General features: G+C 40.1%; 10 protein-coding genes across 20 annotated transcripts in view; 7 read left to right on the top strand and 3 right to left on the bottom strand.

The window, feature by feature from the left end:
• LOC117481282 (rho GTPase-activating protein 6-like) overlaps positions 1–11,020 on the bottom strand; it is an 18,042-nt gene extending 7,022 nt beyond the window's left edge. For both annotated transcript variants that reach the window (XM_034128917.1, XM_034128918.1), the window contains exons 1-2: positions 10,757–11,020; positions 1–23 (exon numbers count right to left, since the gene is read on the bottom strand). The exon at positions 1–23 is cut by the window's left edge and continues 137 nt beyond it. In XM_034128917.1, the coding sequence (XP_033984808.1) occupies positions 1–23; positions 10,757–10,903 (170 nt within the window). In that variant the 5' untranslated portion in view covers positions 10,904–11,020. The remainder of the gene's footprint in view (positions 24–10,756) is intronic.
• A 12,276-nt stretch (positions 11,021–23,296) lies between these two features.
• On the top strand, positions 23,297–49,043 carry frmpd4 (FERM and PDZ domain containing 4). 2 transcript variants are annotated; one of them, XM_034128900.1, is made up of 17 exons: positions 23,297–23,717; positions 30,582–30,698; positions 37,150–37,310; positions 37,580–37,682; positions 38,606–38,651; positions 40,103–40,207; positions 41,126–41,233; positions 41,631–41,762; positions 42,355–42,474; positions 42,708–42,844; positions 43,134–43,260; positions 43,486–43,575; positions 43,679–43,861; positions 44,015–44,138; positions 44,227–45,201; positions 45,688–46,851; positions 47,333–49,043. In XM_034128900.1, exons 1-17 carry the CDS (start codon positions 23,677–23,679, stop codon positions 48,511–48,513), a joined length of 4,914 nt encoding a protein of 1,637 aa, XP_033984791.1. In that variant the 5' UTR covers positions 23,297–23,676; the 3' UTR covers positions 48,514–49,043. The 2 variants fall into 2 exon arrangements, with proteins under 2 accessions (XP_033984791.1, XP_033984790.1); XM_034128899.1 differs by having other exon boundaries at positions 37,580–37,700.
• Positions 49,044–50,171: 1,128 nt separating this feature from the next.
• On the top strand, positions 50,172–53,995 carry tlr7 (toll-like receptor 7). The gene is made up of 2 exons (XM_034128613.1): positions 50,172–50,248; positions 50,537–53,995. Exons 1-2 carry the CDS (start codon positions 50,234–50,236, stop codon positions 53,687–53,689), a joined length of 3,168 nt encoding a protein of 1,055 aa, XP_033984504.1. The 5' UTR covers positions 50,172–50,233; the 3' UTR covers positions 53,690–53,995.
• Positions 53,996–54,031: 36 nt separating this feature from the next.
• LOC117481096 (toll-like receptor 7) lies at positions 54,032–71,827 on the top strand. 3 transcript variants are annotated; one of them, XM_034128614.1, is made up of 4 exons: positions 54,033–54,117; positions 66,533–70,641; positions 71,294–71,406; positions 71,507–71,827. In XM_034128614.1, exons 1-2 carry the CDS (start codon positions 54,115–54,117, stop codon positions 69,608–69,610), a joined length of 3,081 nt encoding a protein of 1,026 aa, XP_033984505.1. In that variant the 5' UTR covers positions 54,033–54,114; the 3' UTR covers positions 69,611–70,641; positions 71,294–71,406; positions 71,507–71,827. The 3 variants fall into 3 exon arrangements, with proteins under 3 accessions (XP_033984507.1, XP_033984505.1, XP_033984506.1); XM_034128615.1 differs by lacking the exon at positions 54,033–54,117 and adding an exon at positions 63,324–63,687; XM_034128616.1 differs by lacking the exons at positions 66,533–70,641; positions 71,294–71,406; positions 71,507–71,827 and adding an exon at positions 55,748–58,969 and having other exon boundaries at positions 54,032–54,117.
• tmsb4x (thymosin beta 4 X-linked) lies at positions 61,374–63,306 on the top strand. Its single transcript, XM_034128617.1, has 3 exons — positions 61,374–61,917; positions 62,576–62,688; positions 63,175–63,306. The coding sequence occupies exons 2-3, from the start codon at positions 62,589–62,591 to the stop codon at positions 63,198–63,200; spliced, it is 126 nt and encodes a 41-aa protein (XP_033984508.1). The 5' UTR covers positions 61,374–61,917; positions 62,576–62,588; the 3' UTR covers positions 63,201–63,306.
• Positions 71,828–88,692: 16,865 nt separating the features above from the next.
• On the top strand, positions 88,693–96,241 carry egfl6 (EGF-like-domain, multiple 6). Its single transcript, XM_034128799.1, has 13 exons — positions 88,693–88,882; positions 90,185–90,291; positions 90,602–90,694; positions 90,918–91,037; positions 91,142–91,261; positions 91,997–92,131; positions 92,215–92,337; positions 92,821–92,883; positions 93,284–93,538; positions 94,908–94,982; positions 95,073–95,165; positions 95,270–95,532; positions 95,671–96,241. The coding sequence occupies exons 1-13, from the start codon at positions 88,809–88,811 to the stop codon at positions 95,776–95,778; spliced, it is 1,629 nt and encodes a 542-aa protein (XP_033984690.1). The 5' UTR covers positions 88,693–88,808; the 3' UTR covers positions 95,779–96,241.
• Positions 96,242–97,295: 1,054 nt separating this feature from the next.
• On the top strand, positions 97,296–99,917 carry rab9a (RAB9A, member RAS oncogene family). Of its 2 annotated transcripts, none has more exons than XM_034128800.1 (3): positions 97,296–97,665; positions 98,024–98,141; positions 98,298–99,917. In XM_034128800.1, exon 3 carries the CDS (start codon positions 98,337–98,339, stop codon positions 98,943–98,945), a length of 609 nt encoding a protein of 202 aa, XP_033984691.1. In that variant the 5' UTR covers positions 97,296–97,665; positions 98,024–98,141; positions 98,298–98,336; the 3' UTR covers positions 98,946–99,917. The 2 variants fall into 2 exon arrangements, with proteins under 2 accessions (XP_033984691.1, XP_033984692.1); XM_034128801.1 differs by having other exon boundaries at positions 98,006–98,141.
• A 284-nt stretch (positions 99,918–100,201) lies between these two features.
• On the bottom strand, positions 100,202–101,687 carry trappc2 (trafficking protein particle complex 2). The gene is made up of 5 exons (XM_034128802.1): positions 101,582–101,687; positions 101,192–101,318; positions 100,849–100,993; positions 100,540–100,625; positions 100,202–100,451 (listed from the first exon to the last, which is right to left on the bottom strand). Exons 2-5 carry the CDS (start codon positions 101,282–101,284, stop codon positions 100,353–100,355), a joined length of 423 nt encoding a protein of 140 aa, XP_033984693.1. The 5' UTR covers positions 101,285–101,318; positions 101,582–101,687; the 3' UTR covers positions 100,202–100,352.
• Positions 101,688–101,841: 154 nt separating this feature from the next.
• Positions 101,842–110,595, top strand: ofd1 (OFD1 centriole and centriolar satellite protein). 5 transcript variants are annotated; one of them, XM_034128619.1, is made up of 23 exons: positions 101,842–101,898; positions 102,075–102,197; positions 102,322–102,525; positions 102,617–102,685; positions 102,771–102,798; positions 102,882–102,989; positions 103,076–103,212; positions 103,357–103,530; positions 103,668–103,774; positions 103,882–104,001; positions 104,981–105,054; positions 105,148–105,239; positions 105,404–105,593; positions 106,229–106,359; positions 106,561–106,672; positions 107,392–108,096; positions 108,361–108,517; positions 108,600–108,691; positions 109,229–109,357; positions 109,551–109,714; positions 109,790–109,969; positions 110,062–110,132; positions 110,403–110,595. In XM_034128619.1, exons 2-23 carry the CDS (start codon positions 102,102–102,104, stop codon positions 110,446–110,448), a joined length of 3,186 nt encoding a protein of 1,061 aa, XP_033984510.1. In that variant the 5' UTR covers positions 101,842–101,898; positions 102,075–102,101; the 3' UTR covers positions 110,449–110,595. The 5 variants fall into 5 exon arrangements, with proteins under 5 accessions (XP_033984510.1, XP_033984511.1, XP_033984509.1 ...); XM_034128620.1 differs by having other exon boundaries at positions 109,548–109,714; positions 109,799–109,969; XM_034128618.1 differs by having other exon boundaries at positions 109,548–109,714.
• Positions 110,596–110,670: 75 nt separating this feature from the next.
• Positions 110,671–136,296, bottom strand: gpm6bb (glycoprotein M6Bb). 2 transcript variants are annotated; one of them, XM_034128623.1, is made up of 7 exons: positions 136,127–136,296; positions 116,567–116,753; positions 115,845–116,001; positions 115,548–115,713; positions 115,161–115,234; positions 114,998–115,063; positions 110,671–112,839 (listed from the first exon to the last, which is right to left on the bottom strand). In XM_034128623.1, the coding sequence occupies exons 1-7, from the start codon at positions 136,128–136,130 to the stop codon at positions 112,690–112,692; spliced, it is 804 nt and encodes a 267-aa protein (XP_033984514.1). In that variant the 5' UTR covers positions 136,131–136,296; the 3' UTR covers positions 110,671–112,689. The 2 variants fall into 2 exon arrangements, with proteins under 2 accessions (XP_033984514.1, XP_033984515.1); XM_034128624.1 differs by lacking the exon at positions 110,671–112,839 and adding an exon at positions 113,247–114,568.
• Positions 136,297–143,734: the final 7,438 nt, after the last annotated feature.

Below are 143,734 nucleotides of genomic sequence, written 5' to 3'. Positions count from 1 at the left end.
ACCCTGTTCCAGGTGAAATCACCCTGAGGACACACACACATCACATCATCAGATACAGTACATTTATCAATGCTGTCACCTTTTAAGTGCATGAGCAATCACACCCTCTCTGTTTGTATGAACCGACACCTCGGCTTCACTTGCCAGCTGAAAGCCATGACATCGTAAATCATCTTTTGTTTCATATGAGAAAGTGACACTGTAATAACTGTTTGTTTTCACATATGACTAGATCGTAGAACTTTCTCGATTAGCACATAGTATTTGTGCTATTTCACTTTGACTTTTTAACAGTAGTAACACTATCCAGCAGGATTTATGTTAGCACCAATTGGGCAGGTTGTCTAGAGAAAGCAGCAGGAAAACTGATTATGTAGATTATCCTATTTTACAAGTCGCAAAAATATGCTTATAAATAATGCAAACACACTTTACTCTTAAATGTACAAATACCTCATCTTAATTCTGCCCCTACTCGACTCAATAAAGTGCATGGCCTGAATATAATCAGGGAGCACACTCCACTGATTTCCGAATAATTTATCATCAATCTAGATAAAAAACAGTATATAAAACAAACTTTGTTGGTAAACATTGCTACAGATGAGCCATTCTGAAGATTTATTTCTGTGGTAATGAAAGGGCAAATACTCTGGTCTGAAATCCTCCACCTTTGAGCATCTCCATGCTGGAGATTAGAGAGCTTTGATCCAGGACGGTCAAGCCAATCATATGAGCCATGCTCCAAAGAGGCTTAGTAACTCATTATCAGGATAAGGCTTACACTAACGTGGCTAACTCTTATTAAATCAGAATAAGGGATTGTGCTAAAGTAGCATGCTATTACACACACAGTTTGACAAAGTGCAGTATAAGTGAGCAAAACAATTTGAAATGACAATTTTCTTTGGCCATTGGTTTACTATACAAAGTCAGTGGTCACAAAAAAGCAAAAGTAAGCATCATCTCCAGCCATTAATATGATTACGCAACAGTAACTGTGTTTACGGTTTGTCCCCATTTGTCTTGCAATTTTATTAAATTCCGGAACAAGTGCAATTGCAAAATACAGTCATGTTTACACATATATTTGTCAGACATTCCTCTAGTGTGACTATATGGGAGTGGACATGTCCTTCTCATCTGATGATGGGTGAGTCGTGTTTGTTACCACAGTTTCTCTCTGACAGTGAAGTCATTTCAAATGTAACTACGTCTTTTAAGTATTGCCAACTATTGTGGACATCATTGTAATGCAACAACCCTTTACAGTAGCTATTTCATAATCACAGTTTTGAGAATGTGTCATGTCAAGACATGATGTTTAGTGCACAATGACTTTGGTACAACTGTCAGAAAATGGATCAACAAATCAACACAGCTATATCCTTATATGCTTTACCTTCAATAAGTTATTTATACTTGTTACAGTGGTAAAAAAGACACACTAAAAACAGCTGATATCAGTTGGTACAAGAGCAGTCAAATGCTAGAAGTTACAATTTATTTTTGCACTGAGATCTTGATTACTACGGTCATTGATGAAGCAAGTACTTTTGAAACCTAAAAGAAAATATCAGATTTGTCCTAGCTGCCTTTCTACAACATAACATGCCATCTGAACAGAAAGAACTTAAAATTGCCTGTTTCTGAATTCCTAATGTTCCTTTGCTCTTTGTATTCATTATTTCCATACTGTTACAAAAATCCAGCAATGAAGTAACCATACCTACTGAAATGTTTTTTGGATGTTTATCCTTGGCCTCCCCTAATTTTAATGTAAGGCCTTGTTGAAACCCAACTCTTTTGTTAGAGCTCCCTGGAATACAATGAGAGGAAATGTGCAAAGTAGTTCATACAATAAAGCGAGATTGACAAATCAGATTACACTAATCAACCACACTTGAACTAAATCCATTGATGTGACAATATTCCTCAATGCTCAGAAAAGCCATTCAATGGAGACATAGTTGGAGAAGATTTCCACAAAAGCCCCTACACAACAGTAAGCTATGAATTCAAAGTTTGGAAATGTTTAAAATGCTTTCGATTGCAGACATTTTAATAGTCGTGCCTTTACAATGTTGGCAAAACCATATAACATTAGGGTGAAAGCTTGTAATGACGAATTAAACACCAAAACTCCAACAATAACATCCTCTAATCCTAAATAAATACTGCAATTGTGATCTAATGTACAATCAAGACTGTATAAAAATGTCTACTATATTGTCTTTGCTATCAGGGTCATAGTATAAAATGTTTTTGTAGGACTGGACTAATAACAACAACTACCAAAGTAGACTTATTAATAATGGCACAATGGTAAAGTGAGTGGAGAGGGGTGATCGAGTACTCTGCAGAAACACAGAATATTCATGAGCTGACTAGGAGGGAGTTTAAAGAGAAATAGACGGATTAGAAAGACATTAATTCATGTGTCCACACCTCTTTCCAAACACTATGTTGACAAGACATTATGTTTACGTCTACTCGTAACTATTTGCTCCACTTTTGTAAACTATTTGTGATACCCGGAAGCCTTAAGAGAGACACCAAATTATACATTTTAAAAACTGCCAAGTTACTGAAACACCCCGAAAACAGCAACTACTCACAAGTTTGGTGTTGCTTCGCTGGAGAATGGGATTCCCCATTACAGAGACTCAGGTCGCCACGGAGGAGAAGTGATCCCTAGACTTGCAGACCACCACTAAAACCAGACGTCATACATCAGCACTCATAGCCTGGAGCTCAGAAAGCGTGTAGTTAAAAGAGGAATGAGTTCAGCCACTGATTTACTTCACTGTGACAGACGCAGTCCGAAATGAATAACATTACCGCTGATTGATGGATTGGGTCAACGGGACGGGTCAGTAGCTACTCTTAATCAGGTCAAAAGATAACAAAAAAGCCCGTCTGAGGACGTTAACTGTAGAGGATATTTGTACCTGTAACTTAGGTAGGCAAGACATCCCGTTTACGTAGGGCTCAGTAATTCCAAAACTAATGTAGCCTACTGTATCGAAAGGAAGTAGCACATGGTGGTGATTTTGGTAGCAACATTATAGCGTCTGGCAGTTTAAACGTTCACTCAACAAAAGTTGAATGGAAACTAATTCTCCCGGTTTTATTATAAAAACTACAATACCCATGAGCCTCAGCCACCGTTGCCCTGGGGAACAAGCCAAATGCGCAAATTACATAACTGACTTTACCTAAAGTTTCAGCCTACTTCTACTCAACTAAACTTTGCAGATATAGTTCTGATAAACAATATGATCAGCACTTAAATACGACTTTAGTCTTGTGAATTAAATTCACATGCTACACAGCAGTAAAATAATTTATAAAAATGTGTTCCACCTTTAATAAACACATCAATAATTATAATCAAAACATATCATCTTGTGAAATGGGCCAATCTGCATAATTAGTACTTTTACTTTTGGTACTTTAAGTACATTTAGATCAGGGGTCTCAAACTCAAGGCCCGGGGGCCAAATCCGGCCCGCGACTTCATTTTATGTGGCCCCGCAAGAGCTTGCAAAGAATATAATACGTTTATTATACGGTTACATGCCACTTTACAGAAGCAGGTTGCCCATAAACTACATGTCCCACAATGCATCTCGTTTTGTGACATGCACACTGAAGAGACTTGCAATTATTTGCCCTGGACTTCTGCTTTCAGACGTAGTTAATTACTAAGTTATTATCCTATCCGATAATAATCCAATTCAGAGGCAATAATGTCATATAATACATTATTTTATATATATATTATATATTTATATAGTTACAACCGGCCCTTTGAGTGCAACCTTTATGCGAATGTGGCCCGCGATGAAATTGAGTTTGACATCCCTGATTTAGATGCTTTATTACTTTTACTTAAGTAGCATTTTACAGTATTTTTACTTGTAATAGAGTATTCCTACAAGATCTACTTTTACTTAAGTACAAGATCTGCGTCCTTCTTCCACCTCTACATCTCAGATAAATAATTTAAAACCCGTTAAATCATTACTTGCATCATTACTAGAAACCATTGGAGGTAAGTGAGAAAATATATTTTGTATTTTGTTTTGTGTGATTTTGGGAACTGACTCACAGCCTGATAATGTGTTATCACAAATATGTTGACAGCCAATTAATGACAACTAATATTAGCTTAATTAGACAGTTACAATTCAAATAGAATGCTTAACTATTTATGGATTGCAGTTTGAGACTGTTTGGTTTTCATTATAGTAAAGTAAGTAAGTCTTCCTGGAAGCACAATTAACAGAGCTAAAAATACATTTTGAGTGATGGTGCGATTCCATTTAGATGCTTTATTTGCTGTAACTTGACATGAGAAAGGTGTCAGGAAAGCACAGTCTACCACCAAAACAGTCCTGATAAGAGGTCTATAGGCAAAAATAGCTGAAAACAGATGTGCAAGGGGACCGATTAAAGATCTTTACAATGGCAGCAGACTATTTGACCTGTATCTCACACAGGGAAGCCATACTGGCAGTCACCCCCCAACAATGACATTCAAGTACCTCCCTCTGCTTGATGTTTTAAAACACCTGTACTTGAACAATATCAGATGACATTTCTTTAGAATTGTTTTTAATTATGTGTGAGGTAAGACTAAAGACAATTTTACAACTTTGTTTGGACATTTGTGTTCTTTTCACCTCTGGATTAGCTTTAAGTGGTGTATGCTTCCTGGAATGAGGTTGTTAATGCAATGCAGGGTGGTGATAAACAGGAAGAAGCATGTACAACAAAAACAAACTATTTTAAAAGGGATGCTAGGAATAGAAATAGTCAATGACTTCAGGGTTAACGGTGTGTTTGCTAATACATGAAAACAGTAAAGCTCCATAATGAAGTCTCTAATGGTTAGATAACTTATACCCTAACATAAGTACTGTATACATGTTAGACATTTGAACACAGATGAGAGCACATCAGTTCTCATGGTCTTAACACAAGGTAAATTAAAAAAGACAAATACATCAAAATGTTATTAATATAATTATAATACCATTAGTTTAAATCAATATCAGTTGCACATGAGAACACTTTGCACAGCAGCTGGGACAGGTGCAGCTTGGACTCTTAATATCATATTATCATACATCATAACATATATTGCAAGCAGACCAGCAGCTGCATCAGCCTGTAGAAAGGATGACATTTCCATCATGTTGACTACAATTAGATTTCTTCACAAGAAGTAGTCAAAACGGCAATCAAATTCTACATGTCCAATGTTTTTGGAAAATCACTTAGTCCTTTGAAATATATCCCTAGTTGCATTGGCATAGGTTTTGTTTAAAAATGTTAGAGAGCACACTGAAAGACAAAATACGTACACTTTGAGTCAGTATCTGTGTTTTTTAAACGTACTATTGATACTTACAAAGTCAAAGTCAAAGTCAGCTTTATTGTCAAAAATTCTACATGTGTTATACATCCAGAAATCTCGAAATATCGTTTCCCGCAGTCCTACAGTGTGACAACAAAACAAAAAGGGCCTAGATAACTGGGGTATACAGTTTAAAATGTCAATAATATATTTAAAGTGTTCAAAGTACAGTTTCAGTGCAGTAGCAGCGGAGATGGGCAGAAAAGTGACTGGTGCTGGATGAGGGAAGGTTGTGTGTGTGTACTGTGTCTGAGTCTCCGAATCTGACATTTTTGGAAAATATGCTGGATTTTAATTGATCTTTCCTTTATCATTTAACCCAGTTAATATGTTTTTGTGAGATTTAGGTGGCTTTGTAGAGTGTCCATTAAGCACATTCTCCTGCAGGCCATCTCTCCTGCATGGTGCGCTGGGGAATGCAGATGACATTCCTTCTAAACACTCCAACAGCACTTTACTCTCAAACTTTTCTTTCTCTGCATCATCAAATCATTTCAAGGAGCCATGGGACATATCCATGTGTTTTTTCAAATGTGTAATATAATAAAGCTAAAATGTCTATAGACATTTCAAAATACAAGTTTAATAGCATTCAAAATGTTAATGTACATTTAAAGCTGCATTGATCATCAATGTTATGGTATAACCATTCAGAATAAACAAACCCCAGTATAGTTAAGCGTACTTTGAATCCCAGCGAAAAACTGTGAAATGAAATGAAATGTTAAACACACGAGATTGTTGACGTGATATACTATATTCAATGTTAAAACTAAAGCTTATGGGACAGGATAGTAATGTACATTTTATAATACTCGCAATTGCTATAGTAAGAACTTAGTTCAATACAAAATGTTCTTGGGTGCTACCTGTTAAGCCCTAATCTTTGTCCCAGTGATTAATGTCCTAATTTGGTCTCATTACTGCAACAGTATGAATGGCTCCCTCTAAAGGCTTTAGACGTTGCTGCAATTAACTGGGTCCCCAAGAGAAACCTGAGCAAGTTGAGATATATTTATTTGCATATTTGATCTGGCTGTTAAGGCTGTTAAGCTTCAATAAAACATTTTCTAAAGAGTTGTGCATTTTATCAAATTAATTAATATAATATCACACACCCAACAAACAAAATGTAAAATAAAACGAGATTGAAACACTGTTAAAATGCTAGGTCTTGAGTGAGGGAGATAACAAAAATGCAATATTTTCCAAAAGCTCTTTATATCCAGCTTGTCTAATAAGAGCCCAAAATGAAATAAACATCAGCACAAATAAAGCCACATGTGACTGTAACCAATGCAGGGCACTTATGTGGATCAGAGAAAGGATCCACCAGTCATATTAAACAGTTAATGACTCTCTTATGGGCAGGTAGATGTAAACAGAAGATCACTACAGATCATTGGATAACAGGTAATGTTGCTTTTTGCCAGGAAAAGGCCTACATTAACCTTAAATACAGTATAAAGGTTGTTTGTCTGTTTCAATTATTTTCTTCAAACCAAAAAAAAAGTATGATCTGCTCTCCTAAAACTGCGTGGTGATCTACAGTATTTTCTCACCCAAAATTCAGCCTGTTGAATTGCCCAAAACAATGTTCTCTGGTGAACACATGTTTCTTATTGAATTACCAATTGCCCAACCCATTATTGTGTGTGACGGAACAGGAAACAAAGGGTAAAGACAAACATGTTCGCCAAATTAAAAATATTCCCAAGACTGTTCATACCATAATCTGTTTATATGATTCATACACTAGTGGTGTATACACTGGTGAAGGAAATGAACCGGGTCCCCCTGTTAAACATGAACAAAGCGCCTATACTGCACAGATTATCATGTGAACTGAGTGGATTTTTCAGTGGCAGCTATTGAGGCACTTATTACCCTTTGACTTACAAGAAGCTCTTTGATTAAATTGATATGAAACCACCACCTATTCCTACATCTAACCTACATTTTGTTTGCCCTCTCAACAGACCCTGGATGCTATGGCACTGCAGTCTAAAGCCAGCAGGTTTAGTTCCATGCCATGCAAACGGACAGTCTCCTGTTGGAAGAAATATGTGCCTGAGGGACAAGGATCAGGTCATGCTGCTCTACTGTGAGAAATAATGGTTGAGGCCTTCTTCACGTAAACCAGATGTCTCTGCTTTCAATCTCAGCTCAGACTACTGAGACCCCGGGTGAGTACGCTTATGCACACAGTGATATAAACCTATGGAAAATACAAAGGCACTTGTAACATAGATCAAAAATACCACTCTGACACTCCTTTCTAAACAAGGGGCAGTTTTAATGCCAGGATCCTGCCACAATAAGTAATGGGTTGGTGATCATTTGAATTAAATACAGTCTTATAACAGAACATTTCCTAGGCTAGAAAACAAATCTTTATTAGAATATACTATGACCAAACACATTGCAACAGTTGATTCATTGTGCACTCGTCTTTAGCACGCCCTGGCACCAGTTATGTCTTCTAAATAACCTGAAGTTGCTTTTGTGATATAGAGTGGCGAAGTCCCTCCCCTTCCGGTTGAGCTCCATGGGACCTTATTTCGGAAAAGTTATGCATTGAAGTCAATGGAGAGAGAAAGATTATCTTTCGATCCCGTTTGAATTGTGCCACGAATTACACATATGATGTTTGTCAATTTAAAAGATAATTTTACAAGTCAAAAAAATTAAAATGTGTCGTAAAACTGTGAAGTAACACTTTTTTTGTGTGAAACCGCTCAATGAACTACATCTCCCGTCTCGCACCACACACCAAGACGGCCGTGACGTTGGCACATTTCACTTCTTTCTTTCAGAATGAGGCGAAAAGTATTAAAAGAGGTGAAAATCACTACAAGTCTGGGCATGTTGAAAGCTGTACATACACAAAAGGGGAGTTAGTCGGTTCCGTAAGAGCCAGCATGCAGGACCGGGATTCTGGGATTTGTAGTCTTTCTAGTTGCGTATTTTTCAACAGTCTTATAACAGTTTTACGACAAACTGTGACTTTTTTGACATGGAAATTATTTGTTAAGATTGACAAACATCATATGTGTAATTTGTGGCACAATTCAAACGGGATCGAAAGATAATCTTTCTCTCCCCATTGACTCCAATACATATTTTTTCCGAAATAAGGTCCCATGGGTCGGAAGTATGGGCGTGACTTTGCCTCTCTATACTCTTTGCTAAGCACAATAAATATACCATACTGTACTCTGGATAGCATTCAAGAAACTAACTACAGTAACCTGTTCTTTTACAAGAGGCCTGGACAACCTGATTTACAAGACATCTAGTAGACTGTATCTCATAAAAGGAGAGTCTTGCAGACATGGGGCTGTTATGGGGCCGAGGTGCAGCAGTGTTTTCTGCAAAGGGGGAATAATTGTCAGACTGACTTCACTAATGTTGTTGCACGGTATCTTGGATACTATTGTCCCTCAATGAACTGCTGGCTAGATATTTGCACACCCAGAAAATGTGACTTTCATTACAGACTTGGAGTTTCACTACAGAAAGTCTCTTACTTTCTGTCAGTTTAAGCCGACAGCGTGGTCATGTGATATTTAAGGAAAGATATCACACCCCAGACCTCAGCTCAACTGGCTAGAGTTGTTCTCAATGGCATGTTGGTGCTTTAGAAATATTGTAGTAGAGCTGTACTATCTATAAATACCCCCTCAAGTTATTTGTGTCTTTGTCAATGTTTCTGAGGTTTTTATCCGCATTAGAGTTAACATTTTCCATTTTAACGCTTGGCAAAAACTTGGCTGTAGTGTAGCTCTCTCGGCATAAAGTGTAGGTAGCAAACAAGCACTCCCCAAAGTAATACATCATATTAAATGTTCTCTGTGACACTGAGCTGTCTACAATATTAATCAGCTTCTTTCAGATTTACTGTGATTACATTTTTAAGGGCTCTGGCTGTAGGATCTGGGTGTCTTGTTGATGATTGTAAGACAGACCAGATACCTGGTATTCATTACAAGCCTATTATAATGTCAAGTCGAATACATTTCCATTATACTAAACAAACAGTGTTACCATGAGGACCGACTACAGCACAGCTGTCTTACATTATGAACATGTGACACTGCAAGTACCATACATGTAAAACATATGTATCTTTATTAACAAAATAAGTGACACAAATGGCTATGGTAATATATTTAAAATATATGTTAATGCGTTTTCCGTCTTCAATGAGATTGAATACTGCACTATGGACATTACTATTCTTTAATGTGTCCAAGCCCTTATATGCAGCAACAGGTAATTTGTTTCCTTTGATAATATAGAAAGGCTGCTATACCAAAAACTGTGTAAACCACATTGACTCTGCTTTGTGGATGTCATACATTCATCTCTGAGGCTAAATAAATAAATACTTGAATAAATCTAGAAAGCTTTTGCTTTTCTTTTTATATGTGATAACCAAAAAAGCAAGTAAAAAATAGCCTAATTGTGCATAATTGTATCATATTGCTGTTTGCCACGTTTGTACTTTTGTCCAGCCAGAAGCTGTATTGCACAGGACAAAATAAATTCACACAGCTTCACACATTTCTCCAATACTCTACCTTAAGAAGTTCAAATTGGAGTTAAGCCTAACTGGCCGCTTGCCAAATGTGACAGACTTTTCCAAAAGCACCTCTTGTAACATTAACAAGTTGGCACAAGCAAAGGCTTGCTGACATTTGAAAGAAATTAGTTGAGTCACTTTAGTTGTTCAGTGATGCAGCTACAAAGCCATAGTACACTGGTCACGTATGAAGTGTATTTGTTTGTCATGAACTAGTCATGGACCTGGTTATGTTGCAATTGTGGGAAGGAAATTACCCACAATGAAGCTTTTCATTTATTTTAATAAAATAATAATAATTGCATGAAAAAAATGAACAGTCAAAATGTTTGAAAATGTGTTTAAGATTAAAGGGAAGTGCAGACAATCCTGCTTGGCTACATCATCCTTTAGGGAATTCTAGCCACTTCCGGAATCTGGATACAGCATTTCTACAAAGCTCAAGTTCTGCTCTACAATGTAACGAATGCAATACGAAAATAAGTTCAAAAGTGGGGACAAATCTACATCGAATTTGAGCAAAGTTTAGAGATTCTTTCTCTACTGTATGCATCTTTAAAACTGTATTGCATTCATTACAGCCCTAAGCATCGTCACGATATTTCAACACAAATAAAGTCTATCATCCCTGCCTGCGACCCGATGTTAAAGCATAAACAAGAGTACAACTTTTTTTGGTAACACTGGCTTTCTGGATGGTGCCTGACATTTAAGGCGATCAACAACAGTCCTCTCCGGTCACTGACCTTATGCGATGTCTCCTCAGCTTCGGTCCCATAATGTCTCATCAATGCCGGGTCCAAGCTCCTGGTCTGCCTCAGTCTCCGCTTCGAAATAGTTTTGGGGCTTAGCGAGCATGAGAAAACACTGCTTAACAATCCTTGGGCGGACATTGCTCCTTAAGCTTCTCGGTTTGTGATTAAAGAAGATAATTATACATCTGCTACAAGTCCAAAGTGATCGCAGGAGCAGCACCTTCTGTCAGCTGCGGCAGGTCCCCAGCGCGTCACCATGCTGAATTATGAAATCCGCGCGTCTGGAGTCCCTGCTCGCCCCCCTCCACCTCCACCTCTCCCCCCCCCCATCCACCTCCCACACACTCTGACTCAGAACTTCCTACTCTTCCTACTCCTGGTTTTTAATAAACACTAATTGAAAGTTAATTTCCCCAAACATCCACAAAAACAATGAAGCATACAACAGAGACCTTATATCAAAATTCCTTTATTTGTGCGTGGGTGTGTCTATTTAAGCAAGACCAGCTGTTCAATTAGAAATATGCATCACACATGTCAGTGTACATATAAGGTAATCAAGTTTTCAAAACAAATGCAAATGACCCACTATAAATAAATACATATTCAAGTACAGCTCTTGTATTTATGTGATTCTTGAAATCCAGCCAGTGTAAAAATCAATAACCCTTTCAAACAATACATTGCAAACTACAATTATGGATCTGAAAATTAGATTATTTACCATATTTACCATAATGTATACTATATCACAGTCATTGTTAGTGAGCAACCTTTAAACATTTAACGTAAGAGCTTGTATTGGGACAAAGAGGCATATTCTCTCAATAGCATCTGTGTATATAATGCTGCATCTTGTTATACACTGTATGACATTATCAGTTTGAAGCTAACCGGGTTGGTGTAGTTTAAACTTATTTTAACACTTCTTTAAAGCAGAAATGGCAACTTCAACTAAAACCATTAGCTCACTTTTGTTGAATCTTATTAGACCCTCATGACAGACACTTTTAACAGACCTTGCCTAAACTCACAGTCTCTTTTGACCACACTGCATTTTTTCCTCACCGTAGGCGGTTGAGATACTTGGCATGTAGTGCCTTGGGAGCATACCCTTCCTGTGGGAGCCCTGGGGAAGGGACCTGTGTGATAACATGACATGTGAACCAGCACTGTATGGCCACGATAAGGAATCATCAGATACCAGAGTCTACCAAACAGACAGGGGAAGTGGTGATAAGAGGGCGGCTTTGCGTTTGATCCACTTATTTGGTGATGGCGAAGTTTGGAGTAAGACTAGCAGATTCCCATCAGACTTCCCGTTGTGTCATTTCTCAGTGGCATAAGTTCAGCCTTGAGATTTTACATCCACTCACCATGAAGGATGTCAGAATAAATGTTTGACTCACACAGGGCATTTTTGTGAGCTTTTGGAAAACCTCCCAAAATAGTATTGTGTTTGGTTTTAGATACTTGCTTTTATACTTTTAATAGAACGTTAGAAAGTCGTGGACTCGTGGGACAATTAATGGATTTCTGATTTCGTTGAATGTAGTTCATATGAATTATAAACAATGATCTTGATCAGCTGAAAAGCTTTCCAAGAATCACTCTGTGCAGTGTAGAGTTTGAGAGTGAATATAATGAGCAGTATGTGCAGGGACGCTTGTGAGATTGCTGTCTCACTGGAACCATATGGGATTCTGCGGATGAATGTGGGAGGTAATCATTGCTTGTGATTTATTTGGTCAATACTCTACTTCTATTACATTCTGAGGGAAGTATTAGAAGAAAACAAGACAGGGTATTTTAGAGCGTTAAGAATAGATTTCTGCATGTGTGTTAAGACCTGTAATCTAAATATGCTAAACACAGTGCTTGTCCACAGTTGAAAATAGATGACATATTTTAATGATTTTCTAATGCTTAACACACTGGGCACTTGCCACATCCGGTTAAAATGTTTTACCCTAGGAGGAATTGGTTATTTCTGAAGGCAATTTAGTGCGAGGCACTGACTCTTTGTGGAGTTGACAGGCTGTGAATGACTGTATGTGTTAGCATGGCATAGATAAGCTCAGAGAAGATATCCTCATTTTTTGGAACAATCCACTAGATGGCAGTAGTACACAATCTGCTTCTTTAGCATCAACTGAGTCACGTTTCAACCAACTAAAGACTGATTTGGAGAATATACCTGTGTAGTGTTGATACCATGATTAAGCTGCATGGGGGTCCAGGAGGTAAATCGTGTTGCTGGACTCCTAATAACTTCCTGTTCAGCCCTTTCCCTGTGCACTGCAGTATATCTGTTAAACAATATTGCTTTTTGATAATTAAATTAAATTAGTTTCATCTTGTAAGTACATTTTTGTTAAATGTTTCAACAGGGCCTCAAAATCAGGTAGTATAGCAGGACACACATTAGGCCTTACGGTGGGATTCTTGTGCCAGTGAATATGAGCCCTATATTCCCTTTCCCGATGCCACACTCAAGACAATATTATACTGAAGGTAACCCTGCTGAATTTGCTTGTATAATGAACATCTATACAACATCCCTACAACTATGGTAACAAATGTAAAACAACAACATTGCATAATTAGCCTAACTGTAGGCTAGCTGGTCAAATGCAGTTCCTATTCTCTAACACTTGTCTGTGCTGATGCACTGTCACACATACACAAGCAGCCCATGGCATCATAGTGTTATGAACCTTTAATGATACACATTAAAGAGTGAATCTGTTCTAGTGGGCACCAACAAGGGAGCACCTTTAGACATTTTTGTAATTCTGTTTTTGACACCTATTTCTCATCCATTAATATGTATGTATAAAGAGAGATAACAACCCTAAAAGCTACAATAAATGCCTCAGTTCTGACTAAAAATGTTTTAAAACAACCATTATCTAGGCAAGATATCTTATTTGATTGAATCACTGCCATTTGTTATTTTTTAAGGTTTCTGATGAGTAAAAATCATAACACCATAGCAGTGGGTCAGTCAGTAGGGGCTTGGACTGTGAGCCGTAGGGTCGCCGGTTTAAGTCCCCGAATAGACCTAAATATGGAGTGTGGACTGCTACTTGGAGAGGTCCCAGTTCACCTCCTGCCCTGCCGTGGTGCCCTTGAGCAAGGCACCGGACACCCCCCACCCCCCTCACTCCCATTGCTCCCCGGGCGCTGTACAATAGCTGCCCACTGCTCCTAGTAGACTCCTGGTACTAAGATGTGTTAAACGCAGAGGCCACATTTCACTGTGTGTGCTGTGTGCTCTGCATGTGTGATCATTAAAGAGGGTTTCATCCCTCCCAATTCAATTCAATTCAATGAATAATGTTCACTCAGTGAGTCATCCCAAATAATCCCATTATTTTCAGGGAAATGTAAATTCCAAGAATCAAACATCTGTATGTCTCCCTGCTGTAGATGTGTTCTTTGCACAAGTGAAAAACAATCCATTTGTCTTTTGGAACCGGAGATGTTGAAGACAAAACAACAATTCCCAATCCCTTTGGTAGAGTGCACCTATATCAGATTAGTGACTGCGATTATTACTCCGATTACATCTTACATTTGATTGCACTTCTTCTCTACACTGAAGGGGAGAAATGGGAGTAATGGTGAGAAGGAAATGCTATCTAGATGTCAGACAAGCACTTGATTTACCACTCACAGAAACAGTCTCTGCGTCAGAGTAAGGCCATGGCTTCTCACATTTCCACTCAGCATGATCCTTCAAACATTACTGGCCACAAGGTATTGATTTTTCATTCTTCTCAATATCCCATTGCCGTTAATATAATTTACACCAGACTATCAAGGAGACCTCCCCTCCCTTTACAGTACAGCCAGTATCTTCTAACCCACAAAGTGAGCCACTCGACGCTTGCCCTCCATTAGCTGCAGTTCTGAGTTTCTACCTGAGAGAAAAGACAGGGAAATTGACAATACAAGCAAAAGGGAGATTTGTGTTAGCGGAAGTTTGGACAGAAAACAAGAGCAGCAGAGGTGAGTCTGAGGCATTTTTATGTCTTTATTTCCCACCATTTTAAACATTTTGGACATCGGAGCGTTTCAATCATAAGGGGTTTGCAATATGTTAGGTCCCACACCCATCTTTTATTACATTTTAAAGGAATGTGCATATCAAATTGAATCTATAACTGCAAATTTGAGTGTAAAATCAATGTAAGTGAAAGTTGAAAGAGGTTGTGTGACATTTGAAAAGAGAGTAGTTTGTTTAGGACTGAGGTATGAAAAAGGCAACTCTAACTATGTCTACAAAAAGCTGTAAAAATAAATAATCTAAGTTTCTTTTAGACAATTTTTCACACAGTCCTAAAATACACAAAATCATTCTGTGAAGTGATAGCTATGATAGTTTGCATCAGTGTTAATAGATGACGGAAATCTGCAATAATATGTCAGTCAACCGTGATAACATGCAAATAACAATTATCTTCCATATCGTTAGGCTAATAATTATCCTAATCCGTGGCATTACAAATGAAGCTTGTTCTCACTGATGCTGGCTGATAGGCTTGGAGCCCAGCCTGCAGCAACACAGTGTTTCTGATTCAAGTGACAACGTCTGCTTGGTGACCTTAGCAGCTTTCCATGGGCACATTGATTTTTGTCCCACATTACAGATAATTGCTGGATGCTGTGAAATCTATCCTCCCAGGCCAGCAGGGAGGAGCTACTGCAGTGTTGACACAAGAGTAGCTATCTGATTTGAGGAATGTGATATCCTGCAATCTTTTTGACTGCCATTGACTTCTGTGTACTTCCTGTCTATGGTATGACTATATTTAACAGCTTATCAGGAGACTTGTTTTCATCCCTGTTGGGGCTGTTAGTGTTCTATTTTCTTACAGCCAGACCAAGAAATTATAATGATAAACAATATGCTAAAAAAAGTGTCATTAAAGGGGACCTATCATGCAAAATGCACTTTTTGATGTCTTTTATACATAAATATGTGTCCCCGGTGTCGGGGAACTCACGCAGCGTCAGAAAATAAAACCCTTTCTCTTTTCCTCCGTACCCAAATCTTTTAAAAACTGGGGTACAACGAGCGGATACAGATTTGCTGCCGATCTGACGTCAAATCGGCGGCGGACCCACAGAAAGTTGCTATCAGAAACAATGCCTGACGTGTTTTGGACGTAATATCGTGTTTGTTTACATTAGCAAGCCTCGCTAACACTCAGAGCTAACCTGTACTGGAGAGCACATGTGTTTAAAAAGCAGGAAATAAAAAAAGGAACTCACCTTGTGATAAACCCGCAAGAGAAAAAGCATTTGAGCTCCATACTGTTTCAGAAATAATCCTTGATGTGGTTTAGAACAGGATGGCGTTTTATCACAGCAGAATTTAACTTTATCTCCGGTATAATTCTGATCAGGCATTAGCTCCGCCTCCTCTTTATTTATTTTTCAAGCTAAGGACCCAAAATCAGCGTTTCTCTAACAGGGCTGCAAAAGAGGGGTATGAGCTACAATGGGTGATCTGTTTGGTATTTGAAGAAAAATACTTCACAGACATGTTTTGTATAGGTATGGCCCTACAATATATTTTTCCAATATAGCATAATAGGTCCACTTTAAATAGTGCACTTTTATGTTAATTTTTTATTTAAACAGCAAGAACACCTTTAATGAGAGCAGTGACTGTGTCCAACTCCTTTTAATGGCTTTCCAACTTGCTTAATTAATTAAGATTAATGACGCATTGGCATATCTTCTGTGGCAAAAAAGATAATTACCATGATTGTCTCCAAATATTGTAAATCACATTATTGGAATGAATGCAGTCGGCAGCTTTTACAAATAAAACTGTAACCTTAAGGGAGGGCCAAGTTGTAGCTCATATTATATTGATATGACTTTTCCTGTTCTGCATGGAGCAACTCTCATCATTTTATGCAAATGACTGCATCTACTGTTTGTTTTGCTCCATAAAGTAATGAAAAAGTGGCGTCCTTCCTGTTGTTATGTGAGGCACATATTTGCTTTGATGGACTGAAAATGATCTCGTATCTTTAGCATGCGGAAGTAACTGCAGCGTTTCCTTTTGGTTGTTTGCTCAGCTTTTATTTAACATTTGTATTCATTATTTATTCGAGAGCTTTGGGAGGTTTTTGTTACATGTGCCCTTAAGTGTGTTTTACTAATTTATCACAAAATGCAGCACTGCATGTTGCGATCGTATAAGCTGTCAGAGCAAATTGTTAAGAAGCAGCAAAACATTATTCTGAGTGAAACAAATGAGCCATCCACCCATGCACAGTGAACACAGTCAATCAGATGAGTCTCAAAACACACACTATCATTAATCATCGCTGCTTTGACCCCAAGACAACATGCTAAATGTGTTTCTTATCCATGCACTGTGTAGGGCTATTGCACTGTGAGCATCCCCTGTGCCCACTCTAAGTGGTGCGACCTGTGTCACGGAAAGCAGGCCACTGATGCAGCGCTGTGGCCCAGGGGCGAATGTTAGACCACATGATTGGATGGCTCCATGTGCAGTATTTATCTCGCAGAAAGGTCTGCTTTAACCTCACACAGCACTCCATTGTGACCATATGGCCATGCTCATCTACAGTATTTGCATAAAGAGGAACTATGCAATTTACGTTTTACAAATTACTGTAACAATAGCATGTTACTGTTACTATAGGAAGAAGTGCTGTGATGAAAAACACTGTCTTTGTTGTTATATAGGAAGCTGAACTTTCAGTTGTCATAGGCTGCTGTGTGTACATGGCATGGGATGCGTTATGCAAGCAGTTCTTTTTGCTTGCAGAAGCAAAGACACGTGCCTCTGTTCATAACTAATGGAAGACTGTGTATGCCATTCACGCATCAGAGATTCTGCATGGTATAATCCAGCATGAACATCATAATGTTAAAATGCCATGGCTTTATGGAAATTAAAAAAACAAAAAAATGACTTGATAAAAATATTCAATTTACGGTATGTATTATGTCAAAAACGCATTGCATTATACGATAGATGTTTGCAAACTACATTAGGGAATAAATGTATACCTGATGGTGCTGTATACCATTTAGGTTAAGGTCTAATTATGTGGTTTATATAGGATTAAGGTTTGCTTCTGTTGGGGGACAGTTGGCAGACAGATAGTGATAGAGTTGGGATTATGGTTGAAGCTTAATATTTAAGCTCTCAAGGATGATAAAACACATGGCATTTCCAAATGCATCGAGCAGGGATCCGATTAATATTTCAGATACTATTTGGTTGTTTTGCAAATGTTGTAAATAATACCATCAAAATAAAACTGATGTTTTTCTCAGCTGTTGGAAAATGTGTTTTGTCTCTCCTGCCACGAAATATAACAACGTCACAGGTGAATTTCATCCAAACCGAATATATTTTCCATGGGAGGCTTGCGCATTGAGGCAGCTTTAACCAGTACAGCACCCCATTGCAGTCCAGCTGTTCAGCATTGATCCCTCTGTGTTTTCTGATGCACTGGCCCGGAATGTGATGTTATTTCATTACTGAGGCAGAGGCGACAAGCTCGGTCTCCTCCCCCAGGGCACCGGCCACTCACTTGGACAAGGGCACTGTATGTAATCATAACTGAACGGCTTAGTCAGACGAGCTCAGTTGCCTATGGGAAGTTCAAATTAAGCGGGGAGAAAGTTTAGAGTCAGGAGAAAAGTCGGGAACACACATCAGTGAAAGAGAATTGAAAGGCCTGGACAGGAAAAACAGAACCAAGCACTGAATTAAAGACCTGTCAGCAGCAATGGAGCCAGACGACAATGAACTCGGTGTCTTCACTGTCATTCAGTGAGTAGTAGCTGTGGATTGTTCTGTACTAACTTTATAATTCAGTCAGAGCTGATTAGTCACAACTGTTATTTCGCTGATGATAGTTGATGATAGTTATCATACTAAAAGTTGTGTTTGTTATGACGATAATAGAGGGTAACAAGACCAAGTTTTTCACTTCAGCCTAACATTGGTCATTTGAATGAGCATTGACTTAATCAAATAATGCTTATGAATAGATTTTGTGTTTGATGAGGAATGCTGACTGACAACCGTTAAGTTATTCTTTACCACTGCATCTGACTAATCATGTATTGTATGTTTTGTGGAATTTGCAAAGTTTTTCTGTGAGATTCGCAGCCTTCTTTAAAAAATCAGTGTTTAAGAACTTTCACAATCACTTTTTTTTGTATATCTCCATTCTTGAGTGACGGTAGCATAGTCTAACTACTGTATGGTTAAGTTATTTTCAGAGCCACATTTGTGACATGTTAAAGTTGGAAAGGCAAAATGCATTACCTTTGATGGCTACCTTCAATTTAGATGTGTAACTTTAAGAATCTTCATCTAGGATGTCACACACTGGCTCAACTTACTTAAATGTAAAAGGCAATTAATAACCATTTTAACACCTGTGTTTCTTTTGCTTTAAGAAGTCAAAAATGGTTTGCTGATAAAGACATATATCTCAAGTTTACATTTGGTCAGATTAGTAAACATATAGCAAGATATTAGGGTTAGATACGTATTACGTAGAGTCTAAGATAGGATTTTCCTGAATATATAACAGAAGCAATCCTGAGCAACTTTTACAAATCTCATTTTACTTCAACTTTGATGTAAGTTCTTTAGCTACAAACACTAATTTTTAAATTACTTTATAACTTTGTTATCCTCATTAAAACATACTGAATTGTAGAGGTGTTGGTAAGATCTGTAGAGGAATCCAAAGATGTTATTTTTGGGAAGATTTAGCCTGTATCAACTAATTAGCGCTTTGTCATCAAACCTAACACATCCTTGCTTCGTTGGAGTCGGCCATAACGGCCCGTCCACACAGCGGCGTTGGAAGCTTCTTCCAACGCTTCTGCCCATTCACTTTGAATGGGGTGACGTCACTTTTCGCCGAACTGCATTGTGGGAAGCAAAGCGGAGCTTTCCTGGCGTTGCAGGCTGCAAAAGTTGAGCAATGTTCAACTTTTGAAGTCTCGGCAGAAGCGTCAGCCAATCAAATCATATGCCAGTACAAGCTCTAGCCAATCAAACCGCTGCTTGTGTGTCAGGGGCGGAGATTCATGTGATTGGTCGTTGGTCGAGCTTCAGACACGCCCGCCAGCAAGCTTTTTCCAACGCCGCTGTGTGGACGGCCGTAACCCTCTCACTCAATAAGCTCCGCCTCTTTACATTTAGTTTGGCTAAAAGCAATACAAAAGCAGCTGTACAGATAAGATAAGTAATAGTTAGGACAGCACAGCAATTATTCTACACTTTTCCTATCTTAAGTTATGATAGGAACATAAACAAAGGAATAATTCATCTGTAATGGCTTTTTTCATAAATCCGGTCTTAACCACCTTGGTTACTAAAAAGTTAAGATCTGCAAGTTTAGAAATGTCTCTTTAAAGGTCACAGGAATAATGATAAAGGGAATTTGAATAAACAAAATGAGAACAGCTTTGATAGACTGGCTAATGTCCATGGTGGTCCGGCCTCCTGCCCAATGCATGCTGGGAGAAGCATCAGCCTGCAGCTACCCTGAGAAGGATAAGCGGATGTAGGAGTCAAATAGATAGAGGAATTTACCAAATGTGACCTGCCATTGACCCGCATGTTTGATAACGTGCATGTTCACCACAAACACAGCACATGTACATGTAGCATTTTGTCAGTAACTTTTTTTTCCACTCAACACAAAAAAAAAAGGTATTACTTTGAACTTTATCAGCAGGTTTAGTGAAACTGGCAAACCAAATCCATGGTCTTTTCAAAGCGTAGCATAACGGCTGGTAACAGTTCACTTCTTATCCCAATTAATCATACCACTGAATATTCATGGGAATCAGATCTTAAAATTCCCTACTAAAAGGTGTTTAATTCACCCAAAAACATTAGCCGCGCACAGGCACAATGGTCCTGCACTAACAGATCGAGAAAGATACTGAGTTGGCTCATATATGAGGCAGATGCATGTTTACAAATTCCCCAAATAAGACAAAATGCTGCTGATGACAATATTAAGTGTGGTTGCACTCTGAGGGCAGTTGGCTGCTGTGGACGCTGACACACATCTGGTTGAGGTCCAATGCCCACTAATGCTAAGTTGGGATCAGAGGGCAGTAATAGCTAAGTCACATTACCATACTGCAGAGTGTAGTATTAAATGCTGCTCAATCTGCAACACTAAACATGAAAAATCCCTGAAAAATCTACTGTTTTTATGATTCAAAGTATAGATGTCTGCCTTGCTACCCAGCACGCTAAGCAATTCATACACTGCTTATTTGAGTTTTAAAAGGCAACAAGCAATGAGATCCAAAGGCAGGACTTGCAGAATGTGAGCCCTGCTGGGTTTTAAGGGGCCAAGTGTGCCAGAATGACTGAAATCAGCTGTTTTAAAAGACTCAGAGAGAGTGGAGAGTTAGGGATGAGCAGGGCAGCTGGGTTTTATCGGTCAAAGCTTCAGCCATAGTCTCCTCAGATCACCATTCTGTCTGACCCTAATATTCTCTGCCACTAATGTTGGCCTCTGTGCCGCAAGCCCAAATGGACAAAAATAACAGACTGAAATACGCTGCGTTTCTCCATCCTCCCCCCACAGGACACCAAGGTTGTGTTTTAAGCAAATCGTCAGACATTTGCTCCTCGCTCATTTGTGCATTTTTTATCTCTTGGGTTTACTCCACCAAAAAAAGACTGCCTGACCCCTCCCAGGGATGTATCATCAGCTAAACTGTTTGGTTTGAGAATGGGATAACGTGATGATTCACTCCACTTTCTCTCTTTAAAAAAAATTGATACATTCTCTCAGGTTCACAGACTTTAAGTAAAACATTCAAATCTGTCAGAGACAATTGTGAGATTCACCGTTTCCCATCTAGTTGTATCTTTTCTATGGAAGCAAACAAATGTGAGCCTGAGTGGAAATGACAACATTCTTTATTGCATGTATCACTCTCAGCAAAGGCACATTGACTCACCCTGCAGAGGCTTATAAGTTGTGGCATTTTAATATAGCATGTTTGCTACTCGGCTGTGGAAGATGTAACAAATCGTAGCTTGAAATTCCTCAACTAGTATTTATATTCTATGTATTTATATTTATTTATCCATTACTACCTGCCACTTTTATTGATTGGAGTGTTTATTTATTGTTATGTTGAGGCCACAGCAGAGATTCACTTTGAATATAAATAGTTAGGGACATATCTCATTGTATCCCTTTTTAAGTTGTATTATTTTGACTATACTGTTTTATGAATGAACAAGAGCAATGTGTTTGTTTCCTCAGTGTATTGACATTTTGAGCATTATTTATTGATAGTAGTAAATATCTGTATTCTAACAGCTTTGTCTGTTTCCTGTAGGCGCATCACAGATCAGGATAACAGAGTAAATTGTCTGAATTCCCATTGTAGAAGATTCCTTTTATCAAAACTGTCTCAGCTACGTGAAGAAGTATGGAACCTCCTTGGATCAGAGACAAGGCTAATTGGGTCTTGGTGGATTTTGACAGTGGTGCCTCATCTGCGCTGTTTGATTTATGAAGGTAGATCCTTCCTCTTTGTGGATGGCAGACACGTGGTGATTCTTCATCTGGAGATGGGGCTGAAATGGGGAGTAACACTTAGCCGAATAATAATGTGGTTTAAATGTTCAGGACTCTGCTCATTCATCAGTTTACCGGCATTTGTAATCTTGGCATGCTAATAGGAACTCTCAAACACATTGAAATTGCCCTTCATCTTGAACTGGATGAAAAAACGTATATGAAAATTGATGGAGATTTATTTCTATTAAAAAATATCACAGAGGAAATTAGATGCTCGAAGCCTCTATTAGCAGGCAGCCGACTAGCGAACCTATGAATCACAACAGCCCTTGTCTTCGCCCGTCATTAATTAATCACACAAATCTTATTATCTATGATACATTTCCGTTTTTCTGCATACGGCAATCTCACAATCCTGATGTTCTGTTGACACCAGTGAAACAGCTCGGTGCTTGTTTGTTTTGGGTGGAATGCTAAAATGTTTGGAGGCCTCTCATGAATAGCCTCATTGAGAGAAAGCATTTAGCAGCTGAACTGTTTTTGAAAGGTCAAAACAAATGCAGTGTACAGTAGGGGCATCCTAATGTGCAGCTGTGAGGCAGAGAACCCAGCTGCGGAGGGGGGACACATTAGGACTTCCTGTCTCCCGAGCTGCTCATCTGTTGCTTTTTGCACTCTCTCTACGAGCACATCATGCAGTGTGTCTCCCGCATGTCATCTCTCATCATTTAACCTTTTCCTGCTTGCTGGAAACACACCGCATGTCTGACGATTGATGAGGCTTGCCTTTGGGGAATTCTTGAAAGCTGTCTGCATCCTTTAGTAGTAATCCTCATGGCCCTTGCTTCCATAAACACACTCACCATCCTCTCACATTCCTCATTTTCTCTCTCTTCCACTCTCATCTCCCACGACCATCGCCCCCCCTGTCCCTCCCTCCTTCTCTCTGCTCCTGACTCTCTCTGCCTCTCTCCAAAGCTGTTGTTACTGTGTGGCTCCCGCACATCATTCCACCGCGATGGAAATTAAATGAAGGTGGCTTAACGCAGCTAACAGAGGCATGCTTTGAAGGATGTAACCGGGGGAAGCTGCTCTGCCAGATCCTTTTGCATGAGCTGTGGATTTGCGCTGCTGAGGCGAGGACACAGCAATCACTCAGCCATGCAGAAGCCCAGACAACAGGACTAATCTCTCCACCTGACTTGTGGAAGCTCCACTTTTTTTTCCTGAATTATTTATTCCTCGCTGCCAAAGATAGTGTGGGACAATGGAGCCGGAGTGAAGTACATGGTTAATTTGTAGCTTTGACTGCAGTCTGCAGCGCACATGGATGTGTTCAGCTTTGTGAAGATGCCAAAGCTGTCAGGGTGAGTCCGACGGATGCTTCTGTTCGTTCTCTAGCAGGTGGTGTTTCGTGTCTTCGTATGGGCTTGATTTATAGATACGACACAAGAATCACATGTGGAACGAGGTGATTAAATATGCTGAGTTATTGATTGCTCAAGAGAGCAAGTTGTGCAGTCATGTATGATGTAGTGAAGTAGACAGGAGTGGGGTGGATGCAGAGGATGATGCAGTTCTTTTATGTAAACTGTGTGTATATAAGTTCGTAAATGTCTTGGACTGCGGAGAATAGTCATGGTTTGTTGCTTCATGTGGTGTCATCAAACCATACATGTTCTGAAACACTACGAGGATGATGTGTGGTTGTTTCAAATTGAAATCACTTCAGGCCAAAGATAATGATTACCAATTCATGTCATTCATAAGTAATTTTCAACCTTTTTTTGGTTTACAATGTACTGTTATCTGTTCCTGGTCTTTAGACTCATACTGTACATATGTGTGGTCATTTAATATGATTGGTCAAGTTCACATTCCATTGCCCAGAGCAGGAGGATGAACACTAAGAGATGACTGACAGTGGTTAAAGGCTTGCTGTTGCACAATGAAAACAATACATAGGAAAACAAACCCACCACATTTAGGTTTAGAGTCTTATTGTAACTCTTCAATGGGGAAATTGTTAGTTTCTTTTTTAACATGAATGTGATGGCAAATATGTGGCATGTTGAACTAAAAGTCTGGAGGAATGTATTCGTTGTCAGGGTGACAGCTCACCTCATGCACCCATGGGTCTGCTAGATTGAGTTGATGTGCCCCAGTGGACACTAATCCTCCTCTGGGATTTGGCTCCATCAGAAACACCACAGACCACTGGTGGGGGAACAGCTGATCATAAATGGGAATTATTCAATCAGATACTGTTTGTGTCACAAGAATGCTCGCTCAGTGCATTTCGCTTATGAGTCATCAACAGACTGCACTGGTATTTTTCTCATTAGTTTAAAAAAAAGAAAGAAAGACAAACAATAACAGCAACCCACTGCAGCGAGGAAGGATATAATGCTTGAGATGTTTTTTTCTGCGTAGAATGAACATTTCCTTTCTTTAACATTCCTAGAGGAAAGCAGGCATATAGAACGGATTTTCCTTCAGATTAAAGGGCCGTTGTTTTCCAGTTTTGTATCCCTCGGCGGCAGCATTTATGATGCTGCTCCCAGTGGACCACCATGGTCACTGCACCCTGTCACTGTTAATAAACCACACAATGCTATCCCTGATTATGAGTTACCACTGCTACACTGGCGTTTTCTTTTTGTTTTCTCTCTCTCAGCTGCCAGAAAGCATTTAGATCAGCATGACTCTATTTTGCTAAGGCTACAGAGAAACCCACTGTATGTATTTAGTGATGTACCAGTAAGGGAACATTTTCTTCATTCTCTCCTACTGCTGCCTCACAACGCCCCCAGACGTGACTGCCTCAGAAACAAAGGGATGCTCTTTCTTACATTTTCCTTCTTTGTTTTTCGTGTTTCAATCTAACACTTTCACATGGTTGATATTCTTTTGTTGGAGGAGTGATTGCTAGATTTCACCCCCAGTTTTTAAAAAGAAAGTTGGCAGCGTTTAACTAAAGTTTTGAAAAACTGCATCATTTGATCTTTACATGTTGAACATTGGCTTGATTTTACTTAAGTGTTGTTAAACTTTTAATATATATCCTGTGCTTGTTAGAAATGTTTTTTTGGCAACATTACTGTGAAGATTATGAGCCTTAACATTGCACATCTATGGACAAAGTTTTAATTATCACAGTGACTTCCTAACTCAACATTTGTGTGTAAGGAATTGTTTGCATTTCCGCATTGCATGGATAGAATATTTGTTATTGTGCAATAGTGCAAAGTCGTGTAAAAGATACATGTTTGCATGAAATGTGTGAGTGGAATTATTTTCTTCGTGCCATCAAGATTAATTATATGGAACATCAGTAAAAGATCATTTACTTGTTTTGCATGACTTCACTCATGGCTGGGTTTTTCTTAAAAAATCCATTATGTTCGACATGTTTTGACTGCAAACTTTTTGCACAGGAAATCACTGGTCTGGACACAAATTGATTAGCCTAATTGTTCATCAGAGTACACAACGAGCAACAGATCTGTCATTGTTAGCTGTTCTCGTCAGAAGCTCTCAGGGAAGAGTATCAGAAATGGCTTTGGGTCAGAGATGGGAGCCAGCTGGCTGGTGCACGAGGTCCCAGGCAACCATTTATTTAGTTCTCTCCTTTAAAGCTTTTAGCATAAAAGCAGTGAGTCGCACAATAAGGTGAATCCACGTCTAGTTCAGTGCCCACGGGCTAAATTCACCACTATGTTTGCTTGATGTTTTACATAACGCACTGTGAAGCAAAGGAGGCTTTGGGAAAATGCAGGGTATAAATGAAATAATAATGAAAAGACAGATGTCTATGCTTCATTCAAATGAGAAAATGTGTTGTGCGTGTGCAACCATGCACATTGAATTCTGCAAGTATAGGTGCTGCAGCAGGCTCTGTTGTGTATCCAGGTTTCAAGTATAGCTGTTTAGTAAGATAATAGTGTTTGCTGTTGAACAGGTATGCAGGGGGGCTGTGAGGTCTTACTCACTGTAACAGAGCAGGAGGATCATAGCGTGTGGCCTGTTTCCCAGATGCTGTTTTATTCCCACCCAGAGGAGATTAACCAAAAACCTTTTCTATATGGAGGCACCACGGAGCTGCTCAGGATAGTGCAGTTGCCCATGGCAACAATATCAGGGCTTCCAAAGACAAACACAGAAATACAATATTCAGTGGGTTTAATGGTGGGGGGATATAGACTCATATTCTCAAGTCTGTGTTAGAAATTCCCTCATGTGATCTGATTTAGTTGGGAAAGTGGTTTCGTGTAAATGAGGAATATATAAAAAAACACTGTTTGATTCTCTGATGTCAAATAAAAACAATAAGTAGACAAAAACAATGAGGTAAAATCACAGAATGGGCAAGAATAGTACGATGACATTAAACAATGTTGTGGTGCTCTTGTCGGCAATATCTTTGAATACTCGAACCGCCAATTTAGAAAAATGGCATGTTCTTTTGCCGTATTCACCACAAGATTAGAATGAAGCAGAGGGCCGATGTTGCTGAAACAAAAAGCAGTGCGTTTGTCTCCTCGACAGTATGGAGGTAGTCTGAAAAGGAGAAGTGGAATAAGGCCTATAATCAGAGCGGTTCCTCTCTGTCTGAACCACTTCTCTGCTCTGCCCCCCCGTCCTCCTCCCAGGAGATGGTCATCTCATCTGCTGTCTCTTCACAGATTTCATATCCAAACAGAATCACATTAGCAGTCTGTCTCTGCATAAATGTCTCTGTTTAGCACCGAGAAGCAGCGTCACAGACTCCCTAATGTGTTTCTTCCCTCACTGTCACAAAAAGAGACCATCAAAATATGGATTTATTTATTTTCCATTTAAAAAAGTTGGGTTTGTGTGCAATGTTAAATGTAGACAGGCATTACAATTGTAATACAAATTCCCGATCCAAAGAAATCAAATTCTATCTATTAGTTTAAGTCTATTGGGAATACATTTGTGATGGTGTGTTTGCATTCAGTATTTAGTTATTTTCGATTTTTAAAAAGTTGGGTATGTGTGATCAGTGATAATAACAATTGTCTTGGATTCCTGATCCAAAGAAATCCAATTATATCTATTAGTTTAAGTCCTTTAAAACTACTGGTAATGCATTACAGATGGTGTGTTTGCATTCAGTGTTTACCTGTGTGTGGATTTATGAAGCTGCAACTGTTCTGAATGTTGCTCTGACATAATGAAATAGTTTGTTAATAATACATAAGATCCTATTAGACAGGATCCTTATAAATCACATACTGCTGTACTGTAAGAGAAGTACGTGCTGTTTACTGTAAGTAATGGTGATGTAGCTAAGTAATATTGATATTAATGTGGCCCTCTAAACTCTTCCGGAATAATTCCCTGACTCCCCCCAAGTGCATGCTGGGAAAGCTCTAAGAACCAATAAGTAAATGCAGAGATTTGCCCTTTGGCGATGAGCACATTCATGTCAGTTAACAAGTTGCAAATGGGGACTTTGACACAAACTCTACTCAGAGAAAATACCTCTCTGAATTCCTGTTTGAAAATGAACAAATCTTTATATCCAATATGTTTAATGGCCGGCATGTGGCAACAGAGTGTGGTTTCCTATAGCCAAGCCTCATGGAGATTATCCATGTCAATTATTTAACTAACTTGAGTGTCTCTGTTGGAATGTGCTCTTCTTAGCTGCGGCTTGTCTATAATGCATAGTAACTCCCTACATTAACAGGATTTCAACCTTCATAACACACCATAACACTCCTCGGTAAGGTGACTGGCTTATTTAGAATAATGAAAGGGAAAGTGAACTACTGTGATAAAGCAAGGATCACATTATTCATGCAGTTTTTATGAAGGACTAAAAACTGATCTTTTCCATCTCAGAGGCAGTACAATTAAACTCATAATGTTGAAAAGTATAGTGGCTCATGAATTACATATTCTTGCCACATTCATCTGAACAAAGATATTAAGATAGATGATCAAAATGAAGCATTTCAATACAATGGTATGGTACAACCTTGATGCTAGTTGCTGTGGTAACAAAGGCTTAGACCTTCATGTGTTTGCAATGTATTGATTTGATGAACTATGAGTCATTTTTCATTTTCCTCTTTTTGTTAATGACGGTTAAAGATTATGCTTTGGTTGCTCCTGGGATGTTAACTTTGCACAATTACAACAAGAATGAGTCACTATGTATTTTTGCAGTTTCTGTGCAATTTGTCTTAAAATAATATACATTTGTTTGCAACCTCTTGTTGCCATTGTCCTCCCTTTGACTCTTGGGTAACTATTCATGAATTGTGCAGCATGGCTTGCCCACTTGGCGCTCAATTACTTAGTCCGATGTGAGCGTGCAGCCATCATTTATTTATGCTATAGCCGAGGAAGATCAGTTTCACTGTCCACCAGTTGGTGAACCTTTTCAGCCTCTCTGTAAACTGGAGTGCTGCGACTCAATGGCATAATGCACCTCCCGCCTGGAGACGAAAGAAATCAAAGATCACAGCGTCTATGACTGTGTCGTTAATACAGACAACTTGTGGCTGAGGGACAGAAAATGGATTATGGTGTACAATTTTTAAGTTCAGAAACATATTTTAAAGGCACAGCGTCTAAAACTGTAAGTACATTGTGCTTTATTACGTAGTAGACCTTTGGAAAATGTCATTGCCAAAGGTGTAATCCTTCAGAAATACCATCGTCAAAGAATAATATTCTTATGCTGCAATTTTTTGACCTTTTATACGTTACATCTCTTGACCTAAATGTGTACATTTGCGACATTGAACACTGCTAGTGTTAGCGTGGCTGTTAGCTTTGTCCCGGAGGCTGAAATGGATGGTATAAGTAGGACTCATCAATGAGGTGAACTTGGCTCCAAAAGTGTCACACAGCATCTAGTTTGTCCACACACATCCTACGTGCCGCAGGAAATGTGTTCTAAATATACACCATCGAGGCCTGCTCCCAGCTAATTTACTGCGGGTCAAATAAATCCATATCCATGTGGAAACGCTATTATCACCCAAGAAAGAAAGATTGTTTCCTGTATTCAGAGCCCGACTTTAAATCTAACGCACTCAAAAACAGCATTTTCAGCACACGTCCTTTTATGAATTAGTTATTATGTAATGCATTCAGTTGCACTTAGGTGTGTTTGTTGATTTTGTTAGAATAACTCCAAAACACTTTGGCATAGGCTGCATTATTTTTGAAGTGGCTAACTTTTGCTCTGAACAGCTTTAGAATATGTTGTACCTTTTTCTCCCAGCTTATATGTTGTGTTGATGAGTTGGCAATGTTTAATTCATACCTCATGAAGTGGGCACGTGCGCCCACACAAACAGACGTGTGTTAGCGGGCACACCCACACAAACACACACTCTCATGCAGATACAAGCACCCTGCACACACTTTATTATCATCGGTACAGTAACTGGGGAAACATTTAGAGGGGAAGAAAGAGGAGCTTTGAATAATGAATGCGAAGAGCCCGGTTACACGGCAGACATGCCTTTGAAGTGACATAACTTACTGCCACTGCTTTCATAGCATCACCAGTGTGCAGACGCAAAGACAGAGATAAAGGGAAGGCACGGAGGGGGTGCGGACAAAAACACATTCTAACCAATTCTGCTGAAAACCTGTACCCTGCCAACTTGTGGCACAGGGGAAAGGCTACAAGGAATTGTGTTATGATGGTAGAGTCAGAAAATCTTATTTCATCTCCATCTTAGAACGGGGTAGTATTTCATAGATGGCAATAATTGTTTTGTGAATGGCTGGTTCTTTTCTTTGATAAACTTTATCAAATTGTCTTGGCATTGAGCAAATCAAAGACATTCCTCTGAGCTCCTTTTATAAATGATGTGCTGACATCTAGTAATATAAGCAATTTCATGCCTCTCAAAGCACAAGAGTGAAGCATGACAACTCCGCCTGTGTGTCTAGCTTACGTAATTAATTAGATTTGTATTCACTGAGTGAACTGCGGCTATGGAACATTGTTTATCACGCTGGAATCATCTCTTATCACTTGGGTCGAAGCGCTTCATGTCAGCCCCCCGATTATAATTGAACAAACTCTATTACAATTATTATTTAAAAATGATTTCGGATATAAACTGACTCTATCGTATAAGCCTGGAGCTTGAAATGGCATGTTATGCAAGTTTAATGAAAACGCACATTATGATATGAATTTCTGCTTCATTTCTCATCTTTTTCTTCTTCTGCAGCCACAGGACCAAATCCTCAGGCTGGCCGCCCCCTTCAGGGACCTGGAGTCATTCCCAGGGACCCCCCAATGGATGGGACATGGGCACCAATAGAGAGGGGCGTGACTGCTACATCAAGTAAGTGCCCTGTGTTTAAAGAAACAGTGTGTGGGGGTGTTCTTTGTCCCAGATGTTTCTTACGCTTTGCCAACCTGTGATTATTCTCCGGGCCACGTCACTGCCTCCACACTGTCTCCATCTGTGCGTTCAGACTCCTGATTCTCTGTTCCCTCTGCGCACACTCTGCCCCTGCCCACTCTCATTCTCTCTCACACACCCACAACACTCCTCATGCAGTCTCCCAAATGCAGAAGAGGGCTTTTGAGAGTGTGTGTGTGTGTGCACTGCCGCTGAGGAGGAAATTCACCTGTGCAGGGACTTGTTTTGATCTGAGAGTCTGAGTGTTCCCCCGAGGATGCTGGGTTACAGTGGCATCGGCGTAATTGATCCTTCCTAATTGGCACTTCTGGAGATCTGTACAGGCAGGTAAAAAGAAACTGCACAGTTTTTGTCATGCTTGTGTACACATTTTAAAATGTAACTCATTAGTTTTCGCTTGTTTCATTACTAAGGCAGAGACATATCCTCAAATTTGCAAAATGCATTCATACTAGATACTAGATTCTGACTGTTTTAGCTAAATATTTGCTCCTTTTCTTTCATCACGAGACTGTTACTTCTGCTCATTTAACAATTATTATAATATTATAATGCATCCACATGCACATCATTTTTTTGTCCTAGATTAATCTCTGTAATGTGAATAAAATCTGTGTATTTGCATGCTATAGTGAATAGGAGGTGAGCACTTGTCACACTCGGGTTAAAGCACGAGCAGCGTGATGTCAGAGGAGTTATATAAGAAGTAAGGAGCAGGGAAAGTGCTGGCTGCAGAGAGGCAGATCATGGAGGCTGTTCTAGCTCCAGCTTTCTAAATTTGAGGCAGACTCATGAATTATCAAATGTCCCTTTCTGTGACTGTCTGTAGTCATCGGGGTTTGTCAAGGCTCCAGGGTGTTTGTAATAAATTGTTGTTTTTCTCAGTGGAACACATGTCTGATCTGCGTGACAAGAGCACATGAATAAAGCAGTATCTGTTTAATATTTACACTGTGACATAGGGTATTTAATGTAGCTGTAATAGAAGTTAGAGACAGCTGTGACAATAGTCGGGAGGATTGCTAAAAAGAGTAAATAAATATAATTGGGAATATGACAGAGTTTACAGAGAATTGTTCTTTGTTTAGACTCAGCTTGAGATGGCAGGATGGCAATTTCACAAAGACACCAAAGTAAAATGAACAGTGTTTCCGTCAGTACTTAAATTGACTTGAATAAGCTACATTTTATTGACAATTTCCTCTTGGGAGGTCACATTAGCCAGTCCCTCTAAAGGAGGAGTGACACAGCAAAAAAAAAAATGCCAATACAAACTGGCTATGATTGCATAATTTAAGAGAAAGAAAAAAAAGGTTGTGTTCCCGGCAGGACAAATATAACCGCCTCAGCAACAACAAGTCGTGAGTCGTGTCTAAACAGTCTTTCAGAACAAGAGTTTGGATATTGCTTTTGGTAATGAGCTAACTCCACTTTGTCCACGACGTGCTTTAAGAAAACAAGAGTAAAAACAGTCTTTATACGCCGTCAGCCAGCATTTCTTGCCCTTTCAGTTCATCTTGTTAACTGTGTAGCTCACGGTGTAGAGTGTTGTGGAGCTACGCTAGCAGCTAATGAGTATGATTAGGAACCATTTAGATGCATGGCTGTCTGCACAATGGGAATGCAGCCATGTTTAGCAGGTGGCAGTGCAGGGGAGGAGACAGCACTCTTCCTGAATGCACAGGTCCATATGGTTTTGATTTGTGCGCAATCTCTTGATTTTGTAATTTCAGACATAAAAACGGCATATTAAATCCAGGTAATTTGTCTAATGAGCACCTTCAGAAATGTAAAGGGATTGAGTTCACTGTGAGGTAATTATTGTTATGACTTGTCATGTAATGACTGGCAAAAGGCTGAGGATAAATGTGTTATTTTGATAGGCATTATAATCAACTGTGGGCTATGCTTTTTAAAGAAATTAATTGGAAACAGAGAGAAGATGAACACTTTCTGTCTCTTCTGTATGTATAGTGGCTTGGGTGTTCTCCTGAAATGCTTATGGAATATTTAATGTTAATCAGATATTTACCTGACACACTTAGAAAACACATTAGTTCAAATCGATGTTGCATTCAAATGATGCAATGAAAAGCTATTTGTAAAAGTATTTACTACACCAAATAATAATCCATTTGTAATTCTGGCCTTGCACTTGAACGCCACACTGCTGTGTGTTGTCATGTTCATGCTACCACCAGCAGGGTGTGTAAATGCTGATGGGGTGTGTCATGAATTTGTGCCCACTCACCACCAATATTATCTTGAAAGCCTTGGGATCCCTTTCACTGACATGGTTTGAGAGAAATATCAAATAGGCGGGTCAAATTAATCAGGGCCTGAAATAATGAAGTATTTGTAATTAGTCTTAACATCTAAATGGTGATTTCCTTATGCTATTCTGTTCACAAATACAACACATCCCCTGCTGCTTTCATGCCAGTTATAACATATTTCAGGACCTATTGTTAAACGCATTGAAAAAAACAAATTAATTAAAAAGCTGCAAACTTTTTTGAACTTATTTGACACATTCTCTTTATTTTAGGATAACAGAATGAGGGTTTTTCTCCTTCGACGACCTCAGGGCCAACCCACTCAGCTCATTATTTTCAATTAGTCTTGGTGCCGCAGGCTTTGCACCGCCGCTGCCTCTCTCTGCCTGACCGTCCTGCTGCACAACACCGCCGTGAAACCACAGGCTTCGGTGTTAATTTCAACAATTAGTCCGTTCATTTTCAAATGGATGTGCAAAATAGTTTTTTAAACGGCTTTGGAGTTTAACTTTTTGTTACTCCAGACCATTTTATTGATATGCCTCGCTTTTTACATACCTAATCGTTTCTACTCTGTATTGTCAATACATCTGGGGGTGTTGCTCTGCAATAGATTTTCAACCCTCATTTTGAGTGAGGCACAATGGGTAATGTACATGTATTTAAATCAGTCAAACTGGTGTGTGAGGTCATGTGATAGGGTAAGTCAATGGGTCAAATTTCCTACATTTTGCGTATTATAGATGAAGGGATTCAAACATTTGAAAGACTACAGTATAACTACAAGGTTAATGTGTGTGCAAAGGAGTCACAACTGCATTATGTAACAGGTTGAACAATGTCAATTTACTACATTTCTTTGTGGGATTAATACTTTTTTTTTCATTTGTTTGTTGTTTTTTTATTCTTAACCACTTTATTTCTTGAAAAGAAAATGTGGTTCTTAAAAAAGGTTCTTAAAAAATAGTTTTATAAACAGTATAGAGTCCAATATATCTACGAAAAAAGACAGCCTTAACCACCCAACAACATGTGTGTGCATGACAGAGACTTTTAATTACACCTTAATGCAGATGTGTTAGAAACCCACCAATGGATAACTTCAGGCTGTGTCATTTTTAATTGAATCAAACAGGATTATATCTTAATTGCAAATACATGTAATGTGGCCTCTGCATAATACTGATGCAGTTCATATTGAATTAGCTTGCATGTATTATCGTTTAAATGGAATCAGTAGCATTACCTTTGAGGCATTTGTTTAATTAACATAAAAACAAGATCCATGTGCCGGCGGGTCGGTGATTACACAATACCTGCTGGATTCTTTTATAACACATGGACACATTTACTGCATAGCTTTATCGTGAATATTTTAATTGTATTTTTAAGTAATAAACAACCCTAAGTGTTCTCTTTTGTCTTCGTTCTGCTTTTTCCTTGGGTAGATCAAGGGACGGAAATATAGTCCTTGTGACGAGAAAGCAGAAGGACTTATGCAATATGTCTTACATTTAAGAAACCTTCAAGGAGGCTGTGCAATAAAAGCTCCTGAAATTAAGAAAAATTGCAGCACTCAAACTATTGTTGTCTTCAGCTGGAGGAGATGGCAAATCACGTTGTTTAATATCCTATAAATTATTGCAGCTCAGTTTATCAAACATCTTGTTCAGCTTCAATAGAAAGAGGAGACAATTTGTTAATTTAAGATAATTATTTACAGTTCCACATACATTTAAAGTATTTCCCCCACTGTAGCTATGTGCTGCATTTTCATAGAATTGGCTATTAAAGTCAATGTTAACAAACTGTTTGTACTATTTATCTTATTTCGTGTTCATATTATCTTTCTTTTGGATAAGGGTAACTTAAGGGTTTTTTTTTTTTAACATTAAAAGTCTATTTCATTTGAAGTCTTAGCTCTCTAAGTCTGAAAGGTTAAAGAGCATCACAGTCCTCAGGTTCACTTCAAGTTCAGGACTGATATTACCACAAGCAAATAGAAGTTGAAAACCTTGTGTCAGCATTCCTTCCTCTTCCTGTCTTTTTGTGTTATCTTTAGCTGCATTCTACTTCAAATAACAGATCACACATTCACCATTTTAACATGTATAGCTCTGGGAGATAATGGTTGAATTATCCTCTAAAATGTCAGTTGATAGTCACTTAGCTTTGAACATCTTGCTGAACATGTTTTTTGTTGGAATCAGGATGGCGATTGACAGATCTTTCTGTGGCTTTGTGCTTCGAAAGATTAATTGTTAGTATTTAGTGGTGAGCAGTACATGTGTCAGGAATAACTGTGAATTACACACTGTCTGCCCACGGCTTTAATTAACCAAGATTGTTGGCACCATACGGAGCTGCTGCTGCTTCTTCTTCTGCAGCCAAGAGAAAGTGAAGAAACACTGTAAGAACTCTGAGAATATGTGAAAGCTACAACCAGTCTTTGCTTTAAAGCTCGAGAAGAGAATAACCCGATAGCAAGGGGCAAATACAAATGCATAGTGAAGGAAATGGTTAAATACATTCAGGACAGTCTTGTTTGCAAGTTCTTATTGGCAGGATTCTCCTCCACCATCATATCAGTCAGTAATGAGGTTTCAACATCATGACACTCCACATCATGCCTGCATCTTAATCAGTGTGGCAAAGTGAAAGGCCTAACAAATAACAGCGTGAGTACTACAGAGAACTCTGACGGCTCCTTGGTAAAGCACAGAGTGGATCTCTGCAATGGGAGAACACAAACATTGGAGCTGATTACCATCGCCCACATGTTCTATTTCTGCAGCATCGGACCACTTTCTTATTTCCCGAAAAATATATTTTCTGTCTTTAAAAATGTGGGGATGAAGAGACAAGGTAAAAAAATCATTTTCTGTACAATAAGCAGTTAGATTACATTTTTAACATCTTTCTCTGTTCTGACTTTTGATTGTTTCTCTGTAGGGAATTCTCTTAAGTGTATAGGTTCAGCAATCATATCTTTAAATTAGACCTTTAACTACATTAGTTTTAAGTGATTTGCCCATTATTCTCTGGGATGGTTAAACCTGATGTTGCCTTGCATATTAAACAAGGATCACACTAACTTCCACAGTCAGGCATTTACTTGATTAATTAAAAACCCTGGCATCGGTAATGAAACTGATGAAGTCAGACCGGTGTGTCCTTAGTTTGTCCAAACAACAGTCCCAAACCACTTAGAAACAATATGTTATAAAGCTAAATCCTTGCAGCAAAAAAGCTTTTACCAGAGAATGATTGGAGTTTTAAATGAAGTTTTCTGTCAATCGATTAATCAACTAATTACGACAACCAACCTTTGTGCCGATATAAGGCCCTAAACACTTAAAACCCAAATCCAGTTGTTCCTTGTGTATCCCAAACATGTTAACTTATTATTATCAATATCCAAAATCAAATCGCTTTAGTTGTGTAATGGCCAAAAACATTTAAATACAGAAAACATGAAGATCATCCATTTGCATTCCTGCATTGAGGACGTCTTCAGTGTTACAGCAGCAACAAGGATAGTGTCAAGAAGATTGTTTAAATATTAGCAATGGCATTTTTGAATTCTTATATTATACACATTTATGAAAAGAGTACAATTTCTGTTGTTCTTTCATATACTAGCATTGGCTTCACAACACTGCATACACAAGCAGTGCTTTACAAAGTGTACAACCCGTAGTGATGACTAATAATAAAGCTTCATAGGGTAGGGTATTTTCATTATATGTACAGCCCTTTGGCTGACCAAAAATCGTTTAAAAATGTGCTATATAAATAAAACTTGATTTGATTTGATTTATTTATATAGCACTTTTCATACGACAGAGTGCAGCTCCAAGTGCTTTACAAAATGACACATCACAAGTTAAGAACTTTACAGGTACATGCAGCAAAATATAACATTTAATCAGGTTAATAGACACAAGGAGATAAAATGTATGATAATAAAAATAAAAATAAAATAAATAATGGTTTCTCTCTGACAGATAAGACACAAGACAACTGAGTCGATGCAACAATATAAAATATAAAACCCCATAAAATAGGAAATATCCTTTGCCTTCTGTCCGCAGCCACCTCTCCCAGAGCTGCTCCCTGGATGAGGTCCGTCTGGACGGGGACCGGTTTGTGCCGCCAGCGCCCCGGAAGGTGGAGATGAGACGGGACCCAGTGCTGGGCTTTGGATTTGTGGCAGGCAGTGAGAAACCTGTGGTGGTCCGCTCAGTCACACCAGGTAAAGAGCCCCGACAGTCTAGTACAGCAATGACTCATCCTATCCATGGATAATATCAACACAATCCCCAAAGCAGATGAAATCCTGAAACCACAAAGTAGAGAGGAAAACCCACTCAGTCTGTAGTTCACATGGATGATTCATTGATTTGAACAGCACTCGATGAATAAGCATTCATTAGACCCCTAAGCCACGAGACAGGAAACAAAGAAAAATGGCATGACTGTGCACTTTGTACCACTTAACCGTTGTGTGGTGTGTGTTGGCAGGGGGTCCATCAGAAGGCAGGCTGGTCCCAGGAGACGAGATCATCATGATCAACGATGAGCCGGTCAGCTCAGCGCCCAGGGAGAGGGTTATTGATCTTGTCAGGTATGACCACACACTGAGGTGAGATGTCATTTCACCTGTTGATGATTATACAGTATACTACCTATAAAAATGTGTCACTTTACTTGGAAGTTTTTAGGTTTCATTGTATTACAACGGAAAATCAAAGTATATACAGTAATGACTCAATGAAAAAGTAATATATATACAAAGTGATCATGATTAATAACTTGTAAAATACATGTTTGCATTAGTATTTATACCTGTACGGACACACCTACATCAGTAATGGTGCAGTCATTTAGTTTGGGCTGGGGGATAGATACAATATTTGGGGTTACATTAAATCCCTAATGAAAAAACATTAAAACTTAAAAACTTCCAAGGCACTGTTGTTCACTTTTTTTCAACTTTAGAAACAACCAAACTACTTTTAACAGTTTACCCTTTATGGACACCTAACCCTATTGCCACAGATTTTCAAAAGTAGCCCAACTTTCTATACGACTTTTTGTAATGTAATGAAACCAAATATTTCAGCTGGACAGATATGGCACATCATGAACCACCTGCTCTTCTCACCATGATTTAGCCTTTTGCTGGTGTCAATGCTTGTTCGTGCGTCTCATTAAATTAATATCACTGACACAGCTGAGTGGCTGGCTGTGAGCGTTGGTCCTCGTACGACCTGTGCAGCGGTCTGTAAACAGAACATTAGTCCAGGGAGAAGTGCCCAAGTGGCCAATCCTTCACTGCTCCTGTGGCCTTGAATGGACTCTGCAGTAAAACTGTGAATGCAGGACATGCTGCAGGACCATCACTGGGACACAGTGTTCCTTGTGATACCATCCGCCATGATGTCCAAAAAATAACAGTAACAAAAAATGAAATATTTCCAGATTTCCTTACATTTGTTTTATTTTAACCTTTATCAAAATGTATTCTCTTTTTTGTGTGTCTTGCAGGAGCTGCAAGGAGTCCATATTGTTGAGCGTTATTCAGCCGTACCCAGTAAGTTTCTCCATCCTCTCTGAATGAAATGGAGTAGATTCCAATAAGCTGATTTAGCGCTTAAAGGTCCCCTATTATACTGTTTTTCATCAATATATTATAGCTCTCAGATATATACAAACATGTCTCTGAAGTGTTTGGCTCCAAATACCAAACAGATCATGCATTGTAGCATCCCATAAACCCCTCTGTTTCAGCCCTGTTTCAAAAGTGCTGATTCTGTGTCTGTTACTTTAGATGAAAATAAGGAGCCACTCCCCACGCCCCTCTGAGAGATATTTGGTTAAAAAGAACACAATGGTGGTCTAGGAGGAGATTCAGGTGATAAGGTGGGGGGGGGGTTACCTTGGTTGGTTATTGGCTAATGGTAACACAAGCCAGAAAATCGTTATGACATCATAAAGTGGCCAAAATCTGATCAGCTCATGACAGGTTTTTATATAAACAAAATGTGGGCGAATCTTTTTTCCTGACACTTTCAGAATCTCTTTACACAGAGGGGACACATGTTTATGTATGAAAGACATGAACATGTGGATTTTGCATAATAGGTGACCTTTAAAGCTGATGATTTAGTTGAATCAATAAAACGCAATCCATTAATCATGCCATATGTCTGTTCTGGCACTACTAAGGCTGCGTGTAACAGTCCCACTTACTCAAAGGAGTCCAATTGCAGCAGCGTTTCCAAGTCTTCTCCTGTTGTAGTGTCAGATCCTTGAAAGACCTCGACTGAACCTGCCACTTTAACATTTACCCCAGTCATGAGGCACCAGATGGTTGTGAACACAGTGCCAGAAGCGTATAGTTGACCTTTATTTATTCTGCACATAATAAGTCAGTGGAAATGTACATTATGCTTGAATGACCTCAACAAATAGACCAAATCATGTGTGAGTGCTCACTGCTCACAGAAAAGACATGGTGTTTCTAGAGTGGTGCCATCTTTTAATTCCCTGTACACTGTAACTGGTGTTTTATGATGTAAAACCTTTCCCCTTAACTTGAAAATGTAATATCTACATACATACATGCATTCTGAATGTGTGTGTTTCAGAGGCTTATCATGATGAGTGTAGAGTCATCGCAAAACAGCCACTTAACAACCTGAAAAGGATTTGATTTTGCAAAGAAAACATGGATGTAGTATTCCAGAATACTCAGAGGAGCAAGCAGCTCTTATAATACACCCTGTAATTGCATCTGTTTACCAGCCGTTTCTTTGCAGCCTCAATGACACACCAGCAGACAGCGAGGGGACCCTCCCTCTTGTGTCCTACACACAGCCTCCCTAATTGCATCAGCATCAGAGTGGAGACATGGGATGTTGTCATGTTTCCAGAAGCAAACATGTCCTTGAATTTTGTGGAGCTGAAAAAAGTAAATGACTAATCCTTTAAAAAGGAACTAATTGTCCTTTCAATCTGTTTTTTCTTCTTCCCCTTCAAAAGTCACCCAAATCGGCATTCATCAGCGCAGCCAAAAAGGCCAAGTTAAAGACTAATCCTGTTAAAGTCCGCTTCGCTGAGGAGGTCATCATCAATGGCCAGGTCCCCGTAAGTCACACTGGACATGATTCACTCTGTACACATGGAGGATCTGAGCAGGAGGCGACAGCGGGCAGAGTTTCACTGTGAAAGCAGGCAGAGAGGAGAGGGAAAATATCAAAATCACTAATGGTAAAATACAGACCCGCATGAGAAAGGCACCTGCTCTTCATCGCTGGAATGAAATAGAGAGCATGTGGTAATGATTGGCAGAAATAGGAAGGCACTCTCACAGAGAGCCTCCCTGATTTTTCAGAATTGTCCGACACAATGCAGACATTTCTTAGAGAGTAACGACAAAGTAAGAAGACCTACCTAAACAACAAATACCTATTAGTGAGCAGCATCATTCATAAAACCAGAAAGAATTTAGGAACTACAATGCGTTAGTGTGTAACAAGTACTACTCTCACTACAAAACGAGTGTAAATTGTAAAACATACATGTTTTCTTCTGGATGATAAAATCGATATCACTCTCATACAGTAGGCTTATATGTATCTGTTGAATATGAAGTTACAGTCGGGAGAGTAAACCTGCAATCATCTGCCTAGCAACACCTTTTATAGCTCACTAACATGTTATATATTAGATGTTTAATCCATACAAATATGTGTTAAAAGGACACCTTGTGGTATAACAGGTTTTAACCCTGACTATTTCTTGGATGGGCTCCTGTAATAATAACTATTAAAGTATGGGAGTGTATCAACTCTCTCATTATAGCAAGAAAGCACATTAGTCGATATATTTTTTTCATTTTCCCTTAATCCTTCAAATCACTTACCCATTAAGTTCTTGAATGTGCAATCATTTTCTCACAGGGGGCTTTCAATAACACAATTCTCCTCATGCACTTTCACTAAAGTATATCATCTTCTTTCATTTAGAGATTTGTTGAACAAATGATTATTTTTCCATCTTTAGGAAACGATGAAGGACAACTCCCTTCTCTTTATGCCAAATGTTCTGAAGGTGTACCTGGAGAACGGGCAGACTAAATCGTTTAAATTTGACAGCAGCACATCCATCAAGGTAGGTGCAGGAAAGAACCTGGCTTTACTGTGAAATGCAGTTGCATAATCTTAATTGATGTTCCGTCTAAATGCTGAATGTTATTCTGAGTTGCTCTGCACAATATAAAGTGCAATCTCCTCTCTTCACTTTGGCCTTCAGAACTTTATCTGAACGGAAATTATAGTTGAAACAAAAATAACTTTTGAACCCAATTAAATGTGCGGCAGCCTGGAGATCTTGGTCAGCAATTAGCATTTCCATCATTTTTCCTTTTGTAAAAGGCTCAAAGTATGTTCAGTTGTTTTTGTGTGAGCTCAGCCATAAACTAAATTATGGTGTTGGCAATGGGCTGAGCATGCTGCTGCATCTGCACACTTCGTATATTGTATTAACGATGACTTTGTGTGTGTGAAAGGACGTCATCTTGACCCTGCAAGAGAAGCTTTCCATTAGGAGCATCGAGCACTTCTCTCTGATGCTGGAGCAGAGAGCCGAGGGCTCTGCCAGCAAACTGATGCTCCTGCATGAGCAGGAGATGCTAACTCAGGTGAGACAGCTCTCTGTGGTGCTGCTAAACAGGAGAGACACAGTTAAATAATAGACAACCACCCTTGACTTTAGTATGCAGTCAGGTGTTTGCGTATTCAGGCTGTAGAAAAACAGGAGCAAACCTGCAGACTATCTCAGTCTGACTGCTTATATTTGAAAGATGTTAAAAGCAAAGGTTTGACATTTTGGGAAATATGCTAAATCACTCGTCTGTCAGAGAAGCTGCACAAAATATTTCCTCATGAACACCACTACTTCTTATTTTGACATTTGAATGGATCCAATAAAAGAGAAAATAAACATTGATGTGATTTTTTTAACCTTTTGGACAAAGTTAGTCTTGCTGTTTCCATCTGTTTCTATTTTATAAGCTAAGCGTAGCTAAGCTAACCATTTCCTGACCATGAGAGAGCTACAAGTCTTCCCACCTAACGTTTGCCAAGAAAGCAAACCAGCTTATTTCCAAAAGTGTTAAACCATTCCTTGAATCAATGTCAAAATGGTATATTAATCCTGACGGACTACATGAATTTAGTTAAGATCTACTGTTGCCTAATGGGACCATCTTTATCTTTCGACTCGTGCCATAGGTGACACAGAGGCCAGGGTCGCACAAGATGAAATGCTTTTTCCGCATCACTTTTGTCCCGAAGGATCCCGTGGACCTGCTCAGGAGAGATGCGGTAGCATTTGAGTACCTCTATGTTCAGGTGAATATCAGCAGATGTGGATATCACATACAGGTACAGCGTATTTAATGGCGACGTTTAAGGACTCACAGTATGCTATTCGGACTCCTCGAATTTAGTGGAGAATTGAGTGTTTGCTAACGGCATTAGCTAACATGTGGGTGCTGTAGGTGTGTTGTCTTCTTGCATTTCATGATAATGAAGGTAATTGAAGTGTAACCTCCCCCTGTCCTCTCCCTCTCCGCCTCCTCCAGAGCTGTAATGATGTGGTATTGGAGAGATTTGGGTCAGAGCTGAAATACGACACGGCCCTCCATCTGGCTGCACTGCAAATGTATATTCTAACCATCAACGCCAAGCAGTCCCAGAAAGTTTCCCTCAAGTACATTGAGTAAGTAGATGTCACACTGCAACATGTAACCATTGAGTATTGTGTTGTTTGCCTGCCAAGTCTAGAAGGCTTTCTTACAACAAAACAATGATCTCACTGTCACCATCCTTCTGTAATGCATGATGATACATCACTGCTGGTTAGGTAATGATTCTGATTGCACCCTGTCAGATAATCAATGCACCACCTCGGAGGAAGTAGATCGATCAGCAGTCAAGAATAATGACATGCCTATTTGACATTGTGATTGAGTGACCTTCTCTAATCTTTATGAATTGTGCGTCCACAGGAAAGAGTGGGGTCTGGCATTGTTCCTGCCGCCTGCAGTGCTGTCGAGCATGAAAGAGAAGAACATCAAAAAAGCCCTCACCCACATCCTCAAAACCAACCAGAACCTGGTGCCGCCTGGTAAAAAGGTAGGGTACCTCTTCCCCTTTTCTCTATTCCTCCCTCTTTATCTGCAAGTCTCCCCATCTCTGTCTTTGGAAAGACTCTTTACTACCATCTGGTGGGGGGCTTCATTAAAAGAATTAGTGCTGCGTGGTTGCTTGAATGGATATTGTTGCACCTTTTTTTTTTTGTGTGTTACCCATTCCAGCTTTTAACCCAACCTATATGTCTTGTGTCCTTCCCCATTCCAGCTGACTGCCTTGCAAGCAAAGGTGCATTATCTGAAGTATCTCAGCGATTTGAGGCTGTACGGAGGACGGGTTTTTAAATCCACACTAGTTGTGAGTGAGGCCATTTTATCACATTGTGTGCAGCCACACAGTGTGTCACACGCTGTTCATTTGCATGCAGAAAGTGATACTGAATCTCTCATCCCTTTCACAGCAAGGCGAGAAGCACACAGAAGTGACATTGCTGGTGGGGCCCAAATATGGCATCAGCCATGTGATCAACACCAAAACAAACCTGGTGGCTCTTCTGGCCGATTTCAGTCATGTGAACCGCATTGAGATGTATACAGAGGACGAGAACAGGGTCAGAGTGGATCTACATGTTCTGGACGTAAAGGTTAATAAATTCTCTTTTCAAAATATAGAAATGTGTGCGCTGTCTGGTTGTGTGAATATTTTCTAGGGCTTTGATCTTAACAACACCAAGTCATTATAATTATTCCCATTTATTTTGTGCTTATCATCATCTGCTTATCTGTCTCTTTCACAGCCCATCACTCTCATAATGGAGTCTGTTGATGCGATGAATCTGGCCTGTTTGACTGCTGGCTACTACAGATTACTGGTGGACTCTCGGCGCTCCATCTTCAATGTGGCCAAAAACACAGAAACAAGTATGTCTGCAATGCCCACAGCATGACTCATCAGAACGTTTTGTTTTTTTAAATAGACCTGTTTTCATGCCCTGGTTCCTCTTTGCAGGCCAAGCAGCGAGAGTAAAGCAGACCTACCAGGCCATCGAGTGTACATACAGCACGCCCCATCAAGGATTTGAGGACAGAAACAACCAGAGATGCAACCAAGATTATTCTGAGCAGGATAGTGAATACCTGGATCACGGGAGATTTGAAGGCCAGCCAGTGTACATAACGGAGATCCACCAGGCCCAGCACCCGGGGCACACTGTAGAGAGAGCCGAGTGCTGCAGAATCCCATGCTCCCAAACTTACCTCAACATCCCCAGGCCCAAACCCCAAGACTCCACCAGGAGTGCAAAGGTCTCCTTCATATTTGGAGATACTCCCTTAGAAAGTGTTAACCCCCAAAATTTGGGCTACCAGAGACTGATGGACGAGGGCCCAGAGATTCTAGACAATCACAGCCACATGTACCGGCGTCTCGAGGAGGACTATAAGATGATGGATGCCATAGAGGACGGGTATCAGTACTCCACCAAAATCTTCGGTCCCACTGAATGCATCGAGGAGCCGCTGCTGCACGATATCTGCTACGCGGAGACGACCGATGACGCAGAGGACGAGGACGACATCAGTTGTGAGGAGGACATGGTGATGAGTGACATAGACAAACCCATGTTGCTCTCGCTCTCGGGGTCCAGCGATGACATCATTGACTTGACCTCCCTCCCTCCTCCTCCGGAGGGTAATGACGAGGAGGACAGTGACGTTCTGCTGCACTCGCTCAACCTGGCCATCGCTGCTCCTCCCCCCGGCTTCAGGGACAGCTCTGACGAGGAGGAGCAGCAGCAGGGGGCCGGGACTCGTTCCCATGGGGCCCGCAACGATATCCCAGTGTCTCTCATAGATTCAGTGCCCACCCTCGGAGCAGAGGGCCACGGGGAGCCTCTGAACGATGCAGTGGTTTCCACCTTACAGGCACTGGAGGCCCTCGCCGCGTCTGAGGAACAGAGTCCGGCTCAGTCCGAGAGTAGCACAGGTTCTCCTTACACTATTGTAACGTTCATCCATTAACATCACACGTTTTCCAGCCATTCACTTCTGATTTGTCATTGTTGATTTTTTTCAATAAAGCCCATTTTGTTCTATGTTTCCCTTTGTGTGAGCATTTTTTCATTCATTTCAGCATTTGTATTAATTTCAGTATCATTTTCTCAACATTTTATTATTTCATGAACCATTTTATAATTTGTACATACTGCACGATAGCATGCTAATATTCAAAGCCTGTGACTCTTTTTAAATAGATCTGTATTTTGATTGTATCTTAAAGTAGTTATTCTTTATTGATGCACTATTTTCTGTGTTATTCCAAGGTTATCATTAACTCCTTTTCTCCCTTACATGTTGAATCACATTGTCATCACCATTCATTATTTTTTGACTCGTTCCCCTTATCTGTGATATTTGTCGAGTGCCTCAGATGAATTCATTAATGAAGTGTTTGTCTTTCTGTGATACACAGGTGTAGAAATATCACGGGCATTTAGTCCCGACTCCTCCGATTCTGGCAACGAGACAAATTCCTCCGAGATGACAGAGAGCTCAGAGCTGGCCACTGCTCAAAGACACTCAGAGAACCACCTGAGGATGCACATGGCCATGGCAGAAGGATACCCAGCCGTGAACGAGGAGAAGGCAGAGTCCGCCTTAGCCAGCGTTGGTGGAGCGGGAGCTTTGCAGTACAACCCACAGGAGCATCAGGATGAGGAGGCGAAATCATCTGCTGTCGCCTCCTCCCAGATTTTTCACTCAGATGGCGGTGAGATGGAGCCAGAGACAATGGAAATCAAATCAGTCAGTGAATACTTCACTAAGCTGCACATGGGCTCAGTAATGAGCAGGCAGAGAGGAAAACAGAGGGAGGCAGAGAGCAGAGTCCAAGGAGAAACCTGCGAATCCTCGGACAGAGGTCACATGACCTCTCACGACTCGGCTAGAGACGAGCCCGCTCATCTTGTTGGGAAGTACAACGCTTTCACTGTGAGAGATGCCTACTACATGAATCAACTGGATCTGGGGCGAACACACTTTAAAGACAGAAATCAAAAATGGCAGCCCGGAAACAAGATGGCCGAAAATCTTTCTCCAGAAAGTGTGAATGACTCACAGGCTTCCCACGCAGACAGGTTGACAGTAAAGGGAGACAAACGGGACTTAGATGAAAGAAGCCAACAGTCAAATGTCCACTCACCCTCGAAAGGACCCGGTCTTGCAGAAGGAGAAGCAGCCTCACAGGACAATGAGCAGCCGCACGCTTTTACACGCGAATACCACATGAACAAGCGCATGTCCTCCATTCAGAGTGAAGGCGTCCATTCTCTGCAGAGCTCCCAGTGTTCCTCTATAGACGCTGGCTGTAGCACAGGCAGCAGCAGCTGTGTCACTCCCATGGATTCTCCTCTCTGTGCCACAGACAATATGCATGTACTGTCAGAGTCCTCGCTGAAGGGGCTGGGTTACACACCTGGTGAGGAAAAAGCTTACGGGCCCCCAGGTCAGGGGAGGGCCGGCCATCCCATAGACCCCACCCTGCTGAGGAAGATCCACGCAGCGACCAGTGCGGAGCCGGGATTCGGGATCACACGGGAAGGCAGCCACCGAATGCCCAAGATAAAAGAAACCACAGGTACAACTACACAGGAGGGTGCTCTCTCTTATCTAGCTAAATAAAAAGACTGAAAAACTGTTAGCAGCTCTCTGATGCTGTACAGAAGTGCTTTAAACTTAATGCCATTGCAAGCATGTGAAAATACTCCAGGTGATTTCTATTTTATTTGAGCATCTATTTTAGCATTATAATTCTGTTGCGCACAAGTCTCCTCCTTTGAATTTTCTCTTATCTTAAACATTTCAAAATACCTTCTCCACTTTAAGCCTCTCGAATAGTTTTGAATTAAAATAATCTGTGTTTCAAGTAAGGCATTTAAAATGTTTTTCTACCTATATTTAGGTATCTGTTTGAACCTTAATTAGTTATGATATCATTTTAACAAGTATGCAAATTATCATATTTTCCTGAAGTTTGAAAATAGTTTATTACAGATGAATGTGTGCGGTCAGGGAGATGCTTAACAGTGCTTTTTGTTTCCCTTGTACCCCTAGTGTAGCTTGCACACAGCTGAAGAAGGTTGGGGAAGAGTCATCTTTAGCTCTCTGTATTGAGAGCAGTACCACCACCACAACCACGTCACCTTCATCTTTAAGAAGTAGCACAGAGCTCGGCGGGCTACCACAGGCCAGCCCCGAGCCCGACCCACAAGCCCTGGCTTTCCCTTCAAGCGGACCTTCATGTGACACTCAAACAAGCAGCCTCAGGAAGCCACACAGGGATCGGATGCTCAGGAGGAGCTGGAGCGCCATAATGCCAGCTTCCAGTAGCCTAGAAGCGCTGCTCGAGAAGACAAGAGCCACACTTACAAGGAAGGGTGGCAGTCAGAACTTCCAGTCTCAAGATCCCCCAAAAGTAAAGAGGATATTCTCTGCCAAAACGTTGCCCAAGAGCTGGTCCCTGGGTTCAGTCGCCTGTAATCCATCTGGTAGAAGGCAGATGTGTTCAGAGTCCACAGCTCAGAGGCTGGGCACGGGGACGTGGAGGTGCCGTGGGCCGTTCAGTCACTGCTTCCTGCGGAGAAAGAAAAACAGTGATGACGAAGACAAAAAGATGCCTCTGTTCTCCGTCAGCTCTCTTTCTTTCAATCGCGAGGAAAACGCTGTCTTGAAAGCTGACTCTAAAGCTATGAAAGACATGAGCCTTGAAGCCAGGCTGGCTCGTGTCAATTCAATGAAGGGAAAAACATACAGCCTTCACACAGGGTTCGCACTCGCACGTGAGGATGCCTTAGTGATGGTCGGCGTGTTGCGTTCCAGCGTCGGCCGCTCGTCCAGACGTGGGAACCGCGAGGTCAGCGAGGCCGACACGGATACGTCCTCAGAGCTGCTCCTCACGCAGGCCAAAGTGCTGAGCAGCGCCTGCAGTCAGATGGCTGTGGAGTACAGCAGCCCGGAGGAGTTGCTGCTCACGCTGACTCACAGCTTCCACACACTCTGCTGTCTGACGCAGGCCTGCATGTCACTGGTGGACGAGCTGAGCGAGAGCGAGCGGCGGGAGGTGGTGGCGAAGGTGGAGGAGGTGGTCATGAACTACGTGCGTCTGTTGAAATCTGCCGAGGCAGCGTCGGGAAGATCCCCCGGTGACCAAAGTGTGAATGCATTGACACATCACTCTGCCACCATGTCTGTTATTCTAAACGCACTAAGTCACTCACTGAAAACACTGCTCAACAAATAAACTGTTGTTATTCCGTCCTGATTATTGATTTTAAAAGCCATACATGAGAGAAATGGGTTTGACAACCAATGTGAACTGCTGTGATGAAAAAAACTTGCCTTGTGTATACGATATTTTATTATCTAAAATAAATTATATAAATCATTAAAGTTTTAAATAGATTATATTAAGGCCTCTATGAAGAAGAATATGACGCTCCTCTCAAGTATATTATCAGATATTATATGATAGGGATTCTTTTTATGATTTATTGGTTACAGTAGGGTTTTACCATGTAGATTATTTCAACCTTATAAAAGTACCTTGTTTATAAATTGTAAGAATATATATTATGTTAAAGAAATGCATACACTATATATAAAGCTATAGACAAATCATTGCACAGGACAAGACGTGAACAATCATTTAAATGCATATTACTTTTTCATTTGCTGGAGTCACCTTAATTTATTGAGCAGTTTACACGTTGGAAACTGAGTACTTATCTGTTATTATTTGTCAACATCATTAAAAAGATGAAAACTTTTAAAGTCTTTTAAAATTATTTTTGTCTGTTTTTATTCTAATAATAAACATAAGTGCGGTTTTGTTTATGACCAATTGTGTTATTTATTTTTTAAGTGCTTCTTAATTTGCATTATTAATAAATAAAGGAAGCTTGACCCATGTTTAGTTTTTACTATGTTTAAAAATTCATGATTTCACCATATTCTCAATACTGAGTGGTGGTAATGCTTTTTGCATTAATCATGATGATGGCCCCTTTCACTCACCCTTTTAGTTCAGCTTGTTAGCATGCTAACCTTTGCTAATCAGCACAAAACACACAGTACAGATGAGGCTGATGGAACTCTCATTAGTTCTGCAGGTAATTTTTCGCTAACAAAAGTATTGGACACATTTATATATTGACTCGATTGACTTGATGAAAATGTTGCCGGTCACAAAGTTATAATTAATTCTTCCTCTGGGGACCATGGATGTTTGTACACATTTTTTTCAGTGCAGTCAATTGTATGGCTGCTATAAAATTCAGTCTGGACTAAAGAGGTAGATCAATAGCAGCTAGCATGGCTAAAAAGCCACCTTGGCATCAACTCTTTTAACTGGTCAGGTGGATGTTTTTTCTAAAATTGCAGTATCTATTTCTGCATTGGGTTTTGGGACAGACACATACTGTCTGGATGAATCACGTTACTAAGCCATAGAACCACTAAGTAAAAGGAAAACTATTCTGCTTTGTGCTAGAATAGCATGTTTACCATGTAAGTGGTCAACCTTAACATGTGCACAGGTTTCACTTTCCCCTGCAAGCTAACCTGAAATGAAACAACTCTTTCCCCTCTCACTGAATTACCCACAAATCCTCCAGCTGTTATACTGTCATATAAGAGCAAGACACAGTCAACCTTGATCTCTTTTTTTTTAAGAAACCCCTTCATAGTAATATTTGCATGAAGCCAGTATACACCATTACATAACAGACACAATCAGTCAACTGTCTTCAAACACATTGTAAACGATGGACTTGCATGTGTGCGGTTTATGACAAAAGGGAAGTGATGCTGGTTAATAATACACACAATGGGTTAACCCAGCCACCTGTTACTTTCATCCCTTCACCTTCGAGCTCATCCTCATGTCACACTTTGTTCGTACTCCATCCAACCTGACAACAGCACTCGTAGAAGGACCTCTTTAAAAATCTCTCATGTGAGCAATGTTCTTCCACCTGGTGAGTACCAGTAATATTTGTTCATATACTGTATTGATTTATAATTGTATGCATTAGTGAAATGACAGGTTGTGTTGATAAGAAGGGCTGTAAATAATATAGAGAGGGAAATGAAACTCTACTGTAGCTTGTGCCGGTTCCTAGTTGTATTTTAAAATGGCATCTAGATACCTTACTCAACGGGTTGATTTGTATGTGCATTACATGTGTTTCATTTAATGATGTGACTGTATTATCAGCTTTCCACCTACACGCTTTCCTCAGTGAACACATGTGTTTTTTGTACAGATAAGTGTGGCACTGCTGAGCCTGTGGTGCTGCCCCATCATACTGAAAGCTAGCGTTTCTTACCCAAAGACTCTGCCATGTGATGTGAGCAAGGCGAGCGACGGGAGCGTGGTGACGGTTGACTGCACTGAGAGGAACCTCAAAGATATCCCCCCGGGCATCCCCAGAGACACGACCAATCTGACGCTCACCATCAACCATATTCCTAAATTAAACTCCACCTCCTTTCACGGTCTGGAGAACCTGACTGAGATTGACATGAGGTGCAACTGTGTGCCCATCAAGATCGGGCCCAAGGACCGCATGTGCAACAAGAGTGTGATGATCGAGGAAAACACCTTTACCGACCTGAAGAACCTGCGAGCCCTGTATCTGGATGGGAATCAGCTCGACAGTATACCTAAAGGCCTCCCTGCAAACCTGATCCTCCTGAGTTTGGAAGTGAATCATATTTTTTATATTTCTAAAGCCAACCTCTCTGAGATTCGAAACATTGAGATTCTCTACCTCAGTCAAAACTGTTATTACCGTAACCCATGTAACGTTTCCTATGGCATAGAGGAAGGGGCATTTTCACAGCTTAACAATTTAACATTGTTGAGTCTTAAGTCAAACAACTTATCCTTTATTCCAAATCTACTGCCCACGAGTCTGAAGGAGTTGTACCTCTACAACAACAATATTCAAAAAGTCACTGAGGAAGATTTTAAAAACTTAACTAACCTTGAGATTCTAGATATTAGCGGAAACTGTCCTCGCTGTTACAACGCTCCTTTCCCATGCGACCCCTGCCCAGGTAACTCAGCCCTCAATATCAGCGAGACGGCTTTTAAAATGTTGACAAAGCTGAAGACACTGCGTCTGCACAGTAACTCTCTGAAATATGTGTCATCGGAGTGGTTTGCCAGCACAACAGAGCTGAGAGTGCTTGATCTCTCATCAAACTTTTTAGCAAGAGAGATAGGAGTCACGCACTTCCCTCATCACCTTGGGAAACTAGAAGAACTGGACCTCTCCTTTAACTACGAGCTTCTGAGGTACCCTGAAACACTGACGCTGAGCTGCAGTTTCTCTTCCCTCAAATCCCTCCGGATCCTCAGACTGAAGGGCTTTGTGTTCCAGCAGCTCAAGTCAGAGAGCATTGCTCCTTTAAAACATCTCACAAACTTGGAGGTTATAGATTTGAGTACAAACTTTATTAAAATCACAAACCTTAGTATTCTGATGGAATTAAAAAGCTTTAAAATAATCAGTCTGTCTGACAATAAAATATCTTCCCCCTCTGACGGCCAAGATTCTGTGGGGTTCTCCGGGGGGGAGCCCCAGTACTGGACCCCCATGTCCCCTGCAGCTCAGTACAAAAGTAAGGAAGTGAGAGAGATTCATTACTTCAGATATGATGAATATGCACGCAGCTGCAAATACAAAGATAAAGAACTCGGCACGGTTAGATCCTTTGTCAACACGAATTGCAGTCAGTTCGGCAAAACCCTAGATGTGAGCAGAAACAACATTTTTTTCTTGCATCCCAGATTTCTAAATCTCAGAGAGCTGAGATGCCTCAATCTGTCAGGGAATGCAATGAGCCAAAGTCTTAATGGCACTGAATTTAGCAATTTGATTAATTTACAATATTTAGACTTCTCCTCAAATCGCCTCGACCTGCTCTACCCCACTGCCTTTCAGGAGCTGAAGAATCTGGTCATCTTGGATATAAGTCGCAACAACTATTACTTTGAGTCCGAGGGCTTGACTCACATGCTTAATTTTACCAAACATTTGAAAAATCTCAAGGTATTGCTCATGAACCACAACAAGATCTCTACTTCTACTAACACAGAGCTGGAGAGTCAATCTCTAGAGAGGTTAGAGTTCATAGATAACCGGTTAGACATGTTGTGGAGGGACGGGGACAACCGGTATTTTAATTATTTTAAGAAACTACCTAATCTGATTGTTCTCGACATCTCGCATAACAACCTCCCCTTCATTCCACAAGAAGTCTTCAGTGGTTTTCCGGACAAACTGTCCGAGCTCTACATCAGAAATAACAGACTAAAAGACAAATCTTTTTATTGGGAGAAACTAAACCTTCTACACTCTCTTCACGTCTTAGATCTCAGTGGAAACAGCTTCACCACTGTTCCAGCCATGTTGTCACTATGTACCAAATCTCTAAAGAAGCTCCTTTTACATAAAAACCAAATCCTGAAACTCACGCCAGATTTCCTCAAGGACGCCCACAACTTAAAATATCTGGACCTAAGCTTTAATCACCTGCAGCACATTGAGAAATCCAGCTTCCCAGATGATGTCGTTAATAACATGAACATGCTGCTTCTGCACAAAAACAGATTTCTATGCAGCTGCAACGCCACTTGGTTCATCACGTGGCTCAACACGACCACGGTGAAGATCCCCAGGCTGGCCACGGAAGTTACGTGCGCCAACCCGGGGGCTCAAAGAGGTCACCCTGTGATCTCAGTGGACCTGCTAGCCTGCCAGCACAACTACCTGTCAATCATGCTGTACACCCTCATGACTTCCCTTGTCCTCAGCTTCCTCACGCTGTCAATCTCCAGCCACCTCTTCCTGTGGGACGTCTGGTACATGTACCACTTCTGCCGGGCAAAGCTCAAAGGTTACGGCCGCCTGTACTCCCAGAGCTCTGCCTATGATGCCTTTGTAATATATGACAAGGAGGATGTGGCCGTGACGGAGTGGGTGCTGAAGGAAATGTGCGCTCATCTGGAGGAACACGGGGACCGCCGCCTGGCGCTGTGTCTGGAGGAGAGGGACTGGATGCCCGGGTGTCCTCTGATTGACAACCTCTCACAGAGCATCCACAACAGCAAGAGGACCGTGTTCGTACTCACCAACAAATACATCAAAAGTGGCAACTTCAAGACAGCGTTCTACATGGCCCACCAGAGGCTAATGGATGAAAAGAATGACGTTATCGTACTGATCCTCTTGGAGAAAGTACCGTGCAATTCAAAGTACCTGAGGCTGAGGAAGAGGCTCTTTAAGCGCTCGGTGCTGGAGTGGCCCACTAACCCTCAGGCCCAGTTGTACTTCTGGTTCAGCCTAAGAAGTGTGTTAGCCACTGAAAGTCACAAACAATACAACAACCTCTTTAAGGAGACACTGTAAGACAATGAACTTTCATTCTTAGTTCCTCCTTTCATTTCATAATTGTATTTCTGTATATAAATAATGACTTTTGAATGCTAAGCAACCCCGTATTTAAATGCATTTTTGTTATATGAATGACCATTTGTGTGCAGTCCCTTAATAGAGAACTTGCTGCTTGTTTTACTTTGTCTGGGACACGAACAAAACTTCCACCATAACAAGAAAAGAGGAAGTGAAAGAGAAGCACTTCTTCAAATGAAATGGTACTTCTGTCCCAGAACCAGAGTTTAGTTTTACTTCAGCAACCGGTGAATTTTATGTCTGCTGTATATATATTCTTGATTAACATTAAAAAGATTAACTCATAGTGACTTCAGGCAAGGTCACGTGTTTTTTAAGGCTGTATTTCAAGAAACATAAAGGATCAATACGCTGCATACACGATGGTGAGTTTATTTGATACACATTTCTCTGTATATTCTTAAGATTTGCTCTATATATAGATGTATCTACTGAACTGTAGCTTACAACTTTATTCATCGGCGTGTGTTATGGATTTAGATTGAATTCTTCTTTAATGTAATCTATTTTGATTTTGTGTTTCTGCAATTATCTTTACGGCACTATATATTACTGTGTATACATTTACTTGACTCATTGAAAACTGTTATTTTATAATGTGTTGTTCTACATTTCATATGGAACATTAAAGTTTACTCACAACTGTGTTGAAAAAAACAATTCCTGTCACCTTATTCAATCAGTATCGATCTCAATTATTAGAGTAACAGTAAACCCATTACCAAGCAGTGATCGGTGGACTAGAGATTACAAACATTATTCATTCATATTTATTATCATCAATATTTCACTAACTCAATACTTTTATTTAGAGTTTGAACAGGTTGATAAAGAATACAATGTGATACTGTCTCTGTCAAAGTCTCTCTACAACCTTAGGCAACCTACTGTTTAAGAAACTTAAAAAGGTTTGTCAAAGAGAGAATGTGTAGCTTTTAGAGGAAGTGCTAAAATAATAATACGGTAGAAATCATATATAATAATACACCCTATTACATAGTTCAGTGACCTCAGGAGTTTTGCTGCTAAAGCTTGGTGTGACTGGTATAGCCTGGTATGACTCATATCTTATGGGGACTAATGTTGGTTAAAAATAGTTTATCTGACATTTCTGAGTCAATAAACTTACTTTTTGGCCTTTTTTCTACACTTGTTTTGGTACTAAATAGCCATTGTTAAGTAAAAGGTTAATTATTTATAGCTGTAAGGCAAACTCTTTTTCATTGAGGGCCATATAGAAAAACATACGAAGGTCTGGGCCACTCGCTAGAGGTGAGGTATATTGCATCATAAGTTATAAGTTAGCAAAATCAATCAAATGTAGGTAAATTATGCTTGCTACTAAGAAAAAAAAACAGCCTACATCACAGCTTTCCATAGGGTTTCATTTATTTTGTTGGCAGCCTCAAAACAGAAGCCTCAGATTGCTTTTAATACGGGGAAATATGAAGGGTATATTTCAAGCTTGTTATGTAGATAAGTTATTGGGCTTTTTTATTAACTAAGATTTGTTAGGAAATGCTTTCAACCATAATTGCCTGTATTTTTTGGAAAAGTGGGCTTATTAACACATGAATACTGTATAATATATTTGTACATATATATTTAAGAAGTACAATATAAGACAAGCATAAGTTTCAGGTGTGGGCCATATTTCATTATACTTTTAGAATCTGCTGAGGGCCGATTAAAAATGGACCACGGGCGCATTTGGCCCCCGGGCCTCAGTTTGGACAAGGTGTTAATATAATTAATTATTCAAAATAGTGAGAGTGCTGCCACCTGCAGGATACAAATGGTGCCATTCATAAATACCATTTGTCAAATATGACCTGAAGTCAGGTCCCCATATTGATATTGAAACAGGTTTGCTTGATGAATAAACAATTTTTCATAATGTAGAATGTACTTGATGATATACAATCTGTTTATACATGTTTGTGGATAACTGACTATACTTCGCTGCATTCCACTAATTCTGTTGTTCATCTACAGACGGTCGCAGTTTGGATGCACTTGCTGCTGTCCTATCTGTGTTGCCAATATAAGATGCAGCCCGCTGAAAGCAAACCTGAGTGGATGACACTGCAGTTCTCTTGTGATGTCACAGCCCACAATAACTCTAATGTCCTATTTGACTGTGAAGGCCGTCGACTGACAGAAGTACCTGATGGGATAACCAACAATGCAACTTATCTCAACTTATCAGACAATTTCATTCGGCAGATTTCGAATGACTCATTATCCAACTTGCTGAATCTGACCCAACTTGATCTCAGCAGAGCAAACAATGACAAAACGGTGAACATCAATGTGAATGCTTTCAAAAATCTGACAAAACTGCGTGAACTGAAACTGAGTGGCACTGGTCTGAAGGAAATTCCTGCTAATCTTCCTCCCAGTTTGGAAATCATTGAGCTCAACAGTAACAACATTATGTTGTTGAACGGGAGCTTTGATTGCTTAGCAAATATTAAAAAGTTAGTGTTAGCCAAAAACTGCTACTACAGCAATCCTTGTAAGACATCTGTTAACATGGAAAACCGTTTGGAAGTAATGAGCAAACTGAAGCATTTGGACTTGTCCCATAACAACTTAACTGAAGTTCCCAAAGGTTTCCCACCATCATTAGGCGTGTTGAAGCTGGATAATAACAGAATAAATCACATCCCTGATGGTTTTCTTATGCTTCCAAATTTAACACGCCTGACATTAGAAGGGAACTGTCCAAGATGTGAAACCTATCCACATCCCTGTGTCACCTGTCCAAAAAAGTATCTTGATATTGATCCTAATGCATTTCAATATCTAACCCAGCTGGAGATACTGAATATGGGAGGAAACTCACTGGACCACCTGGATCCTTCCTGGTTTAAGAGTCTGAACAAACTTAAACAATTGTTCCTGATATTTAACCTCTTATTTAAGGCAATTACTGAGGAGGCAACATTTCTGAGACATCTTCCTAAGCTAGAGAGACTTGATATGTCTTTCAACTATGGTATCAAGTTATACCCTACACAATTAAATCTCTCAGAAGAGTTTTCACATCTTAAGTCCCTTAAAGTTTTTCATTTGCAGGGATTGGTCTTCCAGAGTATTGGACCGGAGACGCTTAGACCTCTGTACCAACTCAAAAATCTCTCTATCATGAACTTAGGGACAAACTTTATTATCCACTCCGAATCTGTATTTCACAAATTCCAGAACCTGAAAGTGATGTACCTCGCAGAAAACAAGCTTTTTCCCACTCCAGATAGAAATCTGCTTGATTCATGTGGTGGTTACAATCAGAGGTCCGAACTTTCTATTCATCCGCTCACAATTCCCCATCCGAGTGATTTTGTTTATGAGCATGTGAAGAGCCTTGTCAAGGAAGAGTGTTTTAACTCTGGACGAGTGCTATCTCTCAGCTCAAATAATATGTTCTTCATTTCTCCAAAGCAGTTTGTTGGCTATGAAGACATTGCATGTCTTAACCTCTCGAAAAATGGATTTTCAGCAGCACCTAATGGTACAGAGTTTTCACCACTGCAGAATCTAACATACCTGGACCTGTCATTCAATAGGATTGATTTGGCCTATAGCGGAGCCTTCAGTGAACTAAAGAAACTACAAGTGCTAGACCTTAGTCACAATGAACACTACTTTAAAGCGTACGGGGTAACACTTAATTTGAATTTCACACAAAATCTTCCTGCTCTGAGGGTGCTGAATATGAGTTATAACTCCATTTCCATTTTAACCACCAAACAGATGTACAGCCGTTCATTAACAGAACTTCAGTTTACAGATAATCTTCTGGGGACCCTTTGGAAAGAAACAGATCTCTTATATGAGAGCATTTTTACTAATCTTATTAATTTGACAATTTTAGACATATCCAGCAACCACATTTCAACGCTTCCAGACTATGTTTATGAATATTTGCCGCGTAACCTCACAATACTACGCATAAGTCACAACTTGCTTACTGATTTTAAATGGGACAGACTCAAGTTTTTCCATCAACTTCAGATTTTGGACCTGAGCTTCAATTCTCTACCTAATGTGACAGTTATAAACTCAAACGTAACCCGCACTTTGACTTTCCTTGACCTGAGTCATAATTACATTTTCCACTTGGACAGTGGATTTGTAAATGGTGCAAAACAGCTTACAGCTCTTAGCCTAAGCTACAACAAACTGACTATTATCAATCAATCCACCTTCCCATCGAGATCTGAATATCAGTTTCACACTTTGTTCTTGCAAGGCAACCCGTTCCAATGTACCTGCGATGCACTTGATTTCATTATTTGGATGGAAAACAGTAATGTAAAGATTCCTAGACTAATCACTGATGTGACATGTGACACACCAGCAGATAAAAAAGATAACGTTCTGATCAAATTTGACATTAGGGAGTGTATAGATGACAGTCAGGCGTTCTTGATTTACATCCTCACAAGTTCATTAATTATTGTTTTTATGTTTGTGGCAACAGTTTCCCACTTATTTTACTGGGATGCTTCCTACGTGATGCACTATATGAAAGCTAAGATAAAAGGATACAGAGCCTTTAACTCACCAGGCGCCATTTATGATGTCTTTGTGACTTACGACACCACAGATCCACATGTCACTGAATGGGTGATGAGGAATCTGCGAGTGAAACTGGAAGAGGAAGGAGAGAAGCATCTTCCTCTGTGTCTTGAGGAGAGAGATTGGACCCCCGGCGCCCCCCTGGTAAATAACCTCACTCAGAGCATCCAGTACAGTCGCAAGACCCTGTTCGTCTTGACGGAGGGCTACGTTAAGACCGGGGTTTTCAAACTGGCAATGTATCTGGCCCACCAAAGACTGCTTGATGAGAACCTGGATGTAATTGTGCTGCTGATGCTGGAGCCCGTGCTGCAGCACTCTCACTTTCTGCGCCTGAGGAGGAGGCTGTGTGAGAAAAGTGTTGTGGAGTGGCCGAGAACAGCTGCTGCTGAGCCCTGGTTTTGGCAAAACCTGAGGAATGTGGTCAGAGTGGACAACAAGTTGATGTACAACAAGAAATATTCAAAATACTTCACCAGCAAGTGAGCCAATGACTGGGACAGATCTGTATAAATGTGGACAATTATATTGGGAATATGTTCAACTGTTGCTCTGATAACATGGTCCTTCACAACTGTTACCACTCTCCTTGGGCCTTAAATGAAGACAAATAAATACCTTTGATATTTTTAATCTGTATTTAAAATGATAGGCTACTTCATGTCTTGCTATTACCCTGTGTAAATACATATTTGTGCCTGTCTGTTATCTGGTCTCTATCTAACTTAAACAAATATGTCTAAGATCAACCATAAAAAAGGGCAAAAATGTACCGCATTATCCTCAGAAACTCAAAACAAAAATTGTTGAAATGTGTTTAACCAAAACTCTCAGCAATTGTATGAATTGTAAATTCACATTGGACGTTTGTCTGACACCGTTATACTATGGATGCATATTGATTTATTTAAAGGGCCCATGTCATGGCCATTTCCACTGATCATAATTACATTGTTGAGGTATACTAAAATAGATTTATACTGTGCAATTTTCCAAACTCACATTGGTTTCGCATACAGCATCTCTGTCAAGCATGTGTATTCAGCAGTATTCACTTTCTCCACTAAACGACTCGTTGGAGCTCTTGCCCCCCCCTCCCTGTGAGCCTAGTGTGCTCCGATTGGTCAGCTCGGCCACTCGTTCTGATTAGTCAACCACCAGAGAGGCTGCACCCATGTCAGTGCTTTTCCCGGCTGCTCTCAGCGTAACATCAGTCTTATCATGGCGTCGGTACAGCGGTATATTTTATATACATATATATTTGTAACTGTTGTTATAGAAGAGTGTGACGGCCCCAGGGCCTTTGTCTTACGATGGGGTGGAGCTGAAGCGGCTAATCAGCACGATCACGGACACCTCCGGACACTACGGCCCCAGTCTCTCTCCAAAGCGGCTGCAGGAAGACTAACTCTGCGATCCTCTCAACCACCTGTCTCTGCATTTACCACAATAAATGTGCCGTGGTTTTGTAAACTCGTGTATGTCTCCTTGTCTTTCCGTTGTGGCCTACGAGCTACTCTCATAACAAAGAGTAAGTTATTTTTACCCGTTATAAACTACTACTGTTTGATGAGAAATCAAATCATGGTTTGCTATATATGAATTCAGGGAAGAAAGGATAGGCCTACTAAGTATTTCCATTAAACTTTATTTTTAGAAATGTACAAAATGAACATAAATATACATATATACACGGTATATCATCCATTCCTCCTCCTCTTGCCTGCGCACAGCCGGTGCGGTGCGGTGCCTTTTAGCACGAGGCCTCAGTAGTAGTAGAATCCCTTCCCCGTCATGGATTGTCCGCCAGGATCTGGCTGGACGAAATCAAATGCAAATCACAAAATATTAGAGAAACTTAGTTGTTTTAGATTCGTTAGTAGTAGTTGTGTAATGAACAGCTTGCCTGCTAATATGCTAACCTAGCTTTGTTTACCTTGGTAGCTAACACGATATGAACGTTAGCTTGGAGGAAAGGCAACTATAATGCAGTGTAATAAAACTACTATGAACAAAAGCTAGTGGTTCATATTAGGCTAGCAATAACGTGTTTATAATTGCAATCGTATACGGGTATTCTGCTACCATACAATGTAACTTGCATGAATACATTGTTTTGCGCTAGCATACAGCTAGCCTCGTTAGCTACATGCAGTATATGTACGGTCACAATGTACGGTAAACCGGAGTATACTGTATGAGTATTCCGTGTGTGTGACTGCAGACATTCTCCTGCCATGACAAACATGTAAGGCCATCTGCTGACATTGTAGTTGATATATTTAAATGCTAGCAACGTAGCATCACAAAAATGTTTTTCTGACCAAAACTAGTGCTCCGTGTGTTAGATCGCTACGCCAGCTATAATGTAATTACGTTTCGCGACTGACCGGCAAATCACCCGCAGTATACTGTCAATAGGTATTTTGTGTGTGAATGCAGACATTCTCCTGCTATGAGATACATGTATGCAAGGCCATCTGCTGATATTAGAGTTGATATATGGAAACTCTAGCAACTTAGTTAGCACAGTTAGCACTGTGTCAATGGCTTAGCAGTCCAACACAGTTTACACATTTAAACAGTCTTGTTTGATAAATACACAAATAACAATGCAAACTTACAGGTTGTATACCCAGATCTTCCCCTGCTCCAAACGGTCCAAACAAGCTGTGCATATCCGGCCTCAAACTGGGCAATGTTTTGGAAGCTTTCGTCTGTGAAATGCCGGTTCTTCGAACCTCTGGAGGAGGAACACGCCGCTGCTGGTGTGGCCATAGCTCTTCGGGATTGGTCCATTTCGTTCCGGGTACCGCATGACATCATGCGGTACCCGGAAGAATCAAATGGGCAGTGACGTATCTCCAACGAGGTGTTTTGGGGAGGTATTTTCTGTGTTAGAGTTTTACTCGCTACAGGGTGTACTTTGAGGGTTTTGACTCTGCACACCGTTTACATGCATAAAAACCTTCATAACACACAAGGGGACGGGTAATAACCGAAAAAGCATGACATGGGAGCTTTAAACAATATGTAAATATAGCAGATACACATACCTGCAGGTCCTCATCTACACTTCCTGGTTTTCACTTTGTTTGTCCGCAAGGTGTCGCCGCTTGATAACTTCTCTGTATGCATGTAAGGCTGTAATAGTGCGCTTTATGCAAGTTAAACCTAAACGAGTAAACCCATTGTCTCATTCATCACTTTTTTAACTACATTTTATTCGCTTTGTGGCAGAAATGAACACCTGCTGTATGCTATAACGCCTTCTTTAATGACAGGAGAAAACCGATGGGTGATTTCATTCACCTAATCTGATGCAGGTGGTCGCAGTGTTTCCTCAAATACATTCACGCACGTCACTGATTTAAAATACAGTTTCAGCCTATGGATAGGTTTGGTACTTTTGTTTGTTAAAGAAAAATCATATTATTAAAAAGCAGGCTTAAGAGACAGTGGACGTGACGTCAGAAGATGATTTGCATACTGCGCAGTATTTATAGTGGGATTGACGCTACAGCCATACGCTCCTGCGCCACCCAGACGAGTATCTAACTGTCTCTCAGACTAAAACTAAGGTGAGTGTTCATATTCTTATATTCACGTTTTCTTTAAAGCCTCTTTCTCTTTTAGCCTGTCTATTGAATAATTTGGTCACCGTTGTTTTGATTGTATTACGTTTCCTTCTCCCACAATGTCCTATCTCATTATCAGACAACATTATACTCGCGTATGTGTTCAAAGCTCCTGGAAATAATCAGAACATTCAAAACTCTTTCCCGTTTTCCACAAAAACGGCACAAAATGACATGTAATCAAGTCTATGGATCCAATCAAATGCTACATGCTTTGTTTCAGTAACCTATGATCTGATTGGCTTACCACTTTTCACCTGAGATTCAGTGCATGCTCAGCCTTCTTGAGTGAGTTATATTGTTCACTGGGGTCTGCTATAGTTGATGCAGTCTGCTCCTCTAGATTGCATTAAAGGGCGGGGTCCCATCAGCTGCCCGCGTGCACTAACTGACACAAAGCCTGTCTCAAGTCTGGCGCTGATAAAACAGCACAAAATAACTGGATGGTCTGCATCAGCCCTAGATGTTACTTATAGTTAAGTCATTTAAATTACCCTACACGTTGTTAATTGTGACCTTAATCATCTGTTCACATGCCCAGGTGCGTTCTGATTAAACTATATTGAAGCAAAGCTGATCTAAGGTTTCTTATCTATTTTAGAGCCTCTGCAGATATGGCTGACAAAGCGGATGTCTCAGGAGTAACAACCTTCGACAAGTCCAAGCTGAAGAAGACGGAGACCGCTGAGAAAAACACCCTGCCAACCAAAGAAAGTATGTGCAGTACCTTAAAGGTGGGGTAGGTAAGTTTGAGAAACCGGCTCGAGATACACATTTTGTTATATTCCATGGAATGCTCTTAACATCCCGATAGCAATGAATATCTTAAGTGCTTTGACAAAAAATCCATAAAAAAATGTCATCTGTGGAAGCCGTAGTACTGTAAAAAGCACGACCAATCATTTTAGCCGGCCCGGCTAAAATAACTGGATGGCCTACCTGCCTGTCAGCCTTCCATCTGTGCACAAACTTATCTCGTGCCCTCATTGGTCATGTGCGCGTTTGTGTGTGTTGGAGGAGGGGCTCTGTAAGGAAGTGGCAGATTTTTTCCGGCTGTGTATTTTCAAATTCTAGCAATCTCGAGCTGGTTTCTCCAAAATTACCTACCCCACCTTTAAGATCTACATCCACAACATGAATTGCTATGGTCAAAAACCCTTTGTACTAATCACACAAACTCTATTTGTATCCCTCTTGCAGCCATCGATCAGGAGAAGTCAACATAATGAAGTAGTCCTCCTGTACATTTCACAAGCCTTGCCTTTTTTCGGTTAAAAAAATGGGTAGATGTCCCTCTGTACAGCAAGGAAGCGTGGCCTGGCGTCGGCATGGGTTCCTGATATAAATAATGACTTTTGAATGCTAAGCAACCCAGTTTTTAAATGCATTTTTGTTATATGAATGACCATTTGTGTGCAGTCCCTTAATAGAGAACTTGCTGCTTGTTTTACTTTGTCTGGGACACGAACAAAACTTCCACCATAACAAGAAAAGAGGAAGTGAAAGAGAAGCACTTCTTCAAATGAAATGGTACTTCTGTCCCAGAACCAGAGTTTAGTTTTACTTCAGCAACCGGTGGATTTTATGTCTGCTGTATATATATTCTTGATTAACATTAAAAAGATTAACTCATAGTGACTTCAGGCAAGGTCACGTGTTTTTTAAGGCTGTATTTAAAGGAACATAAAGGATCAATACGCGGCATACACGATGGTGAGTTTATTTGATACACATTTCTCGGTATATTCTTAAGATTTGCTCTATATATAGATGTATCTACTGAACTGTAGCTTACAACTTTATTCATCGGCGTGTGTTATGGATTTAGATTGAATTCTTCTTTAATGTAATGTGTTTTGATTTTGTGTTTCTGCAATTATCTTTACGGCACTATATATTACTGTGTATACATTTACTTGACTCATTGAAAACTGTTATTTTATAATGTGTTGTTCTACATTTCATATGGAACATTACAGTTTACTCACAACTGTGTTGAAAAAAACAATTCCTGTCACCTTATTCAATCAGTATCGATCTCAATTATTAGAGTAACAGTAAACCCATTACCAAGCAGTGATCGGTGGACTAGAGATTACAAACATTATTCATTCATATTTATTATTATCAATATTTCACTAACTCAATACTTTTATTTAGAGTTGGAACAGGTTGATAAAGAATACAATGTGATACTGTCTCTGTTAAAGTTTCTCTACAACCTTAGGCAACCTACAGTACTGTTCAAGGAACTAAACTTAAAAAGGTTTGTCAAAGAGAGAATGTGTAGCTTTTAGAGGAAGTGCTAAAAATAATAATACGGTAAATCATATGCAATAATACACCCGATTACATAGTTCAGTGACCTCAGGAGTTTTGCTGCTAAAGCTTGGTGTGACTGGTATAGCCTGGTACGACTCATATCTTATGGGGACTAATGTTGGTTAAAAATAGTTTATCTGACATTTCTGAGTCAATAAACTTACTTTTTGGCCTTTTTTCTACACTTGTTTTGGTACTAAATAGCCATTGTTGAGCAAAAGGTTAATTATTTATAGCTGCAAGGCAAACTCTTTTTCATTGAGGGACACATACAGAAAAACATACGAAGTTCTGGGCCACTCGCTAGAGGTGAGGTATATTGCCTCATAAGTTAAGTTATAAGTTAGCAAAATAAATGTAGGTCAATTATGCTTGATACTAAGAAAAAAAAACAGCCTACATCACAGCTTTCCATAGGGTTTCATTTATTTTGTTGGCAGCCTCAAAACAAGCCTCAGATTGCTTTTAATACGGGGAAATATGAAGGGTATATTTCAAGCTTGTTATGTAGATAAGTTATTGGGCTTTTTTATTAACTAAGATTTGTTAGGAAATGCTTTCAACCATAATTGCCTGCATTTTTTGGAAAAGAGGGCTTATTAACACATGAATACTGTATAATATATTTGTACATATATTAGACCCTCCAGAAAAACGCGGGCTAAAATCCTTGATTATGCGGGCTAAAATCCTTGATTATGCGGGCTAAAATCCTTGATTATGCGATAAACATGCGGGGTTTTTATGTGATTTTATGCGGTGAAGTTGCGAAATATGCGGAAATATGCTAAATATGCGAAAAGTTGCGAAATATGCGGGAGGCGGAAAAAAGGTGATTCTTCTCCCACACCCTGTTACTAGGCTACTACTGAATGAAAGTGAGCCCTTTTAAAGAGTTCCTATGATAAACAAGCATACTAGAAGCAAGCTACATCACAAAGTGTTATTTATGTATTTATATATGGGCTATTTTAATCACTCTCTCTCTCACACACACACACACACACACACACACACACACACACACACACACACACACACACACACCACACACACCACACACACACACACACACACACACACACAACACACACCACACACACACACACACACACACACACACACACACACACACACACACACACACACACACACACACACACACACACACACACACACACACACACACACACACACACACACACACACACACACACTTCTCCGCCCTCATTCTGTTTTCATTTACTCGTTCGTTATCTGACCAGCTTCAATCTTGTAGGCTACTCACCTCGTTTATTGTAGGTTGATGCCTCGGTGAACGTGAGTTGTTTGACTTTCTTGTCCGCAGCAGCAGAAAGCATTTTAGAATGTTTGAATGAATCAAAGTGGGTCGTCACCGTCGATTTTCTCTTATGCTCCAACACACAGTTGCACGGGGTGCAGAATAGTTTCCCCCCACTTTCGTGCAAGACATCGGGGTACTGCTTTGCCCGGTCTTTAGCAGAAATGTTCGTAGGCAAATGAGATGGATTCGATTTTTTCATCTTGGTCAGAGCCGTATAATAGTATTTAGTATATAATAATAATAGTATAATAGTATATAATAATCTATATGGCGCTGATCTTGTTGTTTTCTCTCTCGTGTGAGTTCCACACATTCACTCTACGGTGTTGTTTACCTGCGCGAGCTGATGACATCACTACTTCACGTTAACTTTTTTTTTCCTCAACTTTGTGTGGAAAAATGCGGGGATTATGCGACCTTTTAATAAATATGCGCCCTTTTAAAAATCTGCGCCATTTTGCTGATTATGCGATCGCATAATCGCGTTTTTCTGGAGGGTCTAATATATATTTAAGAAGTACAATATAAGACAAGCATAAGTTTCAGGTGTGGGCCATATTTCATTATACTTTTAGAATCTGCTGAGGGCCGATTAAAATGGACCACGGGCCGCATTTGGCCCCCGGGCCTCAGTTTGGACAAGGTGTTAATTATTCAAAATAGTGAGAGTGCTGCCACCTGCTGGATACAAATGGTGCCATTCATAAATACCATTTGTCAAATATGACCTGAAGTCAGGTCCCCATATTGATATTGAAACAGGTTTGCTTGATGAATAAACCATTTTTCATAATGTATAATGTACTTCATGATATACAATCTGTTTATACATGTTTGTGGATAACTGACTATACCTCGCTGCATTCCACTAATGCTGTTGTTCATCTACAGACGGTCGCATGTTGGATGCACTTGCTGCTGTCCTATCTGTGTTGCCAATATAAGATCCAGCCCGCTGAAAGCAAACCTGAGTGGATGACACTGCAGTTCTCTTGTGATGTCACAGCCGACAATAACTCTAATGTCCTATTTGACTGTGGAGGCCGTGGACTGACAGAAGTACCTGATGGGATAACCAACAATGCAACTCATCTCATCTTATCAGACAATTCCATTCTGGATATTTGGAATGACTCATTATCCAACTTGCTGAATCTGACCCAACTTGATCTCAGCAGAGCAAACATTGACAAACCGGTGATCATCAATGTGAATGCTTTCAAAAATCTGACAAAACTGCGTGAACTGAAACTGAGTGGCACTGGTCTGAAGGAAATTCCTGCTAATCTTCCTCCCAGTTTGGAAATCATTGAGCTGAACAGTAACAACATTATGTTGTTGAATGGGAAATTTGATTGCTTAGCTAATATTAAACAGTTAGTGTTAGCCAAAAACTGCTACTACAGCAATCCTTGTAAGACATCTGTTAACATGGAAAACCGTTTGGAAGTAATGAGCAAACTGAAGCATTTGGACTTGTCTCATAACAACTTAACTGAAGTTCCCAAAGGTTTCCCACCGTCATTAGGCGTGTTGAAGCTGGATAATAACAGAATAAATCACATCCCTGGTTTTCTTATGCTTCCAAATGTAACAGTCCTGAAATTAGAAGGGAACTGTCCAAGATGTGAAAACGCTCCACATCCCTGTGTCACCTGTCCAAACAAGTCTCTTGATATTGATCCTAATGCATTTCAATATCTAACCCAGCTGAAGATACTGAATATGGGAGGAAACTCACTGACACACCTGGATCCTTCCTGGTTTAAGAGTCTGAACAAACTTAAACAATTGTTCCTGTCTTTTAACTTCTTATTTAAGGCAATTACTGAGGAGGCAACATTTCTGAGACATCTTCCTAAGCTAGAGAGACTTGATATCTCTTTCAACTATGGTATCAAGTTATACCCTACACAATTAAATCTCTCAGAAGAGTTTTCACATCTTAAGTCCCTTAAAGTTTTTCATTTGCAGGGATTGGTCTTCCAGAGTATTGGACCGGAGACGCTCAGACCTCTGTACCAACTCAAAAATCTCTCTACCATGAACTTAGGGACAAACTTTATTATCCACTCCGATTCCACTGTATTTCACAAATTCCACAACCTGAAAGTGATGTACCTCGCAGAAAACAAGCTTTTTCCCACTCCAGATAGAAATCGGCTTGATTCATCATACGGTGGTTACAATCAGAGGTCCGAACTTTCTATTCCTCCGCTCACAATTCCTCTTCCGGATGATTATGTTTATGAGCATGTGAAGAGCCTTGTCAAGGAAGACTGTTTTAACTCTGGACGAGTGCTATCTCTCAGCTCAAATAATATGTTCTTCATTTCTCCAAAGCAGTTTGTTGGCTATGAAGACATTGCATGTCTTAACCTCTCAAAAAATGGATTTTCAGCAGCACCTAATGGTACAGAGTTTTCACCACTGCAGAATCTAACATACCTGGACCTGTCATTCAATAGGATTGATTTGGCCTATAGCGGAGCCTTCAGTGAACTAAAGAAACTACAAGTGCTAGACCTTAGTCACAATGAACACTACTTTGAAGCGTACGGGGTAACACTTAATTTAAATTTCACACAAAATCTTCCTGCTCTGAGGGTGCTGAATATGAGTTATAACTCCATTTCCATTTTAACCACCAAACAGATGTACAGCCGTTCATTAACAGAACTTCAGTTTACAGATAATCTTCTGGGGACCCTTTGGAAAGAAACAGATCTCTCATATAAGAGCATTTTTACTAATCTTATTAATTTGACAATTTTAGACATATCCAGCAACCACATTTCAACGATTCCAGACTATGTTTATGAATATTTGCCGCGTAACCTCACAATACTACGCATAAGTCACAACTTGCTTACTGATTTTAAATGGGACAGACTCAAGTTTTTCCATCAACTTCAGATTTTGGACCTGAGCTTCAATTCTCTACCTAATGTGACACTTATAAACTCAAACGTAACCCGCACTTTGACTTTCCTTGACCTGAGTCATAATTACATTTTCCACTTGGACAGTGGATTTGTAAATGGTGTAAAACAGCTTACAGCTCTTAGCCTAAGCTACAACAAACTGACTATTATCAATCAATCCACCTTCCCATCGAGATCTGAATCTCAGCTTCACACTTTGTTCTTGCAAGGCAACCCGTTCCAATGTACCTGCGATGCACTTGATTTCATTATTTGGATGGAAAACAGTAATGTAAAGATTCCTAGACTAATCACTGATGTGACATGTGACACACCAGCAGATCAAAAAGATAACGTTCTGATCAAATTTGACATTAGGGAGTGTATAGATGACAGTCAGGCGTTCTTGATTTACATCCTCACAAGTTCATTAATTATTGTTTTTATGTTTGTGGCAACAGTTTCCCACTTTTTTTACTGGGATGCTTCCTACGTGATGCACTATATGAAAGCTAAGATAAAAGGATACAGAGCCTTTAACTCACCAGGCGCCATTTATGATGTCTTTGTGACTTACGACACCACAGATCCACATGTCACTGAATGGGTGATGAGGAATCTGCGAGTGAAACTGGAAGAGGAAGGAGAGAAGCATCTTCCTCTGTGTCTTGAGGAGAGAGATTGGACCCCCGGCGCCCCCCTGGTAAATAACCTCACTCACAGCATCCAGTACAGTCGCAAGACCCTGTTCGTCTTGACGGAGGGCTACGTTAAGACCGGGGTTTTCAAACTGGCAATGTATCTGGCCCACCAAAGACTGCTTGATGAGAACCTGGATGTGATTGTGCTGCTGATGCTGGAGCCCGTCCTGCAGCACTCTCACTTTCTGCGCCTGAGGAGGAGGCTGTGTGAGAAAAGTGTTGTGGAGTGGCCGAGAACAGCTGCTGCTGAGCCCTGGTTTTGGCAAAACCTGAGGAATGTGGTCAGAGTGGACAACAAGTTGATGTACAACAAGAAATATTCAAAATACTTCACCAGCAAGTGAGCCAATGACTGGGACAGATCTGTATAAATGTGGACAATTATATTGGGAATATGTTCAACTGTTGCTCTGATAACATGGTCCTTCACAACTGTTACCACTCTCCTTGGGCCTTAAATGAAGACAAATAAATACCTTTGATATTTTTTATCTGTATTTAAAATGATAGGCTACTTCATGTCTTGCTATTACCCTGTGTAAATACATATGTGTGCCTGTCTGTTATCTGGTCTCTATCTAACTTAAACAAATATGTCAAAGATCAACCATAAAAAAGGGCAAAAATGTACCGCATTATCCTCTTTTTAAGTTATTGGTCATTGGTCTAGCCTCCAGAGAAAAAAACCTCAGAAACTCAAAACAAAAATTGTTGAAATGTGCTTAACCAAAACTCTCAGCAATTGTATGAATTGTAAATTCACATTGGACGTTTGTCTGACACCGTTATACTATGGATGCATATTGATTTATTTAAACAATATGTAAATATAGCAGATACACATACCTGCAGGTCCTCATCTACACTTCCTGGTTTTCACTTTGTTTGTCCGCAAGGTGTCGCCGCTTGATAACTTCTCTGTATGCATGTAAGGCTGTAATAGTGCGCTTTATGCAAGTTAAACCTAAACGAGTAAACCCATTGTCTCATTCATCACTTTTTTAACTACATTTTATTCGCTTTGTGGCAGAAATGAACACCTGCTGTATGCTATAACGCCTTCTTTAATGACAGGAGAAAACCGATGGGTGATTTCATTCACCTAATCTGATGCAGGTGGTCGCAGTGTTTCCTCAAATACATTCACGCACGTCACTGATTTAAAATACAGTTTCAGCCTATGGATAGGTTTGGTACTTTTGTTTGTTAAAGAAAAATCATATTATTAAAAAGCAGGCTTAAGAGACAGTGGACGTGACGTCAGAAGATGATTTGCATACTGCGCAGTATTTATAGTGGGATTGACGCTACAGCCATCATTACGCTCCTGCGCCACCCAGACGAGTATCTAACTGTCTCTCAGACTAAAACTAAGGTGAGTGTTCATATTCTTATATTCACGTTTTCTTTAAAGCCTCTTTCTCTTTTAGCCTGTCTATTGAATGATTTGGTCACCGTTGTTTTGATTGTATTACGTTTCCTTCTCCCACAATGTCCTATCTCATTATCAGACAGCGTTATACTCGCGTATGTGTTCAAACCTCCCGGAAATAATCAGAACATTCAAAAACTCTTTCCCGTTTTCCACAAAAACGGCACAAAATGACATGTAATCAAGTCTATGGATCCAATCAAATGCTACATGCTTTGTTTCAGTAACCTATGATCTGATTGGCTTACCACTTTTCACCTGAGATTCAGTGCATGCTCAGCCTTCTTGAGTGAGTTATATTGTTCACTGGGGTCTGCTATAGTTGATGCAGTCTGCTCCTCTAGATTGCATTAAAGGGCGGGGTCCCATCAGCTGCCCGCGTGCACTTACTGACACAAAGCCTGTCTCAAGTCTGGCGCTGATAAAACAGCACATGCAGTGTCTGCATCAGCCCTAGATGTTACTTATAGTTAAGTCATTTAAATTACCCTACACGTTGTTAATTGTGACCTTAATCATCTATTCACATGCCCAGCTGCGTTCTGATTAAACTATATTGAAGCAAAGCTGATCTAAGGTTTCGTATCTGTTTTAGAGCCTCTGCAGATATGGCTGACAAAGCGGATCTCTCAGGAGTAACAACCTTCGACAAGACCAAGCTGAAGAAGACGGACACCGCTGAGAAAAACACCCTGCCAACCAAAGAAAGTATGTGCAGTACCTTAAGATCTACATCCACAACATTAATTGCTATAGTCAAAAACCCTTTGTACTAATCACACAAACTCTATTTGTATCCCTCTTGCAGCCATCGATCAGGAGAAGTCAACATAATGAAGACTAGTCCTCCTGTACATTTCACAAGCCTTGCCTTTTTTTCGGTTCAAAAAATGGGTAGATGTCTCTCTGTACAGCAAGGAAGCGTGGCCTGGCGTCGGCATGGGTTCCTGATCATCTGTTGTGGATAAGTGCAGAAGTGTCATGAAACAACTGAGGGACAGACACTTTCTGATTTGTATCCCTTTTCTGCCCACTTTTAAATGCTCTTGTAGCAAGCTGTGTGTTCTTTGGTAACAAAATCTGGATGCACATGTTTGTTAAATATGCAAAATAAAACATGTTAACTGACTTTACTGTGTCCTTGTGGTTTTGATTGTGTTTTTAGTACCACCCACCCTTAGCCATAAATGCCACTTTAGAGCAACACTTTGGTCACAAACGCAACACAAAATCAATATGGCTTTTTCCGCTTAACAGCATTGGAGTAAATTGAAGGTGTTGCTTCTGTCTTTAAAGCAAGCAGAGTCACGTTATGAACTGACAAAAAAAAAGCGTGTAGCTGCTAGCATAACTGGCATGCTCCATTTTCAAATCATGCTTTCAAAGCAAAGAATGTCTGAGTTAAAAGTGACACTTATCTGGGCTCTGCTGCTTTTGCATGATATTGAGGAAAAACCCTGATTTGCTATACATGAAAGGAACCGGATTCAGAATGCAAGATGTCCAACTTGTAAAGTGTACAGTTCATCCCAATGGAACTTTTTCACAATACAGTAACCTCTTTGGCTCACATCCTGTAATGACTGGTTGAAAAAATCTTACAATGTACTACTTTGAAACTTCAACACCTAAATTCCACTCTAGAGGAAAACCCATCCTTTGTTTATGAATTCCAAACTAACTTTAAATGGGAACAGCCTAGGAGTACTAATTATTTTACCTTAGGATACACCAACATTCCTGCCTTGCAGTTGCAGCTGTTCCAACCTGAGCAGGACCACACCCTTGTTCTGTTATCACATGACAGGTAACTTTAAGGCTGTGTTGCAAGATGCCCTGAGGTCATGAGTGCTTGAAAAGACAGGAGTGCTATTATAGGGTGAGCCAATGAATTTATTGAGTGCATGATGTACATTTAGCCTCATAATAAAATACAGAAACCCAAACTATTAAATGTAAAACGAGGTACATTCTTTGACTAGATGGCAACACATTTCCCCAACTAGGACTGTGATCAATTCGTACTTTAGCAGAATGAGTTGATGTAACAAAACCCCTGGTGACTGCACTGTTTAGAGGATGTGACCAAGAAAAAACCTGAATGTACATTCTATTTAAAGAAGAAAAGAGGAAGACAACCTGTTCTACCTCATTCTGCTGCACAGAGACAACAGTTGTACCTCATGTGGGGGGGAGAGAGATTACGTAACGCATGTCTATGGACCAGCTGTGCTGAAACAATAACAATAGGCTCTGCGGAGGGATTGGCACAAGTTCAAATTCATCCTCTTTCCCATGAGGCTGCATTTAATCTATGGTCATTTTTAGTATGGGAAAAAGGGACAGTTTATTTGTCTATTATTCCTTTTTAGAAGCAATAAAAGGTCAAATATATACTCTTACATATATCTTATGCCAGCCCTCCTCCTCTAAATCTTCTCCCATCCTAATATGAAGTCTTGCCACCCAACAGCTCCCCAGTGTCCTATAACAATGTGTGCCTTGGAGCAAACAGTAGCCCATATTACACATGAAAATACATTGCTTTCTCCTCCACACATTGTTAAACTGATAAATGGTATATGTGTGTAGCCTCAGACAGATTTACTATGTCAACGCATCTCAAGGCTTTGGCGTCATGCTCAGAGATACTTTGAGGGGAAGAGATGTTGAAACGATCAAACATATTTTCTGTTCTATGTGGGGTTGCCCTGTTTTTACTGATGCTGGTTATGTGGGTCTGCCTGGTCAAGACCTGATAACTTTCCATGAAAAAGGAATGCAAATGTCAGTGAAAGGACACTAAGGGCTTATTGTGGTGAACTTGGCATTAGGCCACCAAGAGGCCATCTGGCAGTGTTGTGACGGGCACCCTCTGGACCGTCTGTGGCGCTGACTGACTGCAGCCCACTCCTGAGACTGCCTCTGGCTACATACGTAATGTGCTTTGAGAATAAAACCACAGTAAGAATCTTTAAGGCTTGTACTCTATAGCAACAACCACGTTGTATAGTTATTTTAACCTCAAATTAACCTCATTTATCTATGATGAGTCAAGCTGGATGTTACAGCATTAACATTTACCATTTACTCACAAAATGACCATTTGTGTATCAATAACTCACCCCGTGTTTAGTATTCTGTAGGACAAAGGTTTTTTTTTGCATGTCTTTATGTTCAACGAAAAACTTTAAAACAAGATTGTTCTTGCTTAAGAGTTGAAAAATGGTAAGGTTTAAGCTAACATTCTAATTTGGGAATTAGTGAGCAAACGCCTAAGTGATGAGCCTTGGCTCTGCTGTTTTGTGAGAGTCTTTTCTCCTTCTTTGGACACCTCACTGTGGAGGCGAGAAAAACAAAGCTTTCTTCGAGAATTCAAGGTAACACAAGATGAGTCATTGTTAAACAAATGGTCATTTTGTGGGCGAAATATTCCCTGAATGCAAATATAGTGTATACCAACCTGTGTCTCATTTTCTAAACCAAAACAATTCACATAAAAAAATATATTATAAAGCATCCCTTGATAATTCCCTGACATTGTCTTCATTTAACAGGAAAGGCTACAGGGGACAAAACAATGCTCGTCCCTACAGGTTATTGTTTTCACATGCAGAGGATGTGGCAGCTGCTGTAGTACGGTGAGAGCACGGTGAGACGCATCTCTGTGTCTCTGCTCCTTCCTCATGCTTCTTGTGCCCTGTTACCATGGCAGCAGACAGGAGATTTTAGCTTTCCACACGTTTTCCCATGATCAAAGAGACTGCAGTGTTGTTAAGAGCTGTAAATCGATTCAAATAAGCAAGCAATCACTCCCTAGGAATCACATTATCAGAGTAAGTAGAAGGGATTTCAGAAATTCCAATTTGTTACGACTTCCTCCAAAGCAATAGATTCTGTTTTTCAAATTCTTTACACTTTTTTACTCTTTATTTCTCTTTAAATTCTATTTGATTTGTTTAATATGTTATAATTGTTCCTAATTATGTGCAATGCCTTGTTTTGTTATGCTGCTGTAACAAAAAATCCCAATTTGGGATCAATAAAGTATATATCTTATCTTATCTTACACAAATATTCCTACTTAAATTAAACCCGCCAGTTATAATGGTTTTATCTAGTTGTGCTATCATTCAAAATGTAATGTTGCTGTGGGAAACATATTGTATGTTCAACTTAGAAAAATATGTAAGCTATGCTGTTAGAAATAGTCAAATTCAACTCCCCAGTGAACCTCTTTTTCGGCTGGTTTGGTCAGGTTTGTGCCGAGAAGAATGCTTGGCACTCTTTGGGTAAATGTTAAACATGTCTACCCGCCCAAGCATGTCCATCCTGATTAGGCACATCAGTTTGTTGTAAACAAATCAGAGCTCCAGCATATTCTTTACAGCCAGTCAGACGTGTATTGTTGCGTAAGCCCCAAGGTAAAATGGCCAAACAATTCCTGAATTATTTAAGTCATTCTTTAAGTCTTACATTAAACAATAATAAGTTATTGTTATTTTTGATTTAATTGCTGCTGTTTTTGTTACATTTCCGTGCAGAGGGACAGAAGACATAGTGCTAATAATTAAAAGGCTTATTTAAGATTCCATTTTAAATAATCCTAATGGTACCAATGGGTGTGGCTGTCATGGAATAACAGAACTGAATAGCAGCAGAAAAACAAAAAAATCACAAATCATCATACTGTAGATACATTAGCGATTAGAACATTATAAGTAAACTATAACATGTTTAACTGTCAAACTAAAATGAAATAATAATATGGTACAGGTGTAGATTGATTTATATAAGAAAAGATTACTCTATCTTTACTCTAACCATAGGTGTGATAAAAAGCTGGAGCTGGGACAGAAATGGTCATTCATCTGTGTAAGGAGGTTCAGCGTCTTCTTAATTCAGACCAAACCAAGCAAAGGACAATTCATCTTTGTCTTCATTATCCTACCCACGGTGGGAAAAAGCAGTGCTGCTATTGTGTGATAGGTAGACACAAAAGCTGAGGGTGTGAGCTGGCCAATCCAGTGACACACCATAATGGTTGCTATGTGTGACAAAGAAACTTCCAGAAACGTGCCTTGCCCTATGCTTCAGATTTGTTGTGGCAGAGGGGGGATAATCCACCTATCTGGATGACAAACTGATCGTTTAGCAGAGACACGCACATATTCTTTTCTGTGTGCAGAATCTCTAAAACTAAGTAGCTTACAGCAATTTGAAACCGCATTAGAGTAAATACAAAAGCAAAGAGTAATTAAAGTTGCCTGACAAGTTTCTTATTCTCTGACGGCAGTAAACCTATATGTAGAGTAATGAACAGCAAACCACAAATTAGTAGAGAATGCTGTCGTTTCTGGTGTCAGTCTTACCGAATTACAGCAAGGGTGGCGGCCAAAAGGGCTTAGGGTCATTATGTGAAGAAAAAATAAGACTCCCTAACCGGATAGAAGTTTATAAAGCAAAAGTTGGATGCATAAAAAATGGGAATGGGAAATGTGAAAACCCCAGTTCAAACATTAAAAGGCAGCAGGAAGATGGAGTCCTAATCGAACATGATATAAAAAGAACAGAATCAGAAATGGCAAAAACAAAATAATGTTAATTATCCACAAAAAATTATTAAAACTAAGAGGTATCTCCATCACATTACAGACAATCAGCTTCTCCCAGATATGTAATGGTTAAAATTACTGACTTACTAACAGTCTTGAAAACCATGAAAATGTATGTAAAGGACCAACAAAGAGCACTAAAAAAGAGGAAGGCCTTGAAATGTACACTAAGCTACAGGCAAGTAAGTAGCCTGGATTTAGAGAGAAAACACAACTCTTTCTTACTCATAAATGAAAAGCCATAAGCCATATAAAGCGTTCACTACACTGTCACCTATGTGACTCCTGAAATAAATGGAAAACATGGCTCAATTATTACATAATAACTTCTAATTTTAAACATGTCAAGAGAAGAGCTACCTCAACAACACAGCTGTGAAGTGGAATACAGTACAGTCAATCAAGGATGTGACAAGTGTTACACGGTCAGATTCCCCTGAGGAACCTAATTAGAGGAAGAAAGACTACTTTGGCTTGCTGGACATTTAAAAAAAAAATCTGACTAGCTAGGCAGATGTGTCCCGAGTGCACTGACGGAGACGCAGTGTAGTGTGATTCAATGTGACATGTGCATGCAACCTTTCAGCTGCAAGAGTCACCCTGGTGAGCTCAGTAGCTCCCCAGCTGTGAGCCTGGCAACCTAAATGCCCCCTTTCAGCAACAATGTCCTCATGTACACGCAGTTTATGTGCAGGGAGAATTCACGTGTTACAAGTGATAGCTTCAGTAAAAACAACCGACAAGAGAAAGGCGAGGGTTTAGGCTAGCATGAAAACTAAGAACATGTGTGACAAAAAAAGATAGGAAGTGAGAGGCATAAGTGAATGCTTAATCTGTACAAAAAGTGGGAGGAATTGTAGAGCTCGGTAAAACTGTCTTAAGGACGATATATTTGATTGATCAGTTGTTTAAAAAAATGTGTCCTTCCGGATGAGATGCTGAGTAAGTGGTCCTTTCATTGGCTATCTGGGCCGCACAGCTCAAAATAGCTTTTTCGAAAATAGTGCCTCTATCTGTCCAGGGTCAAAACTAATAAATAAATAAATACAACTTTATTTCTATTCAGTTTTGTTTTATTTTTATGTAATCACGTCAAACATTCCTGTGACTAATAGGAAAGATATATCATTGTTGTGATTGTTGTTATTGGACACAAAGAACCAAAAGCTTTACTAATAGCCGCTTTCACACCAAGTACTTTGCCGTACTTAGTCCCGCGGAACTCTTTAGTCCCGGAACTGTCCTAGTAAATCGCGTTCACACCGGAATAAGTCCCTGAGGGAGGATTACGCAAATAAAGCCGCTGACGTCACTTCTTCTTCTTCTGCTTTGGGTTTACTGGCACAATAAATAAATACGCACAAAAATATTCCGATTTATAAAACACTGCGCACGCACGTCCTACGCCGGTTTTCCTTTATAAATCACAATCAACTCGAAATGCGGCGCAGCTTTTGCGGGCTTCACGTAACGCCCATATTTGCCAAAGAAACGCCCCGTAATAATATTCATTTTGACTGACTGCATGAAGAAGATCGCAGGAAATGACGACAGAACAGCTAAAAGCTAGTGGAGCCGCATTTGCGGCTCATTTGAGGCTACCTCCGCAAGGTGAGGCCCCACGCAGTCTGCGTGATCGGCCTGTAGGGAGGGACGGCCCTGCCCCCATGACCTTCCCAAATATTTTTGTCACTGCATCCTGGTAAAATTAAAATATAATCTTTGTGTCTTTGACATTAGCGCTGCTATGCAGCCACCAGTGCCCTGTACCAGGGCCGTCCCTCCCTACAGGCAGATCACGCAGACTGTGTGGGGCCTCACCCATGGATGCAGGGGCGTAATTTCCACTGGGGACAGGGGGGACATGTCCCCCCCACTTTTCAAAATCCCGTTTGTGTCCCCCCCACTTTTCAAATGTGTTTATTATTATTTTTGTACGCAAGCGGTCATCGTCACGGAGGAGCGTCTGTGTGTGTGTGGCACGAGCGCATTTTGTGAGAGAGAGAGAGTGAGAGAGAGAGACAGAGAGAGAGAGAGACACAGAGAGAGACAGAGAGAGTTACTGGGGTTGTTGTTAGCATCTGGTGCTAGCTCGGAGCTAACGGAGATTAGAAGCTGTTTCAACAATAAGGAGAGGGTGAGTCCTCTCCTGTCGGACTGAGAGGCTGAGATAACGTCAGTTTAGGTGAGGTAAAGGACTCGCTGAGCGATTAGATAGTAAACTTTAGTCTAAGTTATCTCAGTGGGTCTCAAACGGTTTGGTCATCTATGTAAACAAATATTTCCATCTATTTAATATAGTTGTTCAAAATAAGTTACAAAATAATTCCAATGTCAGTAAAAAAATTAAAAAACACAGTTCAAAAGGGGAGTGATTAGTAAAATATGCATAAATAAAAAGAAAGAATGCAGACTAGGTAAGATAAAGATAGGAGAGAGGAGTTTATCAATTATTTGTTATTGGTTGTGAGCATATTCTAATGGTTTTTGGAGTATTGAAATATATACAGTTCTGTTTCATATGAGTGTTGAGAGCTGTATCCATAAATCTCTTAATTTGTGCACCAGATTGATGCATTTAACTTCCCGGGGGTGCATGCCCCCGGATCCCCCTAGGATGTGAGGTCATCACAAATAAAACGGGTTCAAATGGATAGGATACTAGATAGTTTGCGCACTCATTATATACACTACACATCTTTCTTGGATTTTTTAACACCATAGTCCCTAATATATTTGTAGAAAGGCAGGAAATGGAATTAAATCGAGAACAATGTTTCATTGCGGAGGACCCCCTGTTTTGTGTCCCCCCCACTTCTCAAACAAAAGTACACCCTTGCATGGATGTATAATAAGAACTGGATACAGCGTGGGAGGCGGGGCCTCGTTCATATGAGAGTTGCTCATTGGCACGATATAATCATATAATCCGTTTTTTATTGTGCATCCATGGGATTGGGTAAAGGTAAAACTCATGTAGTACTGAACACGTCACATGAACGTGCCGGGCGGCTTGGCCTCACCTCGCGGAGGGGGCCTCATCTTGCGGAGGGAGCATAGACTGTATATATAAACGGGAGGGAGCCTCAACTGAGCCGCAAATGCGGTGCACCTATGCGCTTATATGCGGCGCAATTAGTGTGGCGCGGCACGGTTTCGCCGCTGCGAGGCTCCACTAACACCCCCAGTTTCGTCAACTTAATGTGTTGCTTAAAATAATACTTCTGCCAACAGTATGTGACACTGTGTTGCACGGCCAGATACGGCTCGAGAAGATGACTCAGATAAGGAAATATATGATATATTATATGATCGATGATGTGATTGATGTGATATGAATGATAAGTGTGCGACACGTCGGCGTCTTCCCTGCTTACGGCAGTTTAAACTGTATTTGCTTTATCCTGTAATATGGTAATATGACTTATCTATAGACGGCGCCGGAGGCGTCTCTCCCGTTTTTGTGCGTACCGCGTACGGATGGGTCAGAGTGTGCGTGGAGGACCGCACATTTTCCCGTCAAGTTTGTTTTTTATAAATCGCAAAGATTGCTTAGAATCGGGCGTACGCCATCTTTTGAGCGTACGCAACGTTTATAAATGAGGCCCCAGATCTTTTTGGTGTGAAAGCAAAATCCCAAGAACTATCGGAACTATTCCTGGGAAAAGTACTCCGGAATGAAAGCGCCTAATGATGTTGCCCTCCACTTAAGTTATTTTAGGCTTATATACACCTTACACACATCTGCTGAGCTATACAATGTGTCAACTTCTCCTCCCATTAACTTATGCATGTCCCAATAGCAATAATGTGTCTATAACTAACAGTATAACTTTCCTGGCTGATATTACAGTCTCTGCACAGGATTAGCATTTATATGAGATGATTTTAAGCACCATAATGTGCCATTTCTAATTTACAAACCTTGTGTTGGTATTTACTGCTTGTACTAAAATATCACTTTAGAAAGCAAAGATATTCTGATAAATATAACTCTTTCAAACAACGTTTTTTACAAGAAAGGGTTCAATGCAATGACTGATAAATCTTCTTATGCTATCACGGAGTCGCTGTATGTTACAGGAGCTTGTTTGTGAATTTTTCTGAAGCAGGCTTCAAAGGTGTGTAACAGGATGTGGTTAAAGGGCTGCAGCACCATACCGTAAAAGCACAACTCCACTTAACAGTGTTGGTGGATTTACAGCATATATAGACTATCATAGTGTTGAAATAACCTCCAGATTTCTCTGAGCATTGCTGAATTTGTAAATCAAAAAAAGCAAGTCAGTCAAAAAAGAGGAACTTATTTTTTCCTTATTCACAACATGAAAAACAAGTATGCAAGTTTCACATGTGCTCAACAGGGTTGCAACACTTCTGCATTGTGTTGATAGAAGGCGTGGGTAAATAAGGAGGTGTCTGTGAGACTTATATTTACAGAATGTCATCACCATGTTAATGTCTGTGCGAATACTTTACACATCTTATCCTGAGGAACATTTTTGTAAGAGCACAATGTAAAGAACAGCATGATGCTTTAATGATTTGTTAAATAGTATACCAACAACTGCAAACGTAATTCTCTAGATATGAAATTAAAACTGGGGATGCTAATATTTTTTTTTAGTATAAGTTACAGTGAGTCAAGCAAGTGTTTAGTTTTCAAGAGTTGAATTGTACAAACATGTACAGTGCTTGCAGAAATGCGTTCAATGTTTGTTTGCTCTAGATCTTTTACAGATATTCATCACAGTCGAGAGTATGTTTACCTGCAAGAAAATAGTCTTTTGAAAGAAGACAGCTTGTTGAGAACTGTCTGAGGAATGTGCTCCAATACCCCTGGTTAGATACATGTCTCAACAAGATGTGCAGTATATTGGCCAAAAGCAGGCATTTACAAGTTCATTCCATGTTAGAGATTTCAGCTAGATTTACGTTTGTGATAGTATTATATAAGCGGACAAGCCTTTAATTTATCTAATGTTCTCTGCAGCCACGTTTGCAGTTTAAACACATGTAGTGAAGCAAGGCAACTCAAGCTGTGGCATTCAGAGTCTTAAAACGATCTCATCTCCACATAATAAAAGTGTGTGTGTGTGTGTGTGTGTGTGTGTGTGTGTGTGTGTGTGTGTGTGTGTGTGTGTGTGTGTGTGTGTGTGTGTGTGTGTGTGTGTGTGTGTGTGTGTGTGTGTGTGTGTGTGTGTGTGTGTGTGTGTGTGTGTACAGCTTTAAGTGGGTATGTGGTTGCCGTCAAGACAAGGATTGAGTCAAAGTTTTAAAACTGTCACTTCCGACTTCTGCTATTTGACATTTTCTCTGTTCCTTCTAGACAGGCTGTTTCCACTTCACTACTGAGAAACCTGTAGGTTTGCTGTGTCTGGGCCTTTAACAAAGCCTTATTCCAGTCTGCACAGGTCAACATTATGCAGATATAACAAATGTACAGTCCTCTTGTATATTTAATACAGTTTAATCATATATTCATACAACCCCACACAGTTCATTACAGAAGGCTAACATGCCATGCCAGCAGAGCTGTGTTTTATCTCTGTATTTATGTGTCCCTGCAGCAATAGACTTAAAGTTCATTTTCACTAGAAACAGGAAATGAAATCTGGATGTTTTCATATGGCTGATACGCCAAACAAATCTGTTATAACAGCAGAGCCATGTTAAATGTAATATCAGGAGCCTATAATCCTTTCCCTAGAACAAGCACATTACAACTCTTGTGCACACATTTTTGGAGTTAGAAGTGATACAGCAGCATGTCTTATCCTGTTAGGCATGCAGTTTAAATGCTGAGGTGGATTCTCTTCTTCTGGGCATAGTTATGTAATTATACCCAGCATGAACCTCCCAAGTGAAGAAGAATAAAGGGCAGCTTTAAACTCTGACCTTTAGGGGTCTTGCCACTTTAAAAGGTTAAATGTCATGTTTAGCCCCTGCTGACATCAAAGCACAATTCAACTTGTAGCCACAGTATAAATCTCTATCACTGTGACAAGAGGATTCCTTATCACAGGAACATGTTCCTTGAATTGTAGCTTTGATAATAGCATCATGAAAAAGAATGTTTAGCATTACACCTACAGTAGAAAACATACACATGCTGACAATGTTCCCAGAACTAATTGAGCAAATCCTGGCTTGAACTAAAAAAGTAGCATACAGCCAACATAACAGGTAAAGCTAAAACGGGGCATTAGTGCCAAATAATGGGTGAACATATTGTAAAAGGTGGTAAGGGGAGTGTGTCAATTGTTTCAGTAACATTTTGAAGATCACCTTCATCTGAAAAGGAGGTTCATAAAAGAGGCTGTGTGAAAGAGACGTGGGTTTAGGTATAGTCATATGACAGGAAGTGCACACGGGAAGTCCCCAATTAGCTAACCACAGATTTGAAGAAATGGAAGTTAAAAATAAAACCACTGCTGCATCTGTAGATCTACTGTGTTCAACAGTGTGTGAGGTGATCCATCAAAGAGGATTAATTATAAGAAAAGATTGTGTTTAATTAAAAATCAACGTTAATCGAGCAGACAAAATCTAGTATCCTTCAGGGTTCATTTTGCGAGGTTATATCATCAGCTCTGCAGCAGAGTGGCCACTAAGAGCTGAGACTGTGACAGATTTAATAGGCCACTGTAATGTGTCTGACCAGGCAAGCACATTAATAAATAATAGTGAGCCACACATCAAGCCTCTTGAGATGTCTGGTTCCTCCCCATCAAGACACGCTCACAGCATGGTACAGCTACTGCATTTTTAATGAGAAGAGAATGGGAGGCGTCCAGCTGAGGCCGAAGCCCGCGTTTAGCCCGTCAAACCCGCCAAACCCGTCATGTGGAGGGACTAAAGTGTGTGTGTGATCTCGCAGACTGCCTGAATCCCCTAAGGTCCGTCTCTCTGGTCGCACTGGGTTCAACTTCACTTAGCAGCAGCCTGTCATTGTGTAATCTGAGGGCAACCAGATGTTCCAGAAAGAGCACCTAGACGTATATGACTGCTACTTTTTGGGAATGACAGGAGGCTTCTGGGTCGCGTAAAGGACAAAGCTATACAATCGCAAATAAAACGTGTATCTGTATCTGAGGTTCATTTGGAAACTAAAACATTCCTTATATGAAGGTCTTAGTTATATCCAACTGAAACACATGATGAGATGTTCTTACACGCAAGCACTTGCACAAAACACATTTTGTCCTTGATGTTCTGCCCTCAAAAACGCAATAGAGTGAAAGGCATGAAGGATACTCCAATCAGAGTTGTACACACCCATGTGAAAGATTTATCGAAAGGACATCTATTACTGCAGGGGGAAATCATGGACTCCTCCCTGCACTGCTGCTGCACAGATCTTTCCGGAGTAGTGCAAAATGATCAGGTTATAGCATTTTTAGCAGGACAACACTGCCATGTTGCATGAGAGGTCCTATGTTCGAGACTGGCACTATAAATAAAGATTACCAATGTTTTGTTAGTTAACAACTTTTACATGAAACAGAACCGATGATTCTTGCATGTGGCCTTTTAAATTGGACTATGATATACACTTAAGTCAGCATTTACTTTAACATATTACCTCAAATAGTGTATCACAATATATTTGATCAGCAGTCAACAGCAGTCAGTATTTTCTGCAGAGCTTTCATTGCTCATTGCATCTCCCACTCAGCGCAGGATGTGGTTGTGTACACACATCACTTTCAAAATAACTACTCAACAGCCTTGTCTCTCCTTTTATAGTTAAGGTTTTGCTCATTGTACCAGGGGCCACAGTGAAGGACTCTGGATATGTGTAGGTGTTGTTAAAGAAGGGCCACTAATATTCCATAAAAACATAAACATGCATTGTTGGATAAATGGGGTTATTGGAGTCTGCCTATCCCAGTTTCAGAAGCATTAATGAAACTATAACTTTATCGACTCGTGTCTGCAAGCTTGGAGTCCATTTACACGAGTGAAGAGAATAGGCCTGAGTGAATTCCAGGAAGTAAGTAAGCACACTTCCTGTAGGTTAGGATAGGCAATGTCTCAACAAAGTGCTGCACCACAACATTAGGACACAAAGAAATAAGAGCACCTAGATTTAAAGTCAATATATGAAAAACACCAAGTGTGCAGCTATTTCTAACATGTAACCCCAAAAATAATTAACTAATTACTTACACAGAACTCTGGTGTTAAAAGCTACAGGAAACCACTGACCCATGAATAACCACCTCTCTTTATAATGGGCCACCTGCACTCTCTTTCAGGAAATGATGCAGCTTCAGTCAACAAAAACTATATGCAGACAGACAGGGGCCTCCGGTGTCAGAGAAGAGAATAGACCCAAAACAAATCAACACATCTGGTACATTTCCACTCACAAACAGCTGAGATTTCTGATCAGATCTATTCAGTGAACATTACATTTAAAAAACAATCAAGTGGTGTGTATTAACAGTAAATAATCATCATTATCTTTCTTACAATTTAAACACATCCACAACCAAGGTGACATAATAGTGGGTTAGTGAAGAAACAAATAAGTATTTAGCTGCATGGCCTTTTGTCTGACTCATTGTGCTGTCAAGTGCTGAACTTTGTCTCCCCCTACTGGAAGGAAATGTAGTTCAACAAAAGATAAGAAAAGACATGGGCATGTCTCAGGTCCATTGGAGAATGTGTCCACAAAGCAGATTCATCTAAATGTCTACTAGAAAATTGCATATGTCAAACTATACATACTTCCGATGTTTGAAAGGATAAACTTGCTAATTGAGTAGCCATTAAGCTGTACAGAAATACTGTTTGATGAAAGTTGGAGCCAGGGCTTTCTCCTGGACAGAAGATGGTGCTGTTGTTGTGAGCATGACTGCTTCATCAGGTTCACCAGACACCAAACACAGAGCCCTCACTGCTGACATAAAGAACCAATGAAACAGCTCTAATGTATAGTAAGCATGACCCACATGCCTGAGATATCAGTCATAAAGAGTCATGATGCAGACAAATCAGAGATTGTGTTTGTTATGCAGCATAGGAGCTCTTCCTTTAATGTCAAGCAGTGGAAAGACTGAGGCATTAAATACAAAAAGGACTTAAAGTACTACATATGATGCTAAAAAACTGTTGCTGTTGCCGTAATGCAGTGGTTCTCAAACTTTTTCTGTCTTTGGAGGGAAAAAAAAGTCGGGTCCCCCCAACACAAATAGTCAGGCTCAGTGGCGGCGCCAGAGATTTATTTTGGGGGTGCTGTGGGGTAGCTTGACGTTTCATAGAGGGTGCTCAAACATTTAGGGTTTCCCATTAATGTACCGGTCGCTACAGTGGAATTTTCTACTGCAACACTCCCCACGCATATACACAGTGTACCCGCGACTGTTACAATGAAGGCTCGATAATCAGCTCACGGCATATAGGTGTAAGCAGGGGTAAAGTGCTATTTCTACAGGTGGTGTGTGGACGTCACATAGGGGGACAAGCTCCCCCGGGAAGATTTATTTTTAAATATTGAAGTTAAATACATCAATCTGGTGCACTTTGAGAGCAAAATGAAGAGATCTATGGATACATCTCTCAACACCCATATGAAACAGAACTGTAAGCAGATTTACTTTTTCTTTATGGATATTTTACAAATCACCCTTTTAAACTGCATTCTTGTTTTACTGTCATATAGTATTTCATACCTGTTTTTCATTTATTCTCTTATTTTTTTATAACTATAATGATCATATAAACGTGTGCCTCGGAAAAAATTGTTTACATTAATGGTGTACTTAACCCACTGAGATAACACTGAGAGAGTCCTTTAGCTCACTGAGTCTCTCAGTCTGACAGAAGAGGACTCTCCTCCACTTTGTTGTTGAAAAAACTCCTTATATCCGTTAGCGTAGCTCGCTAGCACCAGAAGCTAACAACAACGATCTCAGGTACCGGTGCGCTCTCTCTCTCTCTCTCTCTCTCTCTCTCTCTCTCTCTCTCTCTCTCTCTCTCTCTCTCTCTCTCTCTCTCTCTCTCTCGCTCGTGCACACAAAATGGCTCATTCCACACACACACATGAAACACAGAGACCCAGACGTAATAGTACTGTATCATATTATTTTCGAATCAATAATTTTTCAAATTATGATTTCTTTTTTTTTTTAATAACCATTTTTCCTCCTGGTCTCTCGCGCCCCCCCTGGCGCGCCCCCCACTTTGAGAACCACTGCCTTAATGCCATGCATCGTACAGTATGCAAACAAATGTATTATTGTTTAATGCAATGATGCAGACTAGAGTCTGACACTACACAAACAATACAAAAAGCCATTGTTTTGTTAGAAACGTCTCTTATTTCATTCCTGATCAAACACATATTTGTGACGGAAGCATTCCCAGTATTCTACATCATTACCTTAAAGTGGACCTATCATGCTATATTTGAATAATATATTGTAGGGCCATACCTATATAAAACATGTCTGTGAAGTTTTTTTTTCAAAATACCAAACAAATCATGCATTTTAGCCATGCCTCATTTGCTCTTTTCCAGCCCTGTTTTTGCAAGGGCTGATTCTGTGAGAAGTGTTCTTCGCTGCTTTTGTGGCAGACTACAGCGCCACTTACAGGCCTGGCATATGTACTACAGCGTCTCCAGCGCTTTCGAGCGGTCTCTCATTCCCCTGATATATGTGGAGAGTTGCCCATATAGGCGGAGCACCCCTTTTCTGACGTCAGAAAAATTCAAATAATTATCAGATCCGTTGCAGCCCCGTTTTTAGAGATTTGGGTATGGAGGAAAAGAGAGAGGGTTAAGTTTTCTGACACTTGGTGAGTTCCCTGACACACCGGGGACACATATTCATGTATAAAAGACGTACAAAAGTGCATTTTGCATGATAGGTCCCCTTTAAAAAAAAGTTGCCATGTAGAATACGTTTTTTTGTTGTCTCCAACTAGTGCTCTTGTGAAAACGTTGTGACCAACTACACTCACCAAAGGTAGTTTGGTCTGCCCCAAGGATGTAAAACTACCACTAAACTGTAAAGTTAAGCTATAGAGAACTAAATATATCTCATTCTGTTAAGGTTAGAACATTTCATAGTAAATGTTACCCCATGGGGTTTGTCCAAAAATGTGCTCCCCTCTTAACAGATATTACTTCTGACGCCACAGTCCTGCATATTTGCAGAAATCACTGCCTGCTTCCAAGCAACCACACTTCCTCCATCTCTCAAACGTCCTCCTGGATTATCATTTAAGAATTGCTGCATGTGGAATCTGCAAAACGAGTTCATGTTCATCTCCTTGAGGCTGGAGTTATGTCTATTTACTCCACACTGGAGCAACACATGAGTGGAGCTGCACAAACTCAAAAGTGTATTATTTTTACAGTAAATGGGAGTGTCCAAACGTTTTAGTTTTGACCTTGCGCTGTCTAACTAACATTTAACAAGCTAAAACATTTCTGCTTCATGACATGAGTACCGAATGTCTGGCAAAATAATCACAGCCTAGTATTGTTGAGCTCAACTACAGTGTTTAACTGCAGGCCTCCTTCTCATCTACAAAACTACTTTCAATGCAACTTTCAAATCGCCATTTTGGACAATTTGGTACTGGGTGGACATGCACTGTGTAAACAAACTCCGAAAATCTCCTCTGTCATAGAAATCATGGGAGTAAGTACTTCATTTATAAATATAAACAAACACAGGAACACCACCTGTCATTTTGTAAGGGTACAGAGGATCAGGAACAGATGTTGGAGCAGACTTTGAAAGAGTGAAAACTCATTAAACATTTTCATGGCTAAACTTGGAAATTAGCATGTGTCAGGGAGAAGCGCTTTATGTGCTACCTGTGAGTAAGACATCAAAGAGCGCTGCAGCTGCTAATGACAGGCCTATGCATGCCTGAGTTCCACAATTAGCCGATACAGCTAATTATCCCCAAAAAGTTAAATAAAACACAGGCACACGGGCATCAGGCAACACATGCTTTATCCCCAAAAAATTAAATAAGACCAATATGTTGCGTTTGATTTGCTATTTGCAGAACAGCATGCTTTTTCCTACTGGTGCTCCACAGGAAGAGTTCCATGTGTGTCTTGTAGCCTATAGGGTTTCAGTGAAGAGAGGAGCACCCCTAAACATAATCCCCACCCCCCTTACAAACCCACTCCTACCTCCAAAGTCACTCACAGTGCAGTGTCATTTCACAGAGTGTCAACCCACCTCTGGAATTTCAGAGAGGAAGAAAAGGGAGCAAATTATGGGACATAGAGTTTAGCTGCAGCGTTATAAAGAGTAAGAGATTTTTTCCCCCCTGGAGGAGACCTCAACCTTAGGCTCTGGAAATACATGAAATCCAGCGTGCCTTGTGTAAAGGCTCAACTAAGACCTGTTCCTGTCTAAGCATTTTAATGAGCGTAAGCCCTCAGGAGGAATAGTCAGAACTCACAGAAACCAAAGTCAGCCCCGTGGGAAACAAAGCTCTCCGGCTGCTCACCGTACAGACATGCAGCCGTTCACTTTGGTCGGTGCTCTGGTCCTTCTGCTTCACATCTCCTCAGGCAATGCGGATGCACAGAGGTAAGTCAATACTAGAGCAACAGAGCGTTTGATGATGTTGGTGTTTCTACCCTGAGACAGGTGTAAACTTTACTTGGATATATACTCATTCAAGAATTAAAAAAGACTTTCCAGGATAATGGAAATGCACTGGCACCAAAAATAAACCAAAAGTGCCACCAACAGTTTTAAGATAAGATAAGATGAATTGATCCCAAATTGGGAAATGTTGGGATTCATTTAACCCACTTCCGGTATCCAAAAAAGGAATTACTGCTATTTTAACTGCCAGCTCCTGCACGTGCTTTTACTTAAAGTGGAGTGAGGGAGTAACCTGATATGTGCTTTAAAGATTTCCCTGGAAAACCGTTGTTTTGATGGTATGTCCACACTGCTGCCATGCGAGCAGAGGACTACGACAACGTTGACAGTGTGTCGGCTAAATGTGGCACAGCAACTGTTAATAACTGAAGAGCACCTGTCACTCTAAAGAGCCCCTCTCCTGTGGGTTATTCTGGTTGATTTCTATCAAGTCTCAGATTCCCCCCAGTCCCACTGGAGCCCAGGCTGCTTTTAGGATGCTAACCCTTTGAAACATAAACATCTGGACATTTAGAGTCTGGCACTGAGGTCAAAAGTAGAGATTTTGATGATGAAAGCTGTGAGGTTAGATTTGGATGTGTGATTCTGACATGAGTATACTTATGAACTAAGTCAAATGGAATCTTAACATCCTAATATAATTAACAGGTTAAAAATACACACATGGAATATAATCTATATGAACTGTAGGTTATTTGTGAATGCAATGCTGACTCCATAACCGCAACTGAGAATAGCTTTAATGTAGATTCTGGAGTCAGGTGAAGAGGAACGTTCAGTGAATGAAGAGGACATATGGTTGTTAATAGGGTATCAATGTACACCGCAGGAAGTGTCTGATTAGTGTGTTTTTCTCCATCTGTAGCCTACATCCTGTCAGCTGGCTGTTGCTCCACAGGGAGCCCCCTTTTATCACTAAGCAAGCATGTGAGGGTACACTTTATTTAGGTTAACTACCATTGGGACCAAAATTAGAAGAAGAGCTTACATACACACATGAGCTAGAGACTATGGTTTTGTTTGGATCCTTGTTTTCATTCTAATATATTTGTAATCATATATCTTGAGCGTTTCATTGTTGTTGTTGTTGTTGTGATAAGATTTGATTAAAGACCAACTTTCCTATCTGATGTTCAATGCATTAACCAAGGTGGGTTTTACATTTTGCTGACACTAGGAAATTACATACCTCACCTTCCGGTTCTCTCTTGTTCTACAAAGGCACTACCGACAAGTCCTTACTGGAAGCCAACCAGGTGTTTGTCGCTACGGCAGGAGGCTGGAGTGTTGCTATGGCTGGAAGAAAAACAGTAAAGGACAGTGTGAGGGTAAGAGCAGTCCAGATTACAATATAAATATATGCTATAATAATCAATTGTATCTTAAAAATCAGTCAAATGGTTAGACATATTTTTTGAATGGACAAAATATATTGAACTTAACTTAGTGCCTCAATAAAAGCTATCCTAACAACCGTTGTTCTATTCATAAAATATATTTTCCTGTACCAAAAGAAGTGGAGGATATGAGATTCAGTCCTTTCCTGCATAACAGAAATGTGTGGTTTGACTGTAATCCACAATTCTTAAACCACTGATATTTCTAGTGGTATTCTTTTCATTTTAAATGCTTTACCAGCTCAATGTGACCACGGCTGCAAGCATGGAGAGTGTGTTGGCCCCAACAAATGCAAGTGTTTCCCAGGATACAACGGAAAGACATGTAACCAAGGTGAGTAGTTTGGGTCTGGAAAGCCTGGGTCATTCTGGGTTTAGGGTAATCTAATTTCCAGCATATTTTAATTTAACAAACTCAATTTATGTATGTTTTACTTTACGCAAATCATTTTCTCTTGTGTTTAATGTAAAGGATGTTCTGCTAAATGTACATGTTTATAAGGTTTTATAAAAGAAGGTGTTTCAGGTGTAGAAATAAAGTTGACTTTTGTTTATAGATCTGAATGAGTGTGGCCTGAAGCCTCGTCCCTGTCAGCATCGCTGCATGAACACCTTTGGAAGTTACAAGTGCTACTGCCTCAATGGTTACACAGTAATGTCTGACGGATCTTGTGCAAGTGAGTATGAGTGCTAATATACATAGAAACACACAAAAAAATCAAAGCTGCTCAGCTTTAATATTAACAAATGTTTGTTTTTGTGTTTTTGTGAATGCATGTAGATTCCAACACATGCTCTATTGCTCACTGTCAGTATGGCTGTGAGGAAGTTCAGGGGGAGATTCGCTGCCTCTGCCCGTCTGCAGGGCTGCAGCTGGGGCAAGATGGGAGGACATGTGTAGGTGAGCAACCACATGCACACTGAAAAACAATCATTGAATGTTATAAAGCATATACTATCATGTCATATGTGAAATATGATTGACAGTCGAGCCTAGACTATACATAAGGAAAGGGAAATTCAGATGGAGCAATAGCCCTCGTCTAAATAAGGAAACAGAAAAAACTAAAATTGACTTTGGCTTGTTTCCAGTCTCATGGATTGGGAGTTTTTGCATAGAGAAACAATTCTGTAGACATTCTATTATGTGGTTTTTGCGTGTTTGGCTTACAAAGCAAATGGATGCTATCAAGTTATATTTCCATAAAAATGCTTGAGCTCTGACAGAGCAAGTCTGGCATAACGATCACACAGGGGAAGTAATATAATAGTTCTGGAGCATTAAACTTCAGGATAAGTCTACATTCAACAGACTTATCAAAGTTACAAAAAAAGTAAATTGTTCCCAAATGTACCATAACAAATACATAATCGACCCTTATGAAATAAACACATATCCGTTCAAGTGCAAATTCATACCCGAGCAAAACATAGAGGATTCTTTCAATTCGTACTTAACACGATAAACACCTTAATGGCTGCAGGGCATGTTATTAAGTTGCAGATTATACATTAAAACATGCAGACTGATAAATACAGATAACAAGGACTTAATGATATGACTGAATGATCAACAAAACAAAAGTCATATAATGTCATAGGCCTTTTATTTTTTCCGTCTTTTGTTTCCCTTCAGATGTAGATGAATGTGTAACTGGGAAGAACCTCTGCCCATACAACAGACAATGTGTGAACACCTTCGGGAGCTACCTGTGCAAGTGCCAGGGCGGCTACGACCTGAAATATGTTGACGCCAAATATGACTGTGTAGGTAAGGTATACATGTTTATTATGGGAAAACCTTCGAGATCATTTCTGCTCCTAAAGGTACAAATAGGCTTTTTCCATTTTCAGACATTGATGAGTGTGCAGCCGGCACCCACAAGTGCAGCCAGCACGCTTTCTGTGTGAACTCTCAAGGATCCTTCAAGTGCAGGTGCCAGCCTGGCTACAGAGGCAATGGCTTTGAATGCTCTGGTGAGACTCAAGAACAGCCACACAGCATTATGAATCAAGTAGTTTTAGGGATGCCTTTTGATCTTAAACAAACTATCCAAGTAAGGCCTTTCACCGTAGATTTAAAAAAACTAATGTGTCAGGCCTTTCCCAAGTTAGAGTAGTCAGTCAGATAGGTCAGGAGCACTTTTACAGACACATATTTCATTTAAACTCTTCAAACATCAGCAAACATCAGTCGTGCCAAGGCTAGTTTCCTGTTTTCAGACCTCACTACCCTATATAGATGTCAGCAAGAGAGAGCCACAGATTGAAAACACACCTGTGTAAATAGGACATTTGTACGGTAGCCAGTCATCTGGAGAAGAAGGGGAAACACAGATTGAGCTGTGTGCTCTTTAAACCAGATCCAGATTATAACAGGTGAAGCCTCATGTAGCCAACTGACAAAGAGAATAGGCAAGGGTTTTCAGCGTGAATCAAAGATGCATTTATTTTTTGTAGTTAAGCCGTTTTATCAGCGGTCGTGGGATGGAGACAAAGGCAGTGCAGATGATTTCCTAAATGGTGAGATTGTGTGAAATCCAAAACTCTGCTTCTGCTGATCACTCCCTGCTCGCAACCCCATGCACTCCCTCCTCTTGCCTCCTTACTCTTCAGAGCACATTTTGCAACTGCTCATGGCTGGAAATGTTGTATGGCCTCTGCAAACAGCTTGATATGAGACCTGGAATCCTCAGCATGACCCTTGAGCACCTTTTGGATAAAATGCTTGTGCACTTGAAGCACTTATCTAAGCTGTGTGCAATGAATGCTGCTGAAGTGCTTCATCTGCATGGAGAAGGACAAGAACAGCAGCTGCAAAATACATGACGACAAACGCATCTTGAGTCCTGGTAAAATACTGTCTTTCCCACTCATGATTGAGGTTCCACATGTCTCATCTGTTTCCTCTTCCTCCCCGCAGCCATCCCAGACTCCCAAGTGAGGCCTGAGCTTCTGGGAGGAACATTTGACAACCAGGACATCAGAAATCTTATCCCGGAACCAGTGGCAACGCTGCCTCCAAGGATCCGCGAGCAGCCTTTCGACTATGATGGAGAGGTCTACGTTGGCCCTGAGCAGGAACAGGTGAATGTATTTCCTTTGGCAGAAGAAGAGGAGCAGGAGGAAAACGAGGAGGCTGAAGACAACCGTCTTAATCAAAGAGGAGACGTTTTCAGTAAGTGTCCTTTCGTTTGGCTGTCTTACAGTCATTTTGGGTGGTCCATAATGTATTAACCATACATAGAGTGTCTACACAGCATTTGAACACTATTAACGATTATTCAGTATGTGGCTGAATGAAGTATAAAATAAGAGGTCAGTCCAAACACCTTGAGCAGAGAAGAAAGGAGCTCCTCAGACACATCTTTGGAAGGTTCGATGTTACTAAAAATTGAGAAATGTGTTGAATTATTTGACTATTTCCAGAGAAGAACCAGACACACTGAATCTGATTCAAAGATATCATAATATCAAAGCTTTGGCTAAAACAAATACAAAATATAACAATCACAATAAAAACCTAGAGGCTAAATGTAAGAAATGATGTGACTATATATCTAATTGAATAGATCATTTATGAGACTTAAATAAATCATATTCTCCGGCACTTTCATCAAATAATAAGAAAAGAGTGCACAGTGTAGTTCTGCAGTGGTATGCACCTCAAAGAAAAACCCCACACATGAGGTTACCTTTCAACACTTCTCTTGATCTTTATGGAAACACCCGAGACTGTGTAAGAACTCAGATAGCAAGAGGAGACAGGCCCCGAGACATCCATCACCTCCAGGGAGGAATTTTACTCTGTCAGCATGTGAGAGCCCAGGGACACAACTCGTCCTGCTTCCCATCTCCTGGGAGGAGGGTAAAGAAGGGGGGAGGTTACTTAGCCTCCAAGCCTTTTATTATGTTTTTCCCAAAACAGCTGTTGTGCAAACAGACTTGACTCCTAGTTGGAAAGTCTGTCATCAGCACTCTAGACCTCTCTAGCACCAGCCCACTCTGGCTGCACAGGTTCAATCACCCCAGCTGTCACTCGTCTGAGGCCGCTAGCCATGGGGGTGGTTTTCTGTGAGAGCTTTAAAACACTTGAGAGGCTGTATCCTAAAGTTGTAGCTTCATCTCAAGACATGAGTGACAGCAGGGCAGGTCTACACCTGTTGGTAAAAAAAAACCTTTCATTGCTGCATCATTTTGGAATGCTTTTTCTAAGATAATATGTTTTAAGAGGAATGTATGAACCATAAGTGATTTGTCATTTTTATGAGGCAAAGTTTTTGCATGAGATTTCTGCTTTTGCTTTTTAGTTGATTATCACTTTGAGCTGAAACATTATACATAAGTTGAGAATTCATTATGTACACCTTGCTAAAAATAACACGGTCTTATAATTAAGTTTCCGTTGAAACACTATAGGTTTAATACGAGAAGGATTTAATGCATGACTGTTTGTATTAGACAGTTTAAGCCAGGTGTGCTTAATAACCTGGCTGAAAATGTATGAATTCATATTGATTGTTTTCCCCTTTAATTTCTCAATACAGTTGCAGAGGACTTTGAATCCGTGTTTGGACCAGCGACAGAAGTCAAAGAAATGTTAATAGCACCAGTTCAGGAAGGTAATGAAATACCTGTTAAGATGCCATTATTATATAAGGACAGTTTATGTGACTAATTTGCTTTTGTGCTCCTAATGTTTCCACCTCCAGAGTTCATTATGGATTGCAACTTTGATCAGGGAGCATGTGAGTGGATCCAAGACAAGACTGATGACATGGACTGGAGCGTATCCTACCATAATGGTAACAGTATGATTAGTATGTTTTTTTTTTATGTCAGATTAATGTATACTTTAAGTGCATTTAGATGGAATCATTTACAGAATATGTGCTACGAACTCTTTCAGATGCTGAGTACTACATGGCCATGAGTGGGCTCCTAGGAGAGCCGGAGGATATAGCCAAGCTGAAGCTGCTCCTCAGTGACCGGGCCCAGCAGGGCAGCTTCTGCCTCACCTTCGACTTCCGTGTGGTGGGCCAGAATGTGGGAAGTCTCAAGGTGCTGCTGGATAACAACGCTTACCCTGTATGGGAGCAGAGCCGAAGCAGAAACCAGGCATGGCAGACAGAGATCCTCACTGTGACCTGGAAAGAGGAGGCACCAACATCGGTGAGTGATTTATCATTTTACAACATAATTATCAATAGATGGTTGTCAAAGCTTTGCTGTAACTGCTAACAACAATAATACCAGCCAAAGGAGGTTCAACAGCACATAAGTTATCATAATGCTATGAATGTCTTTCAGATTTTCTTTGAAGCTCAGCATGGGAAGGAGGTTGCAGGAGAGATTGGGCTGGACAATGTTGTGCTGACCTCAGGGCCCTGTCAAGAGGATGTCAGCCCATTTGTCTAGGAGTATCCACCCCGGATTTACAATGTTAAAATCTGCCTTAACTGACACACATAGGATTCCTGTTTCCTGCCTGTAATATGATCTGGAGTTTCTCATGTTTTTTGCTAGCCACAAGACATCCACATAAAGATACAGAACTTAGTCTCTAGGGAAGAATATGTATTATCAGTGCATGCATGTTCACAATATCAGCATGCTGCTAGATGAACACATCTGGCTCCATTGTGATTGTTATACATAACTCCGATCTCAGGAATAGATGGACATGTCTATTAAGTTAGATGTCACAGTATTGTGCTTAGTCTTTTTTGTGTATGTGATTGCTGAAGTTAACATTCAATAATCTATGACATGTAATGTGAACTCTTAAGTGAGGTATATCTTAGATAAATACATTTCTTGAAGGCTAGTTAGTTTAAATGATCAAATGCATCAATGAAAGACTGCTGTACATTTTGCTTTCAATTTATAGTGTACTATTACATTAAATCTGTTTTTTTTTTCTAAATCTGCCTTCCATTCCTTCCCCCCTCAGACACATTTATGATGGTTCACGTACATCTAAATTTGATCATGTCAGTTACGTACAGCAGGTTCATGCAAACAGAAATCTATCACCTGGAGTTGTTCTGGTAATGAAAGCAAATGTATCATAAGCCAGTGTTACAGTCTGGACAAAATCCACACTAATATGACAAAGAATGTGGGTAATTTATGAAATGCCACCACAAATGGACTTGACATGTATGGATGCCAGCCAAGCTTATATTTTATTACTGAAAATTGATGTGGTAGTCAACTGACACCAAGTAAGAAAAGTATGCTTTTGTGAACACAATATTGGAAAGGGAAAAATGCAATTGTTTGCTCTGACAACCAACAATTACACAGCTAGAGATGATGATGTAAGTAATATTGTAAGTAAAGTGTTTATACTAATTTATTTCATCTTCCATAATGATATCCACAGAAATAGCACAACTTAACTTAAATATACATAAAGAAAACAAATAATGTAGCCTACAGTACATAGTCAATGTAGAGTAGACATGTATCAAATACATTTTCGAACGAATATACAAGTAGGCAAGCAAGAAAGGTACAGGACAGTTAACTACAAATGTATGTTAGGAAACACTAACTTTCTCTAGTTGCATATACTTTTGGTTGTGCTTGCATAAAGTAATCATGCTTTAGAAATCGCCTCTGTTGTGGATATAATGATGTCCATGACTTTGGTATATGTTTACATTGTGTTAGCTATGTGTTGTAAAAGGTATTTGGACATTAATACAACAACAACATGTACGTTAGCTTGCCATGTGGTAACCATTGATGTATAAAGGTGGTAAAGTTTGCAAACTGTCAAATTACTTTTTTTTAGGTGTGGCGTGGATGTTCTCCAGTGTGCAGCTGGGAGCTAACTAAGCTAAATGTCGCTCTCTGGTGGTAAAGCATGAATCATACAGAGGTACAATATTGTACCTGCTGTTAGCTGTTAGGAACAATTTGGTCACATTGTTTGACAAACGACACGAAAGATGCTCTATAAAATTTCCTTATTTCTTACAGCTATATGATTCATTTCAATTTGAATAGGAACGGATGTGTTGTGAGGACCTGGAGGTGACCTCAGTGCTTGTTGGTTGTTTCTGTCTGACAAGATCACATGATCCGAGGCTGCCCATGTATCGTTAGCTTGTTAGCTTGTTAGCATCTAGCCGCGTTAGCAGCAAGCCTTTGGGGTTCACCAGGAAACGGTGCGACGTGACGTTACCGCGAGCCACGCCAAGGCGAGGAGCTGTCAGAGGAATGCATTAATATCATTTCTGTTATTTCCTGTTTTGTTTTTCGTTGACTCAGCAGCTGTCTGACACGAACTGTACGGTAGGTTATATCAATTTTGCCCGGAACTAAACCTAAGCTGGCGAATGCGGTCTATTTCATTAGCCTAACTCCAGCTGTGTCCCCTTGTTTTCCGTTTCTATGTTAGCTTAGCTTAGCTATAGCGTAGCTAGCTGATAAACACAGTCTTTGCTAGCTCTATGAGTGTGCTAGCATGTTACAGCTATTAGGTTCATTTTGAGTATGTTTTATGTCAGAGGCTACATATTTGTAGTTGTTGGAGAGCTTACAAACTGTGTATTGATCGTTTGCTAGCAGATAATGCTTTATTGCAATGGGGCTTCCCAGCTCTAACTGCTGTCATGGGCCATCTGTTAACCAGGAAACTGCTGTGTTACAGCTGGTTGAACGCTACCTACATGGCTGCTCACATCAACATTAATCAAATGAGCCTGTGACCAAGGACCAGGGTCTACAACACATGATCTTGACAAGTGGAGACCAGAAGTCAATCAGTGGTGAGTCAAAAATAATTTTAGCATAGAATTGTGTTAAAAAAAAAACAGTAATTGTGTTTCTTCAGTTTAATGTAAGGTGGTTATTGGCATTTTATTTTAAACCTATTGTTTAGCGTTGTACAGATAATACAAATATATTGTGCACCTCTCCAATAGGTAAACTATTTCAAAGTGATAGATCGGGAGTGAATAGCCATGACGACAAAAACATCACTGCTGAAAGTCATTCTTCTTGGTGATGGAGGTGTTGGGAAGAGCTCCATCATGAACCGCTACGTTACCAACAAGTTTGATGCACACCTTTTCCACACCATTGGCGTGGAGTTCCTCAACAAGGAACTAGAGGTAGATGGCCACCAGGTTACTCTACAGATCTGGGACACTGCTGGCCAGGAGCGCTTCCGCAGCCTGAGGACTCCTTTCTACCGTGGCTCTGACTGCTGCCTGCTCACCTTCAGTGTAGATGACAGCCAGAGTTTTCTCAACTTAGGCAACTGGAAGAAGGAGTTCATCTACTATGCAGATGTTAAGGAGCCAGAGAAGTTCCCATTCGTTGTCTTGGGCAACAAAGTGGACGTGACAGAAAGGCAGGTGTCTACTGAGGAGGCTCAACAATGGTGCCAGGAGAATGGAAACTTCCCCTATTATGAGACCAGTGCCAAGGACGCCACCAATGTAGCGGTCGCCTTTGACGAGGCGGTGCGCAGAGTGTTGGCATTGGAAGAAAGAACGGACCACCTCATCCCCACAGACACAGTCAAGCTTCACAGAAAGCCTCGCTCTGCTACATCCTGCTGTTCATAACATCCAGGAGTTATCACTAACATTTGCTGTTATGCCTTTTATGTGATGAGGCTGTAGGTTTACAATGCTGTTGTAACATCTTATTTAAACAAATTATGCTACTGGCTTTATGATTTGTTGTACTGTTGAAGGTTTGGTAATGCTATTTGGGACTTCTGCTTGAAGAGAAATAGAAGAAACACTAAACTCATCCCAGTCTGATTACAAATAAACATAAAATCTCCGATCATTCATTCAGCACCTTTCAAAGACTTTGGAGGCAGAAAAATACACTTTATTTTTTGTCGGAAACTCTCAAGCTGTCGTGAAGGAACGGAGGCAATGTCTTTGATTTTTCACTTCCTTCTCAAATGTTTAAATGTTCTATTCTGTCACATTGTAAAATGATGCAACCCTTAAATCTGTACTACCTTGGGAGTACCATCATTATAGGTTTCCATAACTTCACTCTTAAATGTTATAAAACAGTTATGACCTATATATTTATATTCAGAACATAATTTATACAGCCTAATGACCTTATTTCTGAGAATTATGAAGTAGCTGTGGGAATATGTGTAACTAACAAATTGAGGCTTGTTGTGATTTTTGCACCTTTAGGTCTTTTTGTATGCACATTCTGCTTAGTGAATAGTGATGATAGGCTGTGTGCTGCAAGCACTTAACAACAAAAGATCAATATTAAAGCAACATTAACATGCATGGCATCAGGTGTATTTCATTTCCTGGAAACTTCTATTCTGCAAAATGTTACCTTTTAAGAAGTACTTACTATTGCCTTGAGGAAAGTGTAATGAAAATGATTTAATTAACAGTTTTCCTCATTGTTGGGTCCATTGTTTTCATTTAGTTTTTATCTTTAAAGCACTCTATTAACATTTGTATACTTACAGTTCAGTGTTTTTCTGCACAGATTAATAGTGATTACTGGTATGCTAAGTGACCAATAAACTCAGAGAATTGTCCCTTAAAGCATGGTTTGTTTCCTTAAAACTGTTTGTCTGTTTATTATCCCAATGTTTGAATTGTGCTTTATAACCACTGCAATGATTTAATGCATACACTGGTAGATAACACAAGTACTTAACTATGTCACGGCTCAACATTGTGTTTATACATATTTTTTTCATGTGTTGAGCAGTCTTTAAGTAAAAGATTGTATGCCTTTAAGTATATTGTTAATAATCAACACACAGCAACCAAACTCACAGCTTGTCCCATGCAAGAGAAGAAAAAAGGATCAACAAATATTACCATAGATTTTAGACAACTTTTTATAGAAAATATGTATTTAATACATTGTACAATTGTTAAACAGGAAAAGAAAGACAGACATCAAACGTGTGGTAGCTATATACACACAACCAATAACCAAGATGCATTATGGTCCTCGTTCATGTGAAGTGATTAACTCAAGAGATGTTTCTTTCCAAGAAACTGTACTTTCCTCTCAAAGGCTGTTGAGCGGATTGGTGCATTGATTTCGTAGAATGGATTCATTGCAAACTGGAAGACAAAACAAATAAAAACACTGAAGTAAAAAAATAGACCAAATGTAACCTCGTGCCAAGTTATTCTCATATGGACAACTTACCTTAATGTATAAATCATATACATCATTAAAAAAGTTTTTGATTCCATCTTCTTGTCGTGCGTCATGCAGCATGATGAATCTTATATGTACGGCAAACAATTAAAGAAAATAAAGCCATTGTAATGAAAGCCTTGAATTTGACTAAAGAATGACAACAATACGGGGACTTCTGATAATGTGATCACATTATACTGCAAATTAACAAGTTAATAATTGTTCCTATCAACCCTATAAAATGGCAGTAAAACGATAAATGCCCTTTAGAGTCCAATGTTTGCATTATGAGTATCACCAATAAAAAAAGGATATGTCCTGCAGTGACGAAGGCAGAAACAAACCACTCGTTGAACTTGTCCACAGTTTTCAAGTACATATTGTTGGAGAGCCACATGTTTTCATCCACTAAATCCAGGGCAGCGTGTGCGATGAACTGGTTCAGGTGACGATGGTCATCCTGTGGTCAATGGCACAAAAATGAAACAAGATGATAAAGGAACATATATGTTTTAACATATCAAACATTAACATATCCAGTTATGCTGAGGTCTATGGCTTCTATGCTAATAAATCAAACAATTATTATTTCGTGACCACTGTTTTTGTAATATGTACAGGAATAAATGTTGGTGTTATTATTAATCCATGACGTTACCTTTGATTCAGCTTTCCCCGATGGCAAGAACTCCAACTCAAAGACAGGGTTGTCCTGGTGGCCAACCATGACGAAATAAAAGCTTCCAGACATCGTGTTCCCCTCTTGTTAGCAAAGTCAAACTGTCCTGAAAAAAATCAAACCAAACACAACATGTAAAAGAAATGTAATATTTCCAAATATCAGTGTCAACATCACCTGATCGACGGACAGCCCTTTAACTAGCAAGCTAACGTTAGCTGCAGTGCTAAAAAGACGGTTGGCGTCGTTTAAGACGTTCAGTAATGCTTGCATAACTAATTTAAACCTATTACATTTAAGAGAGTATGATAACTAACATAAGCACAAAAGGAAAGGCGTATAAATGTCATACAACCGATTTGTGTTTACCTGTCAATTTTGCTTCCTGGAGAGAAACAAGTGAAGTCGCACAAAAATGACAACATGGTAAAGCAGAAAGAATAACAACTATCTCCGGTAAAACGGTTCAGCGACAAATATTTTAACCTAGCTTCCTATTAATAATGGTTGCATTAAATGTATAATACATTTTCGAATAATAATAAAATAAATATAAAATACAATTGCAGATTCTCTTCTGTACGTCATAGCTGTGCGCCCGGAACCAACGTATCCGTTGACGGATTTAAATTAGTGGTACACGCCTCCTTGAAAGGACGCCGAGATGCTTTCTGGTTGTTAGGCTGGTAAGTAGAAACATAATTGTATCTTTAGAGACGCTTATTGTATTTGGGGGTTTAGGGGACACATTTTGAACAGTCTAACATCGGGTAGGCATACATTAAAAGCTGTTGAAAACTGTTATTTTTCTTGTTTAGCTCACCATGTCAGCTTTACCGTGCTGTTGTTTCTCTTCTGTCAGGACCTACAAAACAACGACAGTGTAGTTATGTCTTCGGCCAAGGAAGACACGTTATCCCCAGACGAGCTGAGGAAAAGACTCTATCAAACGTTTAAAAGTAAAGGACTCCTTGATACACTGAAAGTAAGTCGTGCTATAAATGTTATTGTTTGCTCTGCAGCGGTTATTGTAATTTGCTAACTGACGCGTTAGAAATAGTTTAATGTTCTTCTCTCTTTTTCTTTTTCATTTGTCTGATCTGATTCAGACACAGCTGCGGAATCAGCTCATCCAGGAGTTAAAACACCCACATTTGACTGGAGGAGAACCAGTCCCACGAACAATTCCTGGGAGATCTGAACCCCTTTTGGTGTCAGCATGCAACAGCATAGTGTATGATCACCTCTGCTCCTCAGGATATGAGTACACCCTCTCTGTATTCTGCCCTGAAAGCGGCCTATATAAAGACAAGGTTAGCAATGAGTTTGTTGTCTAATTTATTGTACTGCTTGTAAAAGACATCTTTGCATATGAATATTCTAGTCTCTGATCTATTTTGGCAGGTTTTAACAACCGGAGACCTTCTTCAGCTTCTTAAAATCAGTCCTGAATCAGCACTTTACAGATCTCTGGTAATTCATAATTTGATAGGAATATTTTATTTAAATGATACCTCATTCCCGTTAGTAATAATGGTGTTAATGTTTTTTTTTACAGTCTTCAAACAAAGAAAACAATGATAAAGGTATGTACATTAAGCATTATTTGTTATAAAACTGCTCCTGCCCCTAAGGCTTGTCATTAATATATCTTATTTTTGTCAAGCAGGGTTCCTGATCAGCCTTCTAGCACAGCTTACACACCATTATACACACAGCATTGGTCACGATGCCGACACTCAGACCACCAGCAAAGCAAGTTATGGAGACTCTCTGGGTATGATGAGATAAAGTGTCACATTGTACTCAACACACCTGCCTTTGAATGCAGAGTTTTTAATGATTATTTTCTTCCATACACAGTTGAGAAGATGAAAATGATTGATAAGGAGTACGAGAGCTTAAATTACAGTGGGGAGAAATGGTTTACACTGGAATCAAAACTGTCTGCCCATAGAAAAGAAATTGAAGCACAGCTGCAAGCAGAAATGAAGACAAAAGTACGTATATTCGTTACAAATATCACAAGAATAAATGCTATACAGTGTAACTTTATTGTATAAATGCATCATGTTTTATGACGGTCTAATATTTGATGTGCAGTTTTTCTTCTGGTCTCAACATTGTGTCTTTTATTTCTTAAGATGCAACATTTTAAAGATGTTGAAATTGCCACGGTGAGGATGGAAGAAAAAGCAAAGTTTCATAAAGAATTTGATAAGCTGAAGCAAGATCTGGAGAGGACTTATGAGATGAAGGCAAAGGCGTTGATGGAACGAGAGAAAAACGCCATTGATAGATTACAAAAACAACAAGAGGTAGAAACCTAAGCAAATCATTATTTCTTAAAACTGACATTAGGCAGGCTCTCAACTTTCCATTAACCATTTGCATGAACTGCTTCAATCTAAGATGGTGTAATGCATGTTGTTATTTGTGTTTCTCTTTTCTTTAGATTGAAGAAAGAAATATGTACATGCAGAGACAGTCGGCCCTGAAAGAAATCGATACAGTGCGAAACAGAGAGAATGAGCTGAGGATGAGAATGGAGGCTTTTGAAAAGTAAGGGCTTTCTTTTCTTTTCTTTTTTTACCATTCGTGGTGATAAATGGATGCTATGCTCTTTCATTGTGACCACTGGTTGATTGACTTTGTTTGTATGGTGATAGGACTTGTCAAATGCATGAGGAGAAAGTCAAGACCACTGAAGATCTGCTGAGGAGGAGAGAACTGGCTGTGAAGACCATGGAGGACACATACGACCACAGACTGAAAAATGAACTTTCCAGGTATTTGATGGTGTTATTTTGGGCTCACATTGTCAGAAGCAGTTTAACCAACATCATTTTGGTTTCACTATGCAGTCTTGTTTAATAAGTTCTCTTAACTCTATTCACTTTATCTCTCAAAATAAGGGTATGTATGCTTGTTAGGCATATTGTCATTATGTGACCAGAGGATGTCACTGTTTTTACAGATTATGCTTTTTCTTTTTGAATGTTTTTGTTTATTTGCTTACTATTTGTTATAGGGCTGTGCGATTATGGCAAAAATCATAATCACGATTATTTGGGTCAATAATTGATATCACGATTATTAAATACGATTATTCATTGACTTTGAAAAAATCCATTTATTGAACTTTAAAACAAATACAAATAATAATTTGTACAGTATCTGTACAAATTATTACAAACTGTTGATTACCCTGAACGTATAATTCAACTGAAAAACCAATACAAAAATAAATGATACATTTAAATAAATAATATCAAAATAATAAATACCAATAAACAAGATCAACAAATATTTTGGAGCGCACTTCCCCAAGCTACTAAACATATATAAATATGATAAATACAAATAAATGAGACCAAAATTAATTCGATCAAATATGTTGCAGTGCACTGTCACAACCTAGCAAAGCAAAATAATTGTTTTTTTCGATTATGTTGTTTTCGTAATTGTGGCAGGCCAAAATCGTAATTGCGATTAAAATACGATTCATTGCACAGCCCTAATTTGTTATTACCTCAAACGATGATGACTGTAATTACAGACTGCATTTGGTTGGCCATCACAGTGGAGTAATGTACAATAACAGGACCGGATTATTTACTAAATAGCTGCTGCTTTGGTCCATTACTCTGTATCCTTCTACCTTGTAATAGGAAAAGTCCACTATGTTTTCAAAGCCGTTTTTTTGTTCATGTTGTTGAGTTTTAAAACTATTTGTGATTGTTGTTCTTATGCATTTATAAAATGTAGGTACCAGCTTGAACTCAAAGATGAATTCATCAAGAGAACAGAACATTTAACCGAGAATGAGAACAGAAACAAAGGTCAGTATTTCAATCAATGCAATGTCACTAACCAGCTTTCTTTTGCCCATGTTTTTATTTGACTTTTGTGTTTACATGACTTTTATTTCTTAGTGGAAACGGTTCGCATCCAAAAGGAGTCTGCTGAAATTAATGGAAAATTACAGGAGCACAGCAGAGCATGTTCTGAGCTGAGACGGCTGCAGGTAAGCAACACAACTCCATTGGTCTACAATTGGCAATAGACACTTCACTAAATAATTAAACACAATTCAATCATTCAGTGTGATGTGATAATAATAATTCAATATATTATTGAGTCTACAGTGTTTTTGACTGCTCTTTCCATGTCTCTTCTGTTGTGTTTCAGGATGAGTTAGACACAGCACAGCAGCAGATTTCTCTGTTGACTCAACAGAAGGAGATTTTCAGGCAGAGACTGGAGACCATGAGTGACTACCCCAGCATGAAGAGAGAGAACGCAGAGCTGCAGGGCGAGCTGAGGCTGCTGAAGAAACAGCTGGAGGAGACCCAGGAGGAGAACCGGCTGCTCCATGCAGGTGAGGAACAGCTTGGATTAGAACAAGGCTTTCTGTCTGCATTAATGTACAACTGAGTCCTTTGTGACTGGTTACTTTAATGTTTGAGTTATCGCTGATGTAAAAATCAGTATCTCTGAATGTTTCAAAAGAGAGATAAATCCAGTTCCTTATGTAGCATTCACAGTGCTTCAGTGTGGGCTTATTGTGAGCTGTGGGAGATGCAGCGTACTGTGAAGCATTCAAGTTAGTCTGTCCCACTGCTTCTGGCTCAGCTGAGTCTTTCTGAATGTGTCTTGCCTGCCAATGTGGGGCCTCTGTGCTGTGAGTGCAGCTCTGTAGACCACTCTCTTAGAAAGAACCACTAAAGGAAAAAGGGATGAGAAGTGGAGTGAAGGAGAGATGTGACACAGGGCTCCCTTTACCCACGGCCGAGGATCAATAATGAGGATACAGTCTTCCTTTCCTTCTTTGATGGTAGAGAAGTAGGCCTTTCTCCTCATCACTTACAAAAGGCAGATATGGTGTGAAGCCCCATGTGCTATACTCTCATGCTGCACAGATCTTTATAAAACATGACATGACTCCCTTAATCAGCAGACACTGGACTAGCAAACAAGATGCATTTTCAAATGATGTACTGACTTTTCTCACAGATTTGGGCAAGCCATCCAGAGAGCAGCTGACTTTGCAGACGGACCTACGGAGGCTGCAGAGCACTCACAGACTGGACGAGGAAGAGTTTGACAACCAGAAACAGGTGCTGCAGGCACAGCTCCAGAGTGAGGTCAGTCCCATCACAGCCTCTCGCAGAGTGTGGGAAACTATGTGGTCAGCCTTTTCTTTTCTTTTTTTCATGCATCACCTTGGGGAATGTGTTGTGTAATCGGTGTTTCAGTCGACTTCTACTTATTCAATTGCTTTGCACAGACTTTATACTTTGTGAAAAGCTCTCGTGTTATATCCTGTTTTCTGTTGTTCTCTGCAGGTGGAGAGATGCGCTCAGCTTAAGGCTCAGTTGATTCAGAGTGAGGAGCGATCCCATTGGATGACTAACCACATCGAGGAAATTAAGATGCAGCTTCGCCAAACTCAACAAGGTATCACATGACTGGGCGTGCCTGTCTGCCACGTCGTGGGCCGTCCACACCAATAAGTATAAAGATAACTATAAATATATATATTTTGTAATCGTTCTAACTCAAGTGGATGGCGGAGTATACACCCCAGCTACAATGGTCGGGGCCATTGCTATTGTTGGTATCACTTTCAAAGGGATGGGATGTATGATAGAAACATTTTCAGCGAATTAAAATCTCTTTTCCCCTCTGGTTGTGCAGCACATCAGAGGCTACTTTTTAACAGTTTTAACTTTATTAATATTCGTCATTCTTGGTGTGGATGGTCCTTTAATATCATTAGTCACTGTGAACCATGTAGGTTTGTGTATGCAGTTATGTATGTTCAAATCAGTATTACATAACTTGTTTTATCAATTTTACTAATACTTTTTCGTAAACTGGCTTCCTTTCTTGGATCATGTTATTCTGTTCACATTAACATAATATAAAAGGGAAAATATTTGGGAAATGGTAAAGAACTCAAACATTCTCCCTACTTTCAATTACTTAAAAAGTAAAGGAAGCCAAGTTAACAGTAGTCGCCAGATCCTGCTGTAGTTGTAATTGCATGTATAGAGTTCTCCAAGTTAGTTGTAGCATCTTTTTTGGTGGTTGGTCTTCTGTATTAGTGTTCAACTCTCCCCGTTTGCTCTTCCTTTTCTTCCCCTTCCTTGATTGTGTCCATGCGTTGACGGCAGCTCTTGAAAATGAAGTGCTGCGTAACCCCAAGCCCTCTCTTGTTGATCGCTCAGTTCTGGATCTCAGCGCTGACACGCTGGTTCCCCCTGACATCTACATGGACAGAGCTCTGCTGAGGGCCAGGGTGGGTTATGATGATGTTTGTGAAGCAGGTGGGCCCTTCAGAGGACACAAGTCGCCCTGGAGTGACGCTCCAGACTCCGACATGGAGCTGGTGGCTGAGGCCAAGGCTCGGATCCAGGAGCTGCAGAAGGAAGCCGAGACCTTGGAGGAAGCTTACAGGAACTACCAGCAGAGGGCGGTGCGCTCCACCATCTCACACATGCTTCCCCCAAGACCTCTTTCCCCTCAACGAGCACATCCTTCACATCGTCCTGACAGCCCTCTAAGAAAACAAGTCTCTCACACACACTCTGCCCACAAATCACACAGACCAGTGTCTTCACAAACTACCAGAACCCGCTCCTCGGCCCCCTATGAAACCAGAAACACCGTACCAGCCGCACAACCAAGAGTCACCTTCACAGCAGAAAAGAACCCACCCCAGTCCACAGTTTTCACTGACCACAGTCTCCATTCATTGACTGAATCTCAGTTTCTAAGAGATGGTCAGCCGCAGAATGGAAGCAGCTCTCCATCCAGACGTCTGTCCTCCACACCGCACTCTTCCTCCAGGAAACCGCTTCAAAGAGAGATTGCACAAGGTAACTTCAGAAAATGCTTGCCTCTGTTAAACACACTTCAAACATAAATAAACCACTATTAACTGTCAACAAATAAAGGATAAAATAGTTGCAGGCATTCAGCGCCCATATATTTTAGACACTTAAATATGTCATTAATGTGCCAGAACATGACCACAGTTAAATCATTCTGAACAGTCAGTCACACCTTTCCATGTCAGTTTGTGGCTTATAATCTATCCCCCATTAAGGTGTTGCCTAACATGAAGTCTTTGCATTTTATAGAAAGAGTCGTGTCTCCGCTGCCGTTCCCGGATTTGTCTTTTGACAGACAGTTCCCTCGCCCCCCGCACGACGAGGTGGCGACCTCAGGTGACTTTCCCTCTGAGCTCAGTCCACCTCGCAGCCCCCAGCTCAGGAGCACAGCACGAGACCAGGCCAGGTACCATCTGCCATCCTTTTGTAAAGGACATTACAGCCCTTTAACACACAATGAATACTAATGTCCTCCTTGTTCCCCTCAGCCCACCAAATCTGCAGCCTGTGTTCTCCAGCTCGGAGTCTTCCCCTCAGCCCGAGAGATTGAGCCTAGAAGATCTCACAGGGATTTTGTCAGGTACCAGTGTTGTTGATTTATTTTCATTATCATGTTAACTCTGCTACTGCATAACTCAGTTGTGTTTTGTTCATTTTATTATTGCACTGCAGCCTTCTTCTGGTGATACCTAATTTAAATGTGTTCCAGTTTTCAAATAGAACATTGAATTGTGATTTATACTGGGAAGGCTTTGGTGCTTAAACACAATGACAACGCCACATTTATTTAAAAATTCAATACTGTTTTTTTCCTGTTGAACATTTCACTGTATCTTCAGAAGAACGGTCAAATAGTCTTTTATTTTTTTCAATCTCATTATCATTAATTTAAACGAAATCCCATGAAACAAAATGGAGTATATCCGGTGTGGAGGCTGAGGATTTGGGAATGGCTGTTTTTTAATGAGTGTGTGACTGGCTTCCAAAGTGTCCTCTCAGTGGCCCCTCACAATGGTGAAGATGAAGGGCATCTGATTATGTATTCTGTGCCAGTCCTCTGGCCCTTTTTGCATTATGGTGGGGAATAAAAGATCTCTTTGTGCATGTCTCCCTCCAGAGCCCGGCCACATTCCAGAGCTTCTCCTGGACACTGCCGTCCCTCTCTCTGAGGAGGCCCCTGACAGCCCCGCTGGCCCCCGCCCACAGGACCTCCCAGAAGACCCGATAGACATGCAGGGCCAGGCGGGTGAGTCGTTAGTCCCTCCCTGTTACTGTCCTGTAATCTTGGTTGACCCAAAATGAGAAGAATGGCTACCTTCTACTGTACACCATCAGTATGAGTACATGTTATTATGGCCCTTCATTGTATCATAAACCGAAGTAACGTGATGACTGACAATCAAATTGACTCGTACGCCATGTATATGTTTTTATAGAAGTCCTGCAGGCCTCAGGTCAGTCTGCTATGGAAGAAGATGATGAAGAGGACGAGGAGCAGAGGTGGGAAAGAGAGCGAAAAGAAAGACTAGAACAAAGGCAAATGGAGCAAGAGGAGGCCAGAGAGCGGGAGCTGCAAGAACTGGAAAGACTGGAGAAACAGACGGTAAGGATTGTCTACAACATAATAAAAAAATATAACATAATGAAATGAGTGTTGACAGTATATATGTCGAATTAGCTTTTGCAGGAGCTGGAGCAACAAGGACAGGAAGAAGAAGAAGAAGAAACTGGGGCTACAAAAGGAGATGAAGAGCTGAAGCAAGAGGCAACCAATGACAGGGAGGAGTCTAAAGGTGAAAATCCCTTGGAGAAATACATGAAGATGGTCCTGGAAGCCAGAGGGAATCAGCAGGCACAGGTAACACACTCGTGGAAAACGTTGCTCTTGTTGCATGACTTTTAGCTGCTGTCCAGTGTGTTTAACTGAGTGTGTGTGGGGGGGGGTTTCAGAGCCCGGGAAGAGAAGAAGCCGGACACACGAGCCCAGGGGCCAAGACTTTGTCTGAAGGGAAAGATGACAGGTAACTAAAAACAGTTGCCTAGACTTATGACTTTTCCTAAGAATACAACGACTAATGTTTTCTAATTTTAAAAGCTTTGCTGTGACTGTTGGAAGGTTTAATAAATATACAAGCCTACATAATCCTCTTACAAAAACATTTCATTTTGTTTTTTCATCTTGCTCTGGAAGTATGTTGTCTTAAGGATACATTCATTGAGAAATACAATTGTTGCTTTTTGTTTTCTGTCCCTCGAGGCTAACGCCAATTAACTTGAAATTGCTTTCCCAGCGTTGCAGCATATTCACACAAGGATGAAGAGGATGATTTCTGGTGAGCTGGTGCCATCATAAACTGAGGAATTATACAAATGTAATGTTTTGTTTTTAAGATGTTGCCTTTCTATGTATATACTTGTATATAAGTGTGTATATTTGATGTTATAGTCACTCCATATGTTTTAATAAAATCACATTTCATCACACTTCATTTCTTTTTGATTGACTAAAACACCACACAAGATATTTTTATCACACAAAAGAAAAGAATCACCACACCAAAGTTTGTTTCATTTTTAATTTTTCATAAAAACAGTCAACAGGCATTTGAGTAATGTCATTAAAGGGTTTCTTTCCAGTCAGACAGGATGCTGGATTGTTGTCTTCCTGGTGGGTAGCCTTCATTTTGTTTTTTGGTTCATTCAACAGGTGCAAAGATCAGATGAGGTGTACACAAGCTTCATGTACTTCTGTCACCTTTCTCCTTAGTCACTGTACACCTGTGGCAGCTCTATAGAGCACTACGCAGGATTGATTCTCTAATAGCTCACAGATACTGTGTAGAACACTGGGCAGAGAGTCACAATAGCTTTCATACTTTGGCTAGATTTACCATTTAGATTGCTGTACATGTCTTAATGACAGCTGTCCTCATCAATTGTTATCTGAAAGTTGAATTAAAAGTTAAGCATCTGTAATTCACGAGGAAGCCCTTGACATTTATAGAAAATACAGGTATCAGGCAACACACTTATACAATACTTATATACTTCTAACTATAAGAAAATAACCTAAAAAACTAATCGGCTACATAAAAAGGATTAATTTGTAAGCATTGAAAATACAAATGAAACAGGCAAACACTGCCTACTACCGATGTCAGTAAACATGACTGTACATCACGTGTCACTGCAGAAACAGTTGTCTTCATGCAACAAAGAAACTTATCCCTGTAAATCAACTAATAGAAACAAGATTACATGAGTAATTATATCAGCATTAGGACAATTGCACATCAAAAACTGGTGCAATAATAACAAATTAAGAACAAAATTAAGTGGTTGTATCTTCAAAAAAAACACTAAAGATCCTGACTTGTAACAAGTTTACATTTTTCACACCCTAACTTCTGTATGCTTTTTCATAGTAACAATCGACAAGGGACTTGGGTACTTGTTTAATAAGAGTTTTCAAACTCAAGTAAAGTTTGATCGTAAATTGCAATATATGATCCAATATTACAGTGGAGCATCTGAGGAATCAGAGAGCTTTTTTTTCATTAGTGTAAATGAAAACACATGGACTAAACTTGTATATATTGAATACATTGAATATCCTGTCTAACAATTGGCAGCAGTTCACATTTAGAAAGCAAGATATTCTTATGGCATTATTCATAAAGTTTGAATGCTAAAATACTGCGATGTGGAGGTGCTCCCGGTGTGATTACAATTATAGTTATATTTTGAAACCATGGTTTTTCTAGGGAGAAATGTTTGTTAAATTGTTTCTTAAGCTCTAGTGCACACCTGAGGTAGGGTTAATGGAGGCCATGAATGCTCCGAGTGACTTGAGTAGCTTTACAATAAAATCTAGAACCAATTATTATCACTATGATTACGATGCGGTTAAATATTTGAACTTTTACCACCACTTTTACTGAAAAAACTGCATCCACATTATATATTTGTATCTCTCTTTGCTGTAATATCAAAACATGTTGTGACATGCCAGTCTTTTGTCAGTGCATTGTAATGTGATGGTTCTTCCAACATGCCAGCTAGAAGCCACACACTAGCTCTGAATGTAAGGCCTTTTATGTTGTGTATAACAATCTGCATGTGTGATTGAAAAGAATAAGCAAGAAAATATAATGTCACATTCCCTTGTTAAAAACTGGCCCCCACAGCTCAAAAGAAAGACAGAGCAAGACTGTAAAACAAACAAGTCATCATTATGCGTTGTATAAGAATAGTGCAATGTCTCAAGCTTGGCCAGCGAAACACTGGCTATAAAAAGGGCCAGAGAAAATTAGACTACATACATTCAAAATTGCTTTGTTCCTTCAAAAAATACAAAATAAAAACAGCATAAATGAAATTATAAGTAGCAGTTTTGATCCACTTTGTTGGTGAGTTAGTGCAGAAAGCAACACTGATGCATTAGTGTGTTATGAGCCGGGTTAGTACTGCAGTGTCACAGCAGTTATTACAGCTGAGCATTGTCTTGGTCCAAAGGGGCCACAGTGTGTTTATGTGTCTGTACATGTGTGTGTGTGTGTGTGTGAATGTGCAATATCCTTATGTGTAGGAATTGAGGCATTCCTTTGAGCGAGAGGTGATGTCCTGCAGCTCCCGCTCTTCCTTCATTTTGATGTCTTGGTAGGCATGCATTTGACTGGCATCCTTAAGGTAGGCCCAGTTTGCTGAGAGAATCATGAGGAAGTGGATCTGGAAGAGAAGGGTGAGGTGGATGGCCGGTGAGCATGTCAAAGATGCAAAGCAAGCTACAGGAGTCAGAGCTAAAGTATGTTCATCACAGACACACATAAAGTTAAGCTTTTAAAAGACTTCAACAAGGGTGACAGAAGACATTAGGACTCATTGTAACATCACTGTTACAATCATTGCTAAGTTATGTTACTACCCTGCAAAGAAAAACACTACAGAAATGACACTTTTTACGGGTGGGAATGAGTGGAAAAAGAAAGAGAGCAAAGGTTAGGCATGCGAGTTGTATGCAGCTGAAAAAGCTTAATGTTAGTGCGAAGCATGGGATTTAGTGAATCTGACCCTGTTCCATATGCAGTTCAGTTTTATACGGCTGACGGTTTGAAAAGAAATAGACCAAGTGAGGATACTTTTGTAAACAAAGATTGTTTATTTTATATAGAAAGTAAAAGCTACAGTTTTCAAAAACTTAGGAGAAAATTAAATATATGAAATGTGGAATATAAGTAACTATAAAACAGATCAAAGAATCTGAAAAATGTAAGCATGCAGGCTCAGTGTTAGGATAAAAACAAATGGCTCTTTAATGGCACTTTGAGAGAAGGAAAATGTAGTAAACAATATATCAACGTCATAGCTGAGGCAATACCAGCACCAGCACTCATAGAAAAAAACATTTGCTCTACTCTAAAATAGGAGAATTTATTTTTTATTTATAAAATACATGAAACTAGAGTGAGGCTTAGGGCCTCAGGCAGAAGTATTCCTCTGGTACTGGCCTAACCCGTCACAGTGTGATGTGCTATTATGTGCAGTTACTTTTCTACAATAAACACAACCATAATACTCATCAGCATTTTAGTTCAGTTTAGACTTGTGGCAAAATAATTAATACTGAATATTTTCTGTGTAACACTTTATGGTTTTATGGGTTGCTAAGGAAATATAAGGCAATGAAAGGCAATGTAGCTTTTCCTTTTGCAGATGTATCACTTTAGAATTCATCTTCATTAAAACTGCGAATCTGGCAAAAACTAAAAAGCCTGAGAACACCTTTAATTTCACACCAGATGTATTTGTGGACTAAATTCAGAGCTGTATACTGTACATATAGCCTAGATGATCTCCTTTCCAACCTACATTTTTACAATTGTATGTTGCTCAACAATCTTAAATGTATGTGTCTCAGGAGTTTCTGCACAAATGTGCATTTCAGCTCTGACTGCAGTCAACTGATGCTCGTCCTGTTATGCAAGGTGAGGTACTGCAAGTAAAATACTGTTGTTTTTTTTCTTAAATCAGCTTCACGTATTTATAAATAACACTGTTGTGGATTTCTAGCTGTGCGCATTTCTATAAAATCTGAGGGTGGCAATTTTCTATAAGTGAGTGCCAAGAAAAGCAGAACAAACCAGCCAACTAAACACCCCCCCCACTCTGAAGACAACTTTCATCAGGTGTCCTCAGAGAAGCTACATCCCTGGCCACCAAATGCTAAAGGAAGCATACAGTCAGCTATTTACACTTCATGTGAATACTAATGGAGAGATGTTGATTTTTCTATTCTTTTTTTAGTTCATTTTTTGTCAGTTGCAACTTTCTTCTACTCAGTACAGCCTCAAATGCTGTGCCGTGCTCTTAAAACAGTTTAAAACTTAGTGCAGCAGTCTTCTCGACTCTTAAACTTCAAAACAGCAAAGTTATAAGTGGTAGCCATCATGTAGATCAGCTGGTGGAAGAGAACAGAAAAGGTTGTAAGAGAACATGCCGGGGACCTCCTCGTCACTTTTACTCTGACAAGTTAGGAAAGTTACCAATTTTCCAGCAGTAAAAGTTAAGGAAAAAAATGAAAGCATCATTTTACAAATTCTACTTGATTGTGATTTCTAGAAATTACAGTCTTGTAAGGCACAAACAGCAAAGCCCAAACTGCACTCTCTGTCATTCCTCTTGAATTAAAATCAAAGCTGTGTATCTAAGCAGATGGTAAACAGCAAATGGCATTGGAGCTGAGGAAAAGACTACATGTATCTTTCTTAATGTGGTTACATAAACCATATGGGTATGAGGAGAGGAGCACTTGACACATGATCTGCCGATACAAACCGTGCAAAGATGGACTAAAGGGAGAGGATGGAGAGACTGGAGGGAATCTTACCAGAGCGATCACAGTGGCTCCTGCCCCGGCGCACGCCACAATATACAGGTGATAGGACAGGTAGAACTGGAAATAGACAAAAGTAGTGTTATTCTACAGTTCAGAAATGTGATGCCAAGCTCCTCTGCTAATGTAAGTATGTGGAAAAAGAATAAACTTGTACCTCGCTGGTGCTGCAGATGTCACCTAGCGTAGATCCACAGGCTTTTCCTGGTGTGGCATTCCATGGGATAATTCCTGCAGTCAAAACATTCAAAGGCTTTAGACACTCAAATTCATTGCACCATGAATCATCAAAACTGTCCAGTACGATGAATCAAACAAAGATCAGACCATTAGTTATTCTTTTTTGGGGGGAAATGTCTTATTAAATAACAAAAAAGGGACATTACAACAGTTTTAGACATGCAGATCACTTAATCCTGATGTGTATTATGCAATAGGTGATAAGGGCTCAGTAGTTGACATTGTTTGGTTTTGAGTGGTCCTATAATGCTTTAATACAGACTAATAAAGTAAGATTGTGTCTGGCAATGGTCTATTCTCTTACCGTACTGACGAACATCCACACAGATGGAGTCGATCTCGGTGAGATTGGCCATGGGAGCTATGGTGGCACAGGTGGACCACATGTTGTAGAAGAGGAAGACTGGCACAGCGGAGAAGCCAAACACACCCAGCCAGGCAATGCCCAGGATGTATGTGAGGAACACAAACTGAGGACACAGAGATGGAATAATGTTATAAGCAACATCAGATAACAATTACAAGGCATTTTAAAATGACTTCAAAGCACTGTGTGTTTATAAAGCAGGTTGAACACAGCAGTGTGGTTGTACAAACATACCATTCCACTGATGCAGCGTCCACAGATGGTGGTCTTGAACTCGCTGTGCAGCTCCTTGACTGCACTTGTTGTGTAGAAGCCCTCAGCCAGCAGAATGATTCCATACAGGAAGAAAAATGAAGCAATGCCATAGATGACATACTGCATCAGCTGTATTCTGTTAAAGAGCAATGTCATACATACGCTTAGTTGTGCCTGTTAAGCTGGAAAAGGTTAAACATGTAGTAAGCACAATTCCAGCACTTTTAGCCTCACAAGAAACACCTGGAGAGACCCACTAAAACTGTGAGGTAACCTAATAGCATCATGTCCCACTGTCTGGTGCGGAGAATAGCTGCTTACACTCATCGACAGATGGTTGTGATTAAGATAGTGATCTAAAGACGAGCTGAGAGACGCAAAGCCCAAATGTGAAGATAACAGGTGATGCATGTCTCTGGGAATAATCCGACTACATCTGTACACATCTTAAATTAAACAGTGCACTCCAAATGTCTACAAGATAAAACACATGTGCAGTCCTGTCTCTTGTCCCTCATTTATTGGACTAATGGATGCACTGGAGTCCATATTAGGACTTTTCTCCAGGATAAGGTAAACGTGGGAGACACCATCAGCTAAAAATAGCCTTAATGAAGTTGACCTCAGTTTGAGTTAGATTACTTTTAGGCCTCTCCTTTTTAACAAGCAGCTAGTAGCACAAAGAGTATTATTTCACTTACATATCAGTCAGCATGGCATGATCACTGGTGACCTTGGAGAAGTGGGTTTCCAGGATGGCCACGGTGCCGGTGAGAGCCACATGGCCACATCCACAGAACAGGGCCACGCCGGAGAAGCAGAGGATCGTAGCGACCAGCGACGCATACGGCACCCCGCCTAAACATTTGATGCAGCACTCAAAGCAACCTGGAGAGAAAAAGAAAAAGATTGGGTCAACGACAAGTATCATTGATATCTTGAAACATTGTACCAAATCGTTTTACTTCTAAAAAGGAAATAAAGGAAATGAACCAACTCCCAAGTCCATATAAGGGATTGTGTTTTACTTGTAGGACAGGAAGTGATCTAAGGGGGACGAAGTATGAGATGAATATTCATACGAGTCATCCATTCATCAGATATCCAGTCTAACCCAGTGCCAAATGAATCATTTTGCAGCCAATAACACCAAATAGCATTCATCTTCCATCAGGACACGTAAAAAAAAAATTACATTTAGATATCTAATGAACAAAGGAACTGAAACAGACAGAGCAGAACAGTCCGTTTAAAATGTGTTTTTGGTCACACTTAATGCGGCGTGCTTCCTTTTGAGACTCCTGCAATGTGAGGAACAGAAACTTGTATTGCTGTGTTTGGCCAATGTTTAACCAGTCCACACTGCCTTTAATGTTTCATCTGACCGTTCATCACAACACCTAAAGGGCACTAATGGCCACCCAGCAGGTCAGAGAAATGGTGTCAGCCAAGCTGTATCGGAAATCAATGGTAATTCTCAATGAGGGAATGAAGTGACCCGGATGGATCGGCCTCACCCAGTTCTTATGCCTTGTGAAACAGAGCTAGTCACCACAATGTGCCGTCTGTGGACGCACGCAAACAAACCACAGTGTGCTTCCAATGGGATCCACATGTGTCTGACAGGATGTTGTGGAGGTCAATGGCTGTTTATGCTTTAAAGCTCTCACATTATGCATGATGTCACACAGCAACTAAAGTATTTAAAGATGTTATAATCAGTATTTTTACATTAACAATGGATCAAATGACTGTCTGTTTGTGGTCACTCTGAGATGTTTCAACACATCTACAGTTTATTCAGTGCTATGGATGAATTTGGGCGTCTTTCGGCTCATTTTCAAAAGTTCATGAGTTTTAAGCGAACAAAAACAGTTATTTTAAACCTTGGTATCTACTCATGTTGGCAACTAGCTGGTGCACTGCGTATAAAAGAAACAATACAACACAAAAAGAAAACATTATACGACTATAGTGTCTATAAAATGTATGCACATTCTGTTTAATATCAAAAGTATAAGATACCAGTTTATGCAGATGAATACTTTGTGATGTTAAGCTGTTCTGTAAATCCTGTTATGTCTTTATAATAAGGTGAGTACAGGCTAACAGGTTATATACTGAATTGAAGTTTCTTCTTGAATGATCTGATTCACCATTTTACTTATCTCTGCCCTTTCCCGATGTAGTGTAAAATATATGGGATGTCGTAGAACTCTATGAGGCAAATGTGTGTTTTTCTTGATAAAAGGCAGACCTTGAAAATGTTTGACTATCTTGAGTGTTGAATCTCGAAAGTTCATCTTTGTTTGTGCTCTTTGCCGTGACAAAAGGAAATTAGAAGAGAAATACTGCTGCTGGTCCAATACTTTTGCAGCCAGACGCTTCATCCTGACTGTTTGTGTAGTACAGGGAGATTAAAAAAAAAAAAAGTGTCCCGTGGTGGGTGAAAAGAAGTTGCCATGGCAGCATGTTAACCACAACTCAATGAGTGTGCCCACAGCGGAGTCGCTAACTCCTACCGCAGCCCACATTTCTCTGATGAACATGTGAGGGGGAGGGCGAGTGGGCTGCTGGGAGTCACATCTCTAAGCTCCACAGGATATTGAGCCCAGCTGCAAAGTAAATACAATTCATTTAAATGAAACACTGCTCTTGTAGTGAATGTCAATGTCAGGTAGTTCTGATCCAGTAGCGGACTGAATCTCTGCTATAAATCCTCTCGTTCTCACATTTCAACCTCCTGAAGAGAAGATATGTTTCAAAGTGAAAGTTTGCCTCCATTACCAAATCTCTCTTATAAAGACGCACTGGTTTATTGTATATTCATTTGATCGCAATGCACTGTGACGTGTCATGGATGAAAATTGGCTCGCCTGCCTAACTCATTAAGCATCTGTTAGTCTTCAAACCCTGTCTTGAAATTAGTCCCTATTCCCATTAGATCAACTGTCTAAACGTTGATGGCATGGAGCTAGAAGCCAGGATATCATCATGACAGTCATGTCTGACTCAATATCCTGCATTTTACTGGATCTGAAAATGAGAAAAGAACACAGACGGGGATGTCTAAAGCTCAGAGAAACAGAAGTGTCTTCCAGGCAATATACAAAATGCTTTAAAAGGTCAAGCTGTCTCTCCACTGAAGCCTGAAATGGACAAGGTCAGGCTGACATGTGTGCATCTACCAATTCTGCCATGCTTGTCTAACTTGGAGCACTTAGAGAGCGCAAATGTACATTTTGTTTGAAGCCACCAATCTGATCGATAAGTCATCTGTGTTCATTATACCGGAGTGGTTTGCTTTTGAAGCTTCCATCCATCCAGACTGGGAATATTGTCTAGACATATCCCTCTCAAAGGAGAAACATTGTGTCACTTACAGGTTGTTATCCTTAATAACACAATAAATCCAAGGTGGTATTTTCACAGCTGGTCTGAACGTGTTGCAGGTTAGCATGAGTCTGGAAAAACAGCAGCACGAGGACAGACCCACTGATGGGGTTCAACGGTTAGCCTCAGGAATAGCACTCTGTTCACAAAGGGTCTCTGTGAAAGCTTAAATCTTGGTATTAGACATCAGAGGAGACAGAAATCACATCAAAGCCCAACTCCACTTTAAGCAGCACCATGAGGGCAACAGTCTGCACCAAAGTAAAAATCAGTCTCATTCAGTTAATGGATTAATACCAGAGGTGGGATCAGTTCTTGACACCAGAGTTTTTTTATTCTTTAACTGTTGGGTTAAAGGATTACTTTGACTTTATTCAATGTAGGCATCTGCTTTCTTGTTGAAATGTATCTACAACTCTTATATATTTTAGTTAAATACAGCACTATAGCTGGCCGGCTAGCTTAGCTTTGCATCAATACTGTAAGCTGATGGAAACATCTGGCCCGGGTACAGTGACTTATTTGAGAGTCCAGGAGATTCCCACTGAACTCATACGGAAAATGATCTAACTCTTTGCAACACATCAATACAAATATATCTCAAATTAAGCTACCGTCTTAATTTACAGTAGATAAATTGTATGTTTATCCATCTCAATAAAAGTAAAAAAACATTCCTTACAGTGCAATGGATTCTGCAATTAGATCGACCGTGGGAGTAAATTGAACAAAATACGTTGTGAAGTGTATTTCAGAGTTATAACATCTACCACACAGCAGAGTACAGACTGTTTTCTCTTTAGTGTGCTGTGTGGGATTTCATAGTGTACAGGATATTGCGGGTCAGATTTGAGCTGAAATCACCCACCTCCACAGGGGATAACAGTAGGAGCCGGTGACTCTCCTTTAACAACAAGCTTGTACTAAACGGATCCTGCTGGCTTGTTCTGAGTTTAGCATACACATAAATGAGAATCACATTGGGCCCTTCTCCCGTTGATGACTTTCACATGCTCCCAGTCTCTGAGTAATACACCAGGTTAAGGTCCGACCACTTCAAGACTCTCCACCTCATCGCTAAAGAACATGAATGAGGAGAGGACAAGTTAGCGACTGTGTGTGATGACAATATCAGGCCGCACAGCAGAGGCTACATTTGCCGGCATCGAGATCACGAGGAGAGAGGGGAAAAAAAACGGTTGTAAAGTGTGTGTGTAAGACATTGTGTGAAAGAGACAGAAAAACTTGAGACAGAGAGAGAGTCCAAGAAGCCCTGATACAAAGAGCCAGTGTCGGAGCCCCAGACGGTCCATCACACTGGACTCTCAGGGGCCTTTCAGAATGGCAGTGAACCACGGCCTCGCTCTTCCGGCCCACAGGCTCGAGGCCCAGGACAAGCCCACCGCTGGGCTCCATCCGGTGTGCCCCTCCAGCACAGAGCTCAGCCACAATGGGCCGCAGCAGCCCCTTCACACTCCAGGAGGATCCTGTTTGTCAAAGCAGCTCAAATCTTCCAGTGTTTGAGTGAGATGGCTCATTAAGACCGACCTAACCCTACCCAGAAAGTAAGAAAAACAAGGGTGCATCTAACCACATAAGTTTATTCATTTATCATCCAAAGTTCCCGCAGTTCATATTCGGTGCTAAGGTGCACTTGGTTACTTTCAAATTTGTTTGGATTTTAAATCAATAGAAGGACAATATCAACTGGCTTGAAAATGAATGCATTTATGCTCTTTTTTGTTTAATTTTTTGTCAATTTTACTCCCGTAATGCCTTATTCTTAAATAAGCTGTATTCACCAAATAACTCACCACACATAGTATTTTAGGATTTTATCGAAGCTGCATCAATTGCTTTTTTAATCAGTTAATTGCTTAGTTTACGGACTACATTAAACTATTTTGATAATCAATTCATTTAAAAAGCACTGTGTCAAGCAAAAATGAATTAGCGGGTTCACTGGGACCGTTTTTTCTGTGCAAAATATTAAGACTCGCCATCTATAATGTTCTGAGCACTTTGCCTGACAGTTACAGGGGGCAACAGAGGCCCCAACAATAACACATGTTTGTCTCCAAACAGGTTAATCCATCCATGCACGCATCACCACTGTTTGCTTGAGCGCAATCTCATCACACGGACCTGCAGCTGGCTCTGCTTCATCACCTCCCTCAACCCTTCAACAACAGACATTACATGAACACTGCCTGTTAACACCATGAAGCTGAAATCTTCCAACAGCTGGGACCCTCCGTGGAAAGCGGAAACATTTCTAAATTCTCCCCGGATTACGTAGAGAAATACCAACTGCATATGATAGAGTAAGCAGCAGACATTCTGAAAGCATTGTTTAATATGATCACTGACACACCTACTCACACAGCCAATCACATGCAAGGCAAACACATAGAAGCACCGAATAATCCAATGTGCACAGTTAAAGTATGATTATCAAATACATATAGATCCCATTCACATGAATAAACACACTTGGGCCAACAGAGTTTAGGATAAAGGCCCATTTTGTCTTCCATCTTATCACTGAGCCCTGAAAAACATATCAGCTTCCAGCCCTGGCAAAAACACCATCCATTTTCAATCTAGCATCGAGCTTCATTACTTACAGATGTGTCTGTTTACAGCTGATGTTATGTATTGTTGTTTGTTGCTTTATTGGGGCAAGCTGCCAAAACACCATTTATGAGGAACAGTCTCATTGTACACACTCTCCACTTTGAGAGGAGACTTAACAATGCCATAATGGCTATAATGGCCATTCTCAAGAGACGGGAGAGATCTGAGTGTGCCAATTTGACCAAAAGTGGTCTCTTGTTTACTTATCTAACAAAGGAAACGTATAGTCTGTCAGCTAATAGCTGTTGACTGCAGCTCACCATGGCTGGGTGTGAAAGGAGCCGAGGGAGATGTGTAGGTGCACTCAGTGACAGTAAAAAGCCAATGATGGCCGGAATGGCCCGTAAATGGTGTGTTTGGGTAGAGTAGTAGAATTGTGGACATAAGCTGTGTGGAAGTAAATGAGGGGACAGTAAAGGCATGACATCTCTTTTTATAGGCCAATATCACATAAAGTGTCTCAATGGGCTTTACAGACCCACAGGTTCCCAACCCAGCCTCAGCTTTAAGAAACAGCTCGGAGCCCAAACCTTCGTCCGCAATGTCCCTGGCAAAGGATCTTTGTTGGAGGTCATTCCTCATCTCTCTGTACCCTTTTGTCCTGTAATGTCTCTACTTTTCAGGACGTCAAGACATAAAAGAGAGTGGGTATATATACTCAAATTGTATCCCTCATAACCAATGTGGTGAGTCAATGCAGAGAGCCCTCGATAAGTCACTGCAACTGACTGTGACTTTCAACATGTTGCAAAGATGTAATGATTTGCTATCATTTCAGTATATTAAAGCTCATAGTTACTGGGCGGCTTTTAATTTTTACGTTTAAAAGAGTTTTCAAAGAGGTTTCAAAGTCGCATACTTCCCTTGCTTGGGAAAAATGCTTTTCTGAATGTACAATATTTTACCTGGAATAGTAAAAGTCACTAAAGAGCAATAAAAGAAACAGCCAATCCTTGATCCCTTCAAGAAGGGGGTTAGCAAGTTAATGACTTTCTCTCTCCTTAGTGTACACACGGCTCAGAGCTGTCTATGTTTGAGACTGGAAATGTCTGGTTCATTGATCTTTGCCCCTGCCTGCACCTCATCTAGCTCATTTATCATCAACTCACCCTCCCCTCCCCCCTTGAAAGGAGCCTCTCGAACGCACCCTGAGGTTTGATTGATCTGCAGTTGATTCAACAGGCTCATTGTCCTTCAAAGTGACACTAGCGATGATGATGACCAGCGGCAACACATCATCCCTCCTGCTGCAGTCTGCTAGAAACACCACACTGACTTTAACATCATAAAACAAACTAAATAAAGGAGAAAAAACATGCACCAGAAGCATGACTGAGATAACAAAAGCAGTGATGCAAATGTAACAACTAGAATATCAACTTACAGACACTATGACAAGGATGCTGTACTGACATTCAGGAGTCCCTGCTGAGCCGAATCTACCAACTATTGTGCAGAGTGAAACCGAGCAGGCTGGAGTAGGTTGAAGCCGCCGTAAACAGAGCAGTGAAAAGAACTGAACCGGCTCTTTGTGAGTGCTCATTGGTACCTCTTTTGTCCTGCCTCTGGTTTTGGTTTTCTTCTGATGAAGTTTCCATGGTTGTTTTTCTCCCATCCAACAAAAATGCTTCCTTTCAGCAAATTCTCGCTTCCCTTCTCCCTCTTTACTCTCTCCTCTATCGCTCCCTCTTTCACTCCCTCTCCTACTGCACGTTTCTCTCTCTCTCCAGCTCTCTCCTCCGCATTTGGCTTCTCCTCTGCCTTATTTTCCTATTCCTCTTTCCTCTGCTCCATTGTACATCACAGTTCCTTTCCAAGATGCAGAGGTTTTGTCAGAAGGGATTTGGTCGAGCTTAGTGCGTGCTCCAGTCAATATGTCACTTATATGGAGTTTCTCCTGTTTGTACTAACTGTTTAGGGATTCAGTTTAACATTTATTTTCCTTCTAATGACACACAAATCTTCATCCATGCCCTGAACTCTCTCCCTTCTGTCCGATGTGCCTCTCAGGAACTGAAGCAGAGCCCTGAATGGTTATTGTAGTTGTTATAGCAAAGACAGTGAGTAGGTAACCATGCTTTACAGAACTTGTAAAACCCTTTGTTGTATAGACTGGGGCAGTATGCATATATGCACACAATATCCCTCTATTTCACATCCGACCACAGTTCAAGAAAGGGGGATTGTGCATGCGTGTGGGTGGTGGGGTTAGCCCTTCATCTTCTGATCGGCAACATATGCCCTCTGCTCTTGCTGCATACATTAGCAAACCTCTGACCGCTGTCTTCCCTCCATCTGGTGGCCTCTAACTCAAATAAAGAAGGACACAGGAAGAAAGGCAAATCTACACTTCCTAAACAAGGACACAGAGCGTCCTCTGGGCTGACACAAACACCAGAGGAAACAGCATGGAGATCCAGAATATCATAGGGGCAGAAACATAAAGAATTCAGCTCATAAAAGGAAGGAGAAATGAGAAAATGCTTTGAGGGTGATATAATAAAAAACAACTTGTTAAAAATAAGCATGAGATGACCAGAGAAACAGACAGCGAGGAAGAAGGGGAAGATTTTGGCTGTGTTTGTTTGGCAACAGCAGGCCGAGGAGGCCCAAGGGCATGCTAATGAGAGAGGCCTTTCAGTGGGGGGGGGGGGGGGGGGGGAGAGCCCCACTGGAGCGGAGCTGCTGGAGTAGGGTCTTCTCACGGATACCAGACTCAGAGAGGAGGGGGATCAGCAGGGGAGGGGAGCCTCAGGGGTCAGGGAAGTGAACTTAGCGGGGATCCCACAACAACAAATGCCCCGCTAATCTAGCTTTTTCACCATCAGCCCTGTTAAACACCAGGAGACTCGACATCCTTGTGATGTGGGGAAGGGAGTCTCCAGGCCATTAGTAGCAGTGATGTCCAGGGTAGTTGTGCTTGTGATTCACCCATTAATTGTAGCGAGGAGATCAAGTGATGATTCAAAAGATAAGTGGTTGATACACAAGACTAAATGTGTCATACATAAGCTCACTGAGTCACATCAAAGCTTGTGATCTGTGTGCAGGAAGTGAAGGACAACAAAAAGGTTGGAGTTTATTGCACACATGGTGATGGGAATTGAAAACATGTGATCAGGCCTGGTCAAGCTGTGGTTTCAGACTAACTGTAATGCATTATATTCTGGTATAAACAAACATGTGCTTTTGATTGGAAATAATTATAAATGTTATCCTGTAATCAAAAGAAGGAGATAAAGCTGGGAAAAAAGTTATAACATGCTAGACGACGTCATAAATATGTTGCTTTTGAGTGCATGAAACAGCATCAGAGATTCACTTTAAGAGAGTAAAAGTATAAAAGAATCGACAGATGTCCAAACTATTGTAAACAGTTGTTGCAAAACTTTGAATGGCAAATGATTAAGTCACTGTGATTATGAATAATATTCATATTTTCCATCTTGGCATTAACCCCTGCTTTAGCCAGAGACACGTTCATGAAAATCAGAAAATGGTGCTCGTGTATATGTATCAGCTGAGTATTCGTGAAGAGTCAGTCAGGTTATGAATGATGTCCATGCTCCATGGTGCAACTGCGTCAATGTAACATAACTACTCCGCTGTTAGCCGAGCAGCTGGTGAATCAATCAGCTAATGCAAGCCTTAATGTACAGATCCAATATTATGTTTTTTATGTATGCTTTCTTTAGTTTTCAGGGGCTTGAAAGTTCTATATTTCTGAGATTTCAAACATAGCTTTATCAGTGGTAAATACATGTAATCATGCTATACCAATTAGCAAATATACTGTATATCTTGTGCAGTAAAATATACCGTTAGAATCTTTGGTAGCCTTTCTCTTAAACATTGGATTGGATTTAGCTGTATATGTTCAGCAAAAGGATGTTTGAGCAGAATCAAATCCAACATTAGAAGTTGATTGAACGTTTTTTACAACTCTACGTGGGTTCATGTCTGTGAGCAACCCCTTTCACATTTCATGCAGTCATAGGATTGATCTAAATCTTACATAAGTGGTTCCAAATGAATGACGCAAGAATGGTATTGTTAAGCACATTAAGAGCAACAGATTGATCAGAGCTTTACTAAAAAATACTGTGACAGGCTGAGTGGCTGTGGGAATCATCGTGTAAATGTAGGAGGCGAAGCTCCAGCGTCGAGACAGCGCCACTCCCCTACTTGAGGACACAATCTGAATGGTGATGAAGCCCATACAAATGGAGGAGGCTTCATTGTGGGTCAACCTTTCACGCTGTGAGACTGGGGGCCCTGAAAGCTCCTCAGTGTTCGGTCGCCCGTGAAGACCTGCACCCTGCTTGGCTCACACCGGGGAAGGAGTTCTCAGGGATGAAGGCCTGAGCCCAGAACCAAGCACCACTTACAACGGCCTGAGAAAGCAGGAGCGATCAAGCCATATTTAGTTTGACTTTATTGTGAAGGCCAAGTTCCAAAAGCAGAAGGAAGCCAAAACGAAAGAGCAAAATGGTCATCAAATATCCATGAATATTTTTGCTGCTTTCATGGAAAAAGCTCTACCTTTCAGTGATAGTACAACATATACATATTGTAGACTGACAGACATGGTTTGGCCATTTGTTGAACTCAGTGAATCTGCATTCCTATGTTCTGTGGTGGCATTGCTGTCCTAGATTTAAATGCAGGCCATCTTCATAGGTCAATCTGCTCTGTATGTGTGCCTCCATGTTTGGCAAGCTGAATCTAAGTCATTGATTAGTTTACAAAGGCAGTGCACTACAAACCCATTATACAGACCCATCCACTTGTTTTTCTGACCCATTTTCTCTACAGAACAGGCATTGCAAATTCTGAATGACTTCTGCCTAATGATTCTGGGTATGGTTTGCTCTGAATATGACAGCCAATACATCAAAATGCATGCATGCTTCAAACTTGGAGCAGCTCATTCTTCCATGTAAATCGAACCAACATGAGTCACTAAGTACGCTGTATTCATTTTCCAAAGAAAATAAATCTGCCGCAATGGAAAAAATGAATATGTTAACTGTCCTTATCCATTATAGCAAACGTGTTGCCTGTTAGAGGGGAAAACCACAGTGGACTGACTTAAGTGACTGGAAACATGGAGAAGTGAAACTTATACTGAACAATGAGTGCTGAAGGATTACACATCAAACACTTGCAGCATTCTAGCGCAATTCCAACATAGGCATATTTTATGTTTTGCCATTTCTTCCATTTTACAATTTGCATATCAAATATTTCTCCCCAGAGTAATTACCAGTGTTTGACCAAACACTGCCAAGGGTATCTGACTCAGCAGCTCTCTAATTGCATGTTTGTGATAGTATATCGTGTAAGGTCTGGAAATAAAAACACTCACGCAGGGATGCCTGGCAGCCATGTTGGTCTTCTACAATTCAGAACCCTGACTCTCTGGCACCTCCACAGCCACTGTGGTTTTGGCCTAAGTGTGGTGCAATGAGAGCAAGAGACACAAATGCTTCATATTATCCAGGCTTCCCAGCTATAGCTAACTGCCACCATGGCTTGGCCGGACAGGAAACCAATGCCATGTCAAAACCTAAAGAATAAGAATTTTATCATTTCAGTCTGGAGTCAAAAGAGCAAATCGATGCCATGAAACAGAAACATGGATCTGAAAAAGAGTGAAGAGAGGAGGTGTTTAAAGTGGTTGTAACCTACCATCTCGCATGCAGGCCATGAAATTTGCTATTGTAGAAAAGATTTGTTTTTCTTTCAGTGTTCACTAAATACTTTAATAATGCCTCTGGTCTGGAAAGAGCTTTGCTGTCTTTGTGGTTTGCATCGATTACATTATGGAGCCAAGGAGACAGCCAAATGCAGTGCAAGCGAACACCTCTTGATTATCCAGTTAGAATAATGCTACATAACAACCTCTTTTCCTTTCTTTCCATTTCGTGATAATTGGCCAGGAAAAGTATGGTAATGATAATACCCAGCTACCCTTGAATGTTTAGAAGACGAATAGGTGGTTTGAAAACACACTGACTTTTATTTCCCAACACACATATAATTCTGCTTCTCCAGCATAGACGAGCCTCAGGAGAGGTTTTTTGTGGGTAAACATTTGTAGCATGAGCGCCTATTAACCCAGTTCATTTGGTCAAATGCTACCGGTAATGCTAACTCTATATCTAGCAGATAAGGTCTCTATTGGGTCTCCACAAACTTTTAAGAGAAACACCTGACTGTGTGGTTACATAACGTTTTAAAAACAAGAGCGATACGCTGAGAGATGCTATAAAAATAAACTCAGAGTCAGTTGATAATTTTCCGTAGTCATGCTATCCATTGTTAATATAAAAAAGTTAATTAAAGCTGCTTTAAAGCTCCTTTGTGTTATGAAATCATAATTAATCTGTCTACTCTCTTTATATCAATTTTCTCTGCAAAATTAACTGCAACTACACTGCAGTTACTGTGACACTGAGCACCTCCCAAAGCCATTTAAAATGTACAACGGTCTATCAAACTGCACTGAGAGTACAAATAAATCCCACAGGGACATCCCTTAGTTAGTGGTGGTAATCCTTTAAATACAATACCTATCACCGCAAGCATTTTTATATTTAGCTCAGGATTGGTTTAATCTTGTACTGCAGATTGGCCCATAATGTTATTGAGATATCCACGCTGTCCGTTTCTGCTGTAAACGGATCATGAAGGCATCGCATTCTACAAGTGTTGAAAAATGCTGAAGCACATCGAATGTATTTATTATGGTTATTGACATATCAACTATTCTTACACTTCAGTTTCTGTGATGTCAAATAACACAGTCTTCCAACTTGTTGCACTGGGCAGCAGCATGAGAACACACACACAAAATGAAGACATAATAAAGCTCAGAGACGTGGGGACATCAGACAAGACTCTCCAGCTAATCTCGGGGGTTGCTTCCCATGAGAAATCCCCCCCCCCCCCCCTCCATTGTGTCTACCCAGCTCCTGGGATTTCTTTCCCTGCGCCGCTCCCGCCAGTTCTATTGTCCTCCGCCTCATGCTGCCAACCTCTCACCCCTGACCCGAGACTTTACCCTTTTCAAACTCCACGTCGTCTCGGTTTCCCCATCCCTCATAAGAAGGAGTAGAAACCTCCTCCTTTCAGCCTTAGCCGGAGAGACAGTCCAGCCAGTTGGACCCTGCCGTGTCAGGATTCATCGTCAGCGCTATGACAACAGAGCAAATGACACGGAGATCACTTTAATGCCATTGTTCCACAAGGCTCTCCTCCCGTGTCTCTGAGCCCTGCGTCCTGCGGGTGGATCCTGGAGGGACGGAGATTTTTCTTACCCTGAACCTGACACCTCCACCCCTGCAGAGCCGTGTTTGTCCTCAGACTCATGATGGAAGTTGTTTTAACATGGACTAAGTGCTTAACAATAAGTGGCAAATACAGCTCATCACGAGAGAAAGATGGAAGCTAATCTCTCCAGCGGTTAGTACACTCTCCCTGGCTGACCTCTGCGAGAGTGGGTCAATCCATTACTTTATTGCTTTAAGCACTGATAGGCAGTTTTCCAACAGCACAGACTGCAATGACCTTTTGTCCATCATACCGGACATTTGAAAGCATCTCCTGTGCAAACTAGAACACATTAATGGCGCCATCTGACAGGATGCACTCACTCCATTATTTTCAGTGTCCAAATATTCTCATCTATTCTGTGCACACACCATCATTTACACAATGTGGGTGTCAGTGTAGATGAAAATACACGGTAACACTGATTGGATAATATATTAAAAGATGTCGTGTTTCACACACACACCAGCTTGAGCCCTACATTCCAGAGGCTCAATTACTACACACATTACTTTCCATTCTTCAGCTGTGGATGCTATTGTTACAGTATTGTTTTCCCATAGTGTCGAGGTCAGAAGCTAAGATTGCTTATGAGACCTCTCAGTGGTAGCTGTAACATTCATACTGCTAACACATCTCTCCTCTGGCCTGCGTGTGGTTTGCGGGGTCAAGCTGTTTTTCAGACAAAAACATCTGGGATTTCCTCTCCCCTGAAGCTGCTGTTAGTTGGCATGTTTCTCTTTTGGTAAGTGCATTTACAGTAAGAAAAAAAAAAACTTAATTTTCTCGAAATTGAAGTGTTTCAACAATTGAAGCAAATTTAAATCCATCTCCTCAAACCCCCAAACAGTGTATTTGAAGCAAACAGCCTCCCCAAACACTCTCCCTCAGCTATTGGGTTTCTTGCAGCTGTCGCTTTAGAAAAGCTCAGCTATTGCATATTTTCATCTGCTTGGCAGAAGTGCCTCCTCCTGCCTATCAAGCCTTTCTCCAGAGGATAATAAGCCAACAATGAAAACTCTCACTTGGAAACCTTTTTTTTCTTTGACAGGAAAGTGATTCCTGGCAGGAGACAGTGTGTCCAGTGGTGTCTAACTTAGTTTTTTACTGTGTCACAGGCAGCACCACATCATGACGGCATGAGCAACAAGGAGTCATGTGATTTTCCTGCAACAGATTAGATAAACAAAAAGCTGTGAAGAAATATCTCAACAAAACGTCTGACATTTGAATATCTTGTGTAAGGTTGTACACATAATCCTGACTATTAAGGCAAAGAAGAAGTCATAAGAGGTTATTCATTTAAATTCCTGCTTAATTCATCCCAAGCGTAGCATTTGGCTGCATCCAAATGCTCTCAGGCTGTCTGGCAGGGCTCTTCATATGGTGAACATTTCTCATTGGTGTGCTAGGGTACCCCAGATGCTTTTGTCTTACGGTTGTTTAGCAGCTGCGTAAAAGCGCCGAGGACAAAGACCTATCTGTGGAGGGTTGAATACACTCAGTGGGCACACAGCCAACAGCTCAATCCTACAGGATCCCACCGCTGAAGAGCGGACAAATGCATTCTGCTCTCACTTCTCACAGATGATCTTAGGAGGAAATTAGCTGGAGGCCCTACTTTTTCTTCTCATTTCACCTAACTGCTTTCACATCTGAACTGCGGTCACATCAAGCTCCTAAATAATTATCTACATAGACGTTTTGGAAACTTGGAAACAATACTTGCACTTATGCATTTTCTCCCATGGGAAGAATGAATACATTGTGTTTAAAGGACCAACCATCTTAGCCCCCCCCCCCCCCCCCATCTCTGCTTAACGACAGAAAAAAAAAAGATATGGCGTCTATGGAAACTCCAATTTAGGACTGAAGGGAGATTCTGAAGCCTAGATTTGGGTTTAATACTTGCAATTTAAACAAGCCAAAGATTTAAAATTGGATGTGGAAGTCTCACAACAAGCACTACTTGACTTTTGATGACTCACACAAGTAAAGCTGTTTCAAGGCTTGTTTGTGCCCCTCATTATTGTTTTAAGACGGACTTTAAAACTCACGAACCTATCCGGGTGTCTGACAAAATCTGATGGCAAAATTGTTTATTGCTCTTAAGAAAGTCCACACATTAGGTGCGGCAAAAAGTAGTTCGATGCAAACATTTATGAAAAGTGGATTCAATGGCTCGCACTTTTAGGCAGTCTTTCCTATAAAGTGTTCATTGTGTTGCACTCGTTTGTACATGACAGAAATCGGTTTTTTGTTGATGATTTGAAACCCTTAAAACACACACCGCCAATTGCTGTATGAAGTTGACGTGCTTGTTGGATTTTCTGTTGACAAAATTGCATCCAACTGTTTTTTCTAAGTAGGGCGTGGCTTTTATACACTGTTTGGCCATCAATAAACTGCAATGAAATTTGAAATGCATTTCAGGAAGTATAGCTACACCAATGAGAAATGTTCAGCTTGAAGAGGAGATCAGTGATTTTGAAAATAGCCTGCTACTTATGCATCAGACTTTAGCCTTTAAGACTGGTGGTCCACCAATGGCTAAATGTTCTGGCCCAGATCCAGAGTATATGTTGTGTGTGTTGTGTAGCATAGCGCTATATACCACAGGCATCATTTTGTGTGGAGTAATCACACTTTTTAGTCTCTTTTCACACATTACAATCTATTTACTAGCTTAAAAGACTGTCGAAGACTGTCAAACGAAAATAGGTCATTCTGTGAAAACATTATTGACTGTGTAATCAATGTCCCCTGCTCATGGGAATCAAAACACATGAAGTGTTTTGGGTGCTGTAGCCAATGTGGTCAAACAGAGCTGTAATAATGTGGTTCACTGTAGATGGCAGAAAATCCTGCAGTGGGGCTGAATGCCTGTTGAATGAGTGAGTGAATGTCCATCAGCCGCAGGGGCTGTTGGCTTTTCCCAACCTATTATTTACCTTCTGGAACAATCATCTGACTGTGAACAAAACACTGACAGATTGCAGCTCCACTAGCAAATATCACATCTGCGCTCTGTGTGCACTCAATGATGCCAACATATTGTAAAACTAAAGCAAAAGTAAAAAAAAAAAAAAAAAGACCTTATTATGCATGTATTTGGCGCTTTAACCTTGAAAATCGTGGGTGTTTTCCTGCAGTCGTAAATAAAGGCCAGATTGTATCTTTGGCATATTTTATACACCAACAGGGCTCAGCTGCATTCTCATGTCTGAACCATCTGTGAACTTATGCATATAGGAACTATTTTCAGATATACCATCCTGTTTCTACCATGTAGCAGTTTGACCCTGACATATCTTTAACAAGGACGAACTCACACACACACAAACACACACCCACTCACACACACTCGCATCACTTCTTTTCAACTGTGAAAGGGCTTTCAGTGAAAGTGACGGGCAATGCACATGCTTCATCAAGCATCCCTACTCAGGAACTTCTATTCCTATCATTTCATGTCACAATACTCAATGGCCCCCTTTGTTGTCGGAGGAGTTATTAAGCTCAACAAATGATCATGACTGCTCTGGCAGACCTGCAGGGCTACAGAGAAACAACTAAATATATAAAGACAGAGAGAGGCGGTGAAGTGGAGAGCGGAAAGGATACCTCCAGAGAGAGAGAAAGTGAGAGGAGGGAGATTTCAGAGGAAACTAGGTGGAGCAGGAAAGGAAGCAGAAGATGAATGAAGTCTTGATTGAACTATAGGATTCTTTTTTTTAGAGCTGCACAGTTTCAAAAGTACTGCATGGGCCTCATCTGCTGTGTAATTACCAAAGATGCTCGATCGTATCCGATGCCAAATGGAAAGAAGCCCAGAAATCATGTAACTATGACAGCAACTACCTCATTAATGATTGCAAAACCAAATGCAATTTAGGACATTTGCGATGGTGACATAGAAATGTGGGGATCAGTCGTAAAACAGTGACTCAGAAGGGGGGATTCATTGAAGCCATCTTTTTGAGGTTAACAAGAGAAGGCCTTGATTCAAACAAACAAACCGATAAGAGCACAGTTGAATTTTCTCTCAACACCCTGACCCTCTCTGCAGTGACTCATTCTGGCAGCCCTGTGGTTATTTTTTCCTGTAGACCTGTACCACATGCCTCTGAGGACCATATCGCCATGAGTCAACTAAAAGCAGGGGGGAATTATCCGACTCTGTTATTGCTCTGCCATCAGATGACAAGTTGTTGATTCCGAGAGTGAAAAAAACATCTCTTTGAGCAGCGTTAAGCAGTCATGGGTCTTTCCTCTCCTCAGATCAGGATGCAGGGTCACAGAACATGTGTCAGTGATCACCGCTGATGTGTTAACTAAATAATCAGACACTTTCCAGACATCCCAGTTCAGATAGAGGAGGAATACACATCACACAGCCCCCACCACACAGACCCTTCACAGACACACATGTACAAATCATTATGAAGGACACTGTCCAGCTCCTGTGTTTGTGAATCAATAAAGAACAGAGAATTCTTCACCAAAACCAAAACATTTGAAACATTAGATCAGGTTTAGGCATACAGTTTTTAAAAAAAACACGTGTCAGTAACAATTGAGCCGTTGAACTACAGCAAGATGTTTAATTAAAGACACGTTCAAAACTGTCAGCTGTGATTTATTGTCTTTTTCTTGACATTCTCAAAAATATCGACAACACATGACATAATCTATGGAGCTGTTTGAATCCAGCCTTCACGACCTTTTTCCACAAGACCACCAGACTGAATACAAAACACTCGGACTAGAGGATCCATGAGTTTCCATAAGGAAAAACAATCTTCTTCCAGAATCTGGCTCCAGGAAGAACATACCCAGTGTTTATAGTCGTGTCTATAACTTGCTGTATTTGATTAGTTGAAACTCCTGTCATAAGACAGCTTTAAATGTTAAGCACATAATCAAATTGTGTCTGTAAAAGCCATACATTGTAAAGATGGTGAATCTTTCACATTAAATACAAGCTTCCAATCTTCTTTCCAAAGAGAACAATAAAATGTGCTTATGTGGGGCTACAATCTGCAGCAAGGAAAGATTATAAATCTTTCACTGCAGTGTCATGTCATGCTTTTCTTGGTAAAGTGATGATCTTCAAATGAAAGACATTTTTATTTTAAGGACAACACTTTCTCTTCAGATGTTTTGGAGCTGAGACCACATTTTTCCAAATGTTTGGTTATAAAGTAACTCTTGGCAACTAAACACTGTTGGGTGAGTAGTTGTCAAAGGACAAACACCAAGAACCTGACAAGTTATTTGTGGAAAATGGCTTGCTGTTTCTCTCTGAATCAAGTAAAGCAGACTGAAGCCAACTTATCCTCCCACATCCTTCACACAGGCCAATGCACTGTTAAATCGTTTACCCCGAGGACAGAGGAGAATCTCTAAAAAAAAACATGTGGCCCTTCTGCGAGGTGAAGGTCACTGTAAAATAAAATCAGACATAAGTTATATAACCTCTGAAATACATCTTCACTTCACCGCTCAGCACACAATCGCCTTCAAGACATCCTGTTTATTTTGGGCTGAACGATTTCATGCACAACAGTTAATCCATGTTCTGTTTTCAAAGCTATTTCTCATGAAACAGAAAAGAGAGGAAAAGCCAAGCAGATTTATATATTTGACACAAGACAAATGCAACTTTTCTGCAGATAGCTAGTCTCCAAATCAGTCTACTCATGCCCACAACAACATGCTGTACTCCTGAAAGGGCCATGGAGAATACAAAATGGGAGCTTTAGTGGACAATGCACAACGGCTGATTGCCATGCAGAGTAATATCCTCTATGAGACAGTGAAAGAGGGTCTGTGGGGATGTAGTTCACAGGGTATCCGCTCTGAAACTTGCTTTTCTGTGAACTTCAGTGAACATTAAGAGCCACTGAAGTTGCACAAAGGAGCAGCTCCAAATTAGAAACACAAAGACGCCTCTGTGAGAGCTTCAGAGCGAATTAATGAGCATTGATACACATTCGCACACAGTGTTCCTCCCGGGCTTCAGCTGTGCTCTGACAAACAACACAAGTCAATAAATGCTCCCCCAAAAAAAAAAAAAAAGAGTTACCATTTTTTTTATTTATTCTGTGTCATTTTTACAGTCTGATTTCTAACAAAGACTGTTGCTGAATGAGAACAATTGGGAGTGTTTTTATGTCAATTCCCCATTTAAAAAAAATAGTTTTTCACTGTTTCAAAGTCAGCAAGAAGTTATTAAACATCTATGGCATGACATCTCACTCCTCCCACACATCCCCCAGGCTTGGAGCACAGATGGCCAACACTTGGGACTGATTTTAAAAAGGGGACAGTCTCAGCTCAGTTCTTCAGATAGCTAATACAAGTGATGGCACAACACAATAACATCTGACTAATATCAAAATTGTGCCGGTTCCTCTTTCAGTAACTTATTCTAGCAAAATGTATGGTGTATTTAAAGTAAATAAATTCCTTTCAATGACAATCATTATCAAATGCAAAAGGATCAATGCTCATAATCAATAAAGACAAGACAGGTTTGGATGAAATGGCTCACCCCAACAGCTGAGCACTGAGGCTCTATAGAAAGCAGTGGAGGCAGAGAGTTGATCTGGATTAAACACCTCCGCAGAGTTGACTGCAGGAATCCTGATAGACTTAATCTCTCTAATCGCTTTCTTCCAGTTCCTTCAGCATGCTGCTCTAATGCCGATTGGAACCAGGTCAGGTAAACAGGCTACTTCTGCAGCACTAGAAGTCTACGTTAAAACAATCGGCGCGCCCCGAAAGTTTGAGCGACGACAACAAAGTGTGAAGCGTGCTGTCATTTCGAATAAAACGGCTACATTTGAAGTCGTCATTGGGTTTTAAAGGAGGATTTGTTGGTAGAAACTTACCCATGGTTGTAAGTTTCCAAAGCGTCCGACGTGAAGCGATCAGCTAAGCGTTGAGCCCCGGCTACACTGATGTTGCGTCCTGGGATGCACACTGGCCGCCTGGCTGCTCCAACACTCAACGCTGCGTCCCTTTGGAGACAGCCTGTGTGACGTCACCGCGGAGGGGATTACTGATGAGAGGACACCCCCCCCCCTCCACCCCTCACCTCCTTCTCAGCCCTCATTATGGAGTTTCACTGGTCACTCAACTCATCATGAGCGCTTTTTTATCTGTAAGCATTCCTGTGCTCAAAGTCTTTATAGATATGAGGGAGATAATGTTGGTATTATCATAAACATTGGAATTAAAGTGATTTATAAACTGATTTCACTCAAGCTAATACAAAACAGCTCACCAGGACTCTTCTGTGCTATTGTTCACTGCAAACACCTAGCAAGTCAATGTTGAAGATACAGTGTTGTGATAGCTTTGTCAAACACACAGATTGGGTGTTATTGCAGGTCAGAGCCACCATTCAAACTGCAGTCAGGAATTTATCTGACACTTGTTTGTGCCTCTCAAGAATTCAAAAGAGTTGAGAATTTGTTTGATTTTCAGAACAATTAGCTCATGAATGTATGTACCAAATTCTGATAAATGCATTCAAAAATAACTGTGCAACAGATTATATATTATTCATCTGGATGGTAATGAGAGTCTTCAGGATTGGTTGTTCATACAGAATCTGTCCTCTCATGAGTCAAAAAGGCCAAATGAAAAAAGTTTGAATTGGATTTACTTGTGACTGTATTGAATAATACTGTTAACACAAATGCAGATATCTGTTAACATTTATCCTACCCCATCACCAACCCCAAACATCCCGTCCCAATGTCCATTGAACTACATACTGTATATGTATGTTAGCATGCATGGTTCACCAGATTTACATTTTAAGTGGAAAGACAAAAGAAAAGTTACTTTCTTTTCTTATGATATTACATGCACCACATATACATGGGTGCATACTACTTTTGAAAGATATCTGTCATGTTTGACATTACTTTGTGGGCTGGGATAAAATGCAGTCTTTCACAAAGTTGAGGCCTTTTCAGAAACAATGCCAATCATCAATCCAGTGTGCTGGTATCCGGTATCCAAGGAGTTCTGAGCACCCCCTAATCCCAGCCAGTCTTTTCACTGGTGGCCAAGTTGCAACCCTCAATGGGTTTTTTCATGGCCAAACAGGGCATCTGCCCAACATGGCAAACACAAAAGCCTCAGAAAGGCAAATATTTAACTGGTCAACTTCAGAGTTACAAAGACAATATCAAAAATGTTCATGAATATATTGATTATATGTATCTGCTTTTGGTCTGTGATATGGAGTAGGTGTCAGCAGGGTTTTTTTCTTCAATATTTTCATTTTGTGTATGGATGGCCAATAATACATATCTGCACTTACTGCAAATATATGCATTCATATATTTTAAGGCAACCAAGCCCTACATTTGATCACTTATATTTGATATATTTTTATCGGTCATCTTTCAAATCCATTTGAACATTTAATGCCAGTACTGCACGAGTCCAATATATTTTAATATTTTCGATATTTGAAATAAAGCACATTGGTCTAACGTACAGAATATGTTTGGCTTATATAGTATGAGAATGGTATTAGCAGTGTGTTTCTCCACTAACGTAGCGCTGTGTGTGAACAGAGGACCTGCATGGGAACATTCCAGCACTGCACTAGCTGTTACAGCAGCTGGCAGACAGCAGGCATGCAACTGTTATTAGGGTGGACCATGGCAAAACAAAATACATCAGACAAAGCCTTTTAGCCAACATTACGCAGTTCATGTGGCTGTGTCACTTTCTGTAGACCAATACGCCCATGGCATGGCGTTTTAATTCTTAGTAGGATGCTGGATTATCAAGAAAAACTTTACTGTTTCTTTGGAAGTTCTTTTTTTAATTTTTTTATTGTGTGTCACACTTACCTGTTTATGTGTTTCCTACAGTAAAGATATAATGGCAATGTCTAGTTTTGAGCAGTTACTTAAAAAACACATTGTAAAACCATTCCCTCACCACTCCCATCATTTGTTGGCTGGCAGCAGTGTTTGGGCAGTGAAAACTTTACAGACAATATGTCATCCAGCAGATGAAAGTTGTGTTTTAGGCACCATTTTATATTTGGTTTGAAACTGATGAATATGGGTGTGTTTGCGTTGGAAAATAATCCTTTGGTTTGATTGTTAGCGTAACTGAACTGGCAACAGTCTTGACTCTGTGACATTGTACATTTAAAACAGGCAGAGTTAACACAAGTGTGATTGATCATTCTATCAATTACATGTATTATTATTCTAATATGTCACAGCCATTTCAGGAAGCCAGCACGCACAAATCCAGTGCCCTGGCCTACATGATATAATATAAATAGTATTCAGGCTTGAAGAAGTCCAAACTCAATTATATTTGTTTGTCTAATTGGTCTTACAGAGTCGGTGAGAGGGCCATAATTAATGTTTCCTAAATCCTGTGTTCACCCTGCAAAGAGCTGTCAAAATGTGTAAAGAGCATGTTACATTGTGGAAAAACTTTACAGTTCCAGCCCTGCTGAGCTGTCAGCCCACATATTATCATGTGTTTTATTGGTACACTAATATCTCAAATATCTCATATGGACGAAGTATCAGATAAATGGGGTTATAGGTAGGTACAGCTGAAGACCAGGTGTATCTTGAAGCAATTTCGTAACTCGTGATATGTTTCTCATTAAGAATAAGCACAAAGAAACAGGGATCATGGCAGTCAGTGGAGGCAAATTGAGGTAATCCTGCAGCGTCTAATTGCAAATAAAGAAAAGCTGTTGAAGCACCAGAGACAACAGCCTCCACCATGGTTACAAACCAGGGAGAAAATGGCAGGCTCCAATGAGAGGCGGTCTAAAGTGTACTCAGAGTGAAGCTGGCATCAGATTGAGTGAAACACGAGTTGTTTAGACAACTATGGTCTGCAAAGTGCTCCTTAATGTGTCACTTCATATCGTGCATACCAGATTTCGAATAGCAAAGTTCTCTCTGATCGTACTGGTGATGAAAAACATGAAGGATGTTTTAAAGAAAACAAGGCATGACTAAATATCCGGGAAATATGCAATCCATTATTGAATGTGTGCTAAGAATAGTCCGATAGATGACCTCAGTCTTTCCAGATAACTTTTCTAACGGTAAACAGATGTTAAGAAATAAGTAATCGAACCAATCCAGTTAATGCACACGTTAGCTGAGAAACTCAATGGGGTTGGTGCAAACTCCTTTTAGATAAAAATGTTGTGTTGCTGAATGTGTGTGTGCTTTTTTATGGAGACACATTTGACTTACTTCCCAGAAAAGCCACAATTCTACCGATACAGAAAAAAACCTTCTATAAACACAATACACTCTACTTTTTATGTCTTTGGTCTTATATACAGAGGCATTGTGTCGTTCTATTGCTTTTTGGTGAATACTGTCTGCAACTGATAATGAAATCATCCATTAAAGAATCAGTTCAGTTTGATGTTTTCACGGTTGCTGAATAAAACTATTCCTGAGACTTTGACCTTGTGGTGAAGTGAACAACAGATGAGGTTTAGTGTGTAACTAACATCTGGTTTAGAAGTGGAACATAATGTTATTGCCATATCAGGGAAAAACTGTGGAAATATAATGTTTACTACCACCCACAAAAGGCTATCAAAAGAGTTGAATTCATTAAACTTGCCTATAAAATGAAATCCTAGTTGAAACCATATGCCATTTAGAGACAACGCATTTTTGTGCTTGAATCGTTTGTCCAAAGTTCTGCATTAATCCAAAACATGACTGGGGAATTCTGATTGTGTCAACCTTAATTGAATTAAATTGGTTCTTCTTGGAGTTTAACTAAATAAATGGCATGTCTCTAAAGGGTTGTGTAGGCCTGCTGGAGGTTCTACAAACACATCAGCCGTGAGTAAGAGTAAAAAAAACTGTGGAGTGTTTGTGGACGAGGGGAATGATGAACGTGTAAGCGGTGCTGAGCTAATGTAATTTATTGCCCCCGAGGCCCCAGGCAGAGGGCAGTCACAAAACAGCTCCATGCACAGCTGGGCAGGAAGTTACATCCAACTATCTCCTCAAGCCCTGGACATGCAGAGTTAATAAAAAATACTTGTGTTGCTTTTGGATCCCTGTAAAATCACACAAAAAAACGTGTTGGATCCCTGTGGATAGACATGCTAAAAGTGTGAAATGAGTCCAGCTGTGGTGTAAGTGTGCTACAAATGTGGTTTTATCTGCTGCCCCTTAGTTTATGGTCGTGTACAAAGTGAAAAAGAGTTGGGAGTGGCCAGATTTTGGAGACTGGGAATGGAAAAAGAAACTATGCACACCCTCGTGACTCTGCCTCTAGAGATAATTGGGTCACATCTCTGTTACCCTCCACCGTATACAGGATACAAACAATGCTTGGTGTGTTGAGTTTTCAGAGATGCAACAATGCTGCACAACAAGGGGATGACAGAAATATGGACCGTGGATCAGAGTGAGGTCCTCTTGACTGGATACTCTGTCAAGCAAATATTGCCATAATACTGATGTCAACCATTCCCTCACCACTCCCATCATGTTGGCTGGCAGCAGCGGTTGGGCAGTGAACACATTACAGTAAATATGTCATCTATCAGATCAAAGTTGTGTTTCAAGCCACATTTTACATTTGGTTTGAAACTCATGGATGTGGGTTCATTTGTGTTGGAAAGTAACCCTTTGGTTTGATTGAGAGGAACTGGCAACAGTCTTCACACTATTCTATACCATGCTGCCATCTAGTGGATTATTGTATGGTGGCCTTGAGGTGCAAAGTACAACAAAACACATTTTATTTTAATTGTTCAGACGCTCTTTTGCCTGTGTTCTAAAGACAGAAAGAAAACATAATACAAACTTCAAAAGTATTCACTTATAATTTGATGATTCACACATGAAAGCACAGTTGGTCTAAGATGTGATGTCCCTCAAGTGCAAAGATAAGAAATCTCGTTCAAATACGTTTTTTAAAAACTCAAAAAGAAATTTCAGGCACAAAACAATTTTCTTTATCTTTTTGTTACCTACAATGTTAGTGTTTTTTTCATCAGTTTTCATTACTGCACCTTTTGTCCTAAAATTGCATCCAACATGAGGTTTTCTCGAAGGATTGGTTTGTTGTTTTTTGTCATTTTGAATTTCCCATTGGGATTATAAAAGAACTCAATCCATTTAGCGCAAAGTGAATTTAATTGTGTGTTTTTAAATGTTTTGGTTTGACATGTATTACCATTCATCTAGAGAGAATTCATGTATTCCCTCAAAATGCAGTACAGAGCCAAAGTGTTGATAACAGTCAAACATCTGTGGAACGGGGAAAAAAAGCTTGACTGAAAACGATTTTTGGGAGATTTATTCAAATATTACACAATGTTTTTTTAGACAGACATCCATCATCTGTGTTCAACTCTTACCCGACTATTCACAAAGCAGTGTCACTCATCAGTCGGCCTGTATCGAAGTAGAAGTCGGCATGTAATGATGGCACATACTGTCTGTTTGTTAGCAGATTAGTAGGTATTTTCAATTAACAACTGCCATACTGTGAGTTTTCTTCCTATCAGTTCTGTTGAAAGTCATGTCAGCCTAAAGAGACTCCTGCTATGTTACTTGACAGATTAAGAAAGTAGTGTGCCTGAGTTTACCTGAGGGAAATTATCAACTCATGGGTTGACAGGCGACTTATGTTATTTAAATGATATCACCTCGAAGCAGCTGCTCTCCTGTTGACTCTCTCCAGTCTGAAATCAAAGCGTGTAGACTCGTGTGTGCATGTGTGTCTGAGTGGGCTTAAGATCTCAATTTGAAGTCTAAAGATGAACATTTCTTCAAATAAAAATCCAAAGAACAAGGAGTCAATTAATGAAATGGGAAAACCATTCTGGGTTTTCTAAAATGCTCTGTTGGTTGTGTTACTAATATATTGTCAAATATTTACCTGCAAAATTTTGTTTAGATTACTATTGCTATTCTTATATTAATCTGGATATTTCTAAACAGCTTTTTGAGACATTCCATTTATAATTTATAAAGATATAGATATTTACTTCTTCATTTTGACCTAATTTTTGCCAGATTTGTATTAATATTTCTAGCACATGTTAAAGACTTTAACATTAATGAAATACAAGTTAAACATTTAAAAACGTATTAGAAAAATATCAGTACAAAATTAATAAAAAGTAGTAACAAAAGATAATAATAACTATGCCACACATTTAACTCAAAGCATTGCTGTGCCTAAATACATGACAGTAGGCTAACACGTGGCTCTTATTTATTAACTATTGTTTATTCACAAGTGATTGATACAATAACGTGTTCATAGCAGTAAGCAAATTGCAAATAAAAAGAGATTCAAGCCTTTATAAGTATGACAAAATCAGCATTAATTATCACCGATTATACAGTGAAGGAAGTGATAGTTTTAGCAAGATGTACATGCTTGAATTAAAGTGTTAATACTGCGATTGATAAAAGCAAGAAACCAATCTGCTGCTGAACTGATCTGGATTGTTATGCCCTGAGGTGTGATTCCTGTAACACTCTTACCCCTGCAGATGTTCTCCTGTTACAATAGTGCACTGTAAGTCAAACAGCAAAAATGGGCCACCCTGATTTATTCAAAGAAATTAAAAGATATGATCATACTGCCTACAGATATACAGTAGGCTACATAGTCTCAAAATGTAATGAGTTATGCATATGAATAAAAGTTGTTCTGTGTTACCATTACTAAGATGCAATCATATCAAATTGAATAGTAGCATCATTCATGTTTTATATTGAAATAATACATCATAGTATCCATTTAAAGGCTGATTAGTTTCACCAACCTTGAATTTACGTGTCTCCTACCCTGACAGAATATCAATACTAATTAGAGAAACATTTATCTTCTCATATTTAATTCATTTACAGATTTGCTGACCTCTAAATGGTGATGTTTCAATGTGGTTGTGTACTTACTTTAACAAACAAGACATGAGTTCTCGGAGAAGCCATTAGTGCTGTGAGTCTTATAATAATACACTGTACACTGTGAGCTCTTTGCATTGTTTCGAGTGGATACTAATTTACCAAACAGATTTTATCTATACTGTACGCTCTCCGTGGTGTTTCTGTTCTTGGCTTGGAGCGAGCAAATGAGCTGAACTGTATGTGGTTTGCCACATTTATTTCAGTGACATAGAAAAAAACCTATTACATTAATAAACACTTATTCCATAGGATCACAAAATGTGCCACCTTAACATGATACATGCTCTGCAATTTGTATATAATGTTCTATTTGTGTTAACTGTCCCTCATCTTTATTAGGGAAATTGGGCTTTTCCTTGTGAACATGATGGTGAGTACGTTTTTGCTATAGCAGACGTTTACTATCATTTTCAATTATGTTCACCAATGGCTCCCTGAAGCTGATGTCTGGCACATTGGAGCATTTCGACCCAACTTTCTTTGCTTTAGACAGCGTAGGGACTCTCAAGAGCAAATCTTCCAATT

Source organism: Trematomus bernacchii, unplaced genomic scaffold (assembly GCF_902827165.1).
Source record: "Trematomus bernacchii unplaced genomic scaffold, fTreBer1.1, whole genome shotgun sequence".
Lineage (NCBI taxonomy): Eukaryota > Metazoa > Chordata > Actinopteri > Perciformes > Nototheniidae > Trematomus > Trematomus bernacchii.
The sequence above is the reverse complement of the archived record's forward strand: the minus strand, read 5'-3'. Positions and strand labels throughout refer to the sequence as shown.

What these genes read in the sequence shown, in the direction of transcription:
- frmpd4 (XM_034128899.1), top strand. Translation starts at nt 23,677, where the DNA reads ATGGATGTGTTCAGCTTTGTGAAGATGCCAAAGCTGTCAGG. An exon ending in TCATCAATGGCCAGGTCCCC is followed by an intron (nt 40,208 to 41,125) that starts GTAAGTCACACT and finishes TTCCATCTTTAG; the next exon opens with GAAACGATGAAGGACAACTC. An exon ending in TACATGTTCTGGACGTAAAG is followed by an intron (nt 43,862 to 44,014) that starts GTTAATAAATTC and finishes TCTCTTTCACAG; the next exon opens with CCCATCACTCTCATAATGGA.
- rab9a (XM_034128800.1), top strand. Translation starts at nt 98,337, where the DNA reads ATGACGACAAAAACATCACTGCTGAAAGTCATTCTTCTTGGTGATGGA.
- tmsb4x (XM_034128617.1), top strand. Translation starts at nt 62,589, where the DNA reads ATGGCTGACAAAGCGGATGTCTCAGGAGTAACAACCTTCGACAAGTCC. An exon ending in CACCCTGCCAACCAAAGAAA is followed by an intron (nt 62,689 to 63,174) that starts GTATGTGCAGTA and finishes TCCCTCTTGCAG; the next exon opens with CCATCGATCAGGAGAAGTCA.
- egfl6 (XM_034128799.1), top strand. Translation starts at nt 88,809, where the DNA reads ATGCAGCCGTTCACTTTGGTCGGTGCTCTGGTCCTTCTGCTTCACATC. An exon ending in GTCTGACGGATCTTGTGCAA is followed by an intron (nt 91,038 to 91,141) that starts GTGAGTATGAGT and finishes GAATGCATGTAG; the next exon opens with ATTCCAACACATGCTCTATT. An exon ending in TCAAAGAGGAGACGTTTTCA is followed by an intron (nt 93,539 to 94,907) that starts GTAAGTGTCCTT and finishes TTCTCAATACAG; the next exon opens with TTGCAGAGGACTTTGAATCC.
- gpm6bb (XM_034128623.1), bottom strand. An exon ending in GACGCTGCATCAGTGGAATG is followed by an intron (nt 115,714 to 115,844) that starts GTATGTTTGTAC and finishes CTGTGTCCTCAG; the next exon opens with TTTGTGTTCCTCACATACAT. An exon ending in ACATCTGCAGCACCAGCGAG is followed by an intron (nt 115,064 to 115,160) that starts GTACAAGTTTAT and finishes GTCTATTTCCAG; the next exon opens with TTCTACCTGTCCTATCACCT.
- ofd1 (XM_034128618.1), top strand. Translation starts at nt 102,102, where the DNA reads ATGTCTTCGGCCAAGGAAGACACGTTATCCCCAGACGAGCTGAGGAAA. An exon ending in AGAATGGAGGCTTTTGAAAA is followed by an intron (nt 103,775 to 103,881) that starts GTAAGGGCTTTC and finishes GTATGGTGATAG; the next exon opens with GACTTGTCAAATGCATGAGG. An exon ending in GAATGAGAACAGAAACAAAG is followed by an intron (nt 105,055 to 105,147) that starts GTCAGTATTTCA and finishes TTTATTTCTTAG; the next exon opens with TGGAAACGGTTCGCATCCAA.
- trappc2 (XM_034128802.1), bottom strand. Translation starts at nt 101,284, where the DNA reads ATGTCTGGAAGCTTTTATTTCGTCATGGTTGGCCACCAGGACAACCCT. An exon ending in CGGGGAAAGCTGAATCAAAG is followed by an intron (nt 100,994 to 101,191) that starts GTAACGTCATGG and finishes CATTGACCACAG; the next exon opens with GATGACCATCGTCACCTGAA. An exon ending in TATATGATTTATACATTAAG is followed by an intron (nt 100,452 to 100,539) that starts GTAAGTTGTCCA and finishes TTTGTCTTCCAG; the next exon opens with TTTGCAATGAATCCATTCTA.